General features: G+C 44.8%; 1 protein-coding gene across 1 annotated transcript; it reads right to left on the reverse strand.

Annotated features, from left to right (window-relative positions):
* Positions 1-4,828: 4,828 nt before the first annotated feature.
* Positions 4,829-69,778, reverse strand: tes (testis derived transcript (3 LIM domains)). The gene is made up of 7 exons (XM_055650869.1): positions 69,599-69,778; positions 57,052-57,137; positions 28,883-29,135; positions 27,970-28,293; positions 19,373-19,588; positions 8,368-8,526; positions 4,829-5,289 (listed from the first exon to the last, which is right to left on the reverse strand). The coding sequence occupies exons 1-7, from the start codon at positions 69,623-69,625 to the stop codon at positions 5,098-5,100; spliced, it is 1,257 nt and encodes a 418-aa protein (XP_055506844.1). The 5' UTR covers positions 69,626-69,778; the 3' UTR covers positions 4,829-5,097.
* Between the last annotated feature and the right edge of the window lie 74,401 nt (positions 69,779-144,179).

A 144,179-nucleotide genomic window follows, 5' to 3' on the forward strand; every position in this document is an offset into this window, starting at 1 on the left:
AGCACAGAGCATGAAACATGTCATATCTTCACTGTTTCAAGTAGTATGGTGTTAATTTTTCCAGGTCCTCAAACGTGCAAGAGATAGTAGAGATAAAATATAGTTAGGAATTCAATTAATTCCCTGATTATGGGGCGAAGGCAGGAAATTGGGATTAGGAGGGAGAGATAGATCAGCCATGATTGAATGGCGGAGGAGAATTGATGGGCCAAATGGCCTAATTCTGTTCCTATCACTTATGACAACCAGTTTATACCTGAAAAGTATTATTTTTTGGGACACAATAATGTGACATGCTTTGACAATGAAATAAAAAAGCAATTTCTGCATTATTTTAATAATAATTCAAAACAAGTTTGTTGCTTTGCAGAGATGCATGTTTCACAGTAATAAGCAAACCTTTTGATGAATTTGGCATTAGGTTGCTCTGAATGGCCATATTTCAAAGAGTGTAAGGGTGGTTACTCTTGGTGTCCACCCTATTTTAGAGTAACCACCGTTATACCACAATAGTAAAATAAGACTAAAGAACTTCCCAAGGAGGTTGAAAATGTTCCAGTTTGAAGAACTCAATAGATAATGAAATTTATGAGCAGAAGGTAACCTTAATATCAAGATTCTGTAAAAGCTGCTGCATGCCAAAATTAGTGACTATATTTGGTGACCACCATCACACGCGTAACACCAGCACTTTGCAGTAGCTATATTTCCATCCAATTATGTACATGCAATCTTTTATTATGTATGGACAATTACTTCCATAAAATTTATTCAAAACATGAGAAAGAAATTAAAAATAAAAATTTCTGGAAGAAACAGGAGCTACTTTCATTTTGGTGTTCACCCTTAGACACTGTAACGCGCATAGCGCACGTTTCAGTAGATAACAGGAATATTGCTCATTTGGCCACATACTCCATGTTTTTGGCAATAAACATTTGTATGTTGAAAAACAGCAAAAGTGAAGAAATCAGCTCTCATGCTTTAGAAAAAAATGACTCTAAATGTCATGTAACGGTTGTTACGGTGGACACCAAACATAAAGTGTAAAGAAAACACATAGGAACGCAAGGAATTTTGTTCATTAATCAAATTTTCTGAAACTTCATGAACTATCTCTCCTTGTCATATACTGCCACTGTGAGGGTTTGTGATTAATCTGAATTATGTTGAAATTATTTATTAGTGAACTTGTTTTATGTGTGATGTTACACTTTTTGTACCCAGTATTGTAAAAACACACATATCTTTATTCCTGTACAACATCAACTATTCTTGGCTACAATGGTCTTCATGAAAAGTGAGGGGGGGGGGGGGGGGGGGGGAGGGAGGAGAGAGAGAGAGATGGTGTTGGCTGTCTCGGTTTAACATCAGAAAGTTCTAGTGACATCGTTTGGGCAGAGTCATGTAAAAGCCACTGTTTGAGGTGTATATAAACTGCAGCTCGGGCTCTGTAAGGCAAACCAAGAACTCGCCACACTCTGTGGATGGAGTAAAACAGGGCAAGACTGCTCAGGCCTTTAGCTACACAGCTGGTTAGATCATGGCATTGCCCAAGTGAGAGACTGAAAGAGGGCCTGAAGCATCCATGCTGTAACAGTGCATGAAGGAACTGCAGATGCTGGTTTAAACCGAAGATAGACACAAAATAAAGAAAGAATAAAACAAAGATAGAAATAAAAAGAAATAAAGACTCTGGTCTGAAGAAGGGTCTTGACCTGAAACGTCACCCATTCCTCGTCTCCAGAGGTGCAGCCTGTCCAGCCGAGTGCTTTGTGTCGATCTATGCTGCGACAGTTACAAATAACCATTGGACTAACCATAGGTGTGAGGAGGTTGAGCAGGCTAGGACTTTCATCCTTGGAGCACAGGACGATGAGGGGAGATCTTATAGAGGTGTATGTTCACCACCCAACAACTCCAAGAGAAATGCAGGGAGCAGCACGGACCATCGTACATGGCTGCCTTTGATCTCTGACTCCAATGACATTGGAACCGTGGAGCATGCTTCCTAAATTTGGATGTCCGTGGAAGTGGATCTCTGTCCTGTGTCTACAATATGATGACATGCAAGCCTTGGTTTAAACCAACAGCACCATGACACCCAATGTTAATGAAGACTTGTGATAAGCAAGGCCGCATCATTGCCTAACCCAATAACCTGCTGGTGTTTGATTAAGAGAAACAAGATCCTCAGGAAAACTGGGCAAGAGGAGAGGATGAGAACGAGAGATGCAAAAGCAGCGACGGTTTGTTAAAGGTACACAGTCTGTGGGGTAAATGGAAAAACTCAACACCATGACGTCCCCACTGTTAACACTTAGAAACATAGACAATAGGTGCAGCAGTAGGCCATTCACCTCTTCGAGCCAGCACCACCATTCAAAACGATCATGGCTGATCATCCAGAATCAGTATCCCATTCCTGCTTTCTCCCCATATCCCCTGATTCCTTGCCATGTAGCAAAGGGCACTTGGTATCTTCAAGTATTGTCAGTCAAGCCTGATTTCCTAACCGCCAAACAGGCATGCAGCCAAAACACATGCTGGCTGCGTGCCCGATACATAATCTGTACACCTCAGCTCAGCAGGGGTGCAAAGAGAAAAAGGATCCACAATAACTTTATACCTTTCATCCCTTAATACTTCACAGTGGTTAAGTATATTGGAACTGTATTCGCTGTTGTAAATACAAATTTCAGCAAGCAATTTATACACAAAAAGCTCCAGCAAACGACAATATCAATAGATTGTCAGTACATGGAAATGTTGTGATATAAGCATTTGTCAGGGCACTGGAGATAAACCCCCAGTACTTTGCCCATGGGATCCTTAACACTCTGAGAGAGTAATAGCCATGTCCCACGATGTAACTTGTGGTAAGCACAGAGACTGAATGTAGCGGGTATGTCGGAGCTCGGGGACGTCTCATAGCACCAACGGCAGGTACTTGGGAAGACTGGCTAACGGCAGGTAAGTACGCGAAGAGTCGTGAAGATTTTTCAACATGATGAAAAATGTCCACGGAAGCCCCGAGTACCGACGAGTGGCCATTACCGTAAATCTCCGAGTTCGAATCAGGGCAAACTCGGGAGAACTTGTAGAATGGATTCGTACCATGGAACAGGAGTTTTAAGTCTGTTTAACATCTCTATATTACTAAATCTCTGATCTTGACCGCTTTTGGCCCACTGTGCTGCGATTTCCGACAGAACGCTGCCACCTATGGCCGTCATTTTTGGCCACCTCGCTCAGAGCTGGAGGATGTTTCCTATCGATGACAAATCAGAGAGATATTAATGTTTTAAAAAAATTCACCATTCTCTTTGCTGTCCCTGCTGGAGGGAGGGGGAGGGTCTATAAAACCAGGAAGTGGTATGCCTCACTCATTCTCTGCAAGATGGATGAAGCCAAGGGTCACGTCTCTCTGAGCTCTGAATGACACTGAACAAATGTCTACACAACTGTGAGTACCCTTAATGTGGTTTGAAAATAAAAATATGGTTTGTTTGAAGTAAAAAGGCACTGCCTGCAAATGGTTGTTTGGGTGCTTTGGCTTGAAGTTGAAAGGCACTACTTATTGCAAATGGTGGCTTGGGTGCTTTGGCGTGGTTGAAAGGCACTACTTACTGCAAATGGTGGCTTGGGTGCTTTGGCTTGAAGTTGAAAGGCACTACTTACTGCAAATGGTGGCTAGGGTGCTTTGGCTTGAAGTTAAAAGGCACTACTGCAAGTGCACTTACTTCCTGTTTGCGCTGTATATTCATTTTAGAAAAAACGCTACCACTTACGGCTGTGAGCAGGTGCAGAGAATTCTTCCCATCAATGAAAAGTGTTATTAGTGTTTAAAAAATGTTGAGAATCTCTCTCCTGTCAATCACGCCCTGAAAGCCACACCTTTTCCGGTGGGAGGGGGAGGGTTTATAAAACCCAGAAGTGTGGATGTGGCTCAGTCTCTGCATGATGGGGGAGGGAGAGGTCATGACTCTGGCTGAGCTGTGAATCAACTGAACACACTGAATGTCTACTGAACTATGAGTTTGGTGTTTTGTGTGGTTTTATGGTGGTTCACCCTGCATGAAATGGTATGAAGCTGCATTTGAATTTGGTGGCCTTCGACCCTGCTTGAAGTGGAATGAAACTGCACTTGAGTTTGGTGGCCTTGCACCCTGCTTGAAGTGGTTGGAAACGGCACTTGAATTCGGTGGCCTTGCACCCTGCTTGAAATGGTAGGAACATGGATTTGAATTTGGTGGCCTTGCACCCTACTTGAAATGGAATTTCAAGGAATAGTCATGAGTCAACAGCCAGCCCACCAGCCGTGAGTGAGCTGCCAGCAGATCAGGCTTGAGGGACTGAGCTGCCACCCCAAGAACCCATACCAGGCTTGAAGGACTGAGCTGCCACCCCAAGAGCCCGTACCAGCACTCCAGAAAGCCCCCCCACTGACCACCAATATTGGAATTGGTGGAGCGGTGGAATATTGCATTGGGGGACCAGCCCTCCCGTGTGAACATGGGACCCAACGGGTCCCACTTAGTCTAGTCTTATTGAAAAATCAGCGCAGCCAGCCAGCTAGTGCCCGACGTGATATTCAATGTAGATTCTTCTGCTCATTTCACAGCAGTGAGCTTTGGAGAAAAGACCGTTGGTAGCAGGTATGTTTTAAAGGTGAACGTCTATGTGCAATAGAGAGGTTCATGTCCGAATTTCAGGATATTCATAAAATAGATTCATCAAAATTTTATTTGAACAAAAGTACACAAAAGTTTACATTGAGTGAAATCTGTATCAAAAAAAAGAAACATCTACATTTTTATAAATGAGATTTCAAACAGATCTTCAGAACATGCAGATGTTTTATATGAAGTATAAATGCGTTATCGGTAAGAGGCAGCTTCACTAACATACGCGTACAGTAACAAGTTCCTTGGTCACAATCATGCAACATGCTCTATTCACTAACACATTATTATTATTATTTGCAATCAGAGAGTAATTGCTCAATACACAATCCATCGGTAGTAGAATGTATAGTATACAAACTAACCATGCACCCAACATTTAATTTAGCTGCCGTTAATCTTGCCTCTTCTTTTAAGACATCAACTTCTTCTTGCACTCCACTGAACAGAGCAACATTCCTTCCACTGGCATGAATTTCTCGCCGATCAGGCATTTACCACAGCAGGAGCACAGGAAACATTCGGAGGTGGCGTGCCAGTTGTAGTTCCCATATGTAACACGCTGAGCCTCTGGATCAATGACATTATGACAGCCCTGGCACACCTAAAAATCAGACATTGATACAAGGAATTAAATTGTGGTTGCACCCCTTCTGTTGGCTTCTTTCTGAAGGGCCTGTCCCACTGTACGAGGTAATTCAAGAGCTCTCCCGAGTTTATAAAAAAATCAAATTCGTGGTAAGCACATAGAATGTACGTAGCGGGTACGTCGGAGCTCGGGACATCTCTTAGCAGCTCGTAATGCTAACGGTAGGTACTCGGGAAACGTGGTAAGCTCGTGAAGACTCATGAAAAAATTTCAACATGTTGAAAAATGTCCATGAGAGCCCCGAGTAGCTACAAGCGGCTATTACCGTAATTCCCCGAGTTCGAATCAGGGGAAACTCGGGAGAACTCTTGAATTAGCTCGTACAGTGGGTCCTCCCTCATTAAAGATGCAAAATATGGTAAGCAGTAACGTGCACATTTTGAGCATCTAGTTCTCATTTGCAACCCCACACCATGTTGCCAATTAGCTCACATTCCAAATGCACCCATTTTCTGACTACCTCAAATACTACAAAACTAGCTACTTTTGTTTTTGAAAAACACAATTGCAATAAAATGCCAGATTCACCAGAAAGCGATTTCATAGCTGTGGCCAGAAAAAAGTGGCATTCTTAAATATAGAATCACAGATCAGATGGTACCTTTAGATTAGTTTAGAGATGAGATATTGGATGTATTGGTTGTGTTTTTATCTTGTTTTAACTTGTTTTGGTTGCACTGATCAGGTCCTGCACCCTAATACTATCCACCACCCTACACACACTAGGGACAATTTTTACAATTTCACCAAGCCAATTAACCTATAAACCTGTACGTCTTTGGAATGTGGGAGGAAACCGAAGATCTCAGAGAAAACCCACACGCTCACGGGGAGAACGTACAAACCCTGTACAGACAGCACCCGTCGTCAGGATCAAACCCGGGTCTCAAATGCTGTAAGGTAGCAACTCTACCGCTACGCCACCGTGCATGCCATCCCTGTTACAAAGTTAACCCTGTACCTGTTACAAAGCTTGGATCAGCAATGAAACTGTTATTTAGCACTGGTTCACTTCCTTCACATATCAACTGTCATGCTTTGGCCTTTTTGCAGACACCATATCTAATGCAAAAATGAATCTCTGCATGCCTTCTAAATTCAATGTCCCACTCCAGATCTGACTGCTTTACTTTTCTCACTCCTGTGTTCAGAAGGAACAATGCCTCTAACTCCTTCCCATGCAAGATCTCAAGCAAACTGAGTAGTTGCCTTCTCAAAGCATGTCACATTGCATATCTCTTGCTGAGCTAGGAATGATCCTTCTATAATAAATATGAATAGATGTTTGTCTGATCAAATGGAGGCAACTAATGGCTTCAAAGCTTTGCTTATTGTGGAAATCTCTACTTCAACCCGTCTTCGCCCCATCTCAGAGATTCAAAACTGCGGGTGGAGAAATTCATTACTGGTGAGTGAAAAGTCCAGGATTGGGGATGTGCAAAGATTGGGGAGGGGAGGGGGGAGGTTATAAGGAATAGGAGTAGAATTAGGCCATTCGACCCAACGTCAACTCCGCCATTCAATCATGGTTGATCTATCTCTCTCCCCTAACCCCATTCTCCTGCCTTCTCCCCATAAACTCTGACACCTGTGCTAATCAAGAATCTATTAAAAATATCCTCTGACTTGGCCTCCACAACCTTCTGTGGCAAAGAATTCCACAGATTCACCACCCTCTGATAACAGAAATTTCTCCTCATTAGGAGGAATTCCTCCTCATTAGAATTCTTCCTAAAAGAACGTCTTTTAATTCTCAGGCTATGACCTCTAGTCCTAGACTCTCCCGCTAGTGGAAACATCCTCTCCACATCCACTCTATCCAAGCCTTTCACTATTCTGTATGTTTCAATGAGGTCCTCCCTCGTTCTTCTAAACTCCAGCGAGTACAGGCCCTGCGCTGACAACCGCTCATCATATGTTAACCTACTCGTTCCTGTAAACCTCCTCTGGACCCACTCCAGAGCCAGCACATCTTTCCTCAGAAATGGTATCCAAAATTGTTCACAATATCCCAAATGCGGCCTTACCAGCGCCTTATAGAGCCTCAACATTACATCCCTCTTTTTGTATACAAGCCCTCTTGAAATAAATGCTAGCATTGAGTTTGTTTTCTTTACTACTGTCAGTCTACCCCACGACAGAAGGGGAAGAGGGAGGAGTTGTACAGTTCGATGGCCACAGGGAAAACGGAACTCCCGTGGCGTTCTGTGCTGTAGGTTACACTCACCTCTATCCATTCAATTACAAAGTCAGCAGAAAAGACATGTGGAGGGCAGGTATGTATTTTAGCTCTTTACCAGTTTTGTGTTAAAATGACGCCATAAATGTTTCTATATTTATTTTCCATGAACTGAAAAAAATTAAATCCCACACAAAATTATCTAATGATGCTTATTAAATAATGAATTTGAAAAAAAATCATGCATTACATTGTTCATCTGAATTTGATGTAATTAACCATAGAATAAGAGGGGACAGGATGGATTTTTTAAAATGAATAAATAGGTCAGCATGTTGAATACACTGGGTGCAGGGGCACGAGGAGCAGATTCAATGCTGATTTTCAAAAAAAAATTGGACAAATACATAAAAGGAAATAAAATATTGAGAAGAACTGTTGAGTGGAACAAACTGAATAGTTTGAGAGAACTGGCTCATTTGTCGAAACAGAATCAGCCGCTGTGCAGTATTAGTCTATGACTCAGTGCATCAATTTATTCAACGATCGGTCCATATCGTTTGAGAATAGTTAATTAGTCAACGGTATATATTGTGTTTTGCTGTTGCAATTTTCACCTTCAAAATTAAGACTGGATTCATAAAACAAACTGAATGTTCCCAAACAAAAAGAGATTTACTCGACACCAAAGCCAAAATTAGCTGTTTCCAAATAGTCTAGCTGCAGCATTTTAGTAACAATCGCAGCTGAAATGTTAACTAAAAATCACTCAATTCACAAGGGCAGGATCAATCTTCGATATGGCCATTTAGCTTAGTAACATTGTGCTCAGTTATTGTAGATAGATACATTACCACGGCATGAAACTTCACGTAGCAAGGTTTGCAGACAGGTTTGATGTTCACCATCACATAAATCTCTCCTGCAAGGACACAGTCACACTCAAAGCAGCAGAAGTGCTTCAAGTGCCAGTTCTGGCCTTCAGCCTGGGTATATTCATTGCTGAATATCATCTGGGGAGTGAGAAAGAGACACGGCAATGATAAGAACAGCAAATTCAGGTCTACATTAATTAATTACAATACGTCATAGTAATAGAAAATAGAATTGTGATTACATTCCAGAATGAAAAATCTCACAAAAGTAATTTGATTAATTCACATCCTCTAGTGCCTGAGGGATAAAGAACATAATCCAAAACATAGAGAGACACAAAAAGCTGGAGTAACTCAGCGGGTCAGACAGCATCTCTGGAGAAATGGATTAGGTGACGTTTTGGGTCGAGACCCTTCTTCCCGATCCGATATGCCAGTTATTCCTTTTCTCCAGAGATGCTGTCTGACCCGCTGAGTAACTCCAGCATTTTGTGTCTATCTTTAGTTTAAACCAGCATCTGCAGTTCCTTCCTACATATAATCCAAAGCATGGTTTATTTTGCAGCCTTTTGTGCAGGTTGTCTATTGTCACAGGAGGCTCATGGTGGATGCCATATCTCTTGCCCAACATTTATCGCTGGAACATCTAGATAACAAGGACACCTACGCCCGACTCCTATTTATGATAACCCTGTCTTCAACACTACAATCCTAATCAAACTCGTCACCATATGCCTGGACCTAGAAGTCAACACCCCTCTCCAACTGCATACTTGGCTGGTCAGTTCCTGTGGATTGGAGGGCAGCTAATGTTATCCCACTTTATAAGAAAGGAGGGAGAGAGAAAACAGGGAATTATAGACCGCCTGACATCGGTGGTGGGGAAGATGCTGGAGTCAATTATAAAAGATGAAATAGTAGCACATTTGGATAGCAGTAACAGGATCGATCCGAGTCAGCATGGATTTATGAAGGGGAAATCATGCTTCACTAATCTTCTGGAATTTTTTGAGGATGTAACTAGGAAAATGGGCAAGGGAGAGCCAGTGGATGTAGTGTACCTGGACTTTCAGAAAGCCTTTGATAAGGTCCAACATAGGAGATTAGTGGGCAAAATTAGGACACATGGTATTGGGGGTAGAGTGCTGAAATGAATAGAAAACTGGTTGACAGACAGGAAACGAAGAGTAGGGATTAACGGGTCCCTTTCAGAATGGCAGGCAGTGGCTAGTGGGGTACCGCAAGGCTTGGTGCTGGGACTGCAGCTATTTACAATATATATTAATGATTTAGATGAAGGGATTAAAAGTAACATTAGCAAATTTGCAGATGACTCAAAGCTGGGTGGCAGTGTGAACTGTGAGGAGGATGCTATGGGGATGCAGGGTGACTTGGACAGGCTGGGTGAGTGGGCAGTTGCAGTTTTATGCAAATAAATGTGAGGTTATCCACTTTGGTGGCAAAAACAGGAAGGCAGATTATTATCTGAATGGTATAAAGTTAGGAAAGGGGGAATTACAACGTGATCTGGGTGTCCTTGTTCATCAGTCACTGAAAGTAAGCATGCAGGTACAGCAGGCAGTGAAGAATGCGAATGGCATGTTGCCCTTCATAAAAAGAGTTGAGTATAGCAGCAAATACCTTCTGTATTTGTATAGGGCCCTATTTGTATAAGAGTTGTATAGGGCCCTAGTGAGACCGCACCTGGAGTATTGTGTACAGTTTTGGTCAGCAAATTTGAGGAAGAACATTCTTGCTATTGAGGGAGTGCAGCATAGGTTCACAAGATTAATTCCCGGGATGGCGGGACTGTCATATGTTGAAAGAATGGAGCGAATGGATTTGTATGCACTGGAATTTAGAAGAATGAGAGGGGATCTTATTGAAACATATAAGATTATTAAGGGTTACACAAAAAAGCTGGAGAAACTCAGCGGGTGCAGCAGCATCTATGGAGCAAAGGAAATAGGCAACGTTTCGGGCCGAAACCCTTCTTCAGTCTGAAGAAGGGTTTGGTGCCATTTCCCCTGTATCGCACGAGTTTTCAATCGATTCTCCAGCATCTGCCGGCGATTATTAAGGGATTGGAGTTGTGGGGAGGAGGAGGACGTGGTCCACCCTGGAGGAGGATCAACCCGGCGGCACAATGATAAGATCAAATGAACAATTGATCTATAATGTAGGCCAATCCATCAGACAAAATGGCTTCCCCACCATCGACTCAATCTACACTTTATGCTGTCTCAGGAAAGCAGCCAACATAATTAAAGATATTTTCTTTCACTCTGTTTATGTCATCTTCTCCCCCTACCAATCATGAAGATCCAAAAGTTTGAAAGCTCATAGCAGCAGATTTAGGAACAGCTTCTTCCCTGCTGTTATCAGACAACTGAACGATCCTCGCATTGGTCTCGATCTGTCAATCTATTTCATCGTAGATCTTGGAATTTGCTCTGTGGAGAAAGGGCCCGTCTCACTTACACCATTTTTTTCGGCGACTTGCCGGCACCTGTCATGGTTGCAGCAATTCGCCGAAAATGTGCAAAATGTTGAAAATCCAGCGGCGACCAGAAAAAGGTACGACTCTTTGGGCGACTACTCACGACCATACAGGCGTCACCCCGCGCGCGACATGTCGCCTGTATGGTCGTGGTGACGTCCGTTTGGTCGTGAGTAGTCGCCCAAAGAGTTCTACCTTTATCTGGCCGTCGCTGGATTTTCAACATGTTGAACATTTTCGGTGACCTGCTGCGACTATGACGGGTGCTGGCAAGTCGCTGAAATAAATCGTATAAGTGGGACAGGCCCTTAATGCAATAACATTTATTCTGCACTCTGATATCCTTTTCTTTGCACTATCCATTGTACTGTCGTACAGAGACAACAAAATGCATTACTGTCATTGATTGTACTCATGGATTGTATGATTGTATGATTGGACTGGATAGATTGTAAACTAATATTTTCACTGTATCTTAATAACCCTATACCAACCAAACAAGATGTCTTAAAGACAAAATAACTGGGAATATTTCGGAAAAGGGGAGAGGATCGAAGAAACAAAACTACTCTTTACAAAGGGCAACCCCAATAAACTGTGGGAATCACAGTAAGAAGGGTGTAGACTCGATCACAGGATGTTAGTGCCTCTTAGGTACACAAAAAAGCTGGAGAAACTCAGCGGGTGCAGCAGCATCTATGGAGCGAAGGAAATAGGTAACATTTCGGGCCGAAACCCTTCTTCAGAAACGTTGCCTATTTCCTTCTCTCCATAGATGCTGCTGCACCCGCTGAGTTTCTCCAGCTTTTTTGTGTACTTTCGATTCTCCAGCATCTGCAGTTCCTTCTTAAATACTGTTAGTGCTTCTTATTGTGTCCACACGGGACATTGCATACCGATTCACAAATAACCAACAGGGTACATTCGTTCAAGAGGTTGGTTCTGAAATTGTCATTGCTAAACTGAATATCAACTCTACTAATAAGATTAGAAGCAAGTGGAATTCTCTGCCGGTTCTCTGGAATGCTTTCAAGAGAGAGCTAGATATGACTTAAAAATAGCGGAGTCAGGGGATATGGGGAGAAGGCAGGAACGGGGTACTGATTGGGGATGATCAGCCATGATCACATTGAATGGCGGTGCTGGCTCGAAGGGCCGAATGGCCTACTCCTGCATCTATTGTCTATTGCCAAGTTCTGGAAAAGGAGTATGGCAGGGTTATGAGTATTAAAAGCACAAGCAAAGTAAAGATGACAACAATTATTTTGTTGAAGGAACCTGCACTTTTGCCAAGCATAATTATGTAGAAGACAAGTTAAGAAACAAACATTGGTCTTCCAGTTGAACTTTGATCAGTTGTAATCATTTACAAGAAATTTAGGAGTATAAAGTGAAGGGGGGTGGGGGTGCCTGATAAACAGAGACGTTATCTTCACTTTCAAACATATATTGCATGAAAGATTCTTTGTGGAATTCCAGACATCTCTCAGCTTTTAATTTCTAGTCAGTGATGTGGCAAGATTGAGTGGATTGCACATGGTAAAGTCAGTAAGCTGAGAACATGCTTCAATGACTTGGACAGGACATCAGACTAATGGGCATACCAACAAAAAAATGTACCACAGTGCCATCTACAGGGCAAAGCTCAAACTAAAAGCCAGAAGAAAAATGGAATAAGCATCTGGGGTACACAAGAGGCAGGATGCGTGGGTTTTACCTGTAAACTTAAGGTGTTGCAGAAAATAACGAGCTATGAACCTGCAGCTTTTATTGCTTTGCAGACTACAAGGAGAATGGGAAAGCAAACATGCCATTCGGTAGGGATGAAATATCTTTAGTGTGGGAGTTTGGAAAAATAGTAGGAACTGCAGATTTGGGTTTAAACCATAGACAGACACAAAAAAGCTGGAATAATGCAGTGGGACAGGCAGCATCTCCTTCTCTCCAGAGATGCTGCTTGTCCTGCTGAGTTACTCCAGCTTTTTGTGTCAACCTTTGGAAAAATAGTTAATATGGATAAACAAGGAAGTTTTCAAAAAGAGAAACTGCTGGAGTAACTCAGCTGGTCGTGTAGCATCTCTGGAGAACATGGATAGGTTTTGGGTTGGAACAAGCTGGAAAGGACAAAGTCTGGCAAGTTACTGGTAGATAGAAATAACACACGTTTTTAATAGACAGGTGGTTGGACAAAGGCCAGAGGTTGAATGACAAAAAGTATGAGATGAGAATAGAAGAAGTGCAGGTTGTGAAGCCAGAGGAAGGAACTTAAGATCATAAGAGATACCTGCAGGGGGGAATAATCACATTTACTTAAGAACGAGGACATCTCGGATGTCCTAGAATGGAAAGCCTCATCTTAGGAGCAGATTCGGCATGGACAGAGACATTGAGAGTAAACACTAAATGGTGGAGTAACTCAGCAGGACAGGCAGCATCTCTAGAGAGAAGGAATGGCTGACGTTTTGGGTCGACACCCTTCTTCAGACTGTCTATCTTCGATTTACACCAGCATCTGCAGTTCCTTCCTACACAAAGAAATTGAGAGTAGCGGATAACATCATTGCAGACTGGGCAGAGGTGGAGACCACATAACTGTGGGAGTTAGTAGGTTTGTAGTAAAGGGCAGTTGATAGTCTGTCCCCTGATGGAGATAGTGAGATCAAGAAAGGGGAGAGAGGTATCAGAGTTGGTCCAAGTGAATTTGAAGGCAGGGTGGAAGTTGGTGGTAAAGTTAATGCAATGCACGAGTTCTGCATGGGTGCAGGAGGCAGCCCTGATGCAGTCAAAACTGTAGTGGGGAAAGAGTTAGGTGATGGTGTCAGTGTAGGTTTAGAACAAGGTCTGTTCAACAACAAACAAAAAGGCAGGCATACTTGGGGCCCATGTGAGTGCCCAACGCTACACCTTTCACTTTAATAAAGTGAGACGAGTCAAAAGAGAAGTTGTTGAGCGCAAGGACATGTTTGGCCAGGTGGAGGAGAGTGTTAGTACAGAAAAATTGATTCGGTTTTTGTTCAAGGACGAACTGGAGGACCTTAAAACCTTTCTGGCGGGGGATGGAGATGCAAAAAGTCCATGGTAAAGATGGGCATTGAGAGCCTAGAAATTGAAAGTTATTGAAGAGTTGAAGGACATGCGAGGTGTTTCATATGTAGGTCGGTAGATACTGGACAAGGGGGCCATAGGATGGGCTCAAAGTAATTGGAGATGAGCTCAGAGAGGCAGGAGTGGGCAGCAATGCCAGTGCAGTCTTGATTGAAGATTTTGGTTGAAGCAAGCAGTGTGGGACTGGGGAACAATACATTTGGAGGTAGATAAAAAATGCTGGAGTAACTGAGCGGGACAGGCAGCATCTCTGGAGAGAAGGAATGGGTGACGTTTCGGGTTGAGACCCTTCTTCAGACTGATGTCAGGGGAGGAGCCGGGACAGAGATAGAATGTAGTCGGAGACGGTAAGACTAGTGGGAGAACTGGGAAGGGGGCGGGGATGGAGAGGGAAAGCAAGGGCTATCCTGAAGTTAGAGAAGTCAATGTTCATACCACTGGGGTGTAAACTACCCAAGCGAAATATGAGGTGCTGTTCCTCCAATTTGCGCTGGGCCTCACTCTGACAATGGAGGAGGCCCAGGACAGAAAGGTCAGATTGGGAATGGGAGGGGGAGTTGAAGTGCTGACTGAGCCACCAAGATATCAGGTCGGTTAAGTCAGACTGAGCAGAGGTGTTGTGCGAAACGATTGCCGAGCCTGCACTTGGTCTCGCCGATGTAGAGAAGTTGACACCTGGAACAGCGGATACAGTAGATGAGGTTGGAGGAGGTGCAAGTGAACCTCTGCCTCACCTGGAACGACTGTTGGGGTCCTTGGATGGATCGAGGGGGGAGGTAAAGGGACAGGTGTTGCATCTCTTGCGGTTGCAGGGAGGGGGTGGTTTGGGTTGGAAAGGGTGAGTTGTCCAGGGACTAACAGAGGGAACGGTCTCTGCACAAAGCAGAAAGGGTTGGAGATGGGAAGATGTGGCCAGTAGTGGGATCCCATTGGAGGTGGCGAAAGTGTTGGAGGATTATATGCTGTATGCGATGGCTGATGGGGTGGAAGGTGAGGACAAGAGGGACACGGTCCTTGTTATGAATGGGGGGAGGAGGAGCAAGAGCGGAGCTGCAGGATATCGAGGAGACACTAGTGAGAGCCTCATCTATAATGGAAGAGGAGAACCCCCGTTTCCTAAAGAATGAGGACATCTCTGGTATGGAACACCTCATCCTGGGTGCAGATGCAGTGTAGACGGAGGAATTGGGAGTAGGGGATAGTCTTTACAGGAAGCAGGGTGGGAAGAAGTGTCATCAAGATAGCTATGGGAGTCAGTAGGTTTGTAGTAGATGTCGGTCAATAGTTTGTTTCCTGTGATGGAGACGGTGAGATCTAGAAATGGTAGGGAAATGTCGGAGATGATCCAAGTGAATTTGAGTGCAGGATGGAAATTAGTCATGAAGTTGATGAAGCCAGTGAGTTCTGCATGGGTGCAGAGGTAGCACCAATACAGTTGTCAATAGGATAGAGTCAAGGTATGTGGAAATTAATTTTGTGGGACATGAACAAGCAGAAACAATGGGTCTGCCAGGATAGTTCTGTTTGTGGATTTTGGGTTGGAGGCTGTGGACAGAAGATCATCTGAAATGAGGTGATTGGTAACAGTCTGGGTGAGGATGGCCTGGTGTTCACCTGTGGGGTCATGGTCAAGGGGTAGGTCTGAGAGGCTTCAGGAGCTGGTGCCTGGCCTCAGCATGGTAGATGCCAGCCTGCTAGACTACAATGGCAGCTCCCTAGACTGCGCTGTTGGCATTGTTGTTGAGTGAGTGGAGGGCTGTGGGTTCACAGAGGGCATCATTGGTGTGCGTAAGAGGAGTACTGAAGTCAAGACAGTCATGCCAGTTGTTGGGAAAAGAAAGATCCAGAGAACGTAGGAGGCCGACAGAGAGAGTCCGTGAGGAGGAGGAGGAGGAGGAATGTTGGTGATGGGAGAAGGGGTCAATAGACAATAGGTGCAGGAGGAGGCCATTTGGTCCTTCGAGCCAGCACCGCCATTCAATGTGATCATGGCTGATCATCCTCAATCAGTTCCTGCATTCTCTCTTCCCATCAGAACTGCCCCCTCCATCGACTACTTTAAGTCGAGACTTAAAACTCATCTTTACTCTCAAACCTTTCTTGACGTCCTCGGAGTGAGGGCTATACATATGTATTTATGTATGTACGTAATCTATGAACCAATGTTGTTTAACGTTAGTACATCCACCAATGTAAAGCACTTTGGCCAACGAGAGGTGTTTTTTAAATGTGCTATAGAAATAAAGTGACTTGACTTGACTCCCCATATCCCATGACTCCGCTATCTTTAAGAGCCCTATCTAGCTCACTCTTGAAAGTATCCAGAGAACTGGCCTCCTGAGGCAGAGAATTCCACAGACTTACAAACTATCTATGAGAAAAAGTGTTTCCTCATCTCCGTTCTAAATGGCTTACACCTTATTCTTAAACTGTGGCCCCTGGTTCTGGACTCCCCCAACATCGGGAACATGTTTCCAGGCTCTAGCGTGTCCAAACCCTTAACAATCTTATATGTTTCAATAAGATGCCCTCTCATCCTTCTGAACTCCAGAGTGTACAAGCCCAGCTGCTCCATTCTCTCAGCATAGGACAGTCCCGCCATTCCTGGAATTAACCTTGTAAACCTACGCTGCACTCCCTCAATAGCGAGACGCTGCACTGCTGGTCTGACTGGGAGACGAACAGACAAAGGCCCAAAGGCAGGAGCGACAGAAGAAGAGCTCAACATCGCGTCTGGCTTGATACTCATTAGAGTGATGGCATGGGGTACACAGGTAAGTTCAAGAGATGCTGCCCGACCTGCTGAGTTGCTCTAGCACTTTGTCTTGTTTTTTTACACACATGTAATATGTTTTTCATATTGCTCTGCTGATCTGAGTAAATAAATCGGGCTATATAATAGAACGGCTGGTTACCTTTTTGCCCATCTGTTTAAATTAGTCTTTTCCATTGTCAGTAAAACACAAAACATTGAAATCCATTGTTTTTCATTCCATAAATGCTTTTATTGTTAAGGAGTTCCGCTCAAAAGTCCATTGAAAAAAGACTTTGTTTTCCACAAAACAAGAGCGTTACATATGTCTACATTTCCTATTGTGTTCATGAACTATAATTATTTTGAGCTCCCAGTTAAAAAAAAATAATTGGGTGGCCATTAAAAATGAAAATAGATTTTAATTAAAATTTGCTTCCTTGGTACACGGTTAACTTCACTCTAAGAACGAATAGTGTATAATATACCATAATTGCAGGAAGTTGGATTAGTTAGAATATATTGCAATTGTTCATCGGATATTAGTTTTTATTTCAAGATTACCTCAGCAATAAAGTTAACATGTGTATTCTTAACTTGCTCCTGCTGTTTGAATTTTTTTTTTAAAAAGAACAATTGATCTAAACAGTTTCTAACAATGGCTTCCCTGTGGATTTTCACCATGAGTAATTTTCCACTGAGAAGAGTTTAGGAAGGTCAGGTCTTGCAGTCAGCAGGTTCTTGCACGCTATGTGAATAGCCAGATTTTCAAGGGACTAAGCCAGAACCTGCTATCTAACAGCTTTCCCCAGAGGCCTTACAGTAAGTGTACTGCATATCACAAGTACCTGTGTAAGAAATTTTATATACGTGATGAAGCAGGCCCTTGCAAATGCTTTGTTGCCAAGTTAAACAATCGCTTTCCAAATAGAAAAATATGCTGTCATTCTCATGTGAAATCCTTTCCTATTAAAGAGCACAGAAAGGCTGCAAAACATCTTCCCCAAGAAAGTGGAAGTATGCAGTCTGCGTCCTTTTCACTTTATGGAAAATAGGAACACACCGTTAGAATTTCAGCTTCTTGACTGTTGACACTTCTGAATGAGCTCGTTCTTTTATATTTAGCTCCTGCAGGGCACTTTTCCTCATGTGATTGTGCATGGCCTTCCTGTTTGCAAAATCTCACTTCAAATGCATTATTCCTTTGCAAGGACACTTGAAGAAGTTACTTACCATGAACTATTGTTTGCTGAAGTTCATTCAACATACACAGTGGGTCTGCAGCCTCACACCTAGCCAGTGATCTGTGGCTTAAGGAGGTGACTGCTCTATCTATTCATGCTGGAAGGCATTTATTTTAAAATTTTCTTCACATTCCAGTTTTATGCTTCAAAGGATTTTAGTAGTATTTTGGCAGCTGTGCCTGTGTACAATCAATTTAACTGTGGAATACTACTCATGAAGGCCATCACAGTTGTTCAATTACAGGCGAACTATAGGCCAGTTTCAGTAAAAGCCCCCAGCAAAGTGTACCTTCTGGCCATTGATTTTGTAATAGAAAGGAAAGGACAAGTTTCAAGCTCCAGAGAAATGTTGCACCCTCAATTAATCTCAAGTTGAATGTAAGAGCAAGATTTTAGGTAAAAGGGGGCAGTTATTTCAACTTTCAATATATATATATTACATTATATCAATGGTTTCACTAGACATCACTGACTGCTGGGAGTTGGAGAAAATTAAAAAGTGGAATTCAGAAACCAGAGTTTTATATGGAAGAATAGCTGCAGGATGTATTGTTATTTCTCATTAAAGAAAAAGCCTAAATGTATACCTGGATTTCCATGACAGAGAATATTACAAGGATATGTTGAAATTGCACATTTCCTTCTACCTTGTAGGAGGGAATATTGTGCTGTTTTTGTGCTATACCCGTATCATGCATCTAGGCACAAACACAAAATAAAACAGCTTGTAGATCAGTGGTGAGCCTATCGTAGTTGGTTTATTGAAGCACACTGAGGAAACACACTGAGCAAACCCAAAGTGTTTCCAAGATTCAAAGTAGTTGCAGCATTTTATATTCTCATGACCCAATGGTTACTTGTAGAGTTGAAATAAATGATCACTGTCTGGAACCTTTCATCTTTGTCTTACCCCAGAGTTGACTTTAGCCTTACACTTCCTGTTTTGAAAATCTCTCCCATATATCGAACAAATAGATCCATTTATGTCAATATCCCTGTAGGGAGAATTGATGGGGTCTACTTATTAAAAAAGGGCATCCATTAACTTCTGGCAGACTTGCCTGCTGAACATAGTGACAAAGAGCAGTTGTAATCTCAAGGTTGCGACAGATAAGAACATAGACAGAACCGCAAACAACTATCCCCCCCCTCAATAGATGAGTAAACCTGCTTTTCATCAGAGTGTATTAATTTTAGCTGTTTTAATTAAGCTGTGCCGTGAAAGCTAAATACAATGACACATCTATTTATTACCATTCTAACATCCTATGTTGGCCATTTTCCCCATCATGCTGCCCCAGTAAGTGAGCTCTAGGGTTAACCAGATTATTAATTACTCATCTTCCTTACAAATTTCAAATTTCAAAACTCCAAACCACATACCTCATCACAGCCAGCACACCGTGGTTTCTCGGTGTCACAATAGTGACGGCCACAGTACAGTTTGCCCTTCTTCCAAAAGTAGATCATATCCACGAGCAGCTCGCTACAGATGCAGCAGACAAAGCAAGCAGGGTGCCACAGCTTGTCGTAGCCAGCACGCTCTGCAAACACTGCTGGGTCTCCCTTCTTCATGTTCAACTTGCATCGGAAGCACGCCTAGAACAAGAACAACATTCAATCATCAGAGACCAGAAAATAGACAAAAATCTGTTACTAAGTCGAGAAATAAAAATAAGGCTCTCAGGTTAAAGTGCCAAGACCAAGTGCGATGAGGCTACTTAATTTATTAAATTCCAGATAGAGAGAGTTACTAGACTGAATACAGAAGTAATAAAAACAGAATGTGTAGGAAGGAACTGCAGATGCTGGTTTGAACTGAAGATAGACACAGAATGCTGGAGTAACTCAGCGGGTCAGACAGTATCTCTTGAGAGAAAGAATGGATGGCGTTTCGGGTCAAAACCCTTCTTCAGATTTGGAGTCTGAAGAAGTCACCCATTCCTTCTCTCCTGAAATGCTGCCTGTCCTGCTGAGTTACTCCAGCATTTTGTGACTAATTAAAAAAAAAAAAAAGTGCCTAGAGACACACAGAGGGTTAGGCAGCAGCTGTGGAAAGAGAAACAAAGTTATGTTTCAGGTCAAAATGCTTCATTGAAGTGCTATTGAATCACAAGAGAGACCACGGGAAAACTATAGCGGTGACAAATTTTGTCTTCACTAGACATATACACAAGCTCAAACAAAAATAACTGGAGAGATAAAAAATTATGAAGGATTTAACCTGAAATTGTAACTCTGTTTCTCTTTACACTGTTGGTCTGTGGCCTGCTGAAAACTTCCAGCATTTTCTGTGTTATTTTGGATTTTAACCATCTGCAGGTTACTTGATTTTCCTTTGGGTGTCCTTTTAAAATTATACTGTGAAGTTTCTTGCCCCTATACAAGCCTAGATGGCAGCACCTATGTCATTGAATCACAGTGGGAAAACAGCAGAAACTCATAGCCGAATTACATTATAGACACAATTAGTTCACAGCAGATATGTTGAAGTAACAATGATTGGCCAGAGGTCACAAGTAGGAATCCTGGTGTCCCCACCTTCCATTTACAAGCCATCAAGGCCAGTTTCAGATTCTCTACACATTGCCTCCCAGCTGAGCTAGTTAACAAGAGCTGGAAATGAACTCAAGATTGTATCAAACAATATGGTTTAGGGCACAACCCATAATGCATTGCCCAATTCGAACATAAAGTGTTTTTTTTTCTCTACCATAACAACTGACATTAAATCAAAAAAAGTCACAAAACACTGAAGTAACCTAGCAGGCCAGCAAACATCTCTGGAGAACGTGGTGGGTAGGTGAGACAGGCGAGATGGATAGGTCTGAAGAAGGGTCTTGACCCGGAACGTCACCCATTCCTTCTCTCCAGAGATGCTGTCCATTCCGCTGAGTTCCTCCAGCATTTTGTGTCTACCTTCGATTTAAACCAGCATCTGCAGTTCTTTCCTACACATGGATAGGTGACATTACGGTTGGCCTTACCTGTGTGAAATATTTGACCGCACCTCAATTGTCAATAATCTGTGAAGGAGTTCTCCCAGTATTCTGGGCAACACTTATCCATTATCAAACATGAATAACTTAACATATCATGGAACATTATTGCTCATAAATAAGTTGCCACAGTTACTAATATGTTGACCCTGAATATTTAGCAAAATATACGTGGTATTTAAATGCTTTGGGTCAATTGGGGACATCAATAAGGCACCAAATTAGACATTCAATCTTTCTTTAGTTTGGGAATTGGAAAAGACAACATCATCCTTGGACCAGAATCCGCCTGGAACGGCCGGCTCACCCACTGCGGACCGAGGACCCACGGAAACCCACCCGGAGGGCCGGTGAGCAGACCGGTGGCGGGAGGGAGTGCACAGCCTAGATGGTGTAGTGGGCCGCTGGAGGCCCTGCAGTAGTTGGACCAGGCGCTGCTCCAAGAGGCCAAGCACGTGGGCCAGACGCAGCCTACAATGGTGGAGCAGCGGCGGAGGACACCACGACTACGCTTGGCCAGGCCGACCCTGCAACGCCCTATTGATGCCCAGTCTGAAATAATTTATTGATCTGGTTGAGAATCAATAGCTAAAACCTTAATAATTCTAATATAATTACAGATATTGGAAATTAATCTATATTTGACTACCAAATGCATAACCAGTAGATCATGGAGTGATGTGTTCAGTCTTAACAATCTACAGAAAATCATGTTAAATGTCTTTAAATATCAAGAGTTAAACACAAATGCCAAATGAAAGGGTTTAATAAAAGCATTGCTTACTGTTCCACTTTAGCAAAGAAACTATAATATGTTCTGACATATCTATAGGCAAACGACGATGACATTGAAAATGTGAAGATGAAATGCTAAGTATACAATTATTACCACTAATATATCTCTGGACAAGGCAAACCAGGGATTTTCTTACAGAAAGAAAGATGCTGTTACAAGATTAATGCAAAAGTCTTCCAAAAAAAATAATTCAGCAGCAACTTTACAGAAAACTATGAGTCACAAACTGTTTCGGCCCCATTAAAAACTGCCTAGCATTGAGGACCATGACTCACCCAGGATGACTGCAAAAACTGCTGACCTCAAGGCAAGCACTTTGCCAAATGTCTCACTTATGTTTGAAGAATGGCTTATTTTGATTAAATGAAAATGTGGCTGGCAGAGTGGCGCAGTGGTAGAGTTGCTGTCTTACAGCGCCAGAGTCCCAGGTTTAGTTCTGACTACAGGTGCTGTTTGTGTGTAGTTTGTACATTCTCCCTGTGACCATGTGGGTTTCTCCAAGATCCTCCCACACTCCAAAGAAGTGCAGGTTTGTAGGTTAATTGTCCCTAGTGTGTAGGATAGCACTAGTGTACGGGGTGATTGCAGGTCGGTGCGGATTAAGTGGGCCTAAGGGCACGTTTCCATTCTGTAACTCTAAAGTCTTAAACTCTAAACTAGTGGACTGTGGAAAAATAACATTTCTACAACTTTATATAAATTTCATAAACAAATGCAACAAAAATTAATAATGGCGCTCTGGTGTCTGGCATAGAAATGAGCACTATGTCCGCACCTTAAAGCTATGTAGTGATCTCAATCAATGTGTGAACAAAGCACTTTGCTAATTCTGGAAGAGCTTTCTAACATGCTATTGTGGAATTTGTTCTCCCCTGTTGAAAGGCTGACTGCAATGAAAATAATGGAAACAATGCCATACATCCTAATCCCCAGTTACACAAAAACTTTAGACATGATCACATTGTGGAGTTCTTAAATCAATATTAAAAATCCGGAAGGTTTGAGAGCAGGACCATTTATTTCAATTGTTAGCGTGCAACACCTCGCTAGATGAGCACCAAATGCTGTTGAGATGCCGAATGAAGCTGCCAAATGTTGCATTGGAGTGAAAATGAACTCACGGAATTCATAGCTTAAAAAAAAAAAAAAAATGGGTGTGGATAGAAACTGATTTGGACCTTTGGACTTTCAGATTTCCCTCACTAAATACCTGGCCTACGTACGGAAGTTGAAATTAAATTGATATGTGTGTAGAGTCAGAAAGAAGGTGGAGGTTCCCCCTCTGCTGGCCACTGGTTGTAAATACAAAAACTGGTGATAGGAAATGAATCATGTTACATTAGCTCAGAACAGTAAGAGCACAGGATCAGTGAAAGTGAGCCCGCAACAATTAAATCCAGTTAGTTGCATCAGCAGCAGGATGCCACACAAAGATACTGGAGGACCACATTCACTCTGTTAAACCGAATTTCTACAAATCTGGTTTTGTACATTAATTGTTTAACAGTAGGTTAGTCCAGTAATAAAAACATTAGATAGACACAAAATGCTGGAGTAACTCAGCGGGACAGGTAGCATCTCTGGAGAGAAGGAATGGGTGACGTTTTGGGTCAAGACCCTTCTTCCGACTAGATTTCATACTTGATAGGAGTGCAATTAGGCCATTCGGCCCATCCATCCTACTCTGCCATTCAATCACGACACCTGTACTAACCAATCTCCGACACCTGTATTAACCAACAATCCATCTCTGCCTTAAATATATCTACTGACTTTGCCTCCGCAGCCGTCTGTAGCAAAGAATCCCACGGATTCACCACCCTCTGACTAAAGAAATTTCTCCTCATCTCCGTCCTACAAGGATGTCCTTTAATTCTGAGGCCGACCTTCAGTCCTAGACTCTCCCACTAGTGGAAGCATCCTCCCCACATCCACTCTATCCAAGCCTTTCACTATTCTGTACATTTCAATTAGGTCCCCCCTCACTCTTCTAAACTCCAGCGAGCACAGGCCCAGTGCTGACAAATGCTCATCATGTGTTATCCTACTCATTCCTGGGACCATTCTTGTAAACCTCCCTGGGAATTCTGCAACAGCTCTCTTAAGTCCATTTGCCCTCCAATTTCTGAATTCTCACCCCATTTAGAAAATAATCTACACCTTTATTCCTACTACCAAAATGCATGACTCTACACTTTGCTGTCCAAATCGCTATTAAATGTTACTATAGTATCTGCCACAACTACCTCTTCTGATAGCTCGTTCCATACACCCAGCACCCCGAGTGAAAAAGTTGCTCCTCAGGTCCTTATTAAATCTTTCCTCTCCCACCTTAAACATAGGTCCTCTTGTTTTTGATTCATACTCTGGTTAAAAGACTTTCCCTTGTGATCTTTTACACTATTAGATTACATCTCCTGCACTCCTCGGAGTAAAGTCCTAGCCTGCCCACCCTCTCCCTTTTTGGCTCAAGTCCTTACACCCCCATTTACCACATTAATGTCACCCATCCTATAGCAAGTGACCAAAACTCAGTACTCCAAGTGTGGCCTCACGAATGTGTTGTGCTACTGTAATATAACGTCCCAACTTCTATACACAATACTCTGACTGATGAAGGCAAATGTACAAATGGCCTTCTTGAACACCTTATCTACCTGTGACACCACTTTCAGGGAACTATGTAGCTGCCTAGTTTACAACACTAGGGTGGCACAGGTAGAGCTGCTGCCTTACAGCGCCAGAGTCCTAGGTTCGATCCTGACTATGGGTACTGTCTGCACGCAGTTCATACGTTCTCCCTGTGACCACTGGGGTTTTCTCCGGATGCTCCGGTTTTCTCCCACACTCCAAAGATGTACGTTAAGTCACTTTGGTAAAATTGTAAATTGACCCTAGTGTGTAAGATAGTGCTAGTTTTTTATGGGGTGATTGCTGGTCAGCGCATACTCGGTGGACCAAAGGACTTGTTTCTGCCCTGTGTCTCTGAAGTCTAAAGTGTAAAATCTAAATGCACTCCAAGGTCCTGCCATTCACTGTGAAACTCCTGCCCTGTTTTTACTTCCCAAACTGCAGAACATCACATATTTGCATTCAACTTCATTTGCCATTCCTCAGCCCACTTGCCCAGCTGATCAAGATCCTGTGGTCATTTTAGATAAGCATCTTCATGGCCTATGATACTCACTTTTAGTGTCATCTGCAAACTTACTAATCATGCCTTGTACATTCTCGTCCCAATAATTGATATGAACCACAAGATGGTAATGGGCCCACCACCGATCCTTAAGGCACACCACTCATCGTTACAGGCCTCCCGTCCGAAAAACACCTTTCACCACCATCCTCTCCTTCCTTCTGTGAAGCCAATTCTGCACCTGGTATGCTAGCTCTCTCTGGAGCTCACCCAAAAAAAAGAATTTCAATCAAGCAAAATATCAGTGCAAGGCACAAGGAAATACGTGAATGGGAGAAGCGCAGGAGAGAGAGAGAACTTTTAATTGTATCTAGGGATTACCGATACTGAGTTATTAGAATCTCTTTGAGCTGATAGTAACACCATGGCAGGACTTGGGAAATCCACAAGCATTTGTAGTGCATTCAAGAATTTAACGAAAATACAATATTTAGCCATTAACACTCAGTCTACGTTTGAGACAGATAGAGGGATATACTCAGTCTACCTGTCCCGCTGAGTAACCCAAAACATCACCCATTCCTTTTCTCCAGAGATGCTGCCCGACCTGCTGAGTTATTCCAACTGTTTGTGTCTATCATTGGTTGAAACCAGCACCTGTAGCTCCTCTTTATACAATATCCAGGCTCTGGGGTGCTCTGCCTCTCGGCTATTGATAGCAGAGTACAGTGGAGAGGTTATAGTAGAGAGGGTTAACTGACACTATTGCACAAACAACATGATAGAAATCTCTGGGTATTTCAGGCCCTGCTTAAAATGAACAGGGCCTGAATTTATTAAATTTAGTTCTATAAACAACTGAAAAATGCTTTACTGGATTTAAACAAAGATCAGAACTCGAAAGAGGCCTAATGTGAACTTTCCAAATGAAAAGATCCAGGGGCTAGGTATTCAACGTACAAAGGCAATTTCACTAAAACAGATACACACATATATCCTTGTTCTATCATGTCAGCTGTTGCATTCTCTTCATCTCAAGAGTCTTTTAAACCAACAAGATACAGCTCGCAGGAACATCATTGAGAGTCATACCACACAGAAAATGGCCTTTCGGCCCAACTCGCCCCTGCCAACCATGGTTGCTAGTCCCACCTGCCTGCATTTGGCCCATAATCCCATTAGCCTTTCCTATCCATGCACCTGTCCAAATGTCTTTCAAATGTTGTTATTGTACCTCCACTGCAGCCCATTCCATATACACATCACCCTTTGTGTGAACACGTTGCCCTCAGATTCCTATTAAATCTTTCCCCTTTTGCCATAAATCTGTGTCATCTTGTTCTTGATTCCTCTACCTGGGGTAAAAGACTGCGTTTACTCTATCTATTCCCCTCATGATTTTTTACCCCTCGATATGATCACCCCTCATCCTCTTGTGCTCCAAGGAATAAAGTCCTAGCCTGTCCAAACTCCCCCTATAGCTCAGGCCCTTGAGTTCTGGCAACACCCTCATATTTTCTCTGCACCATTTGCTTAATGACATTCTTCCTAAAACTGACCAAAACTGAACACAATGCTCCGAATACAAACTCACCAACATGTTGTACGACTAACATAACATACCAACCTCTATATTCAGTGTCTGCCGAGACCGTTCCCTCCACAACTCCCTGCTTCACTCATCCTTTCTCACCCAAACCATCCCCTCCTGAGGTACCTTCCCCTGCAACCGCAGGAGATGCAACACCTGTCCCTTTACCTCCCCTCTCGACTTTGTCCACGGACCTAGACAGTTCTTTCAGGCGAGTCAGAGGTTCACTTGCACCTCCTCCAACCTCATCTACTGTATCCACTGTTCTAGGTGTGGACTCCTATATATCGGCGAGACTAAGAGCAGACTGGGCGATCGTTTCACTGGACACCTTTGCTCAGCACAGCTTGGCCTACTCGTGATGTCCCGGTTGCCAAGCACTAACTCCCCCTCCCATTCCACACTGACCTTTCTGTCCTGGGCCTCCTCCGCTGTTAGAGTGAGGCCCAACACAAATACGACGAACAGCACCTCATATTTCACTTGGGCATCTTACAACCCAGCAGCATGAAGGTTGATTCTCTCTCCCTCTCGCGTCTTAAATTGGAATGTCAGTTATACTTTACTATGATGCCACTGTTGCGCAGCTGCTAGAGCTGCTGCCTCCACTGCACCCTCGACCTGGGTTCAATACTGACCTCGGGTGCCGCAGTGTGGAGTTTGTACATTCTCCCTGTGACCCATGGGTCTCCTCCAGGTGCTTCCGTTACCTTTGGTATATGGAAGGTACGTGAGTTTTTAGGTTAATTATCCTCTGAAAATTGCCCGAGTGTGTCGGAAGTGGATGCGAATGTGGGATTACATAACTAGCGAAAGGGTGATCAATGGTTAGTGTGGACTCAGTGGGCCAAAGAGCCTGTTTCCATGCTGTATCTCTAAACTAAAGAACAAGCACAAATTTAAGGAGCATCAAAGTGGTAATTATAAGGAATGTTAAATTTGTTTCAGATTTTAAGCATGAAACCTACTATTCACATTTGCAAATCAATTCTTGACATTAACTAGTTAAAATAAAATCAGTCTACATTAGACAAAGATTTACTGTCATTCCTTTTAAGACAATGAGGAAAGTTAAAAATAAAGCAACTTTGCAAACTAGATGGTATCAGAGCATATCATTTATACCCTAATGCCAAAAATACAAGGAAAATAAAATGTAATGTTTCATTTATAAATGCTAATACTTTCAAAATATATATGATTCTAAAAACCTGAATAATAACCCCAATCCCATTGAGAAAATGTACATCTTTGAAGTGGACAAAAGTAGTTGAAAATCCACATAATGTAAAGATATTAATTTCGGTGTTTTTCATAGAAGTGCATTAACATTCAGAAACTAGACACATCATTTATAATTACAAATACAATATAGAACTTGCTCTGGATGCTTTAGCTGTTATATAGTGTTCAAGAGGAAAAAAGTCAACAAAGTTACATCTTAGTTTTCGTACTTACATATTTTGCATCCGGTTGCCCAGCCACTGATCCAACAGCAACTGTTGTACTCCTCTCACCAGCATCATTTTTGTTTGGTTCTTTAGATTGTGCCTCCAATTCATCCGGGAGTTTGACATCACCAACCCCAAGAGCCTCATTCTTGTATTTCTTCACAAACTGCTCCATCTGTTTCACCTCATTAGCAGACAGCTCGTGGCACTTTGCAGGGTCTTGATCATGAGCAGGCAGCTGCTTAACCAACTGCTTCTTGCGATACTGAGCTCCTTCCGAGCCAGCCACTGGTTGCTTCTCCTTTGGTAGCAACTCCATATACCGCACAGCCTTCAAAGGAAGAAATGAGTTGAATTATCAAAGCTTTCCAAGTTTGTGAGTCAGGCAAGATAACTTTTTTCCCTTATTTGCCTCCAAGGAAACACACAGAAGATCCAACAGCTGTCCAAAGGCAAAGTATTTCCCCAACTGAAGTCAGCACGTTTTTAATTAATGATTTTCAAACACCAGATAAAGCAATGAAATAAAAGGGCAGCTGTTGTGATACAAGAACATCTGGGATGGCAAGCAGCCAAAATATGCAGGTTTTCCATATAAAAATGGAGACACATTATTCTGGTATGTAAATACAGATAGACACTTGGATTACGTTTTCATGCATTTTTAATCCAACATTTTGTTTTGAGGTATCTGTGATCACCAGTGCAATTCTATAAATTGAAATCTTACTACCTCATATACTAACCAAAGTTGAACAATCTATAAAAATGGATGCAAACATAAAACCCTGGAGTTTATTTACTTGACAATTTGTTTCTACAGGTTAAAAGTAGTTTGAGAATAAAAACAAATTTTTAATCACATCTTTGAGAATTAATTGAGTTATGCAACATGCGATCAATATTTATCACTCACTTACCAATGCTTGATTTTGGACAGGTGGGGCCCACTCATAGGTGATGGTGTTAAAGGATGCATCCTTCTTGGCAGCTATTGGATTAGTAAGTGTCACGATGTTACGCTTGTAGACGGGGGCTCCATCAGTTTTAAGTTTTGCGATGAGACTCGTGTACTTGGTATCTTCAAAGAGTTTGCCTACTTTCTTGTCTTCTTCAGTGCTGGAAAGGACATCATGTTCTTCTTGACCACACTTACAATTGCGGCAGATCTTTCTGTGAAATTAAAGACCATGCTCAGTTCGGTGAAGTGCAGATTCTAATTATTCCAAATTAAAGATGAAAATACACCAAATTAACCTTGCAAAACTAATGGGAAAAATGTGCCCAGCATAGTGTAATGCCAGAACCGATGCAGCTTCAAATCCAGCACTTTTCCAAATGCTGCTCGGCAACTTTCCTAGTAACTAATTACAAAGTAGAAGCCACGTACCATGTTTCAGACCCTTCAGCTAAATTAGGTCAATAGAGAAGAGAAAAGACTTACAATTAATAAAAGCAAATAAAACACAACAGAAAAAACTTTATATAAAATATGACCAAACGGAGCGTAAATTTTAAACAGCATAAAAGCAATTAAGGAAACACAAAGAATGGGCATCTTTAAATAAAGATGAAAAATGAAAAATTTGATAAATTAATGCTTTAGAAATTTATGAGATGCAAACATCAATATTCAAATAATGCTGTACTTATCTGTACATCAGTTATTACACACTCATTACCAGTACATCTTTTACTTAAACATAAGCAGTTATAAATGACTAATGCCTGGTCTCCACATTAGTAGATGCTCAGCTGTGTGTCAAAAGCATCTTAGAAACCATATTTTTTCTCAAAATCTATTGCATTCTGGCATCAGTTGACATCTAGGAGTGCAGGGATGGCTGCATGAGATTCACAACTAGTGCCCCGATAGGGAACAAAATTATGACATGGACAAGTAAAACGCTTTCTGTTTGATACAAACAGCCAGCAAATAACTGCTGGAGGTATGGAATCTTTAAAGTCAACAATTGTTAACAAAATCATAAACAATTCCTCTTTATCTCACTTTCCTTAAGGGCCTGTCCCACCTGGGCGTCATTTGCGCCTCATTTACGCAACATAATTTACGCGTCATGATGCGCGCATGGCGCGTGGTGAGGAGTGGTGGCGTAGGCAGGGTAGCGCGCGGCGCCACAGGATTTTGGGATTCACAAAATCTTTACGCGCTACCAGCGCAAATTACGCCCAAATGCGACAGGCCCTTAATAGTGCTGTGTTAATAGCTGGACCTTTGGAAAATCATTGTTCCATTGTTTTAATTAATCTGAATAAAAATGGCACTGTGTCCAAATTGTATTTGTGCCACTTGGACCTTCCAGATAAAACTGCTGTTGGATTTTAAACAAAAACAGAAACCACAACTCGATCTCTTTAGATATATTTGTGCAGAAGTGGCATTGCACAGCTACCTGGGATTTTCCACTTCAGCGACATTGCACAGCTACCTGGGATTTTCCACTTATGGATATAAGAATAACAAGATGCCTGGATAATGCTTACTTCACTGAGTTATATACAGTTTCAGCATTGGCTGGTTGGTTGGCGAGTGGCAAGCTCACCAGCTCACTGTCCAAAGAGGAAAGTAGGAAGGACCCCCCCCCCCCCCGATGTCATTGTGTCAAAGTCATAGCCCCCGGCTGGCGATGGCGATCTAAACCTCCGCGGCCATTATAGCCCAATCGGGTGGTACGAGGTCGCACACCGGGTCTTGGTGTTAGAGCCCCCGGCGTGCGCTCGCAGAGTCCCGCGGCCATTCCAAGCCGCGTGGGGCAGTGGTGTCAGGCCCCGCTCCAGGAGCTCTTCGCCCCCGCAACTCGGGCGGGAGAAGGAGAAGTCGCCGCCACATCTGTATGGCCTTTTCAAAGCGGTCTCCCCCCAGGGAGCCGTGGGCTCCCGGCGCCGTCGTCCACAGACAGTGTAGAGAGCCTCCGACTCTTACGCAAGCAGCAGACAACTAAAGCACTCAGCAACAGCATCACCAGCAGCAGCGCTTCCTCATCTAGCGCTGGACCCGGCCAGCTCCGCGACGGCAACGGTGAGGAGTCGGCACCTGACACGATGAGTCAGAACCTGTCAAGAGGCCGCTCCTCGTTGCGGCCTCAACGACGCCTGAGACCCGACGATGAAAAAAAGGTCGGGTCTCCAGTGCAGGGAGAGATTTAAAAAGTTTCCCCCCACCCCCCCCCCCCCCCCCCCACACCCCCACCCCCCCACACACACACCCCAACGAAAAAAATAACAAACACTACATAAAACACAGACAAAAATAATAAAAACGCGGACAGGCTGCAGGGGCCGCTGCTGGCCAGAGCCGCGCCGCCTACCGGAAATAATTATGGATATAAGAATAACAAGATGCCTGGATAATGCTTACTTCACTGAGTTATATACAGTTTCAGCATTGGCTGGTTGGTTGGCGAGTGGCAAGCTCACCAGCTCACTGTCCAAAGAGGAAAGTAGGAAGGACAGCTTCAGAGAATTCTGTTTTATTGTGTACAATTAATTTAATTTAAAAACTTCGGTCAAATCTAAACCTTCGTAATCAGTATAGCACCAATCAGTAGGTACACCATCAAAGAAGGTTCAATGTCTCAACCACTGGCAAGGGAGACCTGTTGCAAGAAAATGTCCGAAGGGTTTTGACCCAATACGCCAACTATTCTTTCTGTCCCGAGATGCTGTCTGACCCGCTGAGTTACTCCAGCTGTTTGTGTCTATCTTCGCAGGAATAAGAAGTATCTGTATGGTCCAGGCTGGCTCTTTGAAAGCTTTTTGAAATGCACGAGGCTCCTAACTAGGTTCTCAACAGTGTAAGAATGGAGAAATTACGCAAGCTGCAGACAACTAAAGGCAACTCAACTAACACTGGTGAACCTGTAACTCAATGGCTTCAACATCTAGCGCTGTAAACCAGACCAGTGGGGATGAAAGAAGTGGGAGAGGAGTCTGGAGAACACGATGAGAACAGAACCATCAAGAATGGTGGGATGAAAGATGCGGGAATGAAAATCCAAGATGAATGCAAGAATGGGTCAAATGAACGGAAACAGTGGGATGGAAGAAGTGTAAAAACTAATCTGGGAGCTGCATCAGCTAGGTAGTTGGCTGGCACTTTGTTTGATTATCCTTTAAGTCAGAGAATAGTTTAAACCAAGCCGTGTTTATTTCATAGAGATATCTGCTTTACTGCCCATTTAAACAATTCTTAAAATGACAAAAAGCACTATAACCACTTGATGCTCACGAGCGTGGATTTTCAAAGTTTACTTTATTGCTATTATATATTTAAAGATTCCATTAAGCTGGAAAGAGTGCAGAGGTGATGTACGAAGATGCTGCCAGGACTTGTGGGACTGAGCTAAGGGAGAGATTAGGCAGGCCAGGACTTTACTCTTTCAAGTAAAGTGATCAACTTGTGAGGGAATAGGGTGATTGGGCAGAGTGTTTTTCTCTGGGCATATAAGCATAAGACAGTGTCATGTTTTGCTTTAAAGCCAAACTGGTTATTTGTGGAGTTAACAAACTCATTTATTCTGTCCAGCAGAACTCTTTCTAAAACCTTTGACAGTTTGCTGGCTAAAGCTATGGGCCTGTAATTATTTAGGCTGCCTACTTTACCAGCTTTGTCCTTAATGACCGGCACTAACAGAACAGACAACATTGTGCCTGGTAACAAGCCATGAATCATAAAGCCAGTAAAACAATTAGCAAGGAGAGGAGCTATCCTCATAGTCGCATACTTAAGATAGGCATACTTATATATATCTTGGATGTAAACATTGATGGTTCGTTTAGTAAATTTGCCGATGACACCAAGGGTTGCTAGGGTTGTGGACTGTCCAGGAGTTATGGACTTGGACCACAAGATCCCTCTGTACATCAATGTTGTTGAGGGTCATGCCATTAATCGTGTATTTCCCCCTTACATTTGACCAAACGCAACACCTCACCAACACTTGCATGGCTTAGACTCCATCTGCCGTTTCTCTGCCCATTTTGGTAGTTGGTCATTATCCCACTGTGTACATTGACAGCCTTCCTCACAGTCCCTGACCACAGCAATCTTGGTGTGATCTGTAAACTTACTAACCAACCCATGTGTGTTTATGCCCAAGTCATTTATATATAAATGACAACAGCAGCAGTCCGAGCACAGATCCCTGCAAGATTCAACTGGTCACTGACGTCCAGTCTGAATATTGTCCCTCCATCACAACCCTCTATCTTCCATCAGTAAGCTATTTCCTAATCTATACAATCAAGTCACTATTAAGAAACAAAGAACTGCATGCTGGTTAAGGTCATAATTGATAGGAGCAGAATTAGGCCATTCGGCCCATCAAGTCCACTGCCATTCAATCATGGCTGATCTATCTCTCCCATCTAACCACAATCTCCTGCCTTCTCCCCATAACCCCCGACACTCCTACTAATCAATAAACCATCTATCTTTGCCTTAAAAGTATTCACTGACTTGGCCTCCACAGTCTTCTGTGGCAAAGAATTCCAGATTCACCACCCTCTGACTAACAAATTCCTCCTCATCTCTGACCTAAGCGAACGTCCTTTAATTCTGAGGCTATGACCTCTGGTCCTAGACTCTCCCACTAGTGGAAATATCCTCTCCACATCCACTCCATCCAAGCCTTTCACTATTCTGTACATTTCAATGAAGTCCCCTCTCATTCTTCTAAACTCCAGTGAGCCCTCAAATACTCATCATATGTTAACCCATTCATACCTGGGATCATTCTTATAAACCTCCACTGGACCCTCTCCAGAGCCAGCACATCCTTCTACAGGGGTGGTGCCCAAAATTGCTCAAAATACTCGGAATGTGGCCTGACTAGCACCTTGTAGAGTCTCAGCATTACATCCCTGTTTATGTATTCTAGCCCTCTTGAAATAAATGCTAGCATTGCGTTTGTCTTTTTTACGACCAACTCGATTTGCAGATTAACTTTTTAAGAATCCTACACCAGCACTCCCAAATCCCTTTCCACCTCCAATTTCTAGTTTCTCTCCCCATTTGGAAAATAGTCTACACCTTTATTCCTACTCCACATTTTGCTACACTATCTTCCATCTGCAACTTCTCTGCCTTCTCTCCCAAACTGTCCAAGTCCTTCTGCAGAGTCCTTGCTTCCTCTACACTACATGCCCCTCCACCTATTTTCATATCATCCACAAACTTGGCCACAAAGCCTTCAATCCCCTCATCCAAATCATGGGAACGTGAAGAGTAGCGGCCCCAGCACCGAGCCCTGCGGAACTCCGCTTGTCTCTGGCAGCCAACCACTCTTTGTCTTTTGCGGTTAGCACACAAAAGGATAAAAAGTGTTGGAGAAACTCAACAGGTCAGGTTGCATCTCTGAAGAACCAGGGGGGGTGATGTTCAGGCAGAGACCTTCAGGCTGACGTTTCAGGTCGAGGTTCTTACTGCAGTACTTTGTACTCCGGAGATTCTGACTGACCTGCTGAGTAACAGGCCTTTCTCACGGGGCGACTTGACGCAAGATGTAACCAGAGTGAAGTGGTCGTGGTCTAGCACAATATCACACGATATAACGGGGGGTAGACAAAGAGTTCCCACGGTACTCGGCATTTCTGTTATTTGTGCGAGTGACTTGTCCGTCTCCCGAGCTTTCTCGTTAAATCTTGAATGACATTGTAAACTGTCAAGTGTAATTAAATCATCACGTGGCACAAATGATGGGGGGGAGAGAAATGAGGGGAGACATATATACACACACAAAGCAGAGTTTTACTGTGCATGTGGGAGACACAGATGGACTGAGCACAGTATCTCGGTCTTACTGTGTGTGGGAGAGGGGGTGAAAGAGACGTACACTCACAGAGTCTCTCAGCCTGTGTGAGAGGGAGGGAGGGAGAGAGAGAGGCACACACAAGGTGGATGTGAAATCTCACCTGCCTGTTTCAATGACAGACACCCGCCGCCAGTAAATGAAGACACCCCCATCTGTCTCCCCCTCCTCGACTCCCCCACCTTTCCCTCCCAACTCCAGTCCCGTCCCGACCCCCTGGGAAACTGAAGGGAGCAACAATTAACTGCTGCCTGCCCACTGAGTTAAAGAGTTCCCATGGTAGTTTGACGATGTTAGTTGCGCCCAAGTTTAAATTTCCAACGTGTGTTTCAGAGTAAAGAGTCAGCGCAGAATCCTTGATAATCAAAAACTGTCTGAATCAGCAAGTTAGACACAAAATGCTGGAGTAACTCAGCGGGCCAAGCAGCATCTCTGGAGAAAAGGAATAGATTCCATTTTTGATCGGGCCCCTTCTTCGGGATGATTGTAGGGGGGAACTGGAAGCAAGAAAAGACCGGGACATATCAGGGCCAACAAGAGATGACCTCAGCAGGGTATTTTGAAGAGGGGTCCCGACCCGAAATGCGGGACCTTTCAGTAAAGTCCCTTTTAAAGATTATAATTATTTTCTTGAATCTCATTAACATAACTCATGAATAAGTTGATGTCCATATGCGGATGCAAATCTTTATTTTTTAAATTCAATCCCACAGAAGACAATTTTTACTCGCCTCCTGTCCCCTCTGTCCAGCTTCCGGGTTCACCGTTCGCAGGAGTTCCCACGGTACACGCAAGAGTCAGTACGGATATCGCACTGGCCACTACGTGCATATAATGTTGCAATGTTCAACCACAAGTGTACAAGTGACTCTTGGAGAAATTCAAGCTTGTTTGAATTTTCTCCTGAGTCACCAAGTTACACGAGTACCTGCCGTTAGCGCCACGGTGGTCCACGAATGCCGTACGGTTATCGCAAGAGGTTCCCACGATGTTCAACTATGGTTAACTCTTGCGTCAAGTCGCCCCGTGAGAAAGGGGTTTAACTCCAGCACTTTGTGTCCATTTGTGCTTTAACCAGCATCTACAGTTCTTTGTATTGGCAGTTTGTTTAACTGCTCTGCTGCAAAATCTCCTCAAGATATGCATACTTTGAAGAAGGGTTTCTCCTCCAAGGGTGAAGAAGGACCTCGACCCAAAACATCACTTATTTATGTTTCCCAGTGGTGTTGCCAGACCTGCTGAGTTACTCAAGCACACAAGTCAGTATAAAACAAGGGCATCTTAATCTTCTGGATCAGCCTACATGGGGGGGATTTTATTAAATGCCTTACTAAAAGCCATCCAGCCAACATATACTCCCCAACCCTTATTGATTACCTTCATCACCTTCTCAAAAAGCTCAAAGATGTGCAGGGTAAGGAGTTGTTTTTATCCAGAGGGTGGTGAGTGACTGAACAAACTGTTAGGAGCAGTGCCAGAGGCAGATATGATAGTGGCATTCGAAAGGCTTTTGGATAGGCATATGGATACATGCAGAATGAAGGGATATGGATTATGTGCAGACAGATAAGAGTTGGTCTTGGGATAATGTTAAGCACGGACATTGTGGGCTGAAGGGCCTGTTCCTGGGTTGTACTGTTCTATGTCCTGTGGAAATAAAGTAAATATTTTGCAAGTCAGATATAATCTGAAGAGAGAAAAAAAAGTTAATGTTTCACGTCAAAGACCTTACTTACATTTGAACTAGCAACAAGCAATCAACCAGAAGAGGTCTGTAGACGGGTCACGAACTGAAACGTCACCTATTCCTTTCCTACAGATATACTGTCTGACCCGTTGAGTTACTCCAATTTTCTGTGTCTATCTCCAGTTTAAACCAGCATCTGCAGTTCCTCCTTCCTGCACACTGAAGAGTTAGCTATCGTTCTCTCTGCTATGTAACCTGAGCCGATGAGCATTGATAGAATCTTGGCTTTTACTTCAGATCTCTGATGTTTTGACTTTACCCAGTTACTACACAAGGTTATAGAACAGAGAAACAGGCCCGTTGGCCCAACTTTGCATGCCGGCCTAGTTGCCTAACTGAGGTAATCCCACTTCCCCAAAAGTGGTACCCTACATTTTTTTTGTCAAACTTAACATCGGAGAAATATTACAGAACTCAGAAAGGATACAAATAAGTGCTGATTTAATGAGACCAATGGAAAATTTACTCTTGTACTTTATGAAGTACCTCTTCCTTTCCAATGTTTTGTTCAATACTTCACACATCTAATAATGCAAATAAATCTAGGCCATTAGTATGAAAAGTGTCTTCAGCTCTCTTCAACTGGTCTTGTTGTAGCAGTCTGTGATTTACAGTTCACAAGTGGTATTGCATTGCCTTGTGCTGAATGCAGCTTGAGAATTTTGCCTTTAGTTAGGCAGAACATGTAGCCTGAAGCTGACGACAATGTCTAAATAGTAACAGTCACATTTTGATAGCTTCTCCCACAATGGAAAAGTAAACTATTGCGGTTTAAATTTTCTGCAACATTTCAGGTACCATTTTTGTGGTTTCACAAAACTCAATTTAAACATCCACAGAACTGGCTCGATGGGTTGTGAAAGGGGCCAATGTAATAAGATATATTAAAATATACATTGTAGTTGCAAACACTGAATGCAGTATTACCTTCCAAAGGAGTATTCTAAACAGCCACTCACCTGGCTTACTCACAGCAATTCACATTGGGATTCATTGGCAAAGTATTCAAACATATGCGAGTGCGTGTATATGATGCACACTGAACGTTTTTTTTCTTGTTTATTATATTGTTTACATGTTCGGTTGTGCTGCTGCAAGTTAGAATTTCATTCTTCTATCTGGGACATATGGCAATGAAACACTCTTGACTCTGCATCAGCAACAGGAATTGTTTACACAAAAAGCTGGAGTAACTCAGCGGGTGAGAGCTAGAAACCATCTCCATTACAGGAAACAGACTATTGACCGACATCTACTACAAACCTACTGACTCCCATAGCTATCTTCACTACACTTCTTCCCACCTTGCTCCCTGTAAAGACTCTATCCCCTACTTCCAATTCCTCCATCTACGGTGCATCTGCATTATTATGGGGAACAAGGAAATGGCAGACGAGTTGAACAGGTACTTTGGATCCATCTTCACTAAGGAGGACACAAACAATCTCCCTAATGTACTAGTGGACAGAGGATCTAGGGTGACGGAGGAACTGAAGGAAATTCACACTAGTCAGGAAATGGTGTTGGGTAGACCGATGGGATTGAAGGCTGATAAATCCCCAGGGCCTGATGGTCTGCATCCCAGGGTACTTAAGGAAGTGGCTCCAGAAATCGTAGACGCATTGGTGATCATTTTCCAATGTTCTATAGACTCAGGATCCGTTCCTGTGGATTGGAGGGTAGCTAATGTTATCCCACTTTTTAAAGAAAGGCAGGAGGGAGAAAACAGGGAATTATAGACCAGTTAGCCTGACATTGGTGGTGGGGAAGATGCTGGAGTCAATTATAAAAGATGAGATAGCCGCACATTTGGATAGCAGTAACAGGATCGGTCAGAGTCAGCATGGATTTACGAAGGGGAAATCATGCTTAACTAATCTGGAATTTTTTGAGGAGGTAACTAGGAAAATGGACAAGGGAGAGCCAGTGGATGTAGTGTACCTGGACTTTCAGAAAGCATTTCAGAAAGTATTGTACACTGACAACGACAATTAAAGTTGAATCTGTTCTGATGTGATCTGATAAGGTCCCACAAAGGAGATTAGTGGCAAAATTAGAGCACATGGTATTGGGGGTAGAGTGCTGACATGGATAGAAAATTGTTTGGTAGACAGGAAACAAAGAGTAGGGATTAACAGGTCCCTTTCAGAATGGCAGGCAGTGACTAGTGGGGAATAGCAAGGCTCGGTGCTGGGACCGCAGCTATTTACAATATACATTAATGATTTAGATGAAGGGATTAAAAGGGATTAGCAAAATTGCAGATGACACAAAGCTGGATGGCAGTGTGATCTGTGAAGAGGATGCTATGAAAATGCAGGGTGACTTGGACAGGTTGGGTGAGTGGGCAGATGCATGGCAGATGCAGTTTAATGTGGATAAATGTGAGGTTATCCACTTTGGTGGCAAAAACAGGAAGGCAGATTAATATCTAAATGGAGTCAAGTTGTGAAAAAGGGAAGTACAACGGGATCTGGGGGTCCTTGTTCATCAGTCATTGAAAGTAAGCATGCAGGTACAGCAAGCAGTGAAGAAAACGAATGGCATGTTGGCCGTCATAACAAGAGGAATCAAATGTAGGAGCAAAGAGATCCTTCTGCAGTTTTACAAAGACCTAGTGAGACCACACCTGGAGTATTGTGCGCAGTTTTGGTCTCCCAATTTTAGGAAGGACATTCTTGCTATCGAGGGAGTGCTGCGTAGGTTTACAAGGTTAATTCCTGGGATGGCGGGACTGTTATATGCTGAGAGAATGGAGCGGCTGGGCATACAAGAGTTTAGAAGGATGAGAGGAATATCCTATTGAAACATACAAGATTATTAAGGGTTTGGAAACACTAGAGGCAGGAAACATGTTCCCGAAGGTACACAAAATTGCTGGAGAAACTCGGCCCGAAACGTCGCCGATTTTCTTCGCTCCATAGATGCTGCTGCACCGCTGAGTTTCTCCAGCAATTTTGTGTACCTTCGATCTTCCAGCATCTGCAGTTCCTTCTTGAACACAAACATGTTCCCGATGTTGGGGGAGCCCAGAACCAGAGCCAGCAGTTTAAGAATAAGGGGCAAGCCATTTAGAATGGAGATGATGAAACACTTTTTCTCACAGAGAGTTGTGAGTCTGTGGAATCCTCAGCCTCAGAGGAGGCTGGTTCTCTGGATGCTTTCAAGAGAGCTAGATAGGGCTCTTAAAGATAATGATGTCAAGGGATATGGAGAGTAGGCAGGAATGGGGTATTGATTGTGGATGATCAGCCTTGATCACATCGAAGGGCCGAATGGCCTACTCCAGCATCTATTGTCTATTGTCTATGCCCAGGATGAGGTGTTCCATAGCAGGGCATCGGAGATGTCCTCATTCTTTAGGGAACGGGGGTTTCCCACTTCCATTATAGTTGAGGCTCTCACTAGGGTCTCCTCAATATCTCGTAGCTCCGCTCATGCTCCCCATCCCCCCACACATAACAAGGACAGAGTCCCCCTTGTCCTCACCTTCCACCCCATCAGCTGTCGCATTCAGCATTCTCTGGATGCTTTCAAGAGAGCTAGATAGGGCTCTTAAAGATAACGATGTCAAGGGATATGGGGAGTAGGATTATAATCCTCCAACATTTTCGCCACCTCCAACAGGATCCCACTACTGGCCACATCTTCCCATCTCCACCCCTTTCTGTTTTGTTTGCCACTGAGACCATTCCCTCAGTAACTCCCTGGTCAACTCGTCCTTCCCACCCAAACTACTTCCTCCCCAGGCACTTTCCCCTGAGACCGCAGGAGATGCAACACCGGTCCCTTTACCTCCCCCCTCAATCCCATTCAAAGATCCACACAGTCTTTCCAGGTGAGGCAGAGGTTCACTTGCACCTCCTCCAACCTCATCTACTGTATCCACTGTTCCAGGTGTCAACTTCTCTACATCGGCGAGACCAAGTGCAGGCTCAGCAATCGTTTCGCACAACACCTCTGCTCAGTCCGTCTTAACCGACCTGATCTCCCGGTGGCTCAGTCAGCACTTTAACTCCCCCTCCCATTCCCAATCTGACCTGGGCCTCCTCCATTGTCAGAGTGAGGCCCAGCGCAAATTGGAAGAACAGCACCTCATATTTCGCTTGGGTAGTTTACACCCCAGCGGTATGAACATTGACTTCTCTAACTTCAGATAGCCCCTGCTTTCCCTCTCCATCCCCTCATCCTTCCCAGTTCTCCCACTAGTCTTACTGTCTCCACCTACATTCTATCTTTGTCCAAGAAACTTCACCCATTCCTTCTCTCCAGAGATGCTGCCTGTCCCGCTGTGTTACTCCAGCATTTTGTGCTTACCTTCGATTTTACCAACATCTGCAGTTCTTTCTTACACAGGACTTGTGTTACTGCATTTCCATCAGAACAAGTCCCAATCCCAGAATCAGGCTGGATGCCATAACAGCATTAATTATAGCTATAACTCCATCCCCAACAAACATACAAAGTGGCTGAAAACGGGCAATGATATTTTCCTCTTGCACAGTTGGGTCAGCGAGAGCAACTCCAAGATAATGCTGAGAATTCCAGCAAGACAGGGGTCCAGAGCTGGAATGTTTCAGAGTCCATATTACATCACGTATTGGCCTCAGTCTTAGAGATAGGAGATGCTGTCAATTCTGGTTGGAATTACGAACCTCAGTCAGTCAAAAAATCAGCCCACACAAAAAAAACGCACACGGGCTGCAGAGGCCGCTGCTGACGAGAGTCGCGCCGCCTACATCACACAGATGTAGGTTAGTTACATGGAGGGAGACGGCTTAGGGAGGGTGTTTAGGGAAGGTCCAGGCCTTGCCCAAGGTTATCAAGTGAGTAGCAAACAAAAGTGTATACATGCAATAGAGAGGAACTGGAGGAACACTGACATCAAAGAGAGATGGTGGGATATGGACAATAATTAAAAATATTGAAACCGAGGTGCTGAGGAGAATACTGTGACTTGGTGTGTGTTGATGACCGCAATTTGGATGAGATCTCATTTGTGTCTAGTGGAAGGTGAGAAGCTACACAGAGCAGTACAAGAATTGCCACAAAGAAAAGACGCAAAATAACTCAGCAGGTCAGGCAGAATTTTTGGAGAATATGGATAGGTGACATTTCGTGTTCAGGCCCTGGACCTAAAATGTAGAAGAGCTCGACCATAAACGTCACCTATCCATGTTCTCCGGAGATGGTGCCTGACCCACTGAGTTACTCCAGTGCTTTGTTTCTTTCTTCGTATACCAGATTCTGCAGTTCCTTGTTTCTATGAGAATAGTCTAGAGGCTTTGATGAAAGATTCAAAAACTGAGGAGCTTTGGATGGGGCAGTCAGGCACTGCAAGAGATGCACGGCCATGGATTTGGATGGATGTATTTGTAATATTAACAACTTATTCTATGGGCAACAATGACACCTTAATAAACAGTTGGCTCCTGCCTCAGACCATTGCCAAAGTGGAATGGAATCAATGGGCAACATATGCAGTTGCCATGCACACTGAAGACAATGGTCTTGGTCTTCCCAACATTCGATGGAAAGCAATTTCAGTTTATCTAGTCCTGGGTGTTGGACAAGCAGACTGACTATGAGGCAGCATATGGATCAGGTGCCAAAGCAGAATTGGAAAATGGTGGTCCATCAGGTCCAGGTGACTTATCCACCTTCAGATCTTTCAGCTTCCCAAGAACCTTCTCCTTAGTAATAGCAACCTCCGCTAACTTCTGTTCCTGACTTGAATTTCAGGCATGTTGCTGGTGTCTCTCTTACAGTTCAGGCCCTCAGGTCCTGGTAAAATCCCTGTGAAAATTCTCTGTGCCCTCTCCAGCTTAACAGCATCTTTCAGAAAGCAGTGCGATCAAAACAGAACACAAAACTGGCCTCACTATAGTCATTATAACTGTAACATAACACCCCATCTTCTATACTCAATTCCTTGCCTGATGTCCCAAAAGCCTTCTTATAATATTCACTACAATATTCACTTGTAATACAATATTCAACCTCTCCCTGGACAAGTCCGTGGTCGCTGCCTGCTTCAAAAGATGTACCGGTACCTAAAAATTCCTCCCCAGCTTGTCTGAATGACTACCGTCCGGTGGCCCTCACCTCGGTAGTCATGAAATGCTTTGAGAAGCTGGTCAAGAAACACATCTGCGCCTTCCTCCCTCGCAACATGGACCCGTTACAGTTCGTATACAGTCCGAATAGATCCACGGACGATGCGGTCTCCCAGGTTTTGCACACCGCTCTCTCTCATCTTGGCAAGAAGGGGGGCTACGTGAGAATGCTGTTCATAGTTCAGCCTTCAACACGATAGTCCCCACCGGGAAGCTGCTGTAATTGGGGCTCAACACCCTCCTGTGTGCCTGGGCCCTGGACTTTCTCACCGCCGGGACGCAGGTAGTCAAGATGGGAGGGAATACATCAAAGTCCCTAACCCTGAGCACAGGATCGCCTCAGGTTGCGTCCTCAGCCCCCTAATGTACTCCCTGTACACACATGACTGTGTGGTTAGGTTCAGCTCCAACTCGATAATCAAGTTTGCTGATGATACTGTGGTGGTGGGACTGATCTCCAGACAACGATGAGAAGGCCTACCGGGAGGAGGTGGCTGATCTAGCACTCTAGTGTCAGGACAACAGCCTCCTCTTGAATGTCAAAAAAACTAAGGAGCTGATCGTGGACTTTAGGAGGGCACATCATCCGAGGACGTACACTCCATTGAGGATAAATGGGGATACTGTGGATAGGGTGAACTGTTTTATATATCTGAGTGTCCACATCTCAGAGGATCTGACATGGACATCACACGCCACAGCACTCGTGAGTAAGGCAAGGCAGCGCATTTACCACCTCAGGCAATTGAGGAAATTCAGAGTGTCTCCGAGGATCCTCCAGTGCTTCTACTCAGAGGCTGTGGAAAGCATCCGGGAATATTACAATCTGGTTAGGGAATTGCTCTGCCCAGGACAAGAAGGCCCTGCAGAGAGTAGTGCGTTTGGCCGAACGCACATTGGGAACTTCACTCGCCCCCCTGCAGGAACTATACAACAGGAGGTGCAACTCCAGAGCCAATAAGATCATGGGAGACCCCTTCCACCCCAGCAGCAGACTGTTCCTACTGTTACGGTCAGGCAAACGCCTCCGTTGCCATGCTGTGAGAATGGAGAGGTTGAGAAAGAGTTTCTTCCCAGAGGCCATTAGGACTGTAAACTCCTATCTCACCAGGGACTAACTTTACTGTACCACTCTACTGTTTTTTTAAATTGCTGTTTTTTTTCTTTTTTCTTCCCACCCTCCCACAAATATGTAATATGTGAATATGTGATTCTGTTCCATTCCGTTTGAAGTTTGTTAGTTCGTTTTTTTTTTTGCACAGTCCGCAAGCATTGGCACTTTTCATTTCACTGCACATCTCGAATGTGTATGTGACAAATAAACTTGACTTGACATCTTCATTACTCTATCTGCCTGTCACACCACATCTTTAATGTTGTACTGGTGCTGCATCAAGAAAAAATACTGGTCAAAACTGTACTGAAAATGTTGCTTATTAGTTAGAAATTGTATATAAGTAATGTAATATAAAAAACACACCAACATTTAATTGAAAACCACCGTGCTTTGGTTTAATGTAATAAAAAAAATGTGCATGGACTAACAAATTCAGATGGATATGAACATCCAAGCCTTGGTGTGCGATCAGGCTGATGATCCAAGGATTGAGCGGTGACGAAAAGCACCAACATTTAGAGAGGAAATTCTCGAGACAGAACGCAGGCAACAAAATGCTGAGAGAGTCAGAGGTTGAACAAAAGAAGAAATAGAGTTGCAAGGGGCCGGGACGGGGGAAAAAGTCTGGAAGCTATTAACGAAGTAGGGTGGGGGGGGAAGGGTTGGAGAGAAAGTCGTACCTTGCAGGTCTGGGAAACAAGAGAGAAAGCAAGGCTAGGTACAGGACAAAATACAAGTAGCAGAGTGGAACCCAGAGGCAAATATGGGAAAAGTTAAAAGATAGACACAGAATGCTGGAGCAACTTAGCAGGACAAGCAGCATCTCTGGAGAGAAGGAATGGGTGACGTTTAGGTTCAGTCAAGTGTGGAGTTGAGATAGGCAGCTGTTAAATAGGATTTCAACATTAGACAGAGATGGAGGTGGGCAAGGTTGTGAACGTGGACCAGAGGTGAGAACCAGTATAGTGGGTTCGAGTGGGATCCCAGGGAGTAGGTCAGAAAAAGGATGGATTGGTGGTAAGGCAGAGTGCAAGTGCAAGTGAGTTTATTGTCATGTGTCCCTGATAGGACAATGAAATTCTTGCTTTGCTTCAGCACACAGAACATAGTAGGCATTTACTACAAAACAGATCAGTGTGTCCATATACCATAATATAAATATACAGTATACACACATGAATAAATAAACTGATAAAGTGCAAATAACAGAAAATGGGTTATTAATAAACAGAGTTTTGTCTGAGCCAGGTTTAATAGCCTGATGGCTGTGAGGAAGTAGCTACTCCTGAACCTGGTTGTTGCAGTCTTCAGGCTCCTGTACCTTCTACCTGAAGGTAGCAGGGAGATGAGTGTGTGGCCAGGATGGTGTGGGTCTTTGATGATATTGCCAGCCTTTTTGAGGCAGCGACTGCGATAAATCCCCTCAATGGAAGGAAGGTCAGAGCCGATGATGGACTGGGCAGTGTTTACTACTTTTTGTAGTCTTTTCCTCTCCAGGGCGCTCAAGTTGCCGAACCAAGCCATGATGCAACCGGTCAGCATGCTCTCTACTGTGCACCTGTAGAAGTTAGAGAGAGTCCTCCTTGACAAACCGACTCTCCGTAATCTTCTCAGGAAGTAGAGGCGCTGATGAACTTTCTTGATAATTGCATTAGTGTTCTCGGACCAGGAAAGATCTTCAGAGATGTGCACGCCCAGGAATTTGAAGCTCTTGACCCTTTCAACCATCTGATTATAATATAATTGATATAAATGGGGCTGTGGGTCCCCCTCCTCCTCCTTCCAAAGTCCACAATCAGTTCCTTGGTTTTGCTGGTGTTGAGGTCAGGACCAGTTAGTCTCAAAGGAAAGACAGACAGGGAGAGATGAAGCCAAAGAGGTGATGCTGATGGAAGTGTGTTTATTGCAATGCAAGGAGTATTGTGGAGAAAGTAGATGAACTTAGAGGCTGGATTGATGCTTGGACTATGATGTTCTGGACATTATGGAAATGTAATTACAGGAGGGACCTCCGAGGAATATGAAGAAAGGAGAATATAACTTAAGTGGATGATTAAAGGGGCCAAAATGGGCCAGGAAATGGCTTCGGTGAGTGAGATTGAAGAAAGACTCAAAGCTGCTTATTTATACCTATATTAAAACACTAGGTCAGTCAGGGAGAAGGTAGGCCAACTCAAGGATAAAGGAGGGAATTTGTGCTTGGTCTAGGGATGCAGTATGGATGGGGAAGTATTAAACAAGTACTTTGTATCTGTTTTTATCAAGAAGGACATGGAGGACAGCGAGTGGAGGAAAGAACTGCAGATGCTGGTAAAATTGAAGGTAGACACAAAATGCTGGAGTAACTCAGCGGGTGAGGCGGCATCTCGGCAGAGAGGGAATGGGCGACCTTTTGGGTCGAGATACTTCTTCAGATTGACCTGAAAGGTCGCCCATTCCTTCTCTCCAGAGATGTTGCCTCACCCACTGAGTTACTCTTTGTGTCTACCTTGGAGGACAGTGAGATCAGGGTGAAGAATATGTAAATGCAAGGGGAGTTTGAGATTACCAAGGAGGGGTATTGGTGTCTTGAAGAGCAGCAAGATGGATAATTCCCCAAGACCTGAGAGGATTTATCTGAAATACTTGAGTGTTGTTCCTTTAATTACGCTAGAGGAGGAGATTTGTGGGAGAACTGGCAATAAAGATCTTTGTGTCTTCACTAACTATTAGTGTGAGGTGCTCCAGAGGACTATAAAGTAGCTAGGGTGTTGTTCCTTTAATTAAGAAGTAAGAGAGAATCCAGGGAATTTTGAGATTTGTAATGGAAATAAAGACTGGCAATAAAGGCATTGTCAGATTTTCTGGTTGGCTGCCAGAAGACTAGCGGAGTTCCGCATGGGATTGCCGCCAATCAATAACCCGTGCTGGGGCCGCTGCACTCTTCACGGCTCTATCTACTCTCCCTTTAATATAATGTTTTGGACACATGGAAGGCGTTTGAATTGCTCTGTGGCCAAGCCTCTTTGCATCATGATAACGGGGCGACTTGACGCAAAGATACATTGCCCTGCATAATGTTTGTGACGAAGACCCATCATTTATTTATTTGCCTCTATATTCCACAATTTGAGATTTGTAATAGAAAAAATATCACATGTGGTTAAAGTGCACATTGTCAGATTTTACATAGAAACATTGAAAATAGGTGCAGGAAGAGGCCATTCGGCCCTTTGAGCTATTCATTGTGACCATGGCTGATCGCCGCCAATCAATAACCCGTGCCTGCCTTCTCCCCATATCCCTTGATTCCACTAGCCCCTAGAGCGCTATCTAACTCTCCCTTTAATAAAAGTCATTTTTATACATTTTGGTTTCACCATGTAGAAATGACAGCAGTGTTTATACATGGTCCCCCCATTTCAGGGCACCATAATGTTTAGGACACATGGCTTCACAAGCGTTTGTAATTGCTCAGGTGTGTTTAATTGCCTCTTTAAAGCAGGCATAAGAGAGCTCCCAGCACCTGGTCTTTCCTCCAGTCTTTCCATCATATTTGGAAACTTGTATTGCTGTTTATCAACATGAGGACCAAAGTTGTCAAATTAACCGTTATGAAACTGAGAAACACGAATAAACGTTAAGGCTTACCAAAATGTTTGGAACATCATTAAGAAGAAAGAGAGTACTGGTGACCTTACTAATCGCAAAGGGACTGGAAGGCCAAGGAAGACCTCCACAGCTGATGACAGAAGAATTCTCTCTATAATAAAGAAAAATCCTCAAACACCCGTGTTATATTCCGGACAGTAGAATGAACAATAACTTACACGCAGGCTGGCTGGATCACAAGAGAGATTTATTACCCAACATTCCCTACTTGTATACAAGACCAACTCATTAGCATATAATGAATATGCATGAATACATTACACTGCTCTCCTTTTTTAAGTATTAAATCTAAGTACACAGTTACAATTTTCTTGTTATGATACTTGATTTAAACCAGTTTTCATTCAATTTTAAATGATAACACAATATATTTATTTTACATATTTACACATTTTCTATCTACCTAGACAGTGAGTTACTTAATTTAAAAACCTAATCTGACAACTGGTTTATGGATCCTGCCTGATCGTCTAACAGTAACAGGTTTAGGTGTTGACTCAACTGTAGACTTGTTTGGCTCTGTTTTAGTACTCTGACTTTGACCAGAGGAATCTGTTTCTTTGTCTGTACTAACTGAACTTTGTGTTTCAATCACAGTTGGCTCTTCCAACTCACTTTCTGATAAAGACTCGGAGATTAGGACTTCATGTTCAGTTTTTGGTTCATCTTTGGCTGGAATCATTTGATCAACATGAACACTTTTGATCCTATCTCCAACTTCAACTAAGTATCTTTTTGTTCCACACACTTCCACTATTTTCCCAACGTCCCATTTGTCTCTACTGGACTTGTTGGGAGAACTGAGAACACAAACCTGCTCATCTGGCTTGAAGTACCTCTCCTTTTTGTGGGAGTCGAAGTGACGTTTTTGACAATTGTTTTTGTTTAACTCTCAAAGCCAAATTGGGTTGAACTAGACTTAGGCTTATTCTTAGTCTTCTCTTCATCAACAGTTCTGCAGGTGAGTAACCCGTTGTTTTGTGTTCTGTGGTTCTGTACTTCAGCAAGAAACTAGCCAAACGATGTTTCATGCTGAGCTTTGAACTACCCTGCAAAACCTGTTTCTTGAGAGCGTCTTTGACAACTCTAACAGACCTTTCCTCCGCCCCGTTAGAGGCTGGATGGTATGGGGGAACAAGTGTGTGTTTTACACCTTTCCGCTGCATGAACTCTTTGAACTGTTCTGAACGAAATTGAGGCACGTTGTCAGAAACAAGATCTTCCGGTAAACCATGGCATGCAAAAATTGATCTCAACTCATCTATGGTACGTTCAGTAGTAGTGCTTGACCCCATATGCTTAACCTCATTTGGAATGACTATCTACCAGCACCAGAAAGTGATCATTACCCTTTTCGCAAAAATCTACATGAACTCTCTGAAAAGATCTACTTGGCCATGACCAGGGTTGCAGTTGTGTTTTTGGTGGTTTACTCCGGCAATATTGGCAGACACTACATTTGCTCACCAGTGACTCAATGTCACTGTCAATACCAGGCCAATACACAAAACTTCTGGCAATTGACTTCATGCTTACTATGCCAGGATGTTCGGCATGAAGTTCGTTCATAATTTTGTTTCTGAAAGACCCTGGTACCACTCTGTAACCCCATTTAACGCATCCCTGCTCACATGATCATTCATGGCGTTGATTATGGAAAGGTTTCAGCTCTGAGTTCAGAACTGAGTTCAATCCACTATTGATTTCAGTCCAACCATTCAATGTCTGTTCATAAACCCACCAGCACATTGTCTTTCTTTGTTTCTGTTGCATTCACTGGAAAGTCTTCATCTACCACTTGCATTGTGTAGATTGAGTTCTCGCTTCCCACGTCAGAGTTCTCATGGGGCAACCGGGACAACGCATCTGCGTTGCACTTGGAGCTCCCGCCATACTTTGGTTTTGGTTTAGCGCCTCTTGGTTTGGCCATAGGCACTGCCTTGTGACTCTAAACGGCCACTGCAGTCCGTGGTGGACAAAACTCGCGAGCATCCTTTGATGCCATCTCTATTGTGGTAGTAATCTTGCATGCTTTCTCGAATGCGAGATCTGGAGTGTTCATCAGTTTGGACTGAATTCGTTCATCCACTAGACCACAAACAAATCTGTCGTGTAGTGCTCGTCCAAGAAATGTTCCAAAGTTACAGTGTAAACTTAAGTTTTTCAAGGCAATAATGTACTCATTGATTGTCTCATTCTGCTTCTGGTGTCTAGTGCCAATTTTATAGCTTTCTGCAATTTCCAGAGGCTTTGGGTTGAAGTGCTCCTCCAACTTATTCATAATGTCATTGAATGGCAGGTCTTTTGCCTTTAAGGGCGCAAGGAGATTCACGAGTGTACCGTACACTTCAGGACCGATCTCCGTGAGCAGAATCGCTTTCATGCGTTCACAAACGGCCTTATTTGTTTCAGTCACTATCTCTCCTTCACCACTAATCTCTAATATATTGTTTGCCGTGAAAAACATGTTTGCTCTCTCCATGTAGGAGCTGAATGGCTCTCTACTCTTGTCAAAAGTTCCAAGGTTCCCAATGTAGCCTGTGGACACTGCCATCGTGTCGTTCTCTTTTTTTTTTAAAAATTAAATAAAAGGTCCGTTCAAAACCCCAAATTCCTGTCTGTTCTGGTGTAACAATTCACCTAAAACTTAGCTGTACAAAGACTATTCAGCTTGAGGAATTCGACAAAGAAAACTCAGTCAATAATCTTGTACACTCCCAAGGACGACATCTTGCCACGTAGACACAACATAGAGATAGCCTGACAAACTCTTGCCAATTTATCCAGCTGCTGTTTTACTACAGCCCCCTGCCTAGAAGGATCTGCAGGCCTCTCGTGTCCAGCTCGCAAACAACTGCGACAACTCCGTATTGACTGTTTAAACAATCCTGCGCGTTGTAAAACAGTCCTGCACTGTATTTAAAGGATGAGTTCACAAACTCTATCCCATCCTCGTCGTCAATTTTGTTATATTCCGGACAGTAGAATGAACAATAACTTACACGCAGGCTGGCTGGATCACAAGAGAGATTTATTACCCAACATTCCCTACTTATATACAAGACCAACTCATTAGCATATAATGAATATGCATGAATACATTACAACCTGTCTGACAGATCAGAAACACTCTTAGGGAGTCAGGTGTGGATTTGTCAATGACCACTGTCCACAGACGAAATCATGAGCAGAAATACAGAGGGTACACTGCAAGATGCAAACCACTGGTTAGCTGTAAAAATATGATGGCCGGGTTACAGTTTGCCAAGAAGTACTTAAAAGAACAAATACAGTTCTGCAAAAAGGTCTTGTGGACAGATGAGACGAAGATTAACTTTTATCAGAGTGATGGCAAGAGCAAAGTATGGAGGAGAGAAGGAACTGCCCAAGATCCAAAGCATACCACCTCATCTGTGAAACACAGTGGTGGGGGTGTTGTGTCCTGGGCATGCATGGCTGCTGAAGGTACTGTCTCACTTATCTTCATTGATAATACAACTGCTGATGGTAGTAGCATAATGAACTCTGAAGTGTATAGACTTATCTTATCTGCTCAAGTTCAAACAAATGCCTCAAAACTCATTGGCCAGCAGTTCATTCTACAGCATGACAATAATAATAATAATAAATTTTATTGTCATTGAACATAAGCGCAACGAGATTTGGTATGCAGCTTCCATCTGATGTCATAACTTAAATAACTAATAAAATTTAGATTTAGATACCCCGAGAACATGGTTTGTAAAAAGAACATTACAACAGTAAAATAGTCAAAACAGTTCAAACAGACTAAAGTGCAGATGTGTCTGTGCATCATGGGCATCACCAGAGAAGACACCCAGCAACGGGTGATGTCCATGAATCGCAGACTTCAAGCAAAGGATATGCAACAAAATACTAAACACGACTACTTTAATTGACATGACATTGCTGTGTCCCAAATATTATGGTGCCGTGAAATGGGGGGGGGGGGGGGGGGGGGGAGTACAGACGCAAATAAATAAATGATGGGACTTTGACCCAAACATTCTGGAGGGCACTGTAGGTGGAGGGGCAGGTTGTGTAGAGAAAGCAGGGACTCCACAGAAGGACTTGGACAAGTTGGGAGAGTGGGCAGAGAAGTGGTAGATAGAATACAATGTAGCAAAGTGTGGAGTCATGCATTTTTGTAGAAGCAATAAAGGCAATAAAGACTATTTTCTAAATGGGGAGAAGTTTTGGAAATTGGAGATAAAAAATAGACTTGTGAGTGCAGGATTCATAAAAAGTTAATTTGCAAGTTGAATCGGTAGTAAGGAAGGCAAATGCAATGCTGGCATCTATTTCAAGAGGGCTACAATACAAAACAGGGATGTAATGCTGAGGCTTTACACGGCATTAGTCAGACCGCATTTGGAGTCTTGTGAACAGTTTTGGACACCATATCGATGGACGGATGTGCTGGCGTTGGAGAGCGTACAGAGGAGATTTACGAGAATTATTCCATGAATGAGTGGGTTAACATATGATGAGCGCTTGTAGGCACTGGACCTGTACTCATTGGAGGTCAGAATGATGATGGGGAACCTCATTGAAACTTACTGAATAGTGAAAGGCGTGGATAGAATGGATGTGGAGAGGATGTTTCCACTGGTGTGAGATTCTAGGACCAGAGGTCATATGTTCGTCATGTTATATCACACACACACACACAAACATATGACTTGAGTATAAATGCATGTTTTAACTTGAATTTAAAATTAAACCAGTTTGCATGTCTCTTCCCACTGCTTGTCACATTAACAAAATAAGCACTTCAGTGGATTCCAGTAGGATTTCCTTGGTTCAGAAACATATTTAAAAGATACATAGGAACTTTTGGATAGGTTTCTGCTAGATTAGTTCAGTGACAACCAAAGACATGTTTTGTTTAAAAGAGTAGTTGGGCTGGTTTGCCATCAATCGTTTTCAATATAAAGGAGGGTTATAAGCAATTTCATTTGAGTATGTTCAGCCTATTGCACCCCATCTAGAGTGGTCCAAATCAGAAGCAATTCATCACTATGGAAAAGCCATCATTATGGGCACAGTCTGCACACTCAACAGAAGCAGGGAAGCAAGAAGTGCAGAGTTCAGCAACATTTAGGACTAGGAATCATAATGCTTATCTTAGTTAGAACTGTGGACAGAATGCCACAGGAGATCCTTCTTCACTGTGGCTATCAGACTTTACAATTCCTCCCCCTTCTGTTGTGGGGTAAACTCCCCTCTCCCCCCCCCAATCTTTGCAAATCCCTCAAGCCTTTTCTCTTGTCACTTTAATTTCATGTTTCATGTATTTTGTGGGGGGGGTTTATGATTGTTCGCAGATCAATTTCCCACCTGGGATAAAAAGTTCTATAGGGTGATTTCACCAAAGGTCAAATGAGCGTAGATCCCCCCTCACGTGACCGAAAATTTTAACTGGAGGACATATGTCAGATCAGTACATGTAAGTGAATGGGGAAACACGCACTTTCCCACCCGTTAAAAACATGGAAAACGGCGGATTTTTGAGCTGACATTTTCTGTGCTAGTCGGGGTGACTGTGAAGCACAGCGACCTAAATTTTCAGGCAAAAAAAAAAGATAGAAAATAAGGTAATTACAAGAGGGAACTGAAGGTAGAAAACAGCGGAAGTGAACAGCTGACATTTGCCATGGTGATTTTAGGATAAATGTTTGGCAAAACAGTGCCAGTTTTTCTTCACAATCTAACTTTATTGTCCATTTTTGTTGCTCTTGCATGTAAAAGTTCACAGTCAAAAAACACCATTGAATAGTAGTCCTAGATTATAACTCTGATTAAAGCAAATTTTGCAAGCAAGGTGGACCATTCCGAAATCTGAATTGCCTCCAAATGTGACTTGGTAAGTTAGTAAACAGGCAGCAGCATTGTCAAGGAATTCACATTGGAGAAAAAAGTCATTGTTGTTATGCAGGATAGTTTTAAATTGGAATTGCCAGCAACAAATTACATCTTAGGTTATGACTGTAAGATTTTAAAAGAGGAAAAAAGTGCTTATTATCATCGTAACAGTAATGGGCATTTGCCAAGTCAGCTGGTTGGTGTGCTTTTATCCATAGAAAAGCGTGTAGGGATCAGAGCAGTGGTAGATTTGATGAGGTAATTGCTTTGTTTCTAGGCTATAGCATGCTTTAATTCTATGATGTATATGAGAAAGTATCCCATTGAATGCTAAACAAACCTAGTACAATCCGCACAATATTTCCAAGACAGTTAAATGGAAATGTTTAGCCCGGCCTTGAATGACTATGCTCATCAATTCAAAGATAACTCATCAATAGGACGGAAAGGACTTGGGTGACATTTCTAGTTGCGACCCTTCTTCATACAGTCTTTGAGAGGGGGGGGGGGGGGGGGGGGGGGGGGGGGGGGGGGCGGGGGGGAGTTGGGAGAGAAGAAGAAAGGAGGAGGCAGAGACAGTGGGCTGAGGGAGAGCTGAGAAGGAGAGGAGGAAGCAGGGACGACCTGAAATTGGAGAAGTCAATGTTCATGCCGCTGGGCTGCAAACTGCCCAAGCTAAATAGGAGGTGCTCCTCCTCCAATTTATGGTGGACCTCACTCTGGCCATGGAGGAGGCCCAGGACAGAAAAGTCGGATTCGGAATGGGAGGGGGAGTTGAAGTGTTGAGCCACCGGGAGATCAGGTTGATTACTTAGAACCGAACAGAGGTGTTGGGCGAAGCGATCGCCAAGCCTACGCTTGGTCTCACCGATGTAAGGCAGCTGACACCTAGAGCAGCGGATGCAATAGATGAGGTTGGAGGAGGTGCAGGTGAACCTCTGCCCCATCTGGAAAGACTGCTTGGGTCCTTGAATGGAGTGAAGGGGGGAGGTAAAGTGACAAGTGTAGCATTTCCTGCAGTTGCAAGGGAAAGTGCCAGGAGAGAGGGTGGTTTGGGTGGGAAGGGATGAATGGAGCAGGGAGTTACGGAGGGAGCGGTCTTTGTGGAAAGCAGACAGGGGAGGAGATGTGGCAAGTGGTGGGGTCACATTGGAGGTAGCGAAAATGTTGGAGGATTATTTGTTCTATGTGACGGCTGGTAGGGAGGAAGGTGAGGACAAGGGGGACTCTGCCCTTGTTAGGAGTGGGAGGATGGGGAGTGAGAGCAGAGTTACAGGGTATAGAAGAGACCCCGGTGAGAGCCTCATCTATGGTAGAAGAGGGTGAACCCCCGTTCCCTGAAGAATGAGGACAGCTTGGGTGCAGATGCGGCGTAGACAGAGGAATTGGGAATAGGGGATGGAGTCCTTACAGGAAGCAGGGTGGGAAGAAGTGTAGTCCAGATAGCCATGGGAGTCAGTGGGTTTATAGTAGATGTTGGTCAGTAGTCTGTTACCTGCGATGCAGATAGTGAGGTCTAGAAATGGTAGGGAAATATCGGAAATGGTCCAGGTGTATTTGAGTGCCAGATGGAAGTTAGTGGTGAAATGGATGAAGTCAGTGAGTTGTGTGTGGCTGCAGGAGGTGGCACCAATGCAGTCATCGATGTTCAGGGATCGGGCAATGGTACGCCTCGAACAAAGACAGCAAAGTGGTTTTAGTGGCTTTCAGACGGAGCTTCAGAAATTCTGCAAAATCATCAAAAGTTTTAAATAGGCTCAGACTGACTTTCAAACAGAAAGTGGATTATAACAGTTTTCAGGGCGGTCACGGCGGCACAGCAGTAGAGTTGCTGCCTTACAGCGAACGCAGCGCCGGACATCCGGGTTCGATCCCGGCTACGGGTGCCGTCTGTATGGAGTTTGAACGTTCTCTCCTGTGACCTGCGTGGGTTTCCTAACACACTCCAAAGACCTACAGGTTTGTAGGTTAATTGGCTTGGTAAATGTAAAAATTGTCCCTTGTGGGTGTAGGATAGTGTAAATGTGCGGGGATCGCTGGTCAGGGCGGACCCGGTGGGCTGAAGGGCTGTTTCCTCGCTGTATCTCTAAACTAAACATTTTCTCTGTTGGAATTATTCATGTAATTTCTTCCTTTCAGAGGGTCTGCTTAAGGGTCTGTCCCACTTAGACAATTTTTTTGGGGACTACAGGAGACTACCGCAAAGTTTTCAACATGTTGAAAAATTTATCGTCGCCAATGTTGATAGGTTGTCGTAGGTTGACGTAGGTGTTGTCGCCAATGTGTCATAGGTGAATTCCATTAAAACTAGTCTCGGGCAGTCGCCCAAAGAGTCGCCTAGTGGGACAAGCCCTTAAGTTAGGGTTCAATTGCTTAGAAAAATACTGGATATATTGCCAATCATTTATGACAATGAATAGTCTCATCAGTTTTTACTCCATAAATTGACCTTAAAGCCATTTAAAAACAGTTTTGCAAACATTGAACCTTTAGAGATAGTCCACCGAGTCCACGCCAACCAGCGATTGCCGCACATTAATACCATCTTACACACTACCATACCCTACAATTTTTTTAAACTTTATACCAAGCCAATTAACCTACAAACCAGTACATTTTGGAGTGTGGAAGGAAACCAAAGAACTTGGAGAAATCCCACGCAGGTCACGGGGAGAACGTACAAACTCTGAACAGACATGCACCCGTCGTCAGGATCGAACCCTGGTCTCGGGCAGTAAGGCCACTATAGTTCTACTGCTATGCCACCCTGCCGCCCTAAGTTCAGGATAATTCAAAGGTTTCAGACTTATTGTGGAACAATTTCAAAGTTTGCTTTTCTTACATACTGTCATGAACATTTGATGCAAAAGTTGAGTTAGAAACATAGAAAATAGGTGCAGGAGGAGGCCATTTGGCCCTTCGAGCCAGCACCACCATTCATTGTGATCATGGCTGAGGCACTACAAAAATTATAATTACAAACTAGAAGCACAAACGACTCACTGAATTTATAACATTTAAATCTATAGATACAAGACACAAACCAGGCATTCTGATGCTTCCTGGTAAATGCCTATTGGTTTGTTAGTAAGGAACCACACAACCCACCATGGATAAAATAATCCAAATTATTCAATAAAATACCTAATTAAATAACAATTCTCATTTCAGTCCAATTAAATCCCATTGTACTTAATTAGAATAGTTGTTATTCTCTTTTTAAAAAGGGTTCAGATGGAAATGCACAGAGGTCAAATAAATAGTTATTCAGTTTCCAACTGGCTTATAGTCCACCATTATGAAGGTAGACACAAAATGCTGGAGTAACTCAGCAGGACAGGCAGCATCTCTGGAGAGGATGCTGCCTGTTCCTCCGAGTTACTCCAGCATTTTGTGTCTACCTTCGATTTAAACCAGCATCTGCAGTTCTTTCGTACATCACAATGAGACAAGGACAGTGTTATCACATCAATTGATCATTTCTTTTCATAAAATAAAATGCAAAGACATTTCTTTAAAACAAGCCCTTTCCTGAAGCTACAGAATAATTTCTTTAAAATCCTACAAAGAAATCTGTAGACCAAGCATCTTGTACTGGTAGGTGACGAAAGGAGGGAGCAGAGTGGGAAATAGGGAGTTACCTATGGAGGAGATGAAACAAGAGAGGTTTAATATAGGAAAAGCACTGGATTTGAAAGCACAGGAAAGGGGAGGTTTTTTTTATTTACTAAACATACATTACCTCCAAAAATGGAGCTCAAATCCTTCACATTTATCCTTGCACTTCAGGCAAGGGGCTCCTGCACCTTGTTCATGTCCCAGGGTCATCTATAGGGGAAAAGAAAACTGTAGTTGACCAAGAAAAATAATGTTTTGGACCACATAATTACACATAAACTGATGTAACTATTTATCAGAAAAAATGATTATTCATATAACAAATCACCATGGCTTCCACTGGGAAAGAAGATGCCTGTCGGAAAACCAACAATGGTTTCTACGTAGTTCAGTTAAAAGGAAACGTAAGCAAAGCAGCCAAACCACATTTGTTCATTGACCACAAGTAGTGCTGCCGTTTGACAGACACCAAAAGCTGGAGTAACTCAGCGGGACAGGCAGCATCTCTGCAGAGATGAAATGGGTGGCATTTCGGGTTGAGATCCTTCTTCAGACTGAATGTCAGAGAGGGAGATACAGAGATAAGGAAGTGTGAAGGTATGAAAATGAGACAAAGGGGATTGTTAGCTAAGATACGGCAACAAGGGAAACAAGAGATAAAATGTAATCGAGGACAGTCGGACTGGTTGGAGAACTGGGAAGGGGGGGTGGAAGGGATAGAGAGGGAAAGCAAGGGTTACTGGAAGTTGAAGTCAATATTCATACCACTGGACCTAGTTAACAATTATCTATTGTTAACTAGGTCTACTTGTTAACTGGATTGTTTTTAGTGTTATTATGTGTGAAATGTTTTAAATTTCATGTGCGATGCTCCGCTATTCACTGGGAAACGTCTTTTCATTTTGCACTGTACAACTGTTGCTTGCAAGATGACAATAAAGGTTGATTGATTGATATTCTACATGTTCCTTGATCTCCATCTCTTTGGTCTTGTTTTCACACCCTATACTTCATTATCTGTATCTCTCTCCCACCTGACTCTCAGTCTGAAGAGACTCGACCCAAAATGTCACCCATTCCTTCTATAGAGATGCTGCCTTTCCCGCTGAGTTACCCTAGCATTTTGTGTCGATCTTCGGTTTAAACCAGCATCAGCAGTTCCTTCCAACACATAGATCTGCCGTTAGGACTTCTCTAAGATCCTGAAATTTAAGAGATAATTTTAGCAGGAAAAATGGTAGTTAATGATCATTTCATAATCTCAAAGCAATGGGGAGGAACAATAAAGACTCAGAAGTAGTGCAAATGGAACTAAAACCAGCATGTTCTTTCCTACACACTTAGATTAGGTTTCTACACAGAAAATTAGAAGTGGGCTGCCCAGGATACATGTGCAAAGTGAAGGCTTTCGGTTAATTGTAGATTGACTGATAAACCCAATGCCATACCTCCATGAAAGGAAACACGTTTTACATATAATTAATTCAGTTGTTGAATCTAACACCAACATGGCATCCAATTAATGCAATCAGATCAATGTTTCAATTAGTAATTTACAATCTGGTTTATCTTAAATGAGGATTTGTATTCCCAATCTCTAAATGAAATGTTGCTGCAGAACTTTTGTACAGCAGTTTCATCTACAATTGTGTTATTTCTCAACAATTAAGCCGTTTAGTTTTGCATGTTAAAAAAAAGACATCTGTGACCGGTAGTTCCGTATATGAGATTAAGCAGACATAATGTTTTCAGCTTTTTGCCCACAAATGGTTTATCTGATGAACAACGTTTGCTGAACAGTCCAAATAGTCAGAGCTACTGCAAATGCAATGAGATTTTACCCTTTTAGGGTCATTTTAATCTGCAGCCAACCCAAAATAAAAATCTCCAATTTAATCCAAACATTTGCTTTTGAGCTGGATGTATTTTTAAACACAGCACCAAAATGATTCACATTTCAGTCATGTTAGTACCCTTTTCAATACAGACTGCAAATACATTATCAGATTGAAGGAAGTATTTGACACAGACACATTGGAACACAGCCAAAACTGTTGCTCATTTGACAAAAAGCTTTACTTTACACAAACTACTTGACGTCAGGTTTTGGAATACGAACTTGATCATTAAAGTACATCTGGATGCTTGTCAAAGTGAAAGGCCCTGTGCATTAATGATGACCAAAATAAAACGATGCGATTATCTACATCCGCCAATTGTTAACAGCAGTCATATATGCAAAATAGCTGGTCGAAAGTCACTCTCAACTGTCAGATTACAGAGGATGTTACAGAGTTAAACGCACATTTTATACAGACCATCAATCAAATAAATAGCAACAGAACCTTTCCCCCAAAACCAACTAGTTTATGCAGCCTAGCTCAAATTACAACTATCCTTAGAGTGCTGTCAATGCATGTTTATACTGGCAAAGCCAAGTTTACCAAATAATGTTTTAATCCTCCAAACGGAGGGGAAAATGACATTTCAAAATAGGGAAATACAGAATTAGAACATGTTTTAAACTAGCTTAAAGAAAAATAGATGGCCTTCAAGTTAAATGTCTCACTTCATGATTACATGGTCAATTAAAGTTTGGGAAGTGTTGTAATGTACAGAATGCAGCATCTTTTGGAACACAGGCAACACTGACTACACCCAGATAAAGAGTCTGGCATTGCTATCGGCACTGACTTATCATTAGCAAGAATCCAACTGCTAATGCTCTTCAATGCATTACCACAGCCATCAACCTGTTTGAAGTTACCATTGATCTGAAATTTGTCTGGACCGGCATAAATAAGGTGCTTACAAAAAAAGGCACGAACTGTTAGAGTAACTCAGCGGGTCAGGAAGCATTCCTGGATAACATGGACAGGTGACGGTTCAGTTAGGGACTAAAAATGTTTGCAGTCCATGTTTTCCAGAGATGCTGCCTGGCACGCTGAGTTACTTCAGCACTTTGTGTCCTTCTTTTGTAATAACCAAACTCAGTGGCGCACCGGTTGAGTAGCTGCCTGACAATGCCAGGGACCCGGGTTCAATCCTGACTGCGGGTGCTGTCTGTACAGAGTTTGTACGTTCTCCATGTGATCGTGTGGGTTTTCACCTGGTGCTCCAGTTTCCTACCCAGACATGTAGGTTCGTAGGCTAATTGGCTTCTGTAAATCGTCCCTGGTGTGTACTGTAGTTAGCGCAAGGGTGATCATTGATCGGCATGGACTTGGTGTGCCGAATGGCCCGTTTCCATGCTGTATCTTTAAACTAAACCAACATCTGCAATTCCGTGTTTCTAAATATGCCGATTACAAGATCAGATCATCGCCCACGCATCGTCCATATCCTCATGTCCTGATGCCCCATTGCTACCATCAGCAAGGCACACATCAGTAGTGCAATGTACTTCTTGCCACAGAACTGGATGAGTGCTACACCAAGGATTTTAAGGTGAAGGGGAGAAGATTTAATAGGAATATGAGGCGTAACTTTTTCACACAAAGGGTGATGGGTGTATGGAGCAAGCTGCCAGAGGAGGTAGGTACACAAAAATGCTGGAGAAACTCAGCGGGTGCAGCAGCATCTATGGAGCGAAGGAAATAGGCGACGTTTTGGGCCAAAACCCTTCTTCACTGATGGGGGGTGGGGGGGGAGAAGGAAGGAAAAAGGGAGGAGGAGGAGCCCGAGAGGATGGGAGGAGACAGCTCGAGGGTTAAGGAAGGGGAGGAGACAGCAAGGGCTAGCAAAATTGGTAGAATTCAACGTTCATGCCATCCGGACGCAAGCAACCCAGGCAGAATATGAGGTGCTGTTCCTCCAATTTCCGGCGTTGCTCACTCTGGCAATGGAGGAGATCCAGGCCAGAGAGGTCAGATTGGGAATGGGAGGGGGAGTTGAAGTGCTGATCCACCAGGAGTTCAGGTAGGTTATTGTGGACTGAGCGGAGGTGTTCGGCGAAACGATCGCCCAACCTCCACTTAGTCTCCCCGATGTAAATCAGCTGACATCTAGAGCAGCGGATGAGGTTGGAGGAGATACAGGTGAACCTTTGTCGCACCTGGAACGACTGCTTGGGTCCTTGAATGGAGTTGAGGGGGGAGATGAAGGGACAGGTGTTGCATTTCTTGTGGTTGCAACGGAAAGTGCCCGGGGAGGGGGTGGTACGTGAGGGAAGGGAAGAATTGACAAGGGAGTTGCGGAGGGAGCGGTCTTTGCAGAAGGCAGACATATGGGGAGATGGGAAGATGTGGCGAGTGGTGGGGTCACGTTGGAGTGGCAGAAATGGCGGAGGATTATGTGTTGTATTTGCCATCTGGTGGGGTGAAAGGTGAGGACTAGGGGGACTCTGCCCTTGTTGCGAGTGCGGGGATGGGGAGAGAGAGCAGTGTTGCAGGGTATGGATGAGACCCTGGTGCGAGCCTCATCTATGGTGGTGGAGGGGAATCCCCGTTCCCTGAAGAACAAGGACATTTCCGATGCCCTGGTGTGGAACGTCTCATCCTGGGAACAGATGCAGCGTAGGCGGAGGAATTGGGAGTAGGGGATGGAGTCTTTACAGGGGGCAGGGTGGGAAGACGTGTAGTTCAGATAGCCATGCGAGTCAGTTGGTTTGTAGTATATGTCGGTCAGAAGTCTGTCCCCTGCGGTGGAGATGGTGAGGTCAAGGAATGGTAGGGAAGTGTCGGAAATGGTCCAGGTGTATTGGAGTGCTGGATGGAAGTTGGTGGTGAAGTGGATGAAGTCAGTCAGTTGTGTGTAGGTGCAGGAGGTGACCCCAAAGCTGTCGTCAATGTAACGGAGGTAGAGGTCGGGGATGGGGCCCTGGTACGTATTGAACAAGGATTGTTCAACATACCCGACAAAGAGGCAGGCGTAGCTGGGGCCCATGCATGTGCCCATAGCTACGCCTTGTGTTTGGAGGAAATGGGAGGAGTCAAACGTAAAGTTGTTGAGGGTGAGGACCAACTCCGCTAGGCGGAGGAGAGTGTCAGTGGCTGGGTATAGGTTGCTCCTCTGGTCGAGGAAGAACTGGAGGGCTTTGAGGCCATCCTGGTGGGGGATGGAGGTGTAGAGTGACTGGACATCCATGGTGAAGATGAGGGGGTGGGGGCCTAGAGAGTGGAATGCGTGGAGGCGGCAGAGAGTGTCTGAGGCGTCTAGAACATAGGTGGGAAGGGATTTGACCAAGGGGGATAGTATGGAGTCAAGGTATGTGGAGATGAGTTCGGTGGGGCACGAACAGGCAGAGACAATGGGTCTGCCGGGAGAGCCGGGTTTGTGGATTTTGGGGAGAAGGTAAAAACGGGCCGTGCGGGGCTGGGGAACGATGAGGTTGGAAGCTTGGTCAGGCAGGGCGTGGGAATTGATGAAGTCGGTGATGGTGCTAGATATGGTGGCCTGGTGCTCGTCAGTGGGGTCATGGTCCAAGGGTAAGTAGGAGGAGGTGTCCGAGAGTTGGCGCGTGGCCTCAGCTTTGTAGAGATCGACACGCCAGGCTACCACGGCACCTCCCTTGTCGGCTGGTTTGATGACCCAATCTTGGTTTTTGCGGAGTGATTCAATGGCAGTGCGTTCAGGGGGGGAGAGATTGGAGTGAGACAGGGGAGTGGAGAAGTTGAGGCGGTTGACGTCGCGGCGGCAGTTCTGGTAAAGAGTTCCAGAGCCGGGACGTTACGAGGGGGGTTCCACGAGGAGGGGGTGCGTTGGAGATGGGAAAAAGGGTCATCATTGGGGGGCGAGGACTCCTTCCCATGGAAGTGCACTGTGAGGCGGAGGCGACGGTAGAAGAGCTCCAAGTCGTGGTGGGCGCGGAACTCATTGAGATGGGGACGGAGGGGGACAAAGGTAAGACCTCTGCTGAGGACGGGACGAGGAGGTCGGGGGGGGGAGATGGTGACACCGGCGTTCGGTGGGGACGGGGCGATGTGTGGGGTGGGGGGGGGGGGGGGGGGGGGGGGGGGTTGTGGGTGTTGGAGGGGTGGTGGGTGGGAGGTGGGGGGGGGGTGGGGGGGGGGGGGGTGAGAGGGCTGTAATGTGGGTGGGGAAGAGCGGGGGTGACATAGTTGGAGGGAGATGGGGGAGAATCAGTGGAACAGCCACTGAGGTTAGCAAGGCTGGGCAGACGGGCACTAGGACCCAGTGCAGTTAAGCCCAGGAGAGAGGGAGTGAGCAGCGTGGAGGCTTCAGGCCCAGTGCAGAGTCCAGGTTGGGGTCCAAGTTACCGTAGAAGCGGCGAGGCTGGGTATCATCGGTAGGCAGGTGAGGGTCGGTGGCGGCATCGATGTGGAGGTTGGTGAAGGTGGCGTCCTGGTGAGTATTGAAGTCGCTCCTCGTGGCCAAGATGGTGTCGTGGGACTTGGGCAGGCGATGCAGGCCAGAGTTGCGGCCTGGAGTCTGCGGGTGGTCGAGTCGCAGGGCGTTGGGAGCGGCCTGGAGGCGGGATAATTTAAGATCCTTGGTGAAGTTGAGGTAGGCCAGGAATTTTTGATTGAAGAGGTGGATCTTCCGGCGGATGAAATATAATTGGGGTCCGTTGCAGGTCTGGGTTAGTGAGGCCTGAAGTTCAGGGAGTGTTGGTGTGAGGTCCTGCTGGTGCCGGCGCATCGCGACCAGGGTGGATCTCAGTGCCCGGTTGGAGGATTGCTGGGTATGTCGGTGGATGCCAGAGGAGGTAGTTGGGACTGGAACTATACTATCCTTTAAGAAACAGTTAAAACCCTGTCCCACTGTACGAGTTCATTCAAGAGCTCTCTCGAGTTTAATAATAAATCAAACTCGTGGTAAGCACAGAGAATGAATGTAGCGGGAATGTCGGAGCTCGGGGATGTTTCTTAGCGGCTTGTTACGCTAACGGCAAGTACTCGCTAAGACTCGTAAAGATTTTTCAACATGTTGAAATATGTCCCACGAGAGCCGCGAGTACCGACGAGCAGCCATTACCGTAAATATCCGAATTCGTATCAAGGCAAACTCGGGAGAGCTCTTTGAATGAACTCGTACTGTGGGACAGGGATTTTAGACAGGTACATGGATAGGGACAGGTTTGGAGGGATATGGACCAAAGAAGGCGTGGGACTAGTGTAGCTGGGACATGTTGGCCAGTTTTGGCAAGTTGGGCCGAAGGGCCGGTTTCCACACAGTATCACTCTATGACCAACATTATCATGCCGCATGACATCAAGCAGGACAGATCAACATCCCACACCATCACCCTCGTCATCAGTAACTTACCGAGGCCATGGCATGCATCAATCCAACAGCATCTTGCAAATCCATAACTTCAACCACAATGAACGACAAGGGCATTAGGTGCAAGAAACATCACCACTGGTGATCCCTCTTTCCCCACCTGTCAACGTCAAAAGCTAATCCTACATTAGAAATCCTTCATCGCTGTATCAGAAAAGCGGCAAGAATTGGGGGGGTGACCATAAAGAACAAAACAAAAAATGATATAAACCCCATCAAAAATACAGAAAGGCGCAGCATACAAAATCAGTTCCGAGCCAAATGCAATAAATACAATTAAAAAAACAATAAAGTTATATTCAGCTGTCTGACCCGCTGAGGTAGTCCAGCTTTTTGTGTCTATTTTCAATTGAGTATTATGTTTTTCTCATTACTAAGCTTCTTGAGTAATGTTGGGGCTGCACTCATCCAATTGCTGGGCGGAATTCCATCCCATTCAAGGTTTCAAGTTTCAAGGTTCAAAGTTTGTCTATTGTCACACGTAACAATTAAGGGGAACAGTGAGATTCAGATTGCGTACAGTCATACCAATAAAGAGCAAGCAAGACAGCCAAATAAATGTTTAACATAAACATCCGCCACAGCGACTCCCCAACATTCTTCACTGTGATGGAAGGCAAAAAAAATCTTCTTCCCTTTTTTGTTCTCCCACGGTCGGGGTACTCAAACCTTCTGCCGTCGGGGCGATCTTGGCGCCCGTATCCGGTGGTTAAGCCCGTGTCAGCGGGGATCAAGCTCCTGCATCAGAGGGATCTCAGCTCCCCATGCCGGACGATCCGACTCCCGGGTCGGGGCTGGTCGAACCTCCTGCGGCTTGGAGCTTCCGCATTGACGTTGGAGCGTCAATCCCAGGCAAGGGATCGCAGGCTCTGATGGCAAGTCCACGTCCCGCGGTGGGGCTCAAAGTCAGTCCAGAGCAAGGCCGCCAGCTCCATGATGTTAGGCCGCAGAGCGACCAGAGATAGGATCCGGAAACCCCCCCAAAAAAAAATTTCCCCGCCAAGGTAAGAGATTGAAAAAAGTTTCCCCTGACCCCATAAAACAAACCAGAGAACATTAACACATACTTTTTAAAACACACTAAAAATAACAAAAATACAAAGATAAACAGACAGTAGTCGAGGATGCCATAGCTGACGGCACTACCCAATGGAATTCCATTCCTGAATTGTGCTTTGATGATGATGGCAAGATTTTGGGATGTCAGAAGATCTGTCATTTCCCCAAAAATGTCCAGATTCTGACCCGTTCTTGTGAACACTATCAGAATGTTGGTCCATTTGAGTTTCTGGACATTGATGATAAGGGACTTGGTGATGGCAATGCCATTAAATCTGTGACTAAAGAATTAGCAGAGATGAAAACATTGAAGCTGATTTACTTTATACTGAAGAAGGGTTTCGGCCCGAAACGTTGCCTATTTCCTTCGCTCCATAGATGCTGCTGCACCCGCTGAGTTTCTCCAGCTTTTTTGTGTAACCTTCGATTCTCCAGCATCTGCAGTTCCTTCTTAAATACTTTATAACTTTGTTGGCACCCTGTATGTAGCGACTCCTTGCATACTTGTTCATGCAAAACAAAGAATCTCACTGTGTCATGTCATTCATTCACCTGTTAAAAGATATATTGTGTTTAGTTTAGTTTAGAGATACAATGTGGAAACAGGCCCTTCGGCCCATCGAGTCCACACCGAGCAGCGATCCCCATACATTAACACAATCTGACACGCACTAGGGGCAATTTACACATACACCGAGCTAATTAACCTACAAACCTGTACGCCTTTGGAATGTGGGAGGAAACCGAAGATGTCGGAGAAAACCCACCCAGTCACAGGGAGAACATACAACCTCTGTACCCACAGCGCCCATAGTCGGGATCGAAACCGGGTCTCCGGCGCTGCAAGCTCTGTAAGGCAGCAACTCTACCGCTGCGCCACTGTGCTCAGAGTCAATATTTAAAGTCGAATATGAATCACTTCTTCAAAAAGAAAAAACACTGCCTGATTGCTGAATAACCTTGAAATGGTGATGAGCCGCACCCTTGAAATGCTGCTGCCCTTCTGGTGAAGTTACACCCATACTACTGCTGAGCAGTGTTCTATGACCGAGGCCTGCTGCAACGAGAATATCTGGCAGACCTGCGTTTCCGAACTAGATATAATAGAAAGACCACAAATCTCAGCCCTAGTGCAGCATTTTTCACATTCAGTAGTCTGTTGCAGCAATATCTCTCCCGTTTTAGCTCTCACAGTGGCACTGAATACTCGAGGAGCTCTACATTATCAACATGTAACTTTCTCCTGTTACCTGAATGCAAAACCTCACATTGCAACACATCCAGGACAGTAGCTCTAGACTCTCAATTTCACTTCTTTCTCAATGCACTTAATTGAAACAAAGTAACTGATTATTCTTTCTGAATAACTGTGGCACACAAAGTGTGCGAGCTATGGAAAATAGTTGAGGAGCCTTTGATATCCAACATTAGGCAATGATTAAACTTGTTTGTTCTCAGCATGTTAAGGAAGGGAAAAGGGATTGAAATGCATATGCCATTTTGATTGGCAAAATATTTAGCATGTCCCAAATCATCCACATAACCATGTTCTTATTTGCAAAGTGGTGTACTCTCCGAGTCAGAGCAGCATGAAAACTGGCCCCTCAGTCCAACTTACCAATGTTGATCAGGATGCTCCACCTACACTGATCCCACCTGCCAATGTTAGGCCCATATCCTAACCCCTAACCCATCCAAATATATATTAAACCTATGTACCCTGTTTCACGATTCATCTATTCTGGGTAAAAGACTGAGCATTTATTCTCTCTCTTCCCCTCGTGATCTTATCCACCTCCACAAGATCATCCCTCATCCGCCCTTCAACAAGGAATATATTCCTAGCCTACACAACCTCTCCATATTGCTCAGGTCCACAAATCCTGGCAACATCCTTGTAAATCTTCTCTGCACGTTTCCAGTTTAACAGCATCCTTCCTACAGCAGAGTGACTAAAACTATCCAACTGTGGCCTCACCAACATCTAGTACAACTGTTGATAACATCCAAACTTCAACACTCAATCCTCTTACTGATGAAGGCCATGTACAAAAAGACTTGTTGACTATCCTATCTACTTGTGACACCATTTTCAAAGAATTATGTACCTGAACTCCTAGATTCCTCTCCTCCACAACATTCCTCAGGCCTCTGGTTAGCTTGCCAATGGTTTCTTTGGTACTATGTGTCCCAATGTACAAGAGGTCCTCTTTATACACGCAGATCAGTAAGATTATTGCTAAACATGAATACAATCCCCAGTTATGCATAAAATCAGCCCACTGAGCAAGCGTCACCAGGTTTTGGTACCATTCAGTCCCAAATGCAGCTGGCCATAAAGGCCTGTTGCAGCCAAAATGCACCATCTCACACTTATTTCCATTGACCATTCCTTAGCCCACTTGATCAAGATCCTACTTTAATCTTGAATAACCATCTTCACATTTACAATACCACCCATTTAACATTACTTATTTCAGTAAGCAAACTTACTAAACATACCTTTTACATCCACATCCAGATCTACAGTATTCTAGTAATGTATCCTAATTTAGAAAATAAAGTAAAATTTAAGATAGCAATGTCCTCTCTTCTGTAATAAACACTTGACAGGAAATATGATTAAGCTGAGTGAAGATATGTATAACATTAAAAAATACACGATAAGAATCAAAATGAAAAAGCACATCTTTCATTTGCTGTTTTTGCTGAATGTTTAAATATAACATTAAAAGGCAAGACACAGATGGCATGATGATAATTCTGCAAAAGTATAACTAATGAGTTGCACTCAAATATGGATTAACCCTTCACTGTTTATTTGGATCTTTATGTTCCGATTAAAATTCTTTAAATTACAATGGAGTGCAGATACTCTGAGCATTCAGAAAACTGGGATTGAAATGTGAAACTAAATCCCGCTTGTTTTTACACACCCTTTTATTCGGTACTCAGAATAACCCAAACTGCTGTAGTCAACGCAGTTGCAGATACGTGTGGCTAGTGCGGCCACTGAGCTACACTGCGATACTTTATCAGCAGGTCCATTTTGTCAATGTTGTGGACAATACAAGTGGGCCAGAAGTTCAGGGGAATTTTCCTGCTGCTCAGGGGATCTTACACCTCCACCCAATGTCACATCTGTGGATCAGGATTAGAACACACAATCTTCAATGGTCGGAAAGTTAGTGAAATCCTAATCAGCAACTTTCAGCAAAAACCCAAGAGCCTAATTTAACACTGAGATTGGGAAGCACTACCAGAGAAGTTGACTTTGTCTGAAGATGGACACAAAATGCTGGAGTAACTCAGTGGGACAGGCAGCATCTCTGGAGAGAAGAGTGACGTTTCGGGTCAAGGCCCATTCCTTCCCTCCAGAGATGCTGCCTGTCCCACCGAGTTACTCCAGCATTTTGTATCTATCTTCGGTGTAAACCAGCATCTGCAGTTCTTTCCTACACATTAACTTTGTCTGACCTTGCACAAACTCCAAGATGGATGTAAATCATTCCACGGAGCTGCTTTCAAGTAAAAGATGCAAATTTCCTCTCCTGTGCGGATTGTCATTAACACCTCAAGTAACATTTAAAAGCACATTTAATGTAGTTTGACATTCATTAACTGCAACATTCCCACATCACAACGGGCACCACACTTCACTAACCATTTAGCTGTAAACTAACTCTGAAAGGCCCATGGTTGTGAACAAAGATTTTTCATTGTTCCCATTCAAGCTACATTTGGGAACGTTTAAGCACAAGGCTGGGTGATGTGATTCACCGCTGGACCCAACATTCAACTCGACCATTTGTTGCCTGTTACTCACACAGACGCTACATGAGTTACTCGGAAATTGAAGGAGTGGCCACTTTGATGCAGAAAAAATAGGTCCAGCTCCGTCTGTCTAATTACAGTTATGTCGGTGTCACAGTTCAGCAATTTCCCCTTTTCACAGTAGATGCGTTAGGTTTTTAACCTGCTGTAGATTCACACACTTCAAATCTGCTAATGTCCTTTCTGACGAAGGGTCTCGACCCGAAACGTCACCCATTCCTTCTCTACAGAGATGCTGCCTGTCCCGCTGAGTTACTCCAGCATGTGTGTGTCTATTTTCGGTGTAAACCAGCATCTGCAGTTCCTTCCTACACAATTCAATGCCAGACATGACCTTTCCATCACCTCGCTCGTTGCCAGATTCTCAAGTACAATTTATCGTCAGCATTTAGGCGTATAAATCTTTCAACAAAGATGGTGCATAATTCATTAGGTAGGAAACGCTCACAAGAGGCAGCGATCAACTGGGCTCAGTCCCACTGATGAGATAAGGCATGGGATCAGAAGTGAAGCAAAATGCTTATTCGTCTTACCTTTTTCACTTCTTTTTCTAAATCCATTTCTTTCCAACGAGTGGATCAGTCAGTACGCTGCTGGAAATGAAGAAAGTTATGGGAGAAGGGTGGTCGTGATACCACTGAGCCAGCAGTTACTTTACTCAGTCGACTCCTTGTCCCTTCTACAAGCTTTCAAAGCACTTCCGCTACCGTCCGCATTCCGCAACTTTAGCAAATCACAAGGCTTGCTGCTTGCACACACTCGCCAATCACTACAATACAGACTAACGTCAGGCCAATTGTACTCCACTCAATACACCCAGCAGCCGCGGAGCTGCTACAAGTACCTAACCCTGTGCATTGACAGAGAGTACTTCACTGGCTACAAGTACCTAACCCTGTGCACTAACAGTGGCTGCTTCACCGCTGTTGGAGCTTCACCACATCACTACATTCAGTCGGGGGGGACGGAATTTTTTGCACATTAGGCCATTTGGACAATAGCCATTAGGCTATTAAATACTAAACCTCAAATAAGGTCTGAACTAAATAGGCTATTATTGTTATTATTGCACTATATATATACTTTATATGTATACAGTATATATATATATATAGTATATATATATATATATGATCTGTATAGACACGTGTGTAAAAAGGAACTGCAGATGCTGGTTTAAACTGGATAGACACAAAATGCTGGAGTAACTCAGCGGGTCAGGCAGCATCTCTGGGGAGAAGGAATGGGTGACATTGTGGGTCGAGACCTCTCTCCAGACTGTTTCAGTAAAGATGAGGGGGTGGGGGCTTGGAAAGCGGGTCATTAAAGAGACAGACTCATTAAAGAGTGAGGTATATTGGACATAGGTCGGGAGAGATGGGGGGGGGGGGGGGGGGGGATAGGATGGAGTCGAGGTATGTGGAAATTAATTCAGTGGGACAGGAGCAGGCAGAAATAATCGGTCTTGAATTGGTGAAAAGCTTTTGTTGCGTGCTAACCAGTCAGCAGAAAGACAATGGTACACAAAATTGCTGGAGAAACTCAGCGGGTGCAGCAGCATCTATGGAGCAAAGGAAATAGGCGACGTTTCGGGCCAAAACCCTTCTTGAGACTGATGGGGGGTTGGGGGGGGGGGGGGGGAAGAAGGAAGGAAAAAGGGAGGAGGAGGAGCCCGAACGTGGGGGGATGGGAGGAGACAGCTCGAGGGTTAAGGAAGGGGAGGAGACAGCAAGGGCTAGCAAAATTGGGAGAATTCAACGTTAATGCCATCAGGACGCAAGCTACCCAGGCGGAATATGAGGTGCTGTTCCTCCAACACCGGAAATTGGAGGAACAGCACCTCATATTCCGCCTGCAACACCGGAAATTGGAGGAACAGCACCTCGTATTCTGCCTGGGTTGCTTGCGTCCTGATGGCATGAACGTTTAATTCTCCCAATTTTGCTAGCCCTTGCTGTCTCCTCCCCTTCCTTAACCATCGAGCTGTCTCCTTCCATCCCCTCGGGCTCCTCCTCCTCCCTTTTTCCTTCCTTCTTCCCCCCACCCCCCATCAGTCTGAAGAAGGGTTTTGGCCCGAAGCGTCACCTATTTCCTTCGCTCCATAGATGCTGCTGCACCCGCTGAGTTTCTCCAGCATTTTTGTGTACCTTCGATCTTCCAGCATCTGCAGTTCCTTCTTGAGCAGAAAGACAATGCATGATTACAATCGAGCCAATTACAGTGTAGAGATACATAATAATGGAATAACGTTTAGTGCAAGGTAAAGCCGGCAAAGCCTAATCAAGGATAGTCTGACGGTCACCATAGAGGTAGATAGTGGTTCAGCACTACACTCTGGTTGTGGAAGGATAATTCTGTTGCCTGATAACAGCTAGAAGAAACTGTCAGTGAGCAAGATGAAGCTGGAAGTTAATCGGGGAGAAAACCACATCCTTTTAGGTGGTTTACGTTACTCATGAAGAAACCATTGGTATTATTAGCATTGATATTGCGGGGAGAGCGGTTAGGAGGGACACAACTGCCTCTTGGTATTCGTTTTAAAAAGTTATGATTTAGATGCAGATCCACACATTTTCTGATAACATTATGGACATGTCAAAAGTGTTTTATTGTCATGTGTCCCAGTTAGAACAATGACATTCTTACTTGCAGCAGCACAACACAATATGTAAACATAATACACTGTAAACAATGTAATAAACAAGAAAATTAAATTCAGTGTGTGTGTATATACATGAACTGTTTTAATGACTAGAGTTATACTGCACAGAAACAGGCCTTTCATAGAAACATAGAAATTAGGTGCAGGAGTAGGCCATTCGGCCCTTCGAGCCTGCACCGCCATTCAATATGATCATGGCTGATCATCCAACTCAGTATCCCGTACCTCCCTTCTCTCCATACCCCCTGATCCCCTTAGCCACAAGGGCCACATCTAACTCCCTCTTAAATATAGCCAATGAACTGGCCTCAACTACCCTCTGTGGCAGAGAGTTCCAGAGATTCACCACTCTCTGTGTGTGAAAAAAAGTTCTTCTCATCTCGGTTTTAAAGGATTTCCCCTTTATCCTTAAGCTGTGACCCCTTGTCCTGGACTTCCCTAACATCGGGAACAATCTTCCTGCATCTAGCCTGTCCAACCCCTTCAGAATTGTGTAAGTTTCTATAAGATCCCCTCTCAATCTTCTAAATTCTAGAGAGTATAAACCAAGTCTATCCAGTCTTTCTTCATAAGACAGTCCTGACATCCCAGGAATCAGTCTGGTCAACCGTATCTGCACTCCCTCTATGAGAATAATGTCCTTCCTCAGATTTGGAGACCAAAACTGTACGCAATACTCCAGGTGCGGTCTCACCAAGACCCTGTACAACTGCAGTAGAACCTCTCTGCTCCTATACTCAAATCCTTTTGCAATGAAAGCTAACATACCATTCGCTTTCTTTACTGCCTGCTGCACCTGCATGCCTACCTTCAATGACTGGTGTACCATGACACCCAGGTCTCGCTGCATCTCCCCCTTTCCCAATCGGCCACCATTTAGATCATAGTCTGCTTTCCTGTTTTTGCCACCAAAATGGATAACCTCACATTTATCCACATTATACTGCATCTGCCAAACATTTGCCCACTCACCCAGCCTATCCAAGTCACCCTGCAGTCTCCTAGCATCCTCCTCACAGCTAACACTGCCCCCCAGCTTAGTGTCATCCGCAAACTTGGAGATATTGCCTTCAATTCCCTCATCCAGATCATTAATATATATTGTAAATAGCTGGGGTCCCAGTACTGAGCCTTGGGGTACCCCACTAGTCACTGCCTGCCATTGTGAAAAGGACCCGTTTACTCCTACTCTTTGCTTCCTGTTTGCCAGCCAGTTCTCTATCCACATCAATACTGAACCCCCAATGCCTTGTGCTTTAAGTTTGTATACTAATCTCTTATGTGGGACCTTGTCGAAAGCCTTCTGGAAGTCCAGATACACCACATCCACTGGTTCTCCCCTATCCACGCTACTAGTTACATCCTCGAAAAATTCTATAAGATTCGTCAGACATGATTTACCTTTCGTAAATCCATGCTGACTTTGTCCAATGATTTCACCACTTTCCAAATGTGCTGCTATCCCATCTTTAATAACTGACTCTAGCAGTTTCCCCACTACCGATGTTAGACTAACTGGTCTGTAATTCCCCATTTTCTCTCTCCCTCCCTTCTTAAAAAGTGGGGTTACGTTTGCTACCCGCCAATCTTCAGGAACTACTCCAGAATCTAAAGAGTTTTGAAAGATTATTACTAATGCATCCACTATTTCTGGAGCTACTTCCTTAAGTACTCTGGGATGCAGCCTATCTGGCCCTGGGGATTTATCGGCCTTTAATCCATTCAATTTACCCAACACCACTTCCCGGCTAACCTGGATTTCACTCAATTCTTCCAACTCCTTTGACCCGCGGTCCCCTGCTATTTCCGGCAAAATATTTATGTCTTCCTTAGTGAAGACGGAACCAAAGTAGTTATTCAATTGGTCTGCCATATCCTTGTTCCCCATGATCAACTCACCTGTTTCTGACTGCAAGGGACCTACATTTGTTTTAACTAATCTCTTTCTTTTCACATATCTATAAAAACTTTTGCAGTCAGTTTTTATGTTCCCTGCCAGTTTTCTTTCATAATCTATTTTTCCTTTCCTAATTAAGCCCTTTGTCCTCCTCTGCTGTCTTTGAATTTCTCCCAGTCCTCCGGTATGCTGCTTTTTCTGGCTAATTTGTACGCATCATCCTTCGCTTTGATACTATCCCTGATTTCCCTTGTTATCCATGGATGTACTACCTTCCCTGATTTATTCTTTTGCCAAACTGGGATGAACAATTTTTGTAGTTCATCCATGCAGTCTTGTAGTTCATCCATGCAATTTTTGTAGTTCATCCATCCATTTCAGCCCATCTTGTTCAGGCAAACCAAGATGCAACACCTAAGCTAGTCCACTTTGCCTGTATTTGTCCGATATCTCTCTAAATATCTTCTGTCCAGGTACCTGTCCAAATATTGTTACCTGCCTCAACTACCTCCCCTTGTGGTTTGCTCTGTGTACTCCCCACTCTTTGAGTGGAAAAAGCTGCTCCTCAGTTTCATGTTAAATGTTGTCCCTCTTCCCTTAAACGTATGTCCTCTGGTTTTTGATTTCCCCATACCCTGGGTACAAAACTGTCTTTGCCCAATCCCATCATGGTTTTATTAAGATTTCACATCAGCCACTTGCGCTCCTAGGAATAAACTCCTAACCTCTCCCTACAGCTCTGCCCATCGGGTTCTGGCAATGTTTCTGACAATCTTTGTAATGGACTCATGCATATTCATGTATATGTTAATGAGTTGGTGTTGTATATAAGTTGGGAATGTTGGGTAATAAATCTCTTTTTCTAGGCAACCTGCGTGTAAGTTATTCATTCTGCCGTCTGGAATATAACAAAATTGGCGACGAGGATGGGATAGAGTTTGTGAATTCATCCTTTAAATACAGCCCAAGGTTGCCGCATTTAAAAATAAATTGGATAGGCATATGGATGAGAAGGGAATGGAGGGTTATGGTATGAGTGCAGGCAGGCGGGACTAAGGGAAAAAAGTTGTTCGGCACGGGCCGAGATGGCCTGTTTCCGTGCTGTAATTGTTATATGGTTATATGGTTACAGTGCAGGACTGTTGTGCAACATGCAGTATCGTTTAACATTTTAAACAGTAAAAACGGAGTTGTGTCGCAGTTGTTTGTGAGCTGGACACTCCGCTAGATTCTGCGTACAGATCTTACGAGGTTGGTAATGGATATTGTAACGGATATTGTAACGGATCAACGGCTTGGTTGATTGTGACTTTGTAATCACCACATAGTCGAACAGTTTTGTCGGCCTTGGGTCCGTACCTTGGGCGTTGGCCAGTTACTCTGGTCTGTCTTCATGAGTACTCCATTCCGCTCTAACCTGTTAAGTACTTCCTCCACTTGTTGCTTTAGAGCATATGGTACAGGTCTTGGTCGACAGTACACAGGTCTCACATCTTGCTTAAGTCGAATGTGTGCAGAGCACCCTGCAATTTTGCTGTCCCAGTATGACTACAAGGTGTAGTACAGAAGCTCCAAGTGCAACGCAGTTGCAGAGCCGTTGTTCCGTTTGCCGCATGAGAACTCTGACGTGGGAAGTGAGAACTCAATCTACACACTGCAAGTTGTAGATGAAGACTTTCCAGTGACTGCAACAGAAATTGCAGCAGAAACAGAGAAATACACTGTGCTGAAGTGGGTCTATGAACAGACATTGAACGGATGGACTGAAATCGATAGTGGATTGAACTCAGTTCTGAACTCAGAGCTGAAGCCTTTCCATAATCAAAGCCATGAATTATCATGTGAGCAGGGATGCATTAAGTGGGGTTACAGAGTGGTGGTACCAGTCTTTGAGAAACAAAATTATGAATGAACTTCATGCCGAACATCCTGGCATAGTAAGCATGGCAGAAGTTTTGTGTATTGGCCTGGTATTGACAGTGACATTGAGTCACTGGTGCGCAAATGTAGCGTCTGCCAAAATTGTCGGAGTAAACCACCAAAAACACCATTGCAACCCTGGTCATGGCCAAGTAGACCTTTTCAGAGAGTTCATGTAGATTTTTGTGAAAAGGCTAATGATCACTTTCAGGTACTAATCGATAGTCATTCCAAATGAGGTTAAGCACATGGGGTCAAGCACTACTACTGAATGTACCATAGATGAGTTGAGATCCATTTTTGCATGCCATGGTTTACCGGAAGGACTTGTTTCTGATAATGGGCTTCAGTTTTGTTCAGATCGGTTCAAAGAGTTCAAGCAGCGGAATGGTGTAAAACACACACTTGTTCCCCCATACCATCCAGCCTCTAACGGGGTGGCAGAAAGGTTTGTTAGAATTGTCAAAAAATGCTCTCAAGAAACAGGTTTTGCAGGGTAGTTCAAAGCTCAGCATGAAACATCGTTTGGCTAGTTTCTTGCTGAAGTACAGAGCCACACATTCACACAACAACAGGTTACTCACCTGCAGAACTGTTGATGAAGAGAAGGGAAAGATTATGCCTAAGTCTAGTTCAACCCAATTTGACCTTGAGAGTTGAGCAAAAACAGTTAAGTCAAAAACGCCATTTTGATTCCCACAAAAAGGAGAGGTACTTCAAGCCAGATGAGCAGATTTGTGTTCTCAGTCCTCCCAACAAGTCCAGTTGAGACAAATGGGATATTGGGAAAATAGTGGAAGTGTGTGGAACAAAAAGATACTTAGTGGAAGTTGGAGATAGGATCAAAAGTGTTCATGTTGATCAAATAATCCCGAGCCAAAGATGAACCAAAAACTGAGCATGAAGTTCTAATCCCTGAATCTTTATCTGAAAGTGAGTTAGAAGAGACCACAGTGATTGAAACACAAAGTTCAGTTAGTACAGACAAAGAAACAGATTTCTCTGGTCAAAGTCAGTGTACTAAAACAGAGCCAAACAAGCCTACAGTTGCGTCAACACCTAAACCTGTTAAACCTGTTACTGTTAGACGACCAGTCAGGTTCCGTAAACCTTTTAGGTTAGGTTTGGTTTGCAAGTTAGTTAGGTTTGTAAGTTAAGTTAGGTTTGCAGGTTAGGTTTGTAAGTTAAGTAACTCACTGTATAAGTAAAACAAAAATGTGTAGATATGTAAAATAAATATATTATGTTTATCATTTAATATTTCATAAATACTGGTTTAAATCAAGTATCACAACAACAAAATTGTAACTGTGTACTTAGATTTAATACTTAAAAAAAGGAGAGCAGTGTAATGTATTCATGCATATTCATGTATATGTTAATGAGTTGGTGTTGTATATAAGTAGGGAATGTTGTGTAATAAATCTCTTTTACGTGATCCAGGCAACCTGCCTGTAAGTTGTTATTCATTCTGCCATCCAGAATATAACAATCCTCATAAATCTTTTCTGAACTCGTTTCTTGGTTGAAGCAGATTTAGACTTTGGACAGCGTGGAAACAGGACCTTAGGCCCATCGAACCTGTGGTGACCAGCAATCACCCCACACACAAGTAGCATCCTACACACTAGGAACAATTTACACGTATACCAAACTAATTAACCTACAAACCTGTACATCTTTGGAGTGTGGGAGGAAACCGGAGCACCCGGAGAAAACCCACGTGGTCACAGGAAGAATGTACAAACACCATACAGACAGCATCCATAGTCAAGATTGAACCTGGGTCTCTGACGCTGTAAGGCAGCAACTCTATCGTTGCACCACTGTACCAGCCCAAATGTCCCCATGTAATGCACCTCTCTGCCCTGCCCACTAAAAAGTGATCCTCCTTTACCTTTAGAGGTTACTCTGCAACTCCCTCGAGAACAGGAGTGGGAGTGCTGAAGTTGTGATTTGGGTCAGGAATGGGCACCTGTCATCACCCAAGCAAGGAATCACAAATATCATAAGCACCAAGAAAGGTCTGATGACTGATGGACTGTTTATTATTTAATCCATTCTGTCATTTCCATCAACCAAAACATCAGAAGCGTTGTCGCCAGTAAATAAATGTGGAAACCCTCACATGCATAAGTGCCTCTTCTCCAATAACCTGCAGATCCCAACCAGCAGAAGATGCACAGTGTCTACAGCTTATGGATGAAGCCCTCCAAAATCACCACAGATGAGCACAATCCTGGGTAAGTCACCAAAAAGAACCAGGGCTGGTTTCACAAGAATGTCTGAGTAATTGAGGAGCTAAGGAAGGTGTTCCTTTGTTGGGAACTCCAGCATTCCTCAAGGGAAAATAAACAATTCCTGAGACAGATGTCTTTCAGGAAATTCCTGTCCTAAGGAAGAGATGATGGATGTAGAGAGTACTGTAAGCTAAGCAATTCACTCTCAGCAGTGGAGTTCAGCATTCTGCAGCTTTGTTGAGGAGATTTGCAATTGATATATGCAATAACCCACTTTACTGGCCTAAGCCAAAGAATGGAGGTCAACTTATCAAGGGCAGAGAGACGGTCAATATCCATTGGAGGAACTATTTTGAAAGAATACTCAACTGTGACATGTACCTTTGACTCCATCCCTCCATTCTGCCCAGCCCAGCCTTGGTACCAATTATGGTCAACAAGGAATTAGAAAGGTCATATCCCAATTAGAGAAATGTCTTGGGGTGGATGATATTCCAGTTGGTGCTCTTAAGTGGTGAAGACCTGTCGTCATAAACCCACAACCAAACAACAGACTCACAACCCCGAGGCAGCCTTCATTGTTGCGGGTGACTTCAATCACTCTAACCTGAAGACTGTACTCCCCAAATTCCACCAACATGTATCCTTCCCCACTAGAGTAGACAAGACACTGGACAAAGTCTACACCAACATGGCTGAAGCTTACAAAGCCATCCCCCTCCCCCACCTTGGTCAGTCTGATCACGTCTCATTGTTCCTGCTCCCTAAGTACTCCCCACTCATCAGACGGGTTAAACCAACTGTGAGGACAGTTAAAGTCTGGTCAGAGGAAGCGGACTTCACACTTCAGCAGTGTTTGGAAACACTGACTGGAAGGCGTTTGCAGCCCAGGCCACCCTTGACTCCCACACGGACATTGATTCCTACACATCCTCTGTTCTGGACTTTATAAACTCCACCATCAATAGTGTCACCTCCCTCAAACAGGTGACCATATACCCGAATCAGAAGCCATGGATGAACAGCGAGGTCAGGCTACTGCTGAAAGCATGGAACACCGCTTTCAGGTCAGGCGATGCTCGAGCCTACAGTTCATCCAGGGCTAACCTGAAGAGGGGCATCAGGAAGGCCAAGCACTGCCATAAGCTCAGGATTGAGGAGCACTTCTACAACAACTCCGACCCCCGACGCATGTGGCAAGGCATCCAGGCCATCACGGACTACAGACCCTTCAACATCACCCTCACATCCAGCGACGCCTCCTTCCTTGAGGAGCTTAATCCCTTCTATGGGCACTTCGACAGGGACAATCAAGAGACAGCCATCAAGGCTGTGCTACCTGCCGATCACCAACCCCTCACACTCACCCCCTACGACGTGTACGTGGCACTGAGTAGGACTAATGCACGTAAAGCTGCTGGCCCTGACGGCATCCCCGGGCGCGTGCTCAGGGCCTGTGCTGCGCAGCTGACAGACGTCTGGACTGACATCTTCAACCTGTCACTTCCCCTCCTCTACTCCCTGTCACTTGCCCAAGCAGTACTAACACCATCATCAAGTATGCAGATGATACAATGGTGATTGGCCGCCTCCCCTGAGCTGGCCTACAGGGAGGAGGTCCAGCACTTAGCAGCATGGTGCGCTGACCACAACCTGGCCCTTAACTCCAAGAAGACCAAGGAGCTCATTGTAGACTTCAGGAAGTCTAGGGGTGGCACGCACACCCCCATCCACATTAACGGGACGGAGGTGGAACGTGTTTCTAGCTTCAGGTTCCTGGGAGTCAACATCTCCGATGACCTCTCTTGGATCCACAATACCTCTACTCTGATCAAGAAGGCTCACCAGCGTCTCTTCTTCCTGAGGAGACTGAAGAAGGTCCATCTGTCTCCTCAGATCCTGGTGAACTTCTACCGCTGCACCATCGAGAGCATCCTTACCAACTGCATCACAGTATGGTATGGCAACTGCTCTGTCTCCGACCGGAAGGCATTGCAGAGGGTGGTGAAAATTGCCCAACGCATCACCGATTCCTCGCTCCCCTCCATTGAGTCTGTCCAAAGCAAGCGCTGTCTGCGGAGGGCGCTCAGCATCGCCAAGGACTGCTCTCACCCCAACCATGGACTGTTTACCCTCCTACCATCCGGGAGGAGCTACAGGTCTCTCCGTTGCCGAACGAGCAGGTCGAGGAACAGCTTCTTTCCGGCAGCTGTCACTCTACTAAACAACGTACCTCGGTGACTGCCAATCACAACCCCCCCCGGACACTTGTTATTATTTATTCAAATCGTTTGCTATGTCGCTCTTCCAGGGAGATGCTGAATGCATTTCGTGGTCTCTGTACTGTACACTGACAATGACAATTAAAATTGAATCTGAATCTGAATCTGATCTCAACATCCACATCTGAGAAGAGGAAGAACGTTGGAGATAGAAACATAGAAAATAGTTGCAGGAGGAGGCCATTCGGCCCTTTGAGCCAGCACCGCCATTCATTGTGATCATGCCTGATATTCCCCTATCAATAACCCGTGCCTGCCTTCTCCCCATATCCCTTGACTCCACTCCACTCTAACTCTCTCTTAAATCCATCCAGTGATTTGGCCTCCACTGCCCTCTGTGGCAGTGAATTCCATAAATTCACAACTCTCTGGGTGAAAAGGTTTTTCCTCACCTCAGTCTTAAATGACCTCCCCTTTATTCTAAGACTGTGACCCCTGGTTCTGGACTCGCCCAACATTGGGAACATTTTTCCTGCATCTAGCTTGTCCAGTCCTTTTATAATTTTATATGTTTCTATAAGATACCCCCTCATCCTTCTAAACTCCAGTGAATACAAGCCTAGTCTTTTCAATCTTTCCTCATATGACAGTCCCGCCATCCCAGGGATCAATCTCGTGAACCTACGCTGCACTGTCTCGATCACAAGGATGTTCCTCCTCAAATTAGGAGACCAAAACTATACACAATACTCCAGATGTGGTCTCACCAGAGCCCTATACAACTGCAGAAGAACCTCTTTATTCCTATACTGAAATCCTCTTGTTATGAAGGCCAACATTCCATTAGCTTTCTTCACTGCCTGCTGTACCTGTAAGCCAACTTTCAGTGACCGGTGTACAAGGATGCCCAGGTCTCGCTGCACCTCCCCCTTACCTAACCTAACCCCGTTGAGATAATAATCTGCCCCCTTGTTTTTGCCGCCAAAGTGGATAACCTCACATTTATCTATATTATACTGCATCTGCCACGCATCTGCCCACTCACTCAACCTGTCCAGGTCACACTGCAACCTCCTAACATCCTCTTCACAGCTCACTCTGCCACCCAGCTTTGTGTCATCCGCAAACTTGCTAGTGTTGCTCCTAATTCCCTCTTCCAAATCATTAATATATATGGTAAACAGTTGCGGCCCCAACACCGAGCCTTGCGGCACTCCACTCGCCACTGCCTGCCATTCTGAAAAGGACCCGTTCACTCCTACTCTTTGCTTCCTGTCCGTCAACCAATTTTCTATCCACGTCAACAACCTACCCCCATTACCATGTGCTCTAATTTTAGTCACCAGTCTCCTGTGCGGGACCTTATCAAAAGCTTTCTGAAAGCCTAGATACACTACATCCACTGGCACCCCTTGATCCATTTTACTTGTTACATCCTTAAAAAATTCCAGAAGATTAGTCAAGCATGATTTCCCTTTCATAAAACCATGTTGACTTGGACTAATCCTTTTACTGCTATGCAAATGCCCCATTATTACCTCTTTATAATTGACTCCAGCATCTTTCCCACCACCGGAGTCAGGCTAACTGGTCTGTAATTCCCCGTTTTCTCTCTCGTTCCTTTCTTGAAAAGTGGGATAACATTAGCTATCCTCCAACCCACAGGAACTGATCCTGAATGTATAGAACATTGGGAAATGATCACCAATGCGTCCTCTGTTTCTAGAGCCACCTCCCTGAGGACCCTGGGGTGCAGACCATCAGGCCCGCAAATAAAAGAGATGCCGCAATTGAGACCACCTTCAAGAAAGGAATCCAATGTGGTAACTACCGAGCGATCTTTCTGCCGTCTGCCACAAGTGATGTCTGCCTCACACAGCTGAAGTTCTGCTCTTCGACTTACAGTAGCTGGTATAACGAGGAATTGGGGAGGGATGAGAAATGGGCCAGAGGGTGAGAAGTGGAGTTGGAAGACTCCACATCCAGGCAAGTACTGGGTGGAAGCAGATGTAATGCAGAAGGAACCCATCGAGGGGAAGGGAAGGGATGGGATGGTGAAGGTGGAGAGTGGGCGATAAACGGGCCACAACGGCTATGTACTGGTAACTGGTAAGTGAGGAAGGTGCTAAAGGGAACCATTAGGGGGCAATGAAGAACAGATGAAGAGCAGATGGAACAAGATGGGGAGCCGATCGAGTGGGTACAGTGTATGGGTAGTAGGTAGATGGAAGGGTAAAGAAAATAGGCGACTGGGGGCTGGAGGCCCAGAAAGAGAAGGGGAACAAAGATAGGAAACTCAGAGATGGATTAGAAGGCAAGAGAGAGGGGAACACTGGAGAGGAGGGTTACCTGAAATTGGAAACATTTTCATTTTCCGTTCCATTGGTATGCGGACTACTCAAGTGGAATATGAGGTGTTGTTGGATTGGTCCTTATCCTGGCAGTGGAGATGGACAAGCATGGACGTGGAATGGGATTGAAATGACATGTGAGCTCAGGACAGACATTGTAAACAAGGGAGGACTAAATGATGTAGACAATGGTGGAGGTGGTGCACATGATTCTTTGCTTTACCTGGAAGTCTCTTTAGGTGAACGGAGGAACTGCAGTTTTAATCGAAGATAGAAACAAAATTCTGGAGTAACTCAGCGGGACAGGCAGCATAGAAGCACTGGGTGGCGCCGTTCAATGGCAGCCTCACCTACCAGTCTGTCTCATCCTTTTCTTTATTTGTTGTTTTTAGTATGTTTTAATGTATGTTTTGGTGTATCTTTCACTTTGTATTATGTGGGGAGTGGTGGGGGAGTGGGAAACTTTTTTTAATATATTTTTTTCTTGACGGAGATGCGATTTTCTTTCCATATATCGTATCTCCGGCCGCACTGCGGCTTAATATCGAGGAGCTGGCAGCCTCTTGTTGGGGATCGACTATGTGAGCTCCAAGCCGCTGGACCAGTCGCGGGAGCTTCCACTGCCCCGGTCGCGGGAGCTTCGATCGCCCCAACTGCGGATGGTTCGACTGCCCCGTCCACGGGTGAATGCGGAGGAATGAAGATAAGACTTTATTGCCTTCTATCACAGTGAGGAATGTGGGGGAGACACTGTGGTGGATGTTTATGTTAACTTTTATGTAGTTGCGTGTCTTGTTGCTTTTTTCTGGTAGGACTGGTAAATCACATTTCACTGTACCGTAAATGGTACCCGGGACATAAAGAACCATTGAACCATCTCTGGAGAGAAGGAATGGGTGACGTTTCTGGTCGAGACAAGGGCCTCTTTAGGTCTCTGGATGGTGGTGGGGAAGGAGATGTAGGCATAAGTGTTGCACCTCTTGAGGTTGCAGGGGAAAGTGCTAGTGAATCAGGAAGGTGTGGGTTGGGGGGGATGAGCAAACCAAGAAGTTATGTACAGGAGATGTGGGGATGGGAAGATGGGACGTGGGATTCTGTTGCAGCTAGCGGAAATGACAAAGGATGATGTGTTGGATGTGGAAAGTGTAAGTGTGACTCTTGGATATATTCTGTGTGGCTGAGGCCTCATGTGCAGTGAGAATTTTTAGGAAATGCCAATTTTTGCTGAGACATTGTTACGGTTCCTGTCTCAAACCTAAAACAAACCCTTTTACTGACTTCAATGGTTAAATGATTGGATCAGAAGAATCCCAGGACTTTGATTCAATGATACTCATTAATAATGAGGATCTGTGAAGATGCTGCAGGGTGGTCAGTAATTGTGACCTAACAAAAGGTGAAACGGATAAAGTTGCAAGATGTTGATGCATTTTGTCCATATCATACTATGAAGATGGAAGAGAACAAAGCTGGAGAAAGTACACAGATCCAAAACACCACTCCACTCTCCCAAAATATCCGTTGCCTCCAAATTGGCCAAAATCCTTTGCTCTTAACCTCGAATAACTGATCCACAACCCTCTTGTATAGGGAATTCCAAAGATTTGTAACATTCCCAATGAAGTGGGGCGGCACAGTAGCACAGGTTGTGGGGCCTCTGCCTCACAGCGCCAGAGACCCGGGTTCGATCTTGACTGTGTGGAGTTTGCACGTTCTCCCTATGATCAAGTGGGTTTCACCCAAGATTCAAGAGAGTTTATTGTCATGTGTCCCAGATAGGACAATGAAATTTTTGCTTTGCTTCAGCACAACAGAATATAGAAGGCATGAATACAGAACAGATCAGTGTGTCCATATACCATTTTATAAATATATACACACATGAATAAATAATACAGATAAAGTGCAAATAAACTGATAATGGGCTATTAATGTTCAGAGTTTTGTTTGAGTTGAGTCCAATAGCCTGATGGCTGTGGGGAAGTAGCTATTTCTGAACCTGGACATTGCAGTCTTCAGGCTCCTGTACCTTCTACCTGAAGGTAGCGGGGAGATGAGGGTGTGGCCAGGATGATGTGGGTCCTTGATGATGCTGCCAGCCTTTTTGAGGCAGCGACTGCGATAGATCCCCTCGATGGTAGGGAGGTCAGAGCCGATGATGGACTGGGCAGTGTTTATTACTTTTTGTAGTTTTTTTTCGCTCCTGGGCGTTCAAGTTGCCGAACCAAGCCACGATGCAACCGGTCAGCATGCTCTCTACTGTGCACCTGTAGAAATTAGAGAAAGTCATCCTTGACAAACCGACTCTCCGTAAATGTAACTCCTGTAGAATATAACTGTAACTACAGTAAAATGTAACTACAGTAGCTCCGAATTGCTCCCACATCCTAAGACTTGTGGATTTGTAGGTTAATTGGCCTCCATGTTGGGGAAGTCCCAAACAAGGGGTCACAGTTTAAGGATAAGGGGGAAATCTTTTAGGGCCGAGATGAGGAAAACATTTTTCACACAGAGAGTGGTGAATCTCTGGAATTCTCTGCCACAGAAGGTAGTTGAGGCCAGTTCATTGGCTATATTTAAGAGGGAGTTAGATGTGGCCCTTGTGGCTAAAGGGATCACGGGGTATGGAGAGAAGGCAGGTACAGGATACTGAGTTGGATGATCAGCCATGATCATATTGAATGGCGGTGCAGGCTCGAAGGGCCGAATGGCCTACTCCTGCACCTATTTTCTATGTTTCTATGTTTCCATATAATCCCCTACTGTGCAGGGAGAGAAAGTGGGTGACATAGAACTAGCGTGAATGGCGGACCAATGACCAGCACGGACTCAGTGGGCTAAAGGCCTGTTTCCAAACTGTAACCTAAAACTAATGTAAACAATAAAACTTTCTTCTTCTATTCAGTCCTAAATTATTGACCTAATTTGGGACAAGCTTGAGAAGAAACAGCATGTCAGTAATTAGCTTTAAAAAAAAAGTTTTTTTAGAGATACAGCACAGAAACAGACACTTTGGCCCAACGAGTCCACACTGACCAGCGATCCCCACACATTAACACTATCCTACACACACTAGGGACAATTTACATTTATACCAAGCCAATTAACCTACATACCTGGACGTCTTTGGAGTGTGGAAGAAAACCAAAGATCAGACTGAAGAAGGGCCTCGACCTGAAACGCCACCCATTCCTTCTCTCCAGAGATGCTGCCTGGCCCGTTGAGTTACTCCAGCATTTTCTGTCTATTTTTGCATTAAACCAGCATCTACAGTTCCTTCCTGCACTTGTCAACAAAGATGTCAGGGTAAGTCCTGGAACCACAGGGCAGATGATCTGTCCCATCATTTTGCTTTGTAATTTTAATCTATATTCTGCGATTTATGTCTGTCACCAGTCATTTAACACTGTGCCTTTGTAGTCTGCCTCCTTCTTGCATCTGATTCTTTTGATCAACGCTGAATCACCTTAAACCAGAGTATATTCTGTTCAAGAAGGAACTGCAGATGCTGGAAGATCGAAGGTACACAAAAATGCTGGAGAAACTCAGCGGGTGCAGCAGCATCTATGGAGCGAAGGAAATAGGCGACGTTTCGGGCTGAAACCCTTCGTCAGACTGATGGGGGGGGGGGGGGAGAAGGAAGGAAAAAGGGAGGAGGAGGAGCCCGAGGGCGGGGGGATGGGAGGAGACACCTCGAGGGTTAAGGAAGGGGAGGAGACAGCAAGGGCTAGCAAAACTGGGAGAATTCAACGTTCATGCCATCCGGACGCAAGCAACCCAGGCGGAATATGAGGTGCTGTTCCTCCAATTTCCGGTGTTGCTCACTCTGGCAATGGAGGAGACCCAGGACGGAGAGGTCGGATTGGGAATGGGAGGGGGCGTTGAAGTGCTGAGCCACTGGGAGTTCAGGTAGGTTCAGTTTATGATCACGTGTACCGAGATACAGTGAAAAGCTTTTGTTGCGTGCTAACCAGCCAGAGGAAAGACAATACATGATTACAATCGAGCCATCTACATCAAAGATCCTATAGTGAGCAAGATAGATCATTCAACGAAAAAGAAGTAGTACAGGCATGGGCAGATTCATGGCTAATTTTAGGCCCCATTTCCGTAACCGGCTTCCAGTCCCTTCACCAAAGATCCCACAGCGGAGCAAAGATAACTAGTGCGGAGACGGAAGCCGGTTACGGAAACATCCTCGTAAAAATAAAAGTTATTTGGTAAAAACCTTCTCCTCATTTTCAGAATTTTAATTTATTAACACAAACTGTTCCCCCGCTACGTTGATTACACTGCGAGGTCGGGTCGGGTCGGGTCCGGTTACTGAAATGGATGAAAAAAAGGCCCACGTTTCGCTCCATTGCTTACTACACGTCAGCCCATCGCATTTAGCAGGAGTGATCTATTGGATCTTTGATCTACAGTGTATAGAGAGATACACAACAATGGAATAACATTCAGTGCAAGGTAAAGCCAGTAAAGTCTGATCAAAGATAGATCCTTTACCAAAGCCACTAAAATTATAAATAGCTGAGACCTGACATTGTGTTTATTACATTCTGTCATCTGAGCAAAAGATTAACTTGGTAAATATGTGGAATGGTATCTATCGCATGTGGACTTTCTGACCTTTCACTGCATGGATAAACAAATGAATATCTCCCACAGTCAGAGCTTGTGAATGATCTTTCACTGATGAATTTTATGCACAGACGTATTTCAAGCCATTCCTCTGGTAGCCCCACTCACAATGCAACTGTTCAGTTAAACAATAATAAAAGCAGACATACATTTATCCATGCCTCGAGCAAAAGCTAGAACTATTCAATTTTGTGGAGGTATGTTTTATTCCGATGGCCTCATACTTACTTATGCTACAAGCTTGTGTAGGAAAGAACTGCAGATGTTGGGTTAAATCGAAGGTAGACACAAAATGCTGGAGTAACTCAGTGGGACAGGCAGCATCTCTGGAGAGAAGTAATTACTCTTGTGATCCCACTGCTGCATTTTTGGAATATTGATCCTCCAGCTCAGATTTCAGTCTCTCTTGGATTACTGTGAAAGATACTGGGACTTGAGTTACAGGCAGAAACTAAAAGCTGCTAAGCCTGTGGTCAGAACAATGAAAAAGACAACAAGCGAAGGCATTGAAAACCTACAGTCCTGCTTTGACTGCACTGATTGGAATGTGTTGAGGGAAGCAACCACAGGCCTCGATGAGTGTACAGACACTGTAACATCATATGTCAGCTTTTGTGAGGACAGTTGCATTCCCACTTGGACCCGGATCAGGTTCAACAACAACAAGCCCTGGTTTACAGCAGAGCTCAGACAGCTCCGCCAGTCTAAAGATGAGGCCTACAGGAGCGGGGATGCAGACCTCTACAGGCAGGCCAAGTACAAGCTGCGAAAAGGAATCTGAGCTGCCAAGGAAAGGTACTCTGAGAAGTTGAGGAGCAAGTTCTCAGCCAATGACTCTTCTTCAGTGTGGAAGGGCTTGCAAGAAATCACCAGCTACAAGAGGAAAACCCCCCACTCCCGCGTCAGCTTGGACAATCATCAGCTGACCAACGACCAGTTCTACTGCAGGTTCGATAGACAGAAATGTAACCCCAGTTCCCCCTCCCTCCCTCTCCCCCACCCACCCCTCTCCAATCACCACTTCACACACACTTACAGCCTGACTCCAGTCTACAAAGACTGGGCCCTCGTCCACTACCCACCCCCTCCTTGCTGCCCAACATCAGTCTGGCCACTTCTCCATCACTAACAATAGAAATTGAGGAGGTGGAGAGGCTGTTCAGGAGATAGAAAAGTTGGAAATCTCCAGGGCCGGACAATGTTTCCCCCTCCACCCTCAAGCTCTGTGCCGAACAACTGGCACCGGTCTACACAGACATTTTTAACCAATCCCTGCAAACCTGCACTGTCCCTGCCTGCTTCAACGTCTCCACTATTGTCCCTGTACCCTGCTGGACCCCCTGCAGTTTGCATACCAGGCAAATAGATAAGTGGATGACGCAGTCAACCTAGGCCTGCGCTTCATCCTCCAGCACTGAGACCATCAGGTGACCTATGCAAGGATTTTGTTTGTGGATTTTAGCTCTGCATTCAACACCATTGTGCCCGAGCTACTACACTCCAAACTCTCCCAGTTGACTGTGCCTGAACCCCTCTGTCTGTGGATCACCAACTTCCTGACAGACAGGAAGCTGCATGTGAGGCTGGGAAAGTACATCTCGGACCCGCTGACCCTCAGCATAGGAGCACCGCAAGGCTGTGCACTCACTCCACTCCTATACTCTCTCTACACCAACAACTGCACCTCCACAGGCTCCTCTGTCAAGCTTCTCAAGTTTGCGGACGACACAACCCTGATTGGACTGATCCAGGATGGGGAGGAATCTGCCTACAGACAGGAAGTGACACAGCTGGCGTCCTGATTCCTTACCATATAACCATATAACAATTTACAGCACGGAAACAGGCCATCTCGACCCTTCTAGTCCATGCCGAACACATATTCTCCCCTAGTCCCATATACCTGCGCTCAGACCATAACCTTCCATTCCCTTCCCGTCCATATAACTATCCAATTTATTTTTAAATGATAAAAACGAACCTGCCTCCACCACCTTCACTGGAAGCTCATTCCACACAGCCACCACTCTCTGAGTAAAGAAGTTCCCCCTCATGTTACCCCTAAACTTCAGTCCCTTAATTCTCAAGTCATGTCCCCTTGTTTGAATCTTCCCTACTCTCAGTGGGAAAAGCTTTTCCACGTCAACTCTGTCTATCCCTCTCATCATTTTACAAACCTCTATCAAGTCCCCCCTTAACCTTCTGCGCTCCAAAGAATAAAGCCCTAACTTGTTCAACCTTTCTCTGTAACTTAGTTGCTGAAACCCAGGCAACATTCTAGTAAATCTCCTCTGTACTTTCTCTATTTTGTTGACATCCTTCCTATAATTAGGCGACCAAAATTGTACACCATACTCCAGAATTGGCCTCACCAATGCCTTGTACAATTTTAACATTACATCCCAACTTCTATACTCAATGCTCTGATTTATAAAGGACAGCACACCAAAAGCTTTCTTTACCACCCTATCTACATGAGATTCTACTTTCAGGGAACTGTGCACAGTTATTCCCAGATCCCTCTGTTCACCTACATTCTTCAATTCCCTACCATTTACCATGTACGTCCTATTTTGATTTGTCCTGCCAAGATGTAGCACCTCACACTTATCAGCATTAAACTCCATCTGCCATCTTTCAGCCTACTCTTCCAACTGGCATAAATCTCTCTGTAGACTTTGAAACTCTACTTCATTACCCGCAACCCCACCTATCTTAGTATCATCTGCATACTTACTAATCCAATTTACCACACCTTCATCCAGATCATTGATGTACATGACAAACAACAGTGGACCCAACACAGATCCCTGTGGCACCCCACTCATCACTGGCCTCCAACCTGACAAACAACTATCCACCATTACTCTCTGGCATCTCCCATTCAGCCACTGTTGAATCCATCTTGCTACTCCACCATTAATACCCAACCATTGAACCTTCTTAACCAACCTTCCATGAGGAACCTTGTCAAAGGCCTTACTGAAGTCCATATACACAACATCCACTGCTTTACCCTCATCAATTTCCCAAGTAACATCTTCAAAATATTCAAGAACATTAGTCAAACATGACCTTCCAGGCACAAATCCATGTTGACTGTTCCTAATCAGACCCTGTTTATCCAGATGCTTATATATATTATCTCTAAGTATTCTTTCCATTAATTTGCACACCACTGACGTCAAACTAACAGGTCTATAATTGCTAGGTTTACTCTTAGCCTTCACAACAACCTGGAGCTCAATGCTCTTAAGACAGTGGAATTGATTGTAGACTTTAGAACCTGGAAGTAATGGTTCTCAGGCTCCTCCACCTTCTTTCTGGCGAGGGAGAATTGAGAACATGGTTAGAGTGTTGCGGATCTTTGATAGTTTGAGCCGCCTCCTTGAGGCAACACTACCTGTGATGGTGGGGAGGACAATACACTTTCTGCAGCCTCCTCTGTTCTTGGACGTTCAAGTTACCAAACAAAACATGATGCAGTCAGTTAGTATGGTCTCTATCATGCCTGTGAGATGTCAGGTGGAGTAACCGGTGGCATGATAAACGTCTAAGGAAGTACACACATTGATGAGCTTTCTTTGTAATTGTATCCTAATTGTGAGCCTAGGACTGATCTTCAGAGATGTGCACTCCCAGGAACTTGAGCTATTGACCTGGTCTGCCAACACCTACTGGATCTCCTAGTTGTTCATCATTTTAAATCCCCTGCCCATTTCCACACTGACCTCTCTGTCCTGGGCCTCCATCATTGCCACCATGAGGCCACATACAAACTGGACGAACAGCACATCATATTCCACTTGGATAGTTACAACACTGGTATGAACATTGAGTTCTCAATTTTTTGATGACCTCTCACAACCCCCCCCCCCTTTCTCCCCCTACCCCATCCCGAGTGTGGCAGGTGATAGGTTGACATGGCAAGGGGGAGGAGGGGTTGATAGGCAGATGCTTAGAACAAAATTGGGAGAATTCAATGTTCAGACAGCAAGGGCTAACAAAATTGGGAGAATTCAATGTGAATTCTCCCAATTTTGTTAGCCCTTGCTGTCTCCTCCCCTTCCTTAGCCCTCGAGCTGTCTCCTCCCATCCCCCAGCCCTCGGGCTCCTCCTCCTCCTTTTCCCTTCCTTCTCCCCGCCACCCCCTATCAGTCTGAAGAAGGGTTTCGGCCCGAAACGTTACCTATTTCCTTCACTCCATAGATGCTGCTGCACCCGCTGAGTTTCTCCAGCATTTTTGTGTACCTGCCACACTCTGCCCTGCATCTTCCCTTTTCCAGCTTTCTCCCCCACCCCACCTTTCAATCACTCTGAAGAAAGATTGCAGCCCGAAATGTCACGTATCCATCAAAGATCGTATAGCAAGCAACATAGATCACTTGACGAAAAAGACGTGGTACGGTCATGGGCAGATTCATGGGTAATTTTCTGCCACATTTCCGTAGCCGGCTTCCATCTCTGCACCAAAGATCCCATAGTGGAGCAAAGATACTAGTGCGGAGATGGAAGACGGTTACGGAATCATCCTCGTAAAAATAAAAGTCCTTTGATAAAAATCTTCTCATTTTCAGAATTATAATTTGTTAAACAAACTGTTCTCCCGCAACGTTGATTACACTGCGAGTCGGGTCGGATTACTGAAATGGATGAAAAAAAGGCCCACGTTCCGCTCCGTTGCGTACTACACGTCAGCCCATCACATTTAGCAGGAGTGGTCTGTCTTGCTCCACTATAGGATCTTTGGTCTCCATGTTCTCCAGGGATGCTGCCGGGGCTGCTGGGTTACTCCATCATTTTGTGTTCCCTCCCACTGATGAAAGACAGGTTTATGAACACTCAGCTTTTCCTTCCTCTTGTCAACAATTAGCTCCTTACTCTTGCCCATGTGAATTGCAAGATTGTTGTTCTAGCACTAATCCAGTTTATCCACCCCCTTCTGCACTGTGACTCATTATTTATACTATTTATCACTATTTATAATATTTATCACTATTTATACTTTCATCAGGGACTGGGTTGTTTTTACTGTTATTATGTGTCAAATGTTTAGGTTTTATGTGCAATGCTCCGGTATTCCCTGGGAAACGTCTTCCCATTTTGCACTGTACAATTGTTGCTTTGCAAGATGACAATAAAGGTTGATGATGATGATGATGGTGATAAATTCTCTTTTAAATGTTGTAATTTTACATACCTCCACAGCGCTTCCTGCTAACTGGTTTCATATATCTGTAACCTTGGGCCACTCAGTTCTATAATACTCCCAGGGTCCCAACATTTACTGTGGAAATCCTGCCCTGGATCCATTTACCAAAATGTAGTACCTTGCACTTTTTCAGTTAAATTCCACCTGCCATTCCTTTGAATACTTCCCCAATTCATCCAGATCCTGTTACAATCTTAAATGATTTTCTTCACTGTCCATTGCCCCAACAATTTCTTGGCATCCGCAAACTTACTAACCATGTGCTAAACAACAAAAGATCAAGCTCTGTACACCACTGGTCAAAGGCTTCCAATGAGAATAACAACCCACCACTACCACCTGACTTCCTTCGCTAAGCCAATTTTCTATCTAATTGGCTAGCTTTCGCTTGATCTACTCTTCTAGACAAGCCTGCCAGGTGAAACCTTGCCCTTCTGCCCTCATCAATCCTCTTTGCACTTTTAGCTAATGCCCCTGTCCCACTTAGGAAACCTGAACGGAAACCTCTGGAGACTTTGCACCCCACTTTTGTCAGTCTCCCTACCTGCTTCCACTACCTGCAACCTCCGGCAACCACCTGCAACCTCCAGGAACCGCACAGAAACCTTGGGTGGGGCGCAAAGTCTCCAGAGGTTTCCGTTCAGGTTTCCTAAGTGGGACAGGGGCGTTTAGTTTAGGGATACAGCATGAAAATAGGCCCTTCGTCCACTGAGTCTGCACTGACCAGCCAACTGCGCGCATTAACACTTTCCTACATTAGAGAGGATTTTTTAATTAATACCAAGCCAAACCTGCAAGTCTTTGGAGTGTGGGAGGAAACCAAAGTTCTCAGAGAAACCTCACGCAGATCATGCGGAGAAAGTACAAACTCTGTACAGACAAGCACCCGTAGCCAGATTGAACCCAGGTCACTGGCGCTGCAAGTGCTGTCAGGCAGGAACTCTACCGCTGTGCCACTGTGGCGCCCTTCTTCAAAAAATCCAATCAAATTGATGATACACTATTTCCCACACGCAAAACCATGGTGACTAACCCTTTTCATTCAATACCTTTCTAAATACTGCTAGGTCCTGCCCTCAGGACCCCCTCCAGTCACTTTTCCACCATTGATGTTAGACTCAGTTCCCTGTCTTTCCCTTCTTAAATAAAGGTAAAACATTAGGCGGCATGACGGTCGAGTTGCTGCCTTACAGTGCTTGCAGCGTCAGAGACCCGGGTTCGATCCCGACTACGGGCACAGACTGTACGTGGTTTGTACATTTTCCCCGTGAGATTTCTCCGAGATCTTTGATTACCTCTCACACTCCAAAGACGTACAGGTTTGTAGGTTAATTGGCTTGGTATAAATGTAAATTGTCCCTAGTACAGGTAGGATAGTGTTAATGTGCGGGGATCACTGCTCGGTGTGGACATGGTGGGCTGAAGGGCCTGTTTTTGCCCTGTATCTCTAAATTTAAAAATAAATGAACCACCCTCGAGTCTTTTAATTACCTTACCCGAGGATAAACTTGATGCAAGTCTCTGCCAGGACTCCAGTCCCTTCTTCCCCAGCTTCCCACAATGTGATCAAGAATGCTTCTGAGTAGAGAGATACTTTTAAATCTTATCTTCATAGTCGATCATCATATCATGACAACTTTTCTGATGGTGGTGCCAACTTTTATTTTGATAGCAGCACAAATAGGTTCCAGGGATTTCATCAACCACTCCTTGCACTTGGCAACCGCAATCAACGTATCATCCTTCCTTCCTCTCTGTCTGTAAGGGCCAGATACCAAAAGCATTGGAATAAAACCAACCTTTGTGCACTGTCTCTAAGTTTTGTTTTTTTAGTTCCGAGATACAGCACGGAAACAGGCCCTTCGGCCCACCGAGTCTGCACTGACCAGCGATCCCTGCACACTAACACAAGCCTATACACACTAGGGACAATTTACACTTATACCATGTCTACAAACCCAAGACAATTAACCTGCAAACCTGTACGTCTTTGGAGTTTGTCAGGAAAGTGAAGATCTTGGAGAAATCCCACGTGGTCACGGGGTGAACGTATAAACTCTGTACAGACAGCACCCGTAGTCGTGATTGAACCTGGGTCTCTGGCGCTGCAAGCGCTGTAAGGCTGCAACTCTACCTCTGCGCCACCGTGCCGCTCATAGAAATAAGTTAATAGCTATATGTTACTCCATGCTTTATGAAATTTATTTGAAACGTATTATCTGGACTCTAAAAAAATCAATGGTTCAGTGGTTTAATGTCCCCTCTGGAGAAGATTTTTCATAGAATAAAGTTAATCTCTGAGATTGCAAAATTCATTATAATGAATATATACTTGTTATTTAATGAAATTCGAATTTTACTTTGCAAAATATATGCAATAATCAGCACATGGGTAGTCTGAACCATTTTTTCCATATTTTTCCTATTTACCAGAGCAAGTTGCTTACTCACTGCTAAAGCAAGGAAGTTAAAGAAGGGTCTCGACCCGAAACGTCAACAGCCTGAAGAAGGGTCTCGACCCGAAACGTCACCCATTCCTTTTCTCCAGAGATGTTGCCTGTCCCGCTGAGTTACTCCAGCTTTTTGGATCTATCTTCATCTTAAATTAACACTTAATGGTTATGTCAACCAAACATTTGAGAATGCAATATGCCCAATTGCTCACTAGCAATAGCATTTTAGGCAAAATAAATAACCAGTCTTCAGAAAACAATTACATTTACTTTCATTACAACAAGCGTATTCAAAATTTGAAAAATATATTCCAATGTAAAGACAGGCACAATGTCTTCAAAAATAACATCTAGAACTTTCTCTCCTATCCTAGAATCATTGAAGTGCCTTCAAATTAATTCAAACTGGCAGCATTATGGTGCTCAAGAAGGAACTGCAGATGCTGGAAGATCGAAGATACACAAAAATGCTGGAGAAACTCAGCGGATGCAGCATGTTTCATGGTCGATCTTGTGCTTATGGTGCTGACTGGTGCTCAGGTTTGATGAACATGCATTTTGCATTTGGCAATTAAAGTTAATCGATCTAACTTGGCCCAACACTCCTCTGGCTTCTACTTCACTGCATGTAAAAAAACAACCTCATGTGTTCACCTTTAAGCGAGTCCACAGCTTACCATCTCTTTGTCTCAGTTTTTCCCTGTTCAATTTTGTAATATTTATAATCCACTGATTATCCTGTATTTATAAAGCTATACATTTCTAAATTTGTGGATTTTTCTGCTTCCTTTTACAAACTCCTCATAATAGAAATCATTTCTGTTTGTGGATTTTAGTTACGAGATGGAAAGATAATCCTGAAAACTCCCATAGAACTGAATAATTGCAGACTTTTTTCAGTTAAAGTTACAGTCAAATAAGGAAATTTAATGCCTTTTGTCTTCATTTCACTAATAGATTCTTGCATTTAAGAGCATGAACTACAGGAATTTTGGGTGGATTTCACGACGTTTCCCAACTGCTGTCAAAATTTTAGTGTACATGTGACAATTTAATTGTCACATGTACCGACTATGGAACAATTAAATTATTATTTATGGCCCATAAATGCAATCCACAACAATAAAAATATATAATAAATTCAATAAACGAATAACCGTAACGTTACGCAGGCATAAAGGTGTAAAAACCCAAGTCCAAAGACAGTTCGTAGAAGTTCATAGTGGATGAGATTCATATTATGTAGTGTTTAAGGGCTAGATGGTTGCTGGCAAGAAGCTGTTCTTGAACTTGGTGGTCATGGGTTTTCAGGTTCCTGTACCTTCTTCCTGAAGCTAGGAGTGAAATAAGAGCACAAAGGAAATCTTCTTCTTCTTGCGTATGGCCTAAAGTTGTAGGACAACTTGTTCTATCTGATCTTATTTGATTGTGCACGCCAGGTTGATTGCATTTGTTGAAACAGAGTGGACCACGTGAAGATTGCAATCTCCCCACCTTCCCGCCCCCTCCCCCCCACCCCACAAAGAAAATGAAATACACAAATGTAACCACTCTCCAGTCTTTTAGCATCTCATCGGTGACCAGTGATACAAGGGATTTACGTTTTTATGTCACAGTAAAGGGGCCTAACATTCCACTCAGGCAATTTGGCCACTTTTTCGGGACAACTTCCGCAGCAGTCGCTGACGATGGTAAGGACAAGGTACAAGTCCAGGTAAAGTCCAGAAAGTTGGTGTAGGCCGCAGGCCGGCGGCCGAAGATTTAAAGTTCTCTCCACGTCGCAGCCATCTCTACAACAACCTACCAGTTGGCCGCGGGCCCTAAGCTTCTTCTTCCCCCCGGGTCGACGTCACGCCGCGCCAGCTATGGCAAGCTCCTGACAACCGGCGACACAATCGTCGCGACTTAGGACGTCCACCTACGACAACACAAAATGTTTGATTTATTATTAGATTAAAAAAGTTGAAAAACATACCACAGGGCTGTGCACTCACATACCCCAAGGAGGGACTGTGCTTGAGACATATCAATATAGTGGAACTTCAAACTTCAAACAGTTGACAAATACACACTCAGGTGACAAATATTTTTTTTCTGCAAAAAAAAAACAAAACAAAAAAGTAATGATAAACATTGATATTGTAGAGCACAGCCTAATAACAGTTGGTAAATGAGTCTTGTATGGCCCCGCTATAAATACCTATGTATAAAAACCGTAGTAGTTATTGCTGGACAAGTGGGACCCCCTCTAAAGAAAAAATGCAAAACTCCTCTTGTCAACAAATTTGTCCCTGTTTGTCATCAAGTCCGTTCCACCGTATAACGGTAAAAAAAATATTATAACAGTTGTAGAGGGGACAATTTATGTCGTGTGAAAATGTTGCATAAATTTTCCCCAAGTCCTATCAAATTTAACCAAGGGTTCAACAATGTCACTCCTAATTGTTTCTAAATTTAAACATGATATTGTTTCAGTGTGCGTATTTCAAGTCCAATTCACAAAAAGTATTATAGAATGAGATACCTGGTGAGCCTGCTGATGTGGTGGTCCCATCAATGGCATCTGTTGTGGTGGTTCCATCAGTCTCATCTGTGGCTGTCCCATGTGCCCCATCTGCTGCTGAGTCTGCAACACACATGAATTCATTGTGAATATTTCACACAAAAACATACATTTTAAGGTCAAATATTAAAGTAAAATGTTCCTAAAATTCTACAAAAATTGCTTAAAATATTTACCGGCTGGGAGAAGTTATGGGTCATCGTGATGGCAGCCAGGGTGTGGTTGACTCATATGTTCTCTGGTATCTTGAGCATCTCAGTCTTTAAGAATCTCTGGAAGGTGTCAACAGCCCTCTCATGTGGTGTCTTGGGCCTGGTCATGGCCTGTCTTGCCTCCCTGGCCTCTGTTGCCTGTTGCGTGAGCTGTGACTATGTAGAGGTAGTTAGGGAACAAAAAAGAATGATGGAAAGGAATGATAGACGTAATGGATGGATGGATGGGATGGATGGATGGATGGGATGGATGGATGGATGGATGGGGTGGATGGATGGATGGATGGATGGATGATGGATGGATGGATGGATGGATGGATGGATGGGTGGATGGATGGATGGATGGATGGATGGATGGATGGATAGATGGATGGATATCTGCCAAAAATGTCCCCAAAAGTACTTACTACCTCGATCAGCTCCTGCTGACTTGCCTCTCTCTCCTCTACCTCAGTTGCATTTGGGGTGGAGCCTGCGAAGGAGCTGTGAGTGGTTCTGCTCCTCTTGCTGTGCTGCTGGCTGGTGGAGGGGGTGAATCCAGAGGTTCCATCAAGTGGATCAAACTCCTCTCCACTGGACATACAGGGCAGTGGCTTCTTCTTGTCAAACTGGAAGAAAGTAAATGTGTTTTACAAACTTTCAAGACCATCAGGACATGGCAAGATGACAATCAAATGATCAATTTCACATTTACTATTTTATTATAATTACCTTCTCGGTGCTCTGTCCACGTACTACATGTGAGTTGATAAAGCCCCATTTGTCGATGATCCACTGCTGCCTCGGGGTAAAGTTTATGCCACCAGACCCTGACTTGTTCACACTGTGAGACAGCTTGCCATATCTTGTTCCTTGGCTTTTGAACCACTGACAGAGTTGGGCATCTGTAAAAAAATAATTAAATAAAGACCAGTGTGAATTGCCTGCCTGCAAAAGAATGGAAGAGCTACTGCTTGAAACGTGCAAGTTTTAACAGACTGTACATGTTACCACATATGGCAAAATAAAATACCAAGAAAATAAATAACCCCAAAAATACAAAATGCAACTGGTAGGCAAAATGTACATGCAAACTTGCTGGTGGCTTGTGGCACGAGTATCTGTCCACAATTTCATGTCATGGGAAACAAGATGAGAAACAGATTTGTATTTTCATGACAATGATTCTGGATCAGGAAACACACAGCATGAAGTTGCAAATTTCTGGACCAGAAATACAGCCAAACAAAGTAGGTACTTACAGGTGCAGTCAGAGAACTCCTTGGCCTTGGAGTCAAGTAGTGAGTTCTTCCTGTCCTTCCTTCGATAATCTTGGTAGTTCTTGTCATACAACTCTGGGTTTGACTAATACCACTCGACCAGCTCTCCTACTTGTTCCCTGCTGAACTCATAATGAACTACCTTGGGTGTCCTGCCCTTCTTTACCTCACTTGAGGCATCAATGTCCTGAGCATCATCTAATGGTGAGTCTGGATCAGCTGCAGCAGCAGCAGCAGTACCTGTAGTTGTGGCAGGGCAGCCAGTCCGGGCCGGGGTGGTGGTGGGGACACGGGCCACCTGCCTGGTCTCCTCCTGGAACTCCCCCCCCTGGGCCTACTCCTCCTGGGCCATCTCAGTCTCCACCTGCTTGGTAGGTGCTGATGGGGGTTGGGCCTTGCCCTTGCGCTGCCCCCTTCCTTCTCCTTGGAGCCATGTTGCACTAACTGATGTCCAATGTCCCCAACACAAAATGCCCAATGTCCACGCACTATATTCGCCTGACCACGTGGAGCTGTGGACTTGGCTTTTTCCAAAACACCAATGGAATTCACCGAAGTCAGCACCGGCGATCACCTGGTGAAAACCTACGTTAACCTAACCTAGCCTAAGTACAATACAGTGGTACCTTTTTACAGGTGCCTAATATATGTTAACAGAATACATTCTCTGTACAACTTCATTTTTTATTTTTTAAAGAGAGAAATAAGAAAAAAAAAGGGGGATATAGTAAAGAATAAGGAAAAGTGTAGTGTGTGTAGATAAAAAAGGATATGAGATAGTGAGGGAAAGAGATAAGCGAGAATAGAGAGCAGGAGAGAGATTATCCAATAGACGCAAGGAGATGCGTTTTTATATTGTTGATCATCTTTCACCCATACCTGAAACATTTAATTTTTACAATACTGTTGCACCACATGAATCCAAGAAATCAATAAATGGAGACCAACTCGTTAAGAATTGGTCTTGTTTGTCTATTAGGAGGAGTCTCATTTCTTCCAGGTGTGCCGTATCCAACATATTACTAATCCACATTTTAAGCGTTGGTATAGTAGCATTTTTCCAAAATTTAAGTATGAATTTTTTTGCTGTTATTTTAACCCATAATTTAAAAATTAGATTTGGGATGTGTTGAATTTGTTCCCGTCTCCCACTACTCCAAATATAATCTTTTCAGTATAAGGTTCCAATTTTATCTTAAACAGCTTTATGAATATATCAAAAATATCACACCAAAATGTACTGTCACTTATTGTGTCTGTATCTCCCTCTCCCCTGATTCAGTCTGAAGTAGGGTCTCAACCCGAAATGTCACCCATTCCTTCTCTCCAGAGATGCTGCCTCTCCAGCATTTTGTGTCTATTTTACTGGCACTGACATCCGGCCTCCCACCCGCCTCGCTCCCGCTATGGATCCCGTCCCTCTGCCAGGTTAGTTCATAACCTCCTGAATAGAAAACCTTCCCGCCAGGATATTCATCGTCCTCCTGTTCAGGTACAACTGTTCCTCTAGTGCAGGCTATCTCTGTGGTCTCAGTGGTCCAAAAATCTGGACCACCTGCACCAACTCCTCAGGCACACATTCATCTTTCTTATTCCCACCCTCACTAGATCAGGGGGGCATCATCAACATCATCGTTGAAAACATTAGTGACGCAGTGGTGCTGGTTTCCATCGGGAACGGTGACGGACGCATCACACATCTCTGTCCTCCAGTTCCTGCGCCGCTGGAAGCATAGGATTTTGCTGTGTGTGTTTTATCATCATTCCTTACAATGCCATGCACGACAGTGATCGCAATTTCTACTGAAGTGTGGATGGCCGTTGGCTCGCTAGAAGCTCATCCGCCTTTTGACTTGTTTTTGGTCCTGCTGGGGGTCCACAGCCCCCTCCTCACCTGGCAAACCAGGTAGGGGAGACAATTACATGGTACCCATGGCAGGGGGAACTAACCCCGACCTGACAGTAAACAGGGCACTAGGAGTAATCCTAAGACAGCAGGGGAGTGGACACCTCCCCATCCACATCAGTGATGCTGAGGTTGAAAGGGTCAGCAGCTTCAAGTTCCTCAGTGTGCACATCACTGAGGACCTCTCTTGGACACTGCACAAGGACACAGTAACTATAAAGCCCACCAGCGGCTCTTTTTCCTGAGAAGACTGAGGTAGTTTGGCATGAACGCCAGCATCCTCACCAACTTCTACAGTTGCACCATCGATAGTCTGCTGATGGGCTGCATCACAGTCTGGTACGGGAACTGTTCTGCTCCACAGCCGCAAATCACTACAGAGAGTGGTGAAGGTGGCACACAGCGCATCACTGACAACTGTCTCCCGGCCATTCAGGACATGTTCCACTGGCGGTGCCTGCGGAAGGCACACAGCATCATCAAGGACCGCAGCCACCCAGCACGCAGACTGTTCTCCTTGTTGCTGTCAGGCAGACGATACAGGAGCAGGGCTGCACGTAGCACCAGACTTAAGAGCTGTTTTGTACCATCAGGCCATCAGGCTTCGGAACTCATAAACACATCATATATGTTGATTATTTCACTTATTATTTTCTTTTACCTACCAATGTCACTTTTATCTTATCTTTTTTTATCTTATTTTTTATCCTTGTAATATCATTGCTGAGGTGGCCCGTTGTCCTGTCAAATACATTTCATTGTATCGTTGACCCTGTGTTAACCTACAAATGACAAATAAAACTGAACTGATTACTACCCATGAGATCCTGCTTTAAACCTTTTGTTCAACTTCCTAAATTCACTCCTCAGGATTTCATCCTATTTCCTCCGTATTTAGTTTGTGCCAACGTACACAATGGTTTCTGGCTGCTCACTCTCCCCCTTGAGAAAGTTCTGCAGCCACTGAGAGACATCTTGGACCCCGGCACCAGGGAGGCAATTCCCCTTCCTGGCGTGTAGGAAAGAACTGCAAATGATGGTTTACACCGAAGATGGACACAACATGCTGGAGTAACTCAGCGGGACAGGCAGCATCTCTGGAGAGAAGGAATGGGTGACGTTTTGTGTCGAGACACCCCATCGATATGAACATTGACTTCTCTAACTTCAAGTTAACCCTTGCTTTCCCTCTCCCTAGTTCTCTGACCCCCTTCTTCTTCTTCTTCTTCTTTGTGTGTCTTTTAGACCTGCAGCTCCGTTGAGGGGAGCCAGGCCAACATAGAAACATAGAAAATAGGTGCAGGAGTAGGCCATTCGGCCCTTCGAGCCTGCACTGCCATTCAATATGATCATGGCTGATCATCCAACTCAGTATCCTGTACCTGCCTTCTCTCCATACCCCCTGATCCCTTGAGCCACAAGGGCCACATCTAACTCCCTCTTAAATATAGCCAATGAACTGGCCTCAACTACCTTCTGTGGCAGAGAATTCCAGAGATGCACCACTCTCTGTGTGAAAAATGTTTTCCTCATCTCGGTCCTAAAGGATTTCCCCCTTAACCTTAAACTGTGACCCAACGTGTCATCGTCCAGGTCAATCAGACCTCGTTCACCATTCGGTGTCCGGTGTTTAGGGCAACTGGTGACGATGTGCTCGACTGTCTGTGTTGGGTCCCCACACTCGCAGGAGGCGCTGTCCACGAGGCCCCACCTCTTCATCGCTACTCCATAGCGTCCAATGCCTGTCCTCAAGCGGTTGAGAGACGTCCACTGCTTTTGGGGCAGGTCCTGGCCAGGGACGTCCATGGGGTCGTCGATGTAATGGTGTAGCCTAGATGGTTCCGCTGACTTCCACTGGTCTCTCCATCTCGTTTGGACCCAGGAGGTTTAGGAGCATCAGCCGGTGTTGTGCAGGGCAGCTCTTGGGCTTGCGTGGCAAAGGGGTGCTGTGTCTTGAGGCGCACTCTACGTGGTGTCTCTGTGACCATCTGATGGAGGAGGTGGGATTCACTGGTCTGCGCCTTTCGAGAGAGGGCCAGCGTGGCTGCTTCTCGCCTGATGTTGGCTGGGGCGATGCCAGCGAGGAAGGGCAGTTGGTTTACGGGGGTGGCTCGTAGGCATCCGGAGACAGTCTGCAGGGCGCTGTTGAGGGCAGCATCCAGCTTCTTGGCGTGAGGGCTACAGCACCAGACCGGGGCGCAGTACACGGCGGCTGAGAACACCAGGGCCACTGTGGACATGCGCAGTGTCTTCGTCGTGGCTCCCCATGTGGTGCCGGCTAGGCGGCGTATCAGTGCGGCACGGGCGCTTGTCTTTGCCTTGGCACCTTCCAGGTGTTGTTTGAATGACAACGTTCTGTCGAGCTTCACACCGTGGTACGTGGGGACGGGCTGGGACCGTAACCGGGCGTTATCCACCATGACGTTCATCTCGCGGGTCGCTTCCCTGTTGTTGAGGTGGAACATTGAAGATGTTGTCTTACCCATGCTGAGCTTAAGGTGCCAGTTCTTCAGGTATGAAGACAGGATGTTCATGTCTTCAGAGAGGCCCTCTTCTGCTGCTTCCCAGGATGGATTAGAGTAGGATGGCCAGGTCATCAGCATAGCCATACTTCTTTGACTGGGTTGCAGGCAGGTCATGGATGTAGATGTTGAACAGCATTGGTGCCAACACTGAGCCCTGAGGGACGCCGTTCTTAAGTTTCCTCACCCTGCTGCATTGCCCGTTGCTGGTGTGTAGCCTGGAGCTGCGGTGGCTCAGCATCTCCATGATGAAGCTCACCATGTGCTTGTCTGGGATGGTTTCCAGAGGCTTCTTGTGTAGTCCTCGCAGCCAGACAATATCATATGCAGCTGTGAGGTCCAAGAAGACAGTGCCAGACTGGAAGCTGTCCTCTATGTCTTGGCACAGGAGGGTCACCTGGTCCGCCGTTGACCTACCGCTTTGGAAGCCAGCCTGTTCTTTAGGCAGCTGGGGGTCGATCACTGGATTGAGACGTGTGTGTGGAGGAGACATTCCAGGAGCTTGTATGGAACACACAGCAGTGAGGGGTCAGTATCCCTTGTGGTCATCGCTAGGCTTGTTTGGCTTTGGCAGAGCGATCACCTTGGCACGGCGCCAGATCTTTGGCAGTGGAAACACATGGAGAGGAAGGAGCACAGCCAGTCAGTTGCCTTCTTGCCTTGGTGTTTTATGTATGCCGTCGGTGCCTGGTGCCTTGCCGGTTTTCAGCTGTCGGATGGCTTCTCGATTTCTTGTGTTGTGAAATCATGGGACAGGTTGGAGTCGCAGCTCGGGACCCTGTGTAGCTCGTGGACTCTCGCCGATGTTGTTCTGGTGAAGTCCTTGTCTGCGTTGGGGAAGCGGCCGTTGCTCAGCAGTATCGACGTGATGGAATTTGCAGTGATGGGACACTGTGCTGGAGTTGTCCACCTGCCCATCAACTTATTCATGGTCTGCCACGCCTGATGGCTGGAGTGTGTGAAATCAATTGATTCCACTGTCACCATCCATCTTTGCCTGCGTTTCTAATTTAGTCTGCAGATTAGGTCATTCGCTGCTTTGTCCCTGTCTTCACTAGTTTGTGGTTCTGTGTGGGCGTGAAGTGGGTCTTCACATTTGTCATCCCAGCAGTGAACATCGGCTTTACGTACACCGTGAGCGGGGGATGTTCTTCTTGGCGGCAGCCAGCAGCATCTTGCAGTATGAGTTGTAGGCATTATTCAGGTTGGAGGGGCATGGGTGTGGGAGACTAACGGCCAACAAGCATGCGACTGCATGCGGCAAGTGCGACCAAAACGGAAGCGGGGGCTGCTCGGATGTCGAGTGAGTGACGTTAAGTTCGAGCGAAGTCTGCGGGAAGTTCGCGCGTGGCGGACGGCATCGAGACGCTGTGCACGATGTCGAGGCGGCTGCAGGCCGGTAGGTTGTTGCTGCGCAGAATTTTTGAACACGGTCCATTTTTCGGAGCCCCGCGCGATGTCGGGACCAGTTCCACACAACTCCATACGGCTCTGGCGATCAAGTGGGACCGGCCCCGCGAGGCCATACGGCTCAAGTGACCACGTTAGTTTGCGCTTGCCGCATGGAGTTGCATGCTCGTGGGACAGGCCCTATTGTTGTGTGAAGCCTACCCAGTTTGCTTTCAGGAAGTTCCACCTCTTGACGTCTTTCCCTTCCACGGGCTGGACCAGAGATGGAATGGTTATGAGCGATGGTCGATGGTGTGACTGGGGAAACCTGTCCAGGATGCGTCTTACTGGGAGCGGTTCTCGTTGCGACATTTTGCGAGGGCCAGGTCCGGGTTGGTGGTGCTGTTCCAGCGTGCAGAGTAAAAAGTGCGTGGCTCCTTTGGGTTGTATAGGAGTTTTGCATTGTCCTCCTGATTAACTGTTATCTCAGTTTGCTTTGTTGTATAACCTTAGTCCAGCTAACAATGACCCGTTCATGTCTCGTTACACTTCCTTATCTCTGTGTCTCCCTCTCCTCTGACTCTCAGTCTGAAGAAGGGTCTCAACCCGACACGTCACCCATTCCTTTTCTCCAGAGATGCTGCCTGTCCCGCTGAGTTACTCCAGCGTTTTGTGACTGTCCCATCCTGGACTTGCGCTTGTTTCACACAGAGTCTCCTGACTGTCTCCCTCACGAGTTTCCTATCAGTTTAGGCCTGCCTGACTTCACCCTCCCTGTGCCTCAGAGCCAGGGCTGGTGCCACAGACCTGACTACTGTTGCTAGGGAGAGGTTGAGTAGGCTGGGTATATTCCTTGGAGTGCTGGAGGATGTGCGATCTTATTGAGGTGTAATTTGCCCTCATTTGAGGAAGGACATCCTTGTGATGGAGGCAGTGCAGCGTATGTTCACGAGATTGATCCCTGGGATGGCGGGATTGTCATAATGGGAAAGATTGAAAAGACTAGGCTTGTATTCACTGGAGTTAGAAGGATGAGGGGATATCTTATAGAAACATATAAAATTATAAAAGGATTGGACAAGCTAGATGCAGGAAAAATGTTCCCAATGTTGTGCGAGTCCAGAACCAGGGGCCACAGTCTTAGGGGAGGTCATTAAAGACTGAAGTGAGAAAAAACCTTTTTCACCCAGAGAGTTGTGAATTTGTGGAATTCCCTGCCACAGAGGGCAGTGGAGGCCAAATCACTGATTGGATTTAAGAGAGAGTTAGATAGAGCTCTATGGGCTCGTGGAATCAAGGGATATGGGGAGAAGGCAGGCACGGGTTATTGATTGGGGACGATCAGCCATGATCACAATGAATGGCGGAGCTGGCTCGAAGGGCCGAATGGCCTCCTCCTGCACCTCTATTCTATGTTTCTATGTTTCTATGTATAAAATTACGAGAGGAATAGATCGGGTAGATGCACAGAGTCTCTTGGCCAGAGTAGGGGAACCAAGGACCAGGGGACAAAGGTTCAAGGTGGAAGGGAAAAGATTTAATATAAATCTGAAGGGTAACTTTTTCACACAAAGGGTGGTGGGTGTATGGAACAAGCTGCCGGAGGAGGTAGTTGAGGCTGTGACTTTACCAACATTTAAGAAATAGTTAGACAGGTACATGGATAGGACAGGTTTGGTGAGATATGGACCAAACACGGGCTGGTGGGACTAGTGTAGCTGGGACATGTTGGCCGATGTGGGCAAGTTGGGCCGAAGGGTCTGTTTCCACACTGCATCAGTCTATGACTCTCTGTATCTAAAGGGATGTATTGTTTTAGGGGGAATAACCACAGGGGATTCCTGCACTCATTCCTGGTGGAAATAACATCGTTTTTTCCAGTCTCCCATCCCTTCCTGGTATTCACCCATCTACTTTCCGCCTGTACCTTCAGAGTGACCACTTCACTGTAACTATTGTGTTTAAAGTGTTCAGTCTGCGGTCGTGCAGCTGCAGCCCTGTTTCCCTCACGTGGTGAGTCAGGAGTTAGATGCATTTCCTCAGGAGCTGGAACACTGGTAGTTTCCCCGACTTCCCACATCCTGCAGAGTGAGCGGACCAGTGCCCTACCTGCCATCCCCACAGACTGCACTAACACCAAAGAAGACTTACGGAAAACAAGAGACCTAACCTGCCCTCACCGTCTACTCCACAACCTCACTGAAGCTTCTCGAGCCAAAGCCTCAACACTTACCCACAAACACAATACTTCTCCTCAACAAAGATAGAAACAAAATGCTCTAGTAACTCAGCAGGGCAGGCAGCATGTCTGGAGAGAAGGAATAGGTGATGTTTCGGGTCGAGACCCTTCTTCTGGGTCATCACCCATATCCTTCTTTCCAGAGATGTTGCCTCCAGCATTTTGTTTCTATCTTCAGTGTAAACCACTGCAGTTCCTTTCTATCCACTTCACCTCAACAGCCAGCCTCTCCTAATATGGCCTCTCCCAAATGGCTGTTCCACTAGTGTCTACATTCCTTTTATACACCATGTATCTTACACACATATTCCTCCTCAGAGTTCTCTCCAGTAATGCCCCCGTCCCACTTAGGAAACCTGAACATAAACCTCTGTAGACTTTGCGCCCCACCCAAGGTTTCCGTGCGGTTTCCGGAGGTTTTTGTCAGTCTCCCTAATGGTTGAAAGTGGTTTCCGCTTCTTCTATGTTCCGGCAATTATTTAAAAAAATTCAAAACCGGCCATGACTAAAAATAGGTTGTCCTTTTAAAAATTGGTAATTTTTTAGTCGAAGCCGGTTGCCGGTTGCGATGCTAGTTGAAGGTGGTTGCCGGAGGTTGCAGGTAGTTGCCGGAGGTTGCAGGTGGTTGCCGGAGGTTGCAGGTAGTGGAAGGTAAGACCTCCCTGGTGGAATAAAACTGGGTGAAAAAAAGGTCTTACCTTCCACTACCTGCAACCTCCGGCAACCACCTTCCACTAGCATCGCAACCGGCTTGGAATAAAAAATTACCGATTTTTAAAACATCAACCTATTTTTAGTCGTGGCCGGTTTTGAATTTTTTGAAATAATCGCCGGAACATAGAAGAAGCGGAAACCACTTTGAACCATTAGGGAGACTGACAAAAACCTCCGGGAACCGCACGGAAACCTTGTGTGGGGCGCAAAGTCTCCAGAGGTTTCCATTCAGGTTTCCTAAGTGGGACAGGGGCATAACATTCCTACCACAGATGTTAGACTTGCTGGTTGTGACTGTGCCCTCTCCCTTGGATGTAGCTCTGATCCCTATTCACTGGCTGACTGACCAGGAGAGGCCAAGCCCCAACATTATTGATAACAGCTGGATCCAATGTAGTTGGCAACTTAAACTCCCTGTAAAACCCAGGCGTTCTAGCGAGAGTGGAATGAGGGAAAGGAGGGAAGGACAAAGTGGACACCTTGCTGCTAGTTGTGTTCCTCTGTTGCAGCTTTGAGGAAGACTGAGTCACTGGGACAAACCCAAGACCATCAGTGCTACCCTGTGGTGATGTCTCGGTTGCTTGTAAGAAACTCTAGACCCCCCAGTGCCTCTACGGAGGCTAAGACTGTGGCTGGTACAAGCCTGAGATGCCAGATCATCTTCCTGCCCTCAGACAACGAGGGACTGTGCCCACACCCAAACACTGAGGCAAAGGCTGAGCCGCTGGGATAATCCAGACACTGCCAACTCTTCAAGCCCAAAGCTGAGCTGTCAGGAAGAAACCTGAGACCACCAGCGCCTCCTCTTGAGGCAAGGGTGAACGTCAGCGAGAAGCCTCAGATCGCCACGCCTACTTCTTCAAAGGCCACGACTGAGCTGCCGGGACAAGCCTGAGATCACCAGCGTCACCCCACATATTAAAAAAATATATCAAAATAGACTTTATTCGGGTAATAAATATATACAATGCATGAACCGTGCAAAAAATGTAATACAGTACAGAAATTCAAATTGTTCAATACAGTCTATACATTGCTTAAATTTCATGAATCTGTCCCCCATCCTTGCCACTCATGTGGCCCCCTGGCGTGGGGTACCTTCCCTTATATAGAGGGGCGTCTCCACCATACCGTGCCCCCCATGTCCAGCAGCAGAAGGACCCTAGACTGTGGTCCTCCCCCACAGAGCCTTGGCGTTGGCTGCACCAAGCTTCAGTGCGTCCCTCAGCACGTACTCCTGCAGTCTGCAGCGGGCCAGTCGGCAACATTCCCCGACAGACATCTCGCTCTGCTGGGTGGTGAACAACGCTCGGGCAGACCAAAGAGCGTCTTTCACCCCACATGTGTCCTGACGGTGAGGGGCAGCGCCCCCATGTGGTCCTGGACTTTTTTACCACTGTAAATAAAATATATGGTGTGGGTTGACCCCTCAGTGAGGGTCGGTGTGGCCATTACCGAGCCCAGCCTCTTCCCCAGTGACACATGGCCTACATTCCTAGGTTTTTCCTTCCTCTTAAATAATATGAGCCACCTTCTTGTCTTCTGCCACCTTGTCTGTGTCTAACAATGTTTCATTTATCTCATTATGTTTTTACACAAATGATTTGTTTTTCGCACAGTTGTATTTCTTTTAGAAATTGTGTGTATAATTTCTGTATAATTTGTATTTGCGTGTTTGCCTGAGTCGATGTCTGTGATGCTGCTGCCATGAAGATTCTTCATTGTATCTGCACTTCACATGACAAAAAATCTGACTTGACTTCACTTCACTTCATTTAGTGCTAGCTTGATTTTGCAAAAAATCTCAAGTGGCCTTTGGCTTGAAATACTAAATAGGACCTCTAGTGTCGACGTCAGGTATTACAAGTGGATTATTTCAGGCTGGAAATAAACACTCTTTACTTGACTTGTTATTTTTAGTTTAAAACAACATTTCTAATGATTAATGATGATATTTCCAGTGTATGTTCTCAAAAGGTAATTAAAATATATCAACATTTATAAGATTATGGAATGTTGAATCTTGAAATCCACATTTACTGTTTTGCGACTCTCTAAGTTAATTTCACTTCCAGCATGCTCTCTTTTTATTAGATTGTTTGAATTATATTGGTTGGTAACGCAGGTCGCGGGGAGAACGTACAAACTCCGGATAGACAGCACCCATAATCGGGATCGAACCCGGGTCTCCGGCATTGCATTCGCTGTAAGGCAGCAACTCGACATCTGCGCCACCGTGAGCTTTCTTTGTGATTAGAACATGGAACACGTACAGCACAAGAACACACTCTTTGGCCCACAATGTCTGTGCTGGTCGTAATGCCGAGATTCACTCTGCATCAATGCATTGATGTGCTGGGCCCAGGACAGATCTTGGGCATGTCCAGGAACTTGAAGCTGTTGACTCTCGCCACTGTTGTTCCATGAATGAAGACATGGATCCTGGGCTTTCCCATTCAGGTCAACAGCCAGCTGCTTGCTCAATGTGCTAACAACGAGAGCATGATTGGTGTTCTGGATGTGGTATCACTGGAGAATTTGAAGATGGCATTGGAGCAGTAGACAAAAGAGATGGGCTATTTCAAGAACACACTGCTTTTGGAGTACAACACACACAGTGAATGCTATCTTCACATTTGCCTGCATGAGTACTTGGAAGACACCACACTTGTAATGGGTGTCTTAGGCTTCCAAGGTAAATCCTCCCTGGAGATTTTCCTGCAAGGAATTTTGGAAATGTAGAAGGATTGACATCTTTGAACTGTAGTTTTTCACAAACATCATATGCCTGTGAACACCATGGTGCAAGCCACTGGGTGCAGTTGAAGAACAAAACAGAACAGCACAGTAGTGGAGTTGCTGCCTTACAGCACCAGACACCCGGGTTTGATTCCATCTACGGGTGCTGTCCGAATGAAGTTACACATTCTCCCCATTTATTCTGGGAGCTCCGGTTTCCTCCCACACTCCAAAGGTTTGTAGGTTAATTGGCTTGGTAAAATAGTAAATTTCCCCTGGTGTGTGTAGGATAGTGTTAGTGCATGGGGGTCGCTGGTCGGCAGGGACTTGGTGGGCTGCAGGGCCTGTTTCAGTGCTGCATCTCTAAAACGAAAACCAAAATCTCCCAATAACTGGATAACTAAATAATGTCTTAACCTTTCCATACACTATTTCCATAAGCTAAGAAGAATAGCAGAAACATTTATATTTTACAGGGACATAACTCGGCCAATTGCGACAATATAAAAACTGTCACTCTCACTTCACTGACAGATATCAGTTTTCTTAAATATTTGGATCAAGGCATTAACGGGTTTTGGCAGAACACAATCTCAGCATTGAAACGGAGTTTAGTTAAGATATACAGCCCCGGAAATGGGCCTTTCGGCCCACCGAGTCGGCACCAACCAGCAAGCCAATTAACCTGCAAACTTGTAGGTCTTTGGAGTGTGGGAGGAAACTGGTGATCCTGGAGAAAACCCAAGAAGGTCACGGGGAGAACGTACAAACAAGCACCCGCAGACAGGATTAAACCCGGGTCTCTGGTGCTGAGGCTGCGCCACCATGCCGCACGTTATTTATGAGTATGTGTCATTTTCACCAGTGTTAGTTTTGTTGACTGGGTGCCAACTGTAAAAGGTTATATGGCAATAAATAATCAAAGAGGATTTGTCCTGATCCTTATCAGCAGGAGGGTTGGGATGCCACTGTTCTAACTGTGCAGAATACAATTGGTTAGCGACATATCAAGTTCTGATTTACAGCCCTCCATTGTTTTAACTTCTTATTGAGTCAGCATCACAAGATTAGAATTTGTTCAGCCAGAGCTGAACACACTTCTCGACTTCTGCATACAATGGCGTCTTGCGCATCTTGTGGCTCTTGTGCGTGGTGGTGGAAACAGGGCCGCGAGGTGAACGCTCTTTCCTTGACCCCACTACTTTAACTGGAACATGTAAGAGTACATTGCCTTTATAATATCCAAAATTGTCAGGTTTCATTACCTTTAAAACATCCAAAATGTTCATAAACTATACTTCTTAATGTCATGTTAAGGGAATAGAATTGGTTGCAAATTGGATTCTGTGATAGCAACGACCTCAGTACATTAGGTGACTTATTCTTTTTAAAAATTAACAGTTTTCTTTATACTTCTTCCTTCTCAATGTTTAATCTCATTATAAGTCTCCCAACATTCTTCTTACGATAATTTTGCAAACTTCATTTGTTTACTGATGGTGGAACAGCAAACAGCAGCACAATTGAAGTAACAGGTCAAGAGGGCCAGTGGCACAAACTCATATGGGAATGAATTAAAAAAATTCAGTCCATGAATCTCGAATACAAACCTAAACACAGTAATTATGATCGTGAAATTACTGGATTATGGTAAAAATGCACATGTTTTTTGCTCTTTGGGGAAGAAAATCTAAAGGGCCTGTCCCACTGCGGCGATCTAATTAGCGAGTTTAGAAGAGTTTAGGAGAGTTTGAAAAAATGTCATGTTGAAGACCTCCCATAGACCTCCATTAGACTATGTTGAAAATTATCTACGACTCCCTTCGATTACCTTTGACTTCCCTCGATTACCTACTTCGACTAAACCTACGAGTAAAAGAATTATTGTTTTTTTCAATGGCGACCTTTTTTTACTCGTGGGCATTTTTCAGCATGTTGAAAATTATGCCGCGACCTAGCTGAGGCCTTGAGTACGCAGGGACTACTCTCGAGCATGAAGGAGAGTTACGAAGACCTCCTAGACCATGCTGCGAGTATGAGTCAAGGGCAAACTCTTCTAAACTCGCCAATTAGGTCGCCGCAGTGGGACAGGGGTTTACCCGATTTTTTCGGTGACTTGCCAGCACCCGTCGTAGTCTGAGCAGGTCTCCAAAAAATTTAAACATGTTGAAAATCCAGGGAACAGGGTGAAGTCTGTATGGTCGTGAGTAGTCGCCTAAAGAGTCATGCCTTTTACTGGGCGCCGTTGGATTTTCAACATGTTGAACATTTTCGGAGACCTGCTGCGACTATGACGGGTGCCGGCAAGTCGCCAAAAAAAATCAGGTAAGTGGGACAGGCCCTTTAACCCGGTCAGCCCCATAGGAGATCCTGACCCACAGAAATATGAGTAATAATAACTCTGCAGTAAGTCACTCAATTTGAGGTAATTTGGAGTCAATGGTAAATGTTGGCCTTGCCTGCCATGGTATCAGTCCATGAATAATATAATATTCTTTGTTTTGTGCTCTGTCTCTTTTAAAGTATCATAAAATTGGTCCCTAATTGGTTCCACGTCTCTCTGACAATATTTTAACTGCTAATTTTCAAAGCATCTAAGTTCTCAGGCTATGAAGCAACGATCAAGTCTGTCACTGTTGGGAATGTCCATATGAAGTGGGACTTTCCTCTGCATGAATTCTTACTATTAATTTCCACACAACAGAACCTGCTCTCCAGTTATCGTGGAGTCCCCTTCCTTTGGATCAAGACAGCCATATCTTTAAGTCCACGTTGAAATTATTGTGCAATGGCAATCACATGTTAAAAGAAGTCCAGATAACTGCTCAATTTCCAAACATTATTTAATACGTGATAGGGCTTTACTGTATTATTTAGTGTTCCGATACATGTTTCATTGTAATTTTACAATATATTTTATGTATGAAATTGTCCAAGTTGGAACAAAAAGAAAACTTCTAAGAATATAATTTCCATGACAATGTGATTATGGGTTTCATTGGGAAAACCATTATGGAGTAGAATTTAGATTTTCTGGATACATCTGATAAAATACAATAGTTCTGGAAATATTGACAACTTGCTTTTCAAATCTGTAGGAAATAGGAAACTCCATAGATTTAAGAAAGAGGAAGTAGAATTGTAGTAGTATATTTATGTGACAGCCTGGCTTGCAGTCCACAATGTTTACTGGAAAGGGGACTGGATATCTCAGTACAGGTCACAATTACAGCACTCAGAGTGGAAGCACATCAGAAAATTATATTCAGGTAGGATGATTTTCCTTTCCTTAAATAGTGTACTTCATTCATATAGAATGTTGCTCAGACATCATTACTAGAGCATATGTGTGAATTGTTTAAACAAAATATAACTGTTGTAAAATTATAATTAATAAATGTAATGTTCAATAAAAATAGTTATGTAGACACAAAATTCAGGAGTAACTCAGTGGGACAGGCAGCATTACTGGAGAGAAGGAATGAGTGACGTTTCAGTTCGAGACCCTTCTTCAGACCTCGACCTGAAAAAATTACCCATTCCTTCTCTCCAGAGATGCTGCCTGTCCCACTGAGTTACTCCAGCATTTTGTGTCTACCTTCGATTTAAACCAGCATCTGCAGTTCTTTGCTACAAAAATAGTTATGTGATACACTGGCATTTTCTAAAGGCTCTCAATAGTTTGTACACCTAAGGGACATTACCAAACTGGAATGGGTGATAAACAACTGAATGGATAATACCCTGGCCAACATTCAGACAACAGGCATTTGGCATTGAAGAATAACGTCCCAGGCAGGCAAACGTTGGGAAGTGGCATTCCATGGGGAATGAGTGCAAGCATATTTTATTCACAATTTTAAGTACCAATTTGGGTTTGGAAATCAGAATTATAATTTCAATACTTGCGGGCAATGCCATATTGGGAGAAATAAGTTGTACAAAGGAAGAATATAGCAAAATACAGTAAGGCATAGTCAAATGAGAGCATGGGGTTCCAATTTTCAAATTAATCTTAGTTTATATGAAGTGTGTTCTATCATCTTACACTCTTGTACATGGTATGATTGTGCCTAATGAAGAGCAGGATTGTCATTGAACTGAATGCAAGACAATAGTGCTAACGTGCATGTGATAATATAGTATCCTTGAAGTGCAGCTTTTTGTTAGGACTAATAACATTGGGTGGCAGAGTGGTGGAGCAGGAGATCTGATGACTCACAGCACCAGAGACCCAGGTTCGATCCTGACTACGGGTGGTGTCTATGTGGAGTTTATGGTGGCCGATTGGGAAAGGGGGAGATGCAGCGTGACCTGGGTGTCATGGTACACCAGCCATTGAAGGTAGGCATGCAGGTACAGCAGGCAGTAAAGAAAGCGAATGGTATGTTAGCATTCATTGCAAAAGGATTTGAGTATAGGAGCAGAGAGGTTCTACTGCAGTTATACAGGGTCTTGGTGAGACCACACCTGGAGTATTGCGTACAGTTTTGGTCTCCAAACCTGAGGAAGGACATTATTGCCATAGAGGGAGTGCAGAGACGGTTCACCAGACTGATTCCTGGGATGTCAGGACTGTCTTTATGAAGAAAGACTGGATAGACTTGGTTTATACTCTCTAGAATTTAGAAGATTGAGAGGGGATCTTATAGAAACTTACAAAATTCTTAAGGGGTTGGACAGGCTAGATGCAGGAAGATTGTTCCCGATGTTAGGGAAGTCCAGGACAAGGGGTCACAGCTTAAGGATAAATGGGAAATCCTTTAAAACCGAGATGAGAAGAACTTTTTTCACACGGAGAGTGGTGAATCTCTGGAACTCTCTGCCACAGAGGGTAGTTGAAGCCAGTTCATTGGCTATATTTAAGAGGGAGTTAGATGTGGCCCTTGTGGCTAAGGGGATCAGGGGGGTATGGAGAGAAGGCAGGTACGGGATACTGAGTTGGATGATCAGCCATGATCATATTGAATGGCGGTGCAGGCTCGAAGGGCCGAATGGCCTACTCCTGCACCTAATTTCTATGTTTCTATGTGGAGTTTGTATGTTCTCCCCGTGACCGCATTGGTTTTCTCCAGATGCTCTGTTTTCTTCCCACATTCCAAAGACACGTATGTCTGTAGGTTAATTGGCTTCTGTAAGTTGCCCCTGGTGTACAGGATGTGAAAATGGGGTAACATAGAACTCGTGAGTGGGTGGGTGATCAATGGTCGGAGTGGACTGGGTGAACTGAAGGGCCTCTATAAACTAAAAAAAAACTTTAAAGAATGGAGATTACATGTTGCTTGGAAGATTAACTTGGAACCATTAAATGGGGTATAGTATCAATTGAATTGAGAGGCTCAGATACACAATTTACTAAAAGTTAATGTTGATTACTAAAGCAAATTAAGCATTGAGGTTCATTTTTAAGAAGATGGAATTGTGAAGTGCGGACGTTATGTGAAACTTGTGGAACATTAGTTGACTACATGGAGTAATATTCATAGCTGTACAGGATTGTAGAGGGCTGAGGAAACATTTGCTAAAAGGTTACTTGAACAGGAAGCCTATAATGACCATAGAATGCTGAACTGCTGAGAATAATTTTTTTGAAAAAGGGAAGTCTGAGGGTGATCTGATGAAAGTAGTTGATAATTAAAAAAGTTTGATGAAAACATTTCAACTTTGGTTTTCCAAAGCCGTATGTCTAAGGTCATCACTAATAAATCTACCAGGAAATATATTATGGGGATACTTAGTCACTAAATTAAAATTAAAAATATGAAATGGGGTTTAAAGTCAAATTTGAGTAGTTTTGAGAATAAATACATGAGGGATAAAGGTATATGTTAATAGGGTTATATGCAAAAGTGGTGGAGGCTTGAAAATACAATAGGTGACATGCAATTTCTGTATTAATGGTATGCCTGTGTAACATGATAAAAATTATTGTAAATCAATGAGATATAACATAACTTGAAGTAAAATGTAGAAACAAGGAACTGTAGATGCTGGTTTGTACTAAAAATAGACACAAAGTGCTGGAGTAACTCAGCGGGTCAGGCAACATAGGTAACATCTCTGGAGTAAAAGGTAACTTAAGGTTTGAGTTATTTAGAGCCAAGAACATAGCCTTTTGGGATTTTTGCTTGAGTAAATATTCACAACAAATCTGATTTCTTGTAATTGTAATTTTCTTTAATTTGAATTGATAATATGTTGATTGAGAAATGTTTTGTTTGCACTGGAGATTTGGTGGGAAATTAGTGGTTGCCAGATTCCATGTGGAACAATGACAAGGAACTGCAGATGCTGCTTTAAAAGTAGCTTCTTCCAGCTTCACACAATAGCTAAAATCAAACCATTCCTCCAATTCGACGACTTGAAAAGATCACCCACACATTTATCTCCTCCCGCCTTGATGACTGCAACTCCCTTTACACTGACATCAGCCAATCATCCCTGTCTCACCTGCAATTGGTCCAAAACGTTGCAGCGAGACTTCTGAAGGGCACCCGAACAAGGGACCACATCACCCCGATTCTGGCCTCTCTCCACTGACTCCCAGTGTGGTTCAAAATCAAGTTCAAGCTCCTCCTTTATGTATACAAAGCCCTTAACGGACTTGCCCCCACCTACATCCAAAATCTGCTAACCCACCGTTCTGCCTCCAGGTGCCTCAGGTCGGCCGACTTCGGGGCTACTGACTATCCCGCGGTGCAGGTTTAAGCTCAGGGACGTCCGAGTTTTTGCGGTTGCAGCACCTAGACTGTGGAACAGCATCCCTCTTCTCATCAGAACTGCCCCCTCCATTGACTCCTTTAAGTCTAGACTTAAGACTTATTTCTACTCACAAGCCTTTCTTGAGGTCCTCTGAGGGAGCGCTGTATGTATGTCTTAATATATGTATTGTTAGATCTATGTAGCACGTTAGTACCTGCACTGATGTGAAGCACTTTAGTCCACGAGAGTTGTTTTTAAGTGTGCTATAGAAATAAAATTGACTTGACTTGAGAAATAAAATGCTAGAGCAACTTGGCGGTTCAGGCAGCATCTCTAGGCACGTGGATATGTGACATGTCTGGTTGGGATCCATCTTCACACTGATAGTGGTGCTGGGGGGGGGGGTGGGGAGAAGGGATGGGGGGGAGAATGAGGGGTGGAGGGGGGGGGGGGGGGGGGGAGGGGGGGGGGGGGGGGGGGGGGGGGGGGGGGGAGAGGGGAGGGGGAGAGGGTGGGGAGAGGGGGGGGGGGGAGGGGGGGGGGGGGAAGAGGGGAGAGGGGGGGGGGGAGAGGGGAGGGGGGGGGTGGGAAGGAAGAAAGATGGAAGAGAGAGGAGGTACAAAACAAAGCCTGGCAAGTGATAGGAGAGTAAATGGTCAGAAGGGTTATGTTTTGATAGGCAGATGACTGGACAAAAGCCAGAGATGAAAAGCAAAAGGAGTGAGACAAGAATAGTTAGGGTGTGAATTATGAAGCCAGTGGAAGGAATATACTGTAGGTGTACAGAGAGGGAAAAGGTGAGAGAGGCCAGGTGGGGCACAGGGAAAAGGGAGGGAAGGAAACATGGAATGATATCATTCCTTTCTGTTTAAATACGAGACAAAGTGGGACCCGTTGGGTCCCTGTCACACAGGAGGCTTGGTCCCCCAACGCAATATTCCACCACTCACCCATAGCCCCCAACTGCACAGGCGCAGCTCATTTCCCCTCATCCCCAGCACACTCTCCCCTTCCTCCACCCCCCCTCTTCTTCCCTTCTCCTCCTCCCCTCCCCAAATCCCTCCCTCACCTCCCTCACCTCTCTCTTCCCCTATGCTCAGTCACTCCTTCCCTCCATCCATAACCCCTCTCCCTTCCTCTCCCTCTATCCCCCCCCCATCCCCCCCACTCTCCCTCCCCAGGATCTTGAGGTTGCCACTCCTCTCCCTTCTTGTGTGCCCCGGAGGAGCATCAGCTGTCGGCACGTATCCTCCGCTTGGCTCAGCCCGGAAGCACCAACAGCTAGGGCCGCGCCGGCGTGTGGGAGGGGGAGAGCTCGGAGAAAAGACGGGGAAAGAGCCATGGAGGAGAGGGGGGTATCACGAGGGAGGGGGCAGGAGCCAGGTCGGGGGACCAGAGGGGAAGGGGCTTGTGCTGCGGGTCGTTGTGATGGTGGTGCGTTTGGGAATCACAGCGGGAGCCGGACGCTCTCCTCCGCTGGGATCAGACTCTCCACTTTCCGTTGGGCTGGGTTGCTTTGGTTCTCTCTGAAAGTCCAGTTGGAAACCTCCGCCGGCTTTCCTCAGCTCCAGTAAAGACGCGATGGCGGACCGTCCCGGGGAGTGACAGGGGAAGAGACTCATCCGCGCGGCGCCGAGATCAATCCATGCCGCGCGGTTTTTAAGATTTTTAAACCTCGCTGACTTTTACGACATTCAACCGATCTGAGCGAAACTTGGTGGACACAGTGGAGAACGGTGAGTGAACTGGCGAAAAATCGTAGCGCTATCATGAACCATTTTTGCGCAAATAGAATGACTGCCAAACCGGAAGATAACAAGATCAGAGTTTTATTTATGTATTGATATAGAAGATTGGAAGAATGAGAGTATGGGAATGTTTTTAGCTGGTACGATTGATTCCAATCAAACTTCACGTGTGACATTATTCGGGGCTAAATTTGAATTTCACAGCACCTGTAAAATAAACTGCAGAAATATCATAATGAGTGATTGATTTAAATCTCTTGACGGTAATGCAGGCATGTTCCTGTCACCTGCTCCTGTCAGTTACTTCAGATTCTAGCCAATGCTAATCACACTGTGGAGAAGCCACTTGGACAGAGTATCGAGGAGTCAATGTTGTCATTGGCTGGCATTTGTTAAGGCTAATGTGAATTGTTTAAAGCTAGCCTGCAACTCTTAAAGCGGAGGTGTTGGCACACATTCTTATGCCCCTGTCCCACTTAGGAAACCTGAACGGAAACCTCTGGAGACTTTGCGCCCCACCTAAGGTTTCCGTGCAGTTCCTGGAGGTTTTTGTCAGTCTCCCTACCTGCTTCCACTACCTGCAACCTCCGGCAACCACCTGCAACCTCCAGGAACCGCACAGAAACCTTGGGTGGAGCGCAAAGTCTCCAGAGGTTTCTGTTCAGGTTTCCTAAGTGGGACAGGGGCATAACAACATATCTGCAGTGGAAAATGGTGAAGAAGTGTACAGTGTGGCCAAGAGTGAACTCTGAGTTTGGAGGAAATGAGCTCCATGTTTTTGTGGTAGTCTTGTCAGAAGAGATGAAAAATAGTAGAGGTATCCTGAATCCACAAGAAGCCAGAAGACTATGGCACATGGGATCAAGTAGCTGTGGTAGTCAATGTCAAGAGTTAACTCCTGAGGTTGCAATGCTCTGTGTAGTTTAGCGACATCATAGAGTGTTCAAGGTTGGTCAGTTGAAGAAGTCTTTCCCAGTCCGAAACATCAGCTACCCTTGTCCTCCAGAGATACTACCTTTTTAGTTTAGAGATACAGCGCAGAAACGGGCCATTTCAGCCCACCGGGTCCGTGCCGACCAGTAATCCCCACGCATTAACACTATCCTATACCCACTAGGGACAATGTTTACACTCACCAAGCCAATTAACCTACATACCTGTACGTCTTTAGACTGTGGGAAGAAACCGAAGATCTCGGGGAAAAGCCATGCAGGTGACGGAGAGAACATACAAATTCCATACAGACAGCACCTGTAGTCAGGATCGAACCCGGGTCTCCGGCGCTGCATTCGCTGTAAGGCAGCAACTCTACCGCTGCGCCACCGTGCCGCCTGCTGACCCCTTGACTTACTCCAGCATTTTGCGTTCTACATGAGATTCCAGCATCTGAAATTATAAATAAAAATGCCCTTGCTTTTGCTCGGAACATTCTGTGAATAGTGTCCTTAGAGTTGGGAATCAGTATTGAGGAATAATGGCCATAGGCCAGCTGCCATCATTTGACGGCACATTGCGTTGATATGAGCTTTCATTGTTCAACAATACTATGATGAATATTTGGTGGTATTTCCATTCAATTATTTTGTTCTACATTTGATTTTTGGTTCTTAAATATCTCAAGCTTAAAAGTTGACCTTGGTATTTTGTTGTCATCTTGATTTTACGCCTTTCAATTTCTCCAATCACATGTTGACACCTAGAACTTAAGCTTAAACTTGCAATTATTTCTATCTCCAAGGTTACTCAAAATATTTTCAAATGCTATAACTTATCCCCCCCACCACCACCAAATATTAATTGTAAAGGCTGTGTTTATTGTTTACTGGTGCACGTCTGAAGGGTGACTTTATCAAGACTTATTTTAGTTTATTACTGTTACATGTACTGAGGTATAATGTTTATTGCATGCTATCCAGTCTATATATGGTTACAATCAAGCCGTCCACATGGGTAGAGTCTTTTTTATCCAAGGTGGTAATGTTAACTATTAGAAGACGTGGGTTTAAAGTGATGGAGAGAAAGTTTAAAGATATGTAAAGGTATGATTGAATAAGTTAGGTCTTATTCTCTGGGAGCGCAGAAGGTTAAGGGGGGACTTGATAGAGGTCTTTAAAATGATGAGAGGGATAGACAGAGTTGATGTGGACAAGCTTTTCCCTTTGAGAATAGGGAAGATTCAAACAAGAGGACATGACTTCAGAATTAAGGGACAGAAGTTTAGGGGTAATATGAGGGGGAACTTCTTTACTCAGAGAGTGGTAGCGGTGTGGAATGAGCTTCCAGTGGAAGTGGTGGAGGCAGGTTCATTGGTATCATTTAAAAATAAATTGGATAGGCATATGGATGAGAAGGGAATGGAGGGTTATGGTATGAGTGCAGGCAGGTGGGACTAAGGGGAATAAAAGTTGTTCGGCACGGACTTGTAGGGCCGAGATGGCCTGTTTCCATGCTGTAATTGTTATATGGTTATGTAGAGGCATGGAACACTCTGCCATGAGAGGTGGAAGAAGCAGACATGACTGCAATGTTTCAGAGGCATTGAATAGTGCATGGATAGGAAAGGCATAGAGGGTTCCAGGCCTATGGCAGGCAAATGGGATTACTGTTGGTGGGCTTGGACGAGGTAGACCAAAGGAATCCATTTCTTTACTGTACTCTTTCTCTGAAAACCTGGGTGTGTCGACACTTCTTCTCTCAGAGGCTAGTGAGTCTCTGGAATTCTATGACCCAGAGCATGGTGGGACCAGACCATTTGATGTATTTAAGATCGATATAGATAAATATTTGAAAGTTTGCAGGGCCTGACCCACATGGCAATTTTTTCGGTGAGTTACCGGCATCATTGACGGACGTATCAGGTCACCATAAAAGTCGCGGCGTGATGACGTATTGACGCGCGGTGTTTCCTCAAGTGTCACAACATTTTTTTTTGTCACCGCTGGATTTTGAAATGTTCAAAATCTTTTGGCGACCCTGATAAGTCAGTCAATGACGCCGGCAGTCGCCGAAAAAAGTGGGACAGGCCCTTGAGGAAGTGAGGGTTATGGGCAACTGGTATAGAAGAAACGGTGAAGCCAAAATAGATAATATTTAATGGTGGGCGGGGCACAAGGAGCCAGTGACTACTCTTTAGGTTTTGAGAATAGTTTGCATAGGGCGTAGAATATCCTGGATTTAGTGGTGAGCATCATATCAGTGTGAATTCTTAATCAACTGGTTAGTTTAGTTTAGTTCATTATCATTACCAAGGTACAGTGAAAAGCTTTTGTTGTATGCTAACCTGCCAGTGGTAAGACAATACATGATTACAATCGAGCCATTCACAGTGTACAGATACATGATAATGGATACAGTCTGAAGAAGGGTTTCGGCCCAAAACGTTGCCTATTTCCTTCACTCCATAGATGCTGCTGCACCCGCTCAGTTTCTCCAGCATTTTTGTGTACCCATGATAAAGGAATAACGTTTAGTGCAAGGTAAAGTCAGTAAAGTCTGATCAATGATATTCCTAGGGTCCCCGATGAGGTAGATAGTAGTTCTCTGGTTTTGTGGTAGGATGGTTCAGTTGCCTGACAACAGTTGGGAAGAAACTGTCCCTGAATTTGGAGATGTGCGTTTTCACACATATACCTTTTGCCTGATGGGAGAGGGGAAAATAGGGATTGGCGAGGGTGTAACTCATCCTTGATTATGCTGCTAGCCTTGCCGAGGCAGCGTGAAATATAAATGGTGTTAATGGAAGGGATGTTGGTTCGTGTGATGGTCTGGGCTGCATCCACAATTTGCTGCGATTTCTTGCATCAGGAAACAGCTTGCAATAGCTTAGTGGTTTAAAAGTGGAAAATATTGCAGGGTAATGATTTAGAATTGCTGTTTGCGTGATGATTGCCTTTGAATTCTTCACGACTTATTCCAGGAAGATCAGATGTTTATGGATTAGGAGAAGGCTTTAAATTCAGGTGAAGACTAGAACGCCTCCTCTGTGATCCACTCTCAGATAAATTACGTTTTTAAATTGGAGGATTTCCCTGAAGCCGGTATCCCTGAATCCAGATGAAGTGGTGTTGCCTGCCATGAATAATACCAGTCATGTTGAGGGGTGCTCAAGAAACCCGTCTCAAACACCTTCACATTTCAGTGCTCTATCTGGTGGGAAGCAGGGTGTGTAAATGGAGAAGAAATGGATTGGAAGAAACTGCAGATGCCGGTTTAAACTGAACATAGACACAAAAAGCTGAAGGAACTCAGCGGGTCAGACAGCATCTCTGGAGAAAAGGAACAGGTGGTGTTTCTTCAGTCTTAAGAAGGGTCTCGACCCGAAATGTCACCTAATCCTTTTCTCCGGAGATGTTGTCTGGCCCGCTGAGTTACTCCAGTTATTTGTGTCTATCATCAGAAGAAATAGATGCTAGGTGATCCAAGGTCTAGACTTATTTTTACTCAACTTTATTCATACTTGCAATCTGTCATTTTCATAACATTTTCATCATGCCAATTTTTTTCCTCTGTAAAGACATTGTTTTTCAATCGCTTAAAGAGGAGTTGATATGTACGAAACTGCATAAGGTCTGTGAAATATCCTTGTAAGATGTATTATGTAGCTGCAAAACAGTGAGAGACATTCATGACAGAATCAGGCTTTTGCTCGGCTATAAAAAAACGATAACCAACAGTGATAAATACATTGACTGGAATACTGGGAATGTAAGGGTCTCTGTTAGGCAAGGTACAATGTGTATCTAAATAACAGGTTGGTTATTCTGGATGTTTTGGGATATTTTTTGTCTGGCAGAGTAGAAGATACACCACAGGTGGGAAGAAAGAGAACATTAAAAAGGCAAATGTTTAAAAAGCAGCATCTGTGCAGACCAGCCTTCATTCAGCAATCAGCATTTAATACAGTTGAGTACTCTTCATAAATAGCTACTTTGGTTTGAAGTACAATAGAAAACATGAAACATAATTAGGTGCAATCATTGTCTGAATTTAATATGATCATGGCTGATCACAAAAACACCCTTATTCAAGTGTATAGCCAATGAACTGGCCTCAACTACCCTCTGTGGCAGAGATCCAGAGAACAACTCTCTGTTTACAATGAAAATTATTCTTAATGAGTAACATCGGGAACCAGGCATTACCTCCAACCCCTTATAAAGAATTACCTAAAACAAGTCTGTCCAGTTTTAGTAGGGTTTATTAAAATAAAGAACACTTTATTGAATAAAAGAATTGGAGCGTGACTTGTCCAGTTTTAGTAGGGTTTATTAAAATAAAGAACACTTTATTGAATAGAGCACCCATTGAAGACATAGCACGGCAGGGGTTTCCCATGGAAATTTCACTTCCTCTTTTAAAGTGTCAATGCAATGTGAATATAAAATAGATTCTTTCAATTTGTTGGGTTTTTTTGTGTGTGATTTAATTACAAATAGAATTGTTTTTGAATACATCAGAGTTTAACTTGTATTTTAAAGGTTTGTTTTCTGGAAGCTGAGATGGTCTCCTTGTCTCATGAAATACAGGTGGCTTTCACATTTAGGACTACACAGGCAAAAAAATAAAAAAGTCTTCAATATGGGACATTTATTAATCTGATGCAGGGCAAAAGCACATGAGTGTGTGACTCATTCTCACATTTCATCCAAATGACAGGAAAAGACATATCCACTTACATAACCATCCAGCTGTGTTTATTTGTTTGATCCCAGCCTGGGAAAAAACTCTTTAAAAATGTGCAATGTCATGTCAACACGAGCAAGTCAGATCCAATGAGAGGGAAGTCATTTTCAAATATTCCATTATCCTTCCATATTGGCTAAGAACACAAGATTTATAGGCACAAATAATAATTCACCCAAACCCTCTGGAGAAATAATGTTGGTACAAGTTAGATACAGGCTGCCGAGCGAAGCGGCGATTGGCTGTGGTTGAAGAAGAAGGACTCCAACTGGGCTGCAAAATGACCAGCTAGAGGGTTAAAACACAGGGGAGCGCACCTGGGGCGCCAGGCGTTGGTGTTGAGCCCTCTGGAGATGTCGTGGGCCTATCACCGAAACACCAAAGAAGGATGGTGCCCACCTGATGACCCCAATGAAGTCTTTACCCCTGCCCCCACTCAAGATAGCAAGAAGGTGCCAATTATAATAGGATTTGTAATATCGATGTTGGGGAAGTCCAGAACAAGGGTTCATAGTTTAAGGATAAGGGGGAAATATTTTAGAGAAAATCATTTTTTTACACAGAGAGTGGTGAATCTGTGGAATTCTCTGGCACAGAAGGTAGTTGAGGCCAGTTCATTGGCTATATTTAAGAGGGAGTTTGATGTGGCCCTTGTGGCTAAAGGGATCAGGGGGTATGGAGAGAAGGCAGGTACAGGATACTGAGTTGGATGATCAGCCATGATCATATTTGAATGGCGGTGCTGGCTCGAAGGGCTGAATGGCCTCCTCCTGCACCTATTTTCTATGTTTCTATGTTTCTAAGTCCTATAAGCTCAACTATGTCTGAAGTAGGGTCTCGGCCCGAAACATGACCCATTTCTTATCTCCGCAGTTACTCCTGCATTTTGTGTCCATCTTAGATATATTAGGAATGAAACATAATTAAATACGTGGTTTTGGGTATCGTGCATAAAGTTACATGGTCTTTGCAGAAATTATACCAAGGATGAGACTAGAATTATAAATAAAAAAAGTCCTTGCCTTTGCTTAGAAACTTCTGTGAACAGTGTTGTTAGGTTTGATTTCACTATTGAGGAATAATGACCATATACCAGCTGCCATCATTTGATGGCACATTGCGTTGATATGAGCTTTCATTGTTCACCAATGCTATGATGTATAGTGAGTTTTCTCTGGTATTTTCATTCAATTATTTTGTTGTTCGATATTTGACTTTCAGTTTTTAAATATCTCAGACTTAAAGGTTTACCGTTGGTATTTTGTTGTCATCTTGATTTTATGCCTTTCAATTTCTCTGATCATTTCCAGAGATATTTCATTTTGACAACTAGAACTTAAACTTAAATTAAAAAAAACCGCAGTTACAGGAAATCGGAAATAAATGCAACGTTCGGAAACTGCTCAACAGATCATGACACATCATGGTGGCGCAGCGGTTGAGCGACTGCCTTACAGCGCCAGAGACCCGGGTTGGATTCTGACCATGGGTGCTTCTCTGTACGGAGCTTGTACATTCTCCCCGTGACTTGCGTGGGTTTTCTCCGAGATCTTCCGTCTCCTCCCACACTCCAAAAACATACAGGTTTGCAGGTCAATTGGCTTGGTAAATGTAAAATAGTCTCTAGTGTGTATAGGGTAGTGTTAATGTGTGAGGATCGCTGTTCGGAGTGGACTCGGTGGGCTGAAGGGCCTGTTTCCGTGCTGTATCTCTAAAATGAAAACTATAACTAAAACATTTGTGGAACATAAAAGATAACATGGGAGAGCACAGGAACAGGCTATTTGGCCACAATGTCTGTGCAGAACATGTCGCTAAGATAAACCAATCTCATTTGCCTACACGTAATCCATATCCCTCCATGACCCTATGTGGGAGCCTTGGCCATTCTGTTTTTCTGGCACTAGGCCTTTCTGCTCCAGACCTCTGTTCCAGAATTCTGTCCGTGAATCACTTTGCCTATCTTCCCAATTTTTAAATCCCTTCCCTCCCCAGCCATCCCACCCACCTTCTACATTTTCATGTATTGCATCAATGTTTGTATAGTTATACCTATCTGAAAGATCCTCTACGTACAGGCTATTGTTTTGCCCGGCTAGACCGGGTACCGCTCCAAGAGGTCCAGCACGTGGATCGGACGTGGCCTCCAGCGATGGAGCAGAGGCGGATGACACCACGCTCACGCTCGGCCAGGTCGACCCTGCAACGCCGCCAGGACAACGGACCTGCATGGTCAGGTGAAGAACCCTGTATTACAACGACTGGGACTTGAAAATGGTGCCAAACTGGCGACTGTATACTGTCTCAGTGTACTGCTGCTACAAACTTGTGCTGTATCTGAGATGCTTATCTAAGATGTATCTAAGTGTTTATGTATAATGATACGTACTGAACTGTATATAAAAATGCATTTCACTGTACCTCAGTACATGTGACAAATAAAGTTCCACACCATACCAAGTAGCTCTGCAGATTTGCTTTGTGCCAACATGAGAATAAAGGACAGATATTATCATAAAAGGTTATCAAAACCCCCCAAATAATGCTGCCTGATAATCTGGCCATTAATCACAGTGATTAATGTCTACAATATTCATTCTATTTTAGTTTTGGCAGTGTGACACATGCAGCGAGAAACAGTATTTAAGTTGATTGCTATTGGATCCGCAACAGAAAGAAATGCACGCACAATCCCGTTCCAGTGCTAACCACAAATTATTCACAAGACCAGTGAAGGGAAATCCTTTTAGGTAACTTTGCACATGCTTCTTAAAAACAAAAAAAGTTTGGTCAGGTGTCAATGGTAAAAAACACATTCCCATGATAGCATGTGAATTTATTATGTCACTACACATGTGCTACTTCCGTTTATTTTGAAAGATCAACAACAGACACTGAAAAGCCTTGAATCACTCAGAGCAGATATATTGTTTAAGAAGGAACTGCAAATGCTGGAAAATCGAAGGTACACAAAAATGCTGGAGAAACTCAGGGGGTGCAGCAGCATCTATGGAGCGAAGGAGATAGGCAACGTTTCGGGCCGAAACCTTATCAGGTAATTACTGAGATACAAGGGGCAATGGTGATATCATGTTGCTGTGCCCTTGTAAGTGGCATTAAAACAAGATGCACAAAGTACATATTCAGGTACAATGCTTTCATGTGTTTACTTTCATATGAAAGATGTTGTCAAGCTGGAAAGGCTACGGAGAAGATTAAAGGGCCTGTCCCACTTTCACGACCTCTGCCGAGTTTGCCCTTGACTCATTCTCTCAGCATGGTCGTCACAAGGTCATAGGAGGTTGTAGGGGGTCGTAGGTTGGTCGTAGCAGGCCGTGATGCTAGTCGTAGGTACTCGTGGCATCAAGTAGGTCGGGGCGTTTTTCCAACATGATGAAAAATGTCCACGAGTAAAAAAGGTCGTGAATTAGGTCATGAAAGTGTGACAGCCCCTTTACAAGGATGTTGCCAGGACTGGAGAGTCTAGGCTATTGGGAGAGGTTGCTTAGGCTGGGACTTTATATTCCTTGGAACGCAGGAGAATGAAGAGTGATCTTATAGAGGTGTATGAAATCATGAGAGGAATAATCGATTAGAGTCTCTTTCCCAATGTAAGTCAATCGAGGACAAGAGGACAAAGGTGTAATGTGAAGAGGAAAAGATTTAATAGGAATCCGAGGGGTAACATTTTCACACAAAGGGTAGTGCTTGTCTGGAACATCCCCAGCTCCATCTCCTGCTCTAGCGCCATCTCCATCTTCCTGCTCCATCTCCAGCTCCATCTCCAGCTCCATCTCGAACTCCATCTCCAGCTCCATCTCCAGCTCCATCTCGCTCCATCTCCATCTCCAGCTCCAGCTCCAGCTCCGTCTGGAACAAGCTGCCAGAGGAGGTAGTTGAGGCAGGGACGATCCCAACATATAAAAGACTGTTAGACAGGTACATGGATAGGACAGCTTTGGAGGGATGGGGGCCAAATGTGGGCAGGTGGTACTAGTGTTACTGGGACATGTTGACCGATGTGTGTAAGTTGGGCTGAAGGACCTGTTTCAATGCTGAATTTTCTAGTGTTGGATAAAGACAGAACATAGAAGAATATTCTGCACCAGTCTTGATGAAAATGTAACTAATCCCACCTGCTTGTATACCGTCATTATCCCTTTATTCCCTCCCTGCTTGTTTGTGTATCTATAACAATGCATCTTAAATGTTGCTGTTGTATCTGCTTCTATCCAGCAGCATGTTACAAGCACCTACCCTATGGATAGGACAGGTTTGGAGGGATATGGACCAAATGCAGGCAGGTGGAACTAGTGTAGCTGGGACATGTTGGCCGGTGTGGGCAAGTTGGACTGAAGGGCCCGTTTCATACTGTATCAATCTATGACCCTAAGGAATATGAAGGTCATGGGAAAGAACTTACATTAAGAGTTAGGAGAGCTAAATGAGGATGTGAAATGTCCTTGACATTTAGGTTTATGGAGCATCCCAAAACATTTTACTCATACAGTATATTGTGAACCAGAGACTCTGCTGGCTTTACCTTGCACTAAACGTTATTCCCTTATCATGTATCTGTACACTGTGAATGGCTCAATTGTAATCATGTATTGTCTTTCTGCTGACTGGTTAGCACACAACAAAAGCTTTTTTAAACCTTCCTTCTCCACCACCCTTTCACCAACCAACAACGTCGTTGCATTGCTATAATATGCGAGCACAAAGAACACTAATGGGACAAACAATATGCAAAACTTCCCAGCACAGAATGGATGTTTCTAACATTGAACGTCACACATTGCCGCTCAAAACTGTAATGGGAGCGATACCTGTCAACCCAGTAGATGTCTGAAACCTGCCGAATCTACTCCCAAGAGGTACAGGTTTGTAGGTTAATTGGCTTCTGTAAATTGCCCCCTGGTGTGTAGGATAGAGCTAATGGCACGGCAGCGCAGCTGTAGAGTTGTTGCGTTACAGTGCCAAAGACCCGGGTTCAATTCTGACTACGGGTGCTGTCTGTGTGGAGCATGTACGTTCTCCCCGTGACCTGTGTGGGTTTTCTCCGAGATCTTCAGTTTCCTCCAACACTCCAAAGCAGGAGATTCTGTGCATCAACCTGATCTATTCCTCTCATGATTTTATAAACAACATATCAACAAGTGTACAACCTGAAGTGAAGACGATGAAAAACTATTTGTTTTTGCTTTTGGATCGAGGTTGCTTTAGACCACTAGAACCCAAAACTACAGTTTGAAAATCTACATTTTAGACAATAGCCAATAGATTTTAGAATATGTTATTGAAGTATTAGTCTGCATTTAGCAAAGGTGCCATAACTTCTGTGGGATTTTCCCAAATATTCATTGTAATATTATGAAAGATCAGTGGAATCTCTGGCCTATGAATGTAAGGAATCTATTGTTCTAATGCTGTAAGATTCCACGGATGTATTGTCCCAAGTTATTGCAGCACATGGACAATAGTCCCCATGCATGGTCTGGAACTTTAACATGCATATGATGTACAATAGATCAACGATACCAATTTAGTTCCGACCATTCAAAATGGCCAACTGTGCTGACATATTAAATATAGAGTACTTTAATTTCAATCTCATGCAGCTGGTCAAAAAGCCGTAGTGATCTTGTAAGGGCCTGTACCACTTTCACGACCTAATTCAAGAACCTCTGCCGCGTTTGCCCTCGACTCATACTTACAGCATGGTTGTCAGGAGGTCGTAGGAGGTTGTAGGTAGGTCGTGATGCTAGTCGTAGGTACTCATGGCATCAAGTGGGTCGGGGCGTTTTTTCAACATGATGAAAAACATCCACGAGTAAAAAAGGTCATGAATTAGGTCGTGAAAGTGGGACAGGCCCTTAAGACATTCAAATTAGTCTGCTTGAAAGGGGGAAATAAGTTATCAACTTGGATGAAACACATTCTAAGACAGATCAAGAACGTGTATATAATGCAATCCATTTAAATAACGGATATTTAATAACAAACAATCTGCAGTAGGAACTCGTGTCGGAAGGAACTGCAGATGCTGGTTTATACCAAAGATAGACACAAAATGGTGGAGTAACACATCTATGGAGAGAAGAAATGGGATTCCTTCTGTCCAGAGATGCTGCCATCCCACTGAGTTACTCCAGTATTTTGTGTCTATCTGTAGTAGGAACTCAGCAGGTCAAGAAGCATCTATGGGGAAAGGGAATATTTGCTGCTTCAGGTTGAAACTCTACATTAGGACTCTGCTCCACTGCCTGGCCAAACGCAAGCCAACGGAACAGCAGAACAGCACCTCACATTCCATTGCATAATTTACCACCTAATTGGAGAGTTGAATTCTCCAATTTCATGTAACCTGCACCCTCTTTGTTCCTTCCACTCTCTTCCTATCCACCATGGTCCTCCCACGCAATAATGTCCCACAACATGCCCCCCTCCCCAGTAAATTATGATTATGTAGTATTGTTTCTCCCCCTCCCCTCACCTACTCCATCTCCCCGCAAAAAGGGGCCAGGAGATAGCTCTGGCGGGTAGCATTAAGGACATTCCCAAAAGATTTTATTAATCCACTAGACCAAGTGCAGACCCGTTGGGTCTGTTCCCCCAACGTGCGGTTGTGGGGGGGGGGGGGAGGCGGCATGCAGCGTCACACACACTAACTAGCCCCCCCCCCCTCCCCCGCACTCACGCTAATTACCCCCCTTGATATTATATTAATGTTATTCATTTGCTCCTTTTACCCCATAACCACCCTATCCACTGACGCATAGCCCCCAACTTGATATTACATCTAGAGAGGGAGGGGGGAGGGGAGGTTAGAGAGTGAGGGCAGAGAGAGAAGAGGCAGAGACAGAGAGAGACACAGAGAGATGGGGCAAGAGGGAGGGGAGAGGATATTGGGGGAGGAGTAAGAGAGGTGTGAGAGGGTGTGTGAGAGGGGGGGAGAGAGAGGGGGGTTTGTAGGGGGGAGAGAGGGGGGGGAGGGGAGAGGGGGAGGAGAGGGGGGAGGGGGGGGAGAGAGAGGGGGGGAGAGCGGGGGGAGGGGGGGGGGGGAGGGGGGAGAGGGGGGGGGAGTGGGGGAAGGAGAGGGGGGGGGGAGGGAGGGGGGGGGAGGTAGGGGGAGGGAGAGGGAGAGGGGGGGGGGGGGAGAGAGAGGGAGGGAGGGGGGGGGGAGGAGGGGGGGGGAGAGATGGGGGAGGGGATGGGGGAGGAGAGGGAGGGGAGGGAGAGAGGGGAGGGAGAGGAGGGGGAGAGGGGGGAGGAGGTGAGAGGAGGGGGCGGAGAGGGGGGAGAGGAGGGAGGAGGGGGGGGGGGAGAGGAGAGGGAGGGGGAGAGAGAGAGGGGGGAGAGGAGGGGGGGGGGGAAGAGGGAGGGGGGGGGAGGGAGGGGGGGGGGAGAGAGGAGGGGGGGGGGGGAGGAGGGGGAGGGGGGGGGAGAGAGGAGGGAGGGGGGGAGGGAGGGGGGGGGGGGGAGGGGGGGGGGGAGGGGGGGGGGGGAGGGGGAGGGGGGGGGGGGAGAGGGGGGGGGGGGGGGGGGGGGGAGGGAGGGGGGGGGAGGAGAGGAGGGGGGGGGGGGGGGAGAGGGGGGGGGGGGGGGGGGGGGGGGAGGGGGGGAGGGGGGGGGGGGAGGGGAGGAGGGGAGGAGGGGGGGGGGGGGGGAGGAGAAGGGAGGGAGAGGAGAGGGGAGGAGAGGAAGAGAGGAGAGGAGGGAGAGGAGGGGGGGAGAGGAGAGGAGAGGGGGGGAGGAGGAGAGGGAGGGGGGGGAGGGGAGAGGAGAGGAGGGGAGGGAGAGGAGAGGGGGAGAGGGGGCGGAGAGGAGGGGAGGGAGAGGGAGAGGAGGAGGGGGGGAGGAGGGGGGGGGAGGGGGGGGGGGAGGGGGGGGAGGAGGGGAGGAGGGGGGGGGAGAGGAGAGGAGGGGGGAGAGGAGAGGAGGGGGGGGGAGAGAGGGGGGAGGGAGAGGATCAACGCGAGAGGTGGGAGAGGAGAGGGGGGAGGAGAGGAGAGAGGAGAGAGGAGGGAGAGGAGGGAGAGGAGAGGGGGGGAGGGGGGGGAGGAGGAGAGGGAGACAGAAGGAGAGAGGGAGAGAGGGGGAGGGGGAGAGAGAGAGAGGGAGAGGAGAGAGAGGGGGAGAGAGCGAGAGAGAGGAGAGAGAGAGAGAGAGAGGGGGGAGAGAGGGAGAGAGGGAGAGAGGGACAGAGAGAGGAGAGAGAGAGGTGGAGGGGGGGAGAGGACGGGGGGGAGAGAGGGAGAGAGGGACGGGGGGGGGGGAGAGAGGGACGGGGGGGGGAGGAGAGGGAGGGGGGGGGGGAGAGGAGGGGGAGAGGGGGGAGGAGAGGGGGGGGGGGGGAGAGAGAGGGAGGGGGGGAGGAGGGAAGGGAGGGGGGGAGAGGGAGGGGGAGAGAGAGGGGGAAGGGTGAGAAGGAGAGGGAGAGGGAGGGGGGAGGGAGAGAGGATAGGGGAAGATAGAGGGAGGGGGGAGAGGGAGAGAGGGAGAGAGAGAGGGGGAGGGAGAGAGAGGGAGGGGGGGGGGGAGAGAGAGGGGGAGAGAGGGAAGGAAGGGGAGAGAGAGAGAGAGGGGGAGAGGGGAGAGAGAGAGACAGGGGGAGAGAGAGACGGAGGGAGGGAGAGAGAGGGGGGGGGAGAGAGAGAGGCGAGAGAGAGAGAGTGGAGGGGGGGAGGGAGAGAGAGAGAGAGAGGGGGGAGGGACGGGGGGAGAGAGGTGGGGGGGAGAGGGGGGGGAGAGAGAGAGGGGGGGGAGTGGGACGGGGGGGAGAGAGAGACGGGGGGGAGAGGAGGGGGGGGGGGGGAGGGAGAGAGAGACGGGGGGGGGGGGGAGAGAGACAGGGGGGGGGAGAGAGGGGGGGGGGAGAGACGAGGAGGGAGAGAGAGGGGGGGGGGGAGAGAGACAGGGGGGGGGGAGAGACAGGGGGGGGGGAGAGAGAGTGGGGGGAGAGAGGAGAGAGACAGGGGGGAGAGAGAGACAGGGGGGGGGAGAGAGAGAGACAGGGGGGAGAGAGAGAGAGAGAGACAGGGGGGGAGAGAGAGAGAGGAGGGGGGAGAGAGAGAGGGTGCATTTTTACCCAAACCCCCCAAACAACCATTTGCAGGCAGTGCTTTTTTCCTCAAACTAACCATATTTTCATTTTCAAACCACATTATGGGTACTCACAGCTGTGGAGACATTCGTTCAGTGTCATTCATAGCTCTGATTGAGGCACACCACTTGCAGAGACTGATTGAGGCACACCACTTGCAGACACTGACTAATTAAGGCACGCCACTTCCTGGTTTTATAGTCCCTCCCCCTCTCTCCAGCAGGGGCAGCAGAGTGAATGGGGAATTTTGTAAAAACATTAATATCTCTGTCACTTTTCTTCGACGGGAAAAATCCTCGGCACACATACGGCGGAGGGGGGCTCTGAGCGAGGTGGCTAAAAAAGACGGCCGTAGGTGGAGGCGTTCTCTCGGAAATCGCAGCACAGAAGGCCAAAACCGGTCAAGAACAGACTTTTAGTAATATAGATAAGGGGGAAAAGGGTAACTAGAGAGAGAGTGGGTCCTCTCAGGAATCAAAGCGGTCACCTCTGTGTGGAGCCACAGGAGATAGGCAAGGTCCTCAATGAGCATTTCTCCTCTGCATTTACCGAGGTGAAAGACAGTAGCATGGAGGAACTTGGGGCAGTCAATCGGAGTGGCTTGAGAGCAGTCAGTATTACTGTCGAAGAAGTACTGAAAGTTAGACAGGTACATGAATAGGACAGGTTTGGAGGGATGTGGACCAAGCGCAGGCAAGTGAAACTAGTGCAGCTGGGACATTGTTGGCTGGTGTGGGCGAGTTGGGTCGAATGGCCTGTTTCCACACTGTAGCACTCTATGACTCTACAATGCTGGAGTAACGCAGCGGGACAGGCAGCATCTCTGGAGAAAGGGAATGGGTGACGTTTCAGTTCACGACCCTTGTTCAGAGGTTCTTGTCCTGCTGTTCATGTCCTTTTACCATTATCCCCTCCACACCTCTTTATACTGGCTACTTCCCCTTCTACCAATTCCGTCCCGGTGAAAGTCCTGAACCAAGATATTGATGATGCATTTGCCGCCACAGGTGTTGTTACCTGTTCCACAAGCTGCTCTCTTTTCCCCAGCATCTGCAGTCTCTTGTGCTTTTCATCTGTGTACTGACTTAATTGTCATTTGTTTAATTGCATTCACAGTTTAAATTTAAATACTCTGATTAAATTCTATCATGCTGCAATCAGGCAGGGTCAGGTCCCAAATTGACATCAATATCTTCCTTCCATCCTATGAAACAAATGCAGCATGCAGCGCTGTAATTCATAGCTACTGTTATATTATTGACTTCACACAACCCTGTAGCACTCTAAGGAAGCTTAGTTTAACTTAATTAGGAAATTAAACCTTGGGAATGTAATTAACAGTAATTAGACACCACATAATTATGCAGTGGCCAAACAAAATAAAAGCAACATTGATAAAGTTAAAAGGAGCTGCCTCTTGACGGGAATATGATTATTCATACTGAGGGAGGTAATTTTTGATTCAATTGACAGGTACATGGATAGGACAGGTTTGGAGGGATATGGACCAAGCACCAGCAGGTGGGACTAGTGTAGCTGGGACATGTTGGCCAGTGTGGGCAAGTTGGGCCGAAGGGCCTGTTTCCACACTGTATCACTCTATGCCTATGACTCTAATAGGCTATTTTAAAATGGAGGAAGCAAATCAGTGGTACATTTTACAAACACTGATTTTTTTAAATTTCCATTGATTTTCTTTGTGTTCATTTGCTAGGATTCCTGTGGGAGTTTTGCTAAAGTTGATTAAGGAATCATAATAGACACAAAAATGTCAGGTCGGGGGTAGATTCCCCCCCCGCCACGGGTACCATGTAATTCCGAGCCACCTGCTCCGTAGTCGGTGATTAAACCGTCTCCCCCTCCTGGTTTGCCAGGTGAGGAGGGGGCTGTGGACCCCCAGCAGGACCAAAAAGAAGACCTGTCAAAGGGCGGATGAGCTTCTAGCGAGCCAACGGCCATCCACACTTGAGTAGAAGTTGCGATCACTGTCGTACATGGCATTGTAAGGCACCGTGCCCGTTGAAAAACGTCCTTGTTTTTATTATTTTGTCTATGGTTTTATGTAGTTTTTGTATTTTTTTTTGGGGGGGGTGTGTGTGTGGGGGGGGGGGGGGGGGTGGGGGGTGGGGGGGGGGGGGTAACTTTTAAATCTCTCCCTGCACGGTTGGGGCTGCAATGTGGAGCGGCCTCCAACAGGAGAAGACCGGGGACTCTGGTGCCGACTCACCTCGTCGCAGAGCTGGCCGAGTCCGGAGCGGGTGGAGCGGTGGTGGAGCGCTGCTGCTGCTGCGGCCCGACCTCCGGAGATTCGGAGGCTGCAACTGCGAGACCGCTTTTCAGGGCTCCTGCAACGGCGACTTCTCCCGCCCGAGTTGCGGGGTTGAAGAGCTCCTGGAGCGGGGCCTGACATCACCGCCCCGCGTGGCTTGGAATGGCCGCGGGACTCTGCGAGCGCACGCCGGGGGCTCTAACACCAAGACCCGGTGTGCGACCTTGTATCACCCGGCGTGGCTTTAATGGCCGCGGGACAATCGCCATCGCCAGCCGGGGGCTTTGACTTTGACTCTGACATGTGGGGGGGGGGGGGGGGGGGAGTGCAGTGGAGAGATAAGTTTTTTTGGCCTTCCATCACAGCGATGTGATGGATGTTTATGTAACATGTAAATTATGTTGTGTCTTGGGTCTATTTGTTTGTAATGTATGGCTGCAGAAACGGCATTTCGTTTGGACCTCAAGGGGTCCAAATGACAATTAAATTAAATTAAATTGAATTGAATTGAATTGAATTGAATTGAATTGAATTGATGTTTTCAACGATGATGATGAACACAGAGGAACAGGCAGCATCTCTGGAGAGAAGGAATGGGTGACGTTTCTGGTCGAGACCCTTCTTCAGACTGAAACTTCACCCATTCCTTCTGTCCAGAGATGCTGCCTGTCCCGCTGAGATACTCCACCATTTTGTATCTATCTTCGGTTTAAGCACCAGCATCTGCCGTTCCTTCCTAAACAAGGGATCATAATAATCGGTACCGTTTCTTAAAGAAGTATTAGTGGCCAAGGCATAAGAGATTTTTTAATTCCCTGGTATCCTTAAAACTGGCCAGAAATACATTTTAACTTTTCATTCAAATGATTATTATGCCTTGTAATAATGTACTCTCTGTCCACTGATACTTCAGTAGATGCTGACTATGTCATAATCACATCCTAAATTTAACAATGGAAACCAGACCGATGTGGTTTAATGGAGATTGTACTTGATCAGAGACTAATTTTTGCCTCATGGTTTCCCACGTTGGAGTGCACCCCAACTGTGAGTAGAAAAGTAGCACAAGATGCTGCAGTAATTCAGCGGGTCAGGCAGCATCTCAGGATAGATGATGTTTTGTTTCGGGGCCACTCCTCAGACCACTGCGAGCAGGGCTGATTTATCTTTTTGCTCTTGGTGGGAGCGTTGCAGATCTGGCTTGAGAGAAAATATTTGCATTGAGAACATTTGTTGCAAAATTCATCTGAAGTGCAGCTATTTCTGTCAATAGATTCACAATTCCTTAAATTCTGTCATCTCTCTCAAACTCAGGATTATGCACTGATTGAAAAGCTACAAACTGCATATGCTGCGAATGTGGGGATAAAAAGCAGAACATGCTGGAGATACACAATCACTGGTAGTGTCTGTGTAGACAGAAACAACATTAATGATTCAGGTCAATGAGCAGTTCCATTTAAGGATTTTATTTTTCATCAGCCAATTCATTCACGCTTTACTCAAAAAGGTTCAATTTATTTTATGCAGTTGCAATCCAGCACCACCTACAGGTTATTGTTGCATTGAAAGGCAGATAGGTCCTCAATTAGATGGTCCCAATCAAAAGAATTCTTACAGGTTTCCACTGACTCTCAGTCTGAAGAAGGGGATTGTTCCGAAACGTCACCTATTCCTTTTCTCCAGGGATGCTGTCTGACCCGCTGAGTTACTCCAGCAGTTTGTGTCTATCTTCGGTTTGAACCCAGCATCTGCAGTTCATTCCTACACGAAATAATTCTTACACAGCATATCAGAAAATATAAAATGATAATTTCATTCAACTTTTAAAATTTTCTAGGAAGCAAACTAAAGTTTGAAATATAAACATGAGATGAAGCTGAAAGGTGCTGTCTCGAAGGGCTGAATGGCCTACTCCTGCACCTATTGTCTATTGTTTATCTTAACCAAACCATCCTGAAATATATATTTTTGTGTTAAAGGCAAATTGAATTTTTTTAAGGCATGATTTTAGTTTAGTTTAGTTTATTGTCACATGTACTGAGGTACAGTGAAACACATTTATTGTGTGTTAACCAGTTAGTGGAGAGATTATACATGATTACAATTGAGTCATCCACAGTGTACAGATACATGTTAAAGAAAATAATGTTAAGTGCAAGATAAAGTCCAGTAAAGCCTGATTAAAGATAGTGTGAGGACCTCCAATGCGGTAGATAGTAGCTCAGGACTGCTCTCTAGTCATTTGTAGGATGGTTCAGTTGCCTGTTAACATCTGGGATGAAACTGTCCCTGAATCTGGAGGTGTGCGTTTTCACACTTTTGTACCTCTTGCCTGATGGGCGAGGGGAGAAGAGGGAGTGGCCAGGGTGAGACTGGTCCTTGATTATGCTGCTGGTCTTGCCGAGGCAGCATGAGGTGTGTGGAGTCAATGGAAGCGAGGTTGGTTTGTGTGATTGTCTGGGCTGTGTCCACAATTCGCTGCAATTTCTTGTGGTCTTGGATGGAGTTGTTCCCAAACCAAGCTGTGATGCATCCTGATAAAATGTTTTTCACAATTCATTTGTAGAAGTTGGTGAGAGTTGTTGGGAACATGCCAAACGTTCTAAATCTTCTAGGGAAGTAGAGGCGTTGGTGTGCTTTCTTGACCTTTGCTTTGATTTGGGTGGTCCAGGACAAGTTATTGGTGACATTTACTCCAAGGAACTTGAACCTTCCAACCATCTCTACTTTGGCACCATCAACACAATACATGTACTGCCTCACTTCCTGAACGCGATCACTATCTCCTTTGTCTTGCGAGAAAGATTGCTGTCTTGACACCAGGTCACAATGGTTCTCAATCTCCTTCCTGTACTCCGTCTCATCATTATTTGATATCCAGCCCATAATGGTGGCATCGTCTGTGAATTTGTAAATTAAGTTGGATTTTGTACATGGTTGCATAATCGTGAGTGCACAAGAAGTAAAGAAAGGGGCTGAGAATGCATCCTTGTGGGGCAGCAGTGTTGAGCATTATTGTAGAGGATGGTTCGTCCCCTACCCTCAATGATTCGGGTCTATTGGTCATGATGTTGTGGACCGCGTTGCATAGGTGAGTGCTGACACCAAGTTCCACGGGTTTGGTGATGAGCTTGGATGGAATAATGATTTTAAAAGCAGAGCAGTCGTCTATGAATAGAAGTCTGCTGTAGGTAGACACAAAATGCTGGAGTAACTCAGTGGGTCAGGCAGCATCATTGGATAGAAGGAATGGGAGACGTTTTGGGTTGAGACTCTTCTGCAGACTGAGTGTCAGGGGAGAGGGAATTACAGAGAAAAGGAAGTGTAAGAGATCAAAAGAGACAAAGTTCAAGGAAAATGGAGAATAGACCATTGTTAGCTGGGAGAAGATGACACCAAAACAAATATTAAATGTAATTGGAGGACAATCAGGCTGGTTGGAGAACTGGGAAGGGGGAGGAATGGAGAGAGAGGAAAAACAAGGGTTACTTGAGATTAGAGAAGTCAGTGTTCATACCGCTGGGGTGCAAACTACCAAAGTGAAATATGAGGTGTTGTTCCTCCAATTTGTGCTGGATTTCACTCTTGACAATGGAAGAGGCCCAGGACAGAAAGGTCAGATTGGGAATGGGAGGGGGAGTTAAAGTGCTGAGCAACTGGGAGATCAGGTAGGTTAAGGCGTCTGAGTGGAGGCGTTCAGCGAAACGATCGCTGATCCTGCGCTTGGTCTAGCAATCAAAACATACTTGATCTCCCGAATAGATAATGGTCTCTTCTACATTTTCCTTGATATTCATCTCTTTTGATCTGTTACACTTCCTTATCTCTGTAACTCCCTCTCCCCTGACCCTCAGTTAAGACACTTCTTGCCTGATATGTCACCCATTCCTTCTATCCAGAGATGCTACCTGACCCGCTGAGCTACTCCAGCATGTTGTGTCTATCTTCGGTGTAAACCAGCATCTGCTGTTCCTTCCTACACATTTAGTCTGCCGTAGGTGTCTCTCTTATCCAGGTGTGCCAGGGATGAGTGTAGGGCCAGGGAGATGGCTTCAGCTGTTGTGGACCTGCTGTGTCGGTAGGTGAACCGGGTAGATTTAATGCATTCCCTTATGAGCTTCTCAAAGCACTTCATGATGGTGGATGGCAAGGTCACTTGACGGTAGTCGTTGAGGCATGCGATCTTGCTTTTCTCCGGCACTGGGATGATAGTGGTCTTCTTTAAGCAGGTGGGCAACTCAGATTGGAGTGGGGTAAGATTAAAGATATCTGTGAATGAATACTCCCGGTAGTTGCTCCATGCAGCTTCTCAGGAAGGAATCGCTGTACAACCTGATTTCTGTGCCAGAAAGATCGTTCAGCATTAACTACCCCTTACTACACAGTTAAAAATTAGTTTCACCATTAAACCACATTTTCAGTGGTTAGAAAAATACATAAAAAGCGGAAGCATTTTAAATCCGGTGGCGCTGTTACTGGCTGCCTCAGCCATCAGTCTGGTATCTTTTTATTTTTTGTTATGTTTAAAGTACGTTCTTTAGTTTTTTTGTGTGTTTTATATGGGGGGAAGTGGGTATGGTAAGGGGGAAACTTCTTGCTGGCGAGGATGCGACTATTATCCGAGTCGCGCCCTCGACCCCTCCTTGCAGCCTACCAACTGGATTGGCGTGGCCTTTCCTACCGGGACTGACCACAGCTTCAGCAGCAGCGGCGCAGCGCTGGATACATCGCGGAGCGGGCGATGCCTCACCTGGGATCGCCGTTTGGAGCTCCGGAGTGTTGGACCTGCTGCATCAACATCGCGGAGCTGTGGTTCATGGAGCTCCCAACGCGTGCCGCACTGACTAATATCGTGGAGTCCTGGGACCCTTTGTCAGGGGTCACCAGCGTTGAATCTCCACCCAGCTCGGCCTGTGGACTTCGGGAGCCGCGGGCTCCGGTGGGAGGTGGCCGATTCAGAGGTCCAGGCAGTTGAGGATGTTCTTCCACTCGACCTTGGGGTTCCATCGTTCCCGGCGAGAGGGACTGAACATTGGGCCACCCGTAGCAGCGACTGCGGGGGGCTCGGGAGGCCACGACCACGGGTGAACATTGGGGAACATCAGTGAGGAGGTTGACTGGACTTTGGTTCCTTCCTCTCAGTGGGGTGCTTTGGTGCCACTGTGAGGATGTTTGTGTTGTGGAATATAGTGTTCTGTGTTTGTGTTTTTTTTATTTGTATGACTGCAAGGAAAATAGTATTTCGTTGTCTCTTAATTGAAGATTAAAATAAATTGAATCCAAATCCAAATCCCAAATCACTGTGTTGGATGTCCAAAATGCAACATTATAACCAGTGGAGTAATGGAGTATTATTGACAGGAATCTCTCAATCTCTGTCCGTGAAAACAAGAGGAGCTACTGTCAGTTTTAAAGAGTGGTGAACACTGACAGTTTCAAATTATTGTAACTAGAAAGTGCAAGTGAATATTGAAAATCATCTTTATAATGAAGAATATTCTCTCATTATTTCACTTCTCACCTTGCCGTCAACAGAATAATTTTTTCGCACCTGTCACTTCTGTAGAAAATCCCTCTTGTGAGCTCTTCCTTATTTCTATGTTTGTTCCTCTCTTCTCTTCCATTTGGCTTAACTGTCATTTGGTCAGTCTCTAGTTTTCATTTTCGTGGCCCCTGTGCGTGTGTGCGTGTGGTACATTTCTTTACTCTGGGAGAGACACAAAAAGCTGGAGTAACTCAACTGGAGCAGGCAGCATCTCTGGATAGAAAGAATAGGTGACGTTCCAGGTCGAGATCTTCAGACTATGAGAGTGCAGGGAGACTTTATGCTGCATGCTTTATTCTGGGTCTTGGAATTGGTGATCATTTTCCAATCTATCTATATTACTAAAAGTCTGTTCTTGACCGGGTTTGGCCTTGTGTGCTGTGATTTCCGAGAGAACGCTGCTACCTACGGCCGTCATTTTTGCCACCTTGCTCAGAGCCTCCCTCCACCGCATGTGTGCTGAGGATTTTTCCCGTCGATTAAAAATGACAGGGATATTAATGTTTTTACAAAATTCCCCATTCTCTCTGCTGCCCCCGCTGGCGGCAGGGGGGAGAGACTATAAAACCAGGAAGTGGTGTGCCTCAATCAGTGCTAAAGCTTGCAAAAAAGTGTCTATTTGTTCTAAAGCTTGCAAAAAAATGTCTATTGGTTCTAAAGCTTGCAAAAAAATGTCTATTGGTTCTAAAGCTTGCAAAAAAAATGTCTATTGGTTTAAAGCTTGCAAAAAAGTGTCTATTGCTAAAGCTTGCAAAAATATGTCTATTGGTTCTAAAGCTTGCAAAAATATGTCTATTGGTTCTAAAGCTTGCAAAAAATGTCTATTGGTTCTAAAGCTTGCAAAAAATGTCTATTGGTTCAAAAGCTTGCAAAAAAATGTCTATTGGTTTCTTAAAGCTTGTTCTAAAGCTTGCAAAAAATAGTCTATTGGTTCTAAAGCTTGCAAAAAAATGTCTATTGGTTCTAAAGCTTGCAAAAATATGTCTATTGGTTCTAAAGCTTGCAAAAAAATGTCTATTGGTTCTAAAGCTTGCAAAAAGTTTCTCTATTGGTTCTAAAGCTTGCAAAAAAATCTCTATTGGTTCTAAAGCTTGCAAAAAAATCTCTATTGGTTCTAAAGCTTGCAAAAAAAATCTCTATTGGTTCTAAAGCTTGCAAAAAATATCTATTGGTTCTAAAGCTTGCAAAAAGTGTCTCTATTGGTTCTAAAGCTTGCAAAAAATGTCTATTGGTTCTAAAGCTTGCAAAAAAATGTCTATTGGTTCTAAAGCTTGCAAAAAAATGTCTATTGGTTCTAAAGCTTGCAAAAAAATGTCTATTGGCTTGCAAAAAATTGTCTATTGGTTCTAAAGCTTGCAAAAAATGTCTATTTGTTCTAAAGCTTGCAAAAAAGTGTCTATTGGTTCTAAAGCTTGCAAAAAAAAATCTAAAGCTTGCAAAAAATGGTTCTATTGGTTCTAAAGCTTGCAAAAAAATGTCTATTGGTTCTAAAGCTTGCAAAAAATGTCTATTGGTTCTAAAGCTTGCAAAAAAATGTCTATTGGTTCTAAAGCTTGCAAAAAATGTCTCTATTGGTTCTAAAGCTTGCAAAAAAATGTCTATTGGTTCTAAAGCTTGCAAAAAATATGTCTATTGGTTCTAAAGCTTGCAAAAAAAATGTCTATTGGTTCTAAAGCTTGCAAAAAATGTCTCTATTGGTTCTAAAGCTTGCAAAAATGTCTATTGGTTCTAAAGCTTGCAAAAAATGTCTATTGGTTCTAAAGCTTGCAAAAAAATGTCTATTGGTTCTAAAGCTTGCAAAAAAAAATGTCTATTGGTTCTAAAGCTTGCAAAAAATCTCTATTGGTTCTAAAGCTTGCAAAAAATGTCTATTGGTTCTAAAGCTTGCAAAATTCTCTATTGGTTCTAAAGCTTGCAAAAAATGTCTATTGGTTCTAAAGTCTCTTTGTTCTAAAGCTTGCAAAAAATGTCTATTTGTTCTAAAGCTTGCAAAAAATGTCTCTATTGGTTCTAAAGCTTGCAAAAAAATGTCTATTGGTTCTAAAGCTTGCAAAAAAATGTCTATTGGTTCTAAAGCTTGCAAAAAATGTCTCTATTGGTTCTAAAGCTTGCAAAAAAAATGTCTATTGGTTCTAAAGCTTGCAAAAAATGTCTATTGGTTCTAAAGCTTGCAAAAAATGTCTATTGGTTCTAAAAGCTTGCAAAAAAATATCTATTGGTTCTAAAGCTTGCAAAAAAAAAGTCTATTGATTCTAAAGCTTGCAAAAATTTGGCTTGAAGTTGAAAGGCACTATTACTGCAAATGGTGGCTTGGTTGCTTTGGCTTGAAGTTGAAAGGCACTACTTACTGCAAATGGTAGCTTGGGTGTGGCTTGGGTGTGTCTTGAAGTTGAAATACACCACTTACTGCAAATGGTGGCTTGGGTGTGGCTTGGATGTGGCTTGGATGTGGCTTGAAGTTGAAAGGCACTACTTACTGCAAATGGTGGCTTGGGAGCTTTGAAGTTGAAAGACACTACTTCCTGCAAATGATGGCTTGGGTGTGGCTTGAAGTTGAAAGACACCACTTACTGCAAATGGTGGCATGAAGTTGAAAGGCACTACTTACTGCAAATGGGGGCTTGGGTGTGGCTTGAAGTTGAAAGACACCACTTACTGCAAATGGTGTCATGAAGTTGAAAGGCACTATTTACTGCAAATAATAATAATAATAATGTTTTGTTTATAGGGACAGTGCATATTAATTAACATTTGCATGTAAATATGTGAGATTGTAGCCAATCAGTAGCTAATTTCTGTCTCTAGTCCCAGGCAAAGGTAGGTGAAGTGTCTTGCCCAAGGACACAACGACAGTACACACTCCAAGCAGGATTCGAACCGGCCACCTTCAGGTTGCCAGCCGAACACTTAGCCCACAG

The sequence above is a fragment of the Leucoraja erinacea genome, chromosome 19 (genome assembly GCF_028641065.1).
Source record: "Leucoraja erinacea ecotype New England chromosome 19, Leri_hhj_1, whole genome shotgun sequence".
Lineage (NCBI taxonomy): Eukaryota > Metazoa > Chordata > Chondrichthyes > Rajiformes > Rajidae > Leucoraja > Leucoraja erinaceus.

Bases quoted from the DNA above. Each gene is read 5' to 3' on its own strand.
- tes (XM_055650869.1), bottom strand. From the start codon at position 69,625: ATGGATTTAGAAAAAGAAGTGAAAAAG. The intron at 28,294-28,882 runs GTAAGTGAGTGA...CTTCCTTTGAAG, and splicing joins CTGTCCAAAATCAAGCATTG to GCTGTGCGGTATATGGAGTT. The intron at 19,589-27,969 runs GTAAGTACGAAA...TTCTTGTTCTAG, and splicing joins GGCAACCGGATGCAAAATAT to GCGTGCTTCCGATGCAAGTT.